Here is a 112,500-nt window from a genome sequence, read left to right on the forward strand (position 1 = left end):
AGAAATGAAGTGCTAAGCTTATTTGCCTTGAAGAACTGAAATAAGGTACCTGGGGTGGGGGGGGCGGATGCCAGCGAGGGGTTGGGGGGCGGATGCCAGCGAGGGGTTGGGGGGCGGATGCCAACAGGCACAGAACGTGGTGTCCACTCAAAGCGCAAGGCAGGGCTTCCTCGGAACTCAGAGCAGAGAGCGTGCCTGAATCCCAGTCGTGTTGGGAAGGGGAGGGGCGTGGAACTGAAAGCCTGAGGGGCGGGCGAAGGGAGGAACAGATAAGCAAACCTTTTTGCTTCTCTTGATGTGAGCATTTTAAATCGCGCCCAACAGTTATTTGATGTAGGGCACTGTCTCCAGGGTATTATTGAAATGTCCAGCTGTCTCCGGATGCGCTGGGGTTTAAACGTCTTCGTGTCACTGGGAAGTAGGGTTGTGAGTGCGCGCTCCGCGTGGTCCCCACGGGGGGATGCGGCGTTTGCGTTGCCCACTGCACCTCCCCCCCCCCCAGTGCTGCACGAAAACACCTCGTCCTCAGCGCACTGCGCGGGTCAGCTCCGCCTGGCGCTGTGACTACGCGGCAGGTCTTTGCCTTTTCCGAGCAGCAGGCACTTTCTTCTTCTCTCTCCACACCTGGGACCGTGCGTCCCGCTTACCTTGCTGAGTCGGACAGCCAGCCTGGGAGTTCTGCGAGGTGCCACAGGAGAGGCGGGAAGAGGATCCGTTAACTGTAGAGAACACAAGAAGGCAACTGGAAGCACTGGAAATGTGGCGGCCACGCGTCGGTCTAGGAACAAGTAGTCAGTCTACAGAATAGGCTGGCCTGCCTTGCCTTCTCGTGTCAGTCAGCTTTCCGTCGTGATAGCAATTGCTTGTAAAGAGGAAAGATCTGCGTTTGCTTCCGGCTCTAGAAGTTCCGTTCCAAACCAGAGGAGTGATTGGGGGGGGGGGGGGCGTAACCTGTGAGAGCCACACAAAGCCACATGGAGGCTGGGCGAGGGGCTCACACCTGTAATCCTAGCAGCTCAGCAGACTAAGATCTGAGGCTCGTGGTTCGAACCCAGCCACCCTCATGGGGTGTCCTTACCTCCCCCCTCCCCGCTGATCTGTTTTCCCATTCGGGAAGCCAGGAGGCAGAGCTGGCGGCCTGGGCTCTGCAGCGCAGGGCTTGCTCAGAGCCAGGCCCAGGGTGAGTTTTCAGTGGAAGGGTGCTGGCGGGAGGAAGGGATTTCCTCTTCTGATGAAAGCCTTGGAAGCATCCGTCCCTCTGCTCCCCGTCAGCCTGGGGGTGAGAAGCCTCTGACTCACGCTCTTTCCACCATGATGCTCTGCCTTCGCACCACCAACGGAGCCAAGGACTGTGAACTGAAATGTCCTCAGCCAGGAGCAAGATAAGCAAGTCCTCCCTTGTTGTGTTTGTCAGGTGGCGGTGAGAAAGCGAACACAGAAAATTGGGAGCAGGTATGCGGGTGCCGGCTGACCTCGGGGTGCTCCCCGAGCCTCTGGCCTTGCTCTGCAGGAGTTTGGAGGCGTCTGGAGAAGCAGGCTGAGAAAAGCGGGCAGGTGCGAGGACCGCAGTCAGGAGAACCTGCCCTCTTGAGTTCTCCATGGTAACGAGGCTTCCTCATGGTTGTTACGGGCTGGCGATAAACTGGGTGCCATCTTGCCAATGCCTTGAGACTTTGAGGGATGCTGAGTTTAAAGGCGACAACGAACCAATGGAGTAGGAGGAATTGTAAGACAGCATAGGATTCAGGCTGCGACGCGGTTATTGTCAGTGACTTTTTTTTTTTTTTGACTTTGAAAGACATTTCTTTTTTTTTTTTTTCAAATTTTTATTATCAAACTGATGTACAGAGAGGTTACAGTTTCATACGTTAGGCATTGGATACATTTCTTGTACTGTTACCTTGTCCCTCATGCTTGTCAGTGACTTTTAACCAAGCTCATAGGAAGAATGGGAAGGAAACGAGAAATGCGAAGCAATTCCTTCCATGAGCCCCTAAGAAGGTGATGGGCGAAACTGTACGTCTGGCCCTGTAGAGACCATGGACACCCTAGAAAGTTTAGAAATGCCACAGTACTACTCGGTGGAGCCAGCCCGATAAGGGCCATGGGCAAGGCAAACAGCGAGCTAAAGGGAGTGGTCACGGAGGATGTGTGTCTATTTTATTTTGCTGTCCCCTCTCCACTCCATCCAAATACAGCGCTCAGGTAAGCCGGGCTTTGGGCTCTTCTGCCCATCTGCCCAGCACGGGCGGGAGGAGCTGGGTGGATCGGAGGCCTCTCCACCACCACAGCTTTGCCAAGCCCGTGCTCTCACTAGATCACAAACAAAAGAACACTATACTCTGATATAAAAGTCACACTCATCTTCTTTCTGGACATGAGCACTGTGGAATCATTGTCCGCCGACTTAGTCAGCTGAGTTGGAGGAGATTTTCATGTTGGTTCTATTTTATTCTTTTTAAAGCATACATGACTGCTTACTGCGGATTCCTTTGTGATCAAAACCCACCAGCCCGGTGCCCTGGCTATGCAGGAGTCCCGGCTCCAGCATCTTCTGATAGCGACCTGGAGGGGAGAACACTAGATAATGGAAGATTTATTTAAAGAAGAATCCGAGATAAAACTCTACAATCCCTTCACCTCGCCAATGCGCGTTTTTGTTTTCCTGTGTGCTTTGATGCTCTTATTGTGGTGTCTTTCTGGAAACTCTTTTCTCCTTCAACCCCCCCCCACCTCCCCCCCCCCCCCCCCCCCGGGCAGCTCTGCAGGTGGGCCCTGGCCTCTCACAAAGCCCTCTTGTTAATCAGCTCATCACGTGCTTCTCTGACCCCCTCCCCACAGCTTTCTTCACATCTCTCCAGCCAGCCACCACTATGACTAAGAGAAAAAATCACATCGGAGCAGGCAGTCAAAAGAGCTGTTCTCTTAAAGACTCCTTAGGAAGGCCTGGTCCTTTCCTGTGAGTGAGTCCGCCCTGTGCACCCTCCCCCTTTCTGGAGATTCTGCTACCCTCCCCCCATTCATAGATCACCGCACAGCTCCTCGATTCTGCCATTCCGTGGCCCCTGGGCCTTCCTCCTCCATGTGTCCCCCAGACCCTCTCCGCCACCACAGCTGAATGTCTCTCTCTCTCACTCAGTCGGCTGGAATGTCGGCCCACAGCCCACCATCCTCTGGCTAAACAAAGGTCACCCTGTGCAAAGCTGTTGTCAAGCTTGAGGGAATCTGGGAGATAAATCTCTTCTCACAGCTTCTGGGCTCCATTCTGGACTGGTCTGGCTAGGCCCAGTTCTCACCACCTGGCTGGGTTGAGATGCAAATGAGAATGTTAATTCTACGCCTAATGACAAGGGGCGTGGTGACTCCAGGGTCTGTGGAAGGCTGGGGGTTGGCATGGGTAGTCAAGAATGACCCACACCTGGGCTGGGGATATGGCCTAGTGGCAAGAGTGCCTGCCTCATATACATGAGGCCCTGGGTTCGATTCCCCAGCACCACATATACAGAAAATGGCCAGAAGTGGCGCTGTGGCTCAAGTGGCAGAGTGCTAGCCTTGAGCAAAAAGAAGCCAGGGACAGTGCTCAGGCCCTGAGTCCAAGCCCCAGGACTGACCAAAAAAAAAAAAAGAATGACCCACACCAGTTACCCTACCATGGGCAGGAAACGGATGGGAGGCTGCGCACACCCATCTGCAGGTCCTAGGTATGAGGTGTTGTTTTTTTCTCTCTGTTGTCAACTTCTCCCTCCCCCTCCCCCCTCCCCCACCCCCACTCAAACTCAGACTCTGCCTTTTGGCTGAATACATGCTCTCAGAAACCTGAAAGGAAGGACGGGGCAAGGTGAAGTGTTTTGTTTGGTTGGTTGGTTTGGGTTTTACAGTGTGATGTGTCATGGAGGGAAACAAGAAACTTCCTGAGTTATTTGTTCTGCATTAAAATGTGTCTTCCTCATTGCTAGATATTGGCAAATTGCTCTAGTTCAAAGGCAGGGTCTTGTGCTTGCTCTACCACTTAAGCCATACAGCCAGCCATTTTTGCTTTAACTATTTTGGGGATAAGTCTTCCTATTTATGACCTGGCCAGCCGGGATCACATCATATTTCATTTCCCATATAGCTGAGATGACAGGCGCACGCTACCACATGAGTTAATGAGGATATCTTGGACTTTTCTGCTTGGGTTTGCCTGGAAACACGATCCTCCCAATTCAGCCTTCTGGGTCACTACGATTACAGGCAAGAACTACCATGCCTGTCTAGAACTGACTTAAAATTCCTTACAGGCACATTTACTGTGAAAACTATAAGAAGAAAAGAGACCAGGGAAGAGAAAAAGAAACCCTTTATGTTTTTTAACAGGCTTAAAAAAGTTATGACATATTGCAAATGTCATATTCTTTTTAGGTAAATAAGAACCATTTTGTCTGATATGGTGGAACAGCACTAAGGGGACAGAGTCAGAACTGTGAATTCAAAGCTAACCTGAGATACATAGGGTATTAGAGTTCAACCTTGGCTATATACTATAGGGAGACCTAGTCTCAAAAAATAAATAAAAGCAATGATGAAAAAATACCAAACTATTTACAAATAAGATTACATTCTGGACTTAGGATTTCAATCTGTCTTGGTTTTTTTTCGGGGGGGGGTGGAATTCAACCTATAACAATAACCTTTTGAAAATTAAAGTTTGTAGAAACTTAATAATGTCTATGCAATAGACAGGCATGGTGGTTCACCCCTGTAGTCTCTACTACCCCTGTAGTCTCTACTACTCAAGAGACAGAAATTAAGTGGATCATAGTTTGACGTCAGCCCAGGCAAAAACCTGTAAGAAGCCATCTCAGCCTGTAAGGGAGTATGGTAGCCATATGGGGCTATAACAAAGAAGGCAGCCCAAGGTGGGTCCAGCCAAGGCAAAAAGCTTGAGATCCTTCCTGAAAAATAACAAAAGCAAAAAGGGCAGCAGGACAGCTCAAGTGGCAGAACACCTGCTAGCAAGCTCAGAGCCCTAAGTTCAAAACCACCCACCATCACAAGAAAAGAGAAAGGAAGAAAGAAGAAAGAAAAAATCTAAAACAGTATGTACATCTAACAACAATCGTGTGTAAGAAAAGGTGCTTTCTTTCTTCAATGTGGAAGTGTTGGGCACAATGAAATGCCATAAAGACTTTGAAACTTGGGTTCTCAGCCCCATGTAGATTGAGATTCTGATGTCCTACATGTGTTATTAAGAGATGTTTCCCTCTAGTTTGGGCAAAAATAATTTTTTAAGTCCCAACTCAGTGCTTAGAATATAATACTTACGTTATTTATTATGTGTTATCTAAATATGGCTAACCTAGGGAGAATAGGACTAACCTCAGGGAAGAAAGAGAGGCTGGATTAAGATTTGCTTAGGCGGGCTGGGATGTAGCTCAGTGGCAAAGCGCTTGCCTAGCAAGTGCAATGTCCTGAGTTCAATCTCTAGTACCAAAAAAACAAAAGACAAACAGAAAAAAGATTTGTTTATGCATTTTTATTTGTATTTTGCTTGGTGTGTGTGTGTGTGTGTGTGTGTGTGTGTGTGTGTGTGTGTGTTGGGGATAGAACCAGGATCTTGCACAGACCAGTCAAACGCTCTCCCACGGAGCTACGTTCTCAATCCAGTATACCATTTGAGACAGTATCTTCCCACGCTGCCCAGGCTGGGCTTGAACTCCCGGGCTGAAGGGATCCTCTGGCCTCAGCCCCTCAAGCAGCTGGGAGGATAGCCAGGACTGCAGTCTCACTGTGCCTGCCCCTTGGGTAGGGTTTGTAAGGAATGTGTGGCACCATGATCACAGGACACAGATGAACCGGGAGGCTGCTCGAGTCTCCCCGTCGCAGAGACCGGAGCAGTAGCTTTGGTGTGGCCATGGAGGCGCTCGGGGAGGGGCTCGCTCCTGGAGGCCATGGGCTGTGTGCTTGGCAGGTCAGCCTCTTCATCTTTTGCTGAAACTGTGACCTGCGAGTGCTGAAAAGGAGCCGGAGAGGCTTTCCTCCCACAAGATCTCTTTCCTTTTTTCTCCCGGTCCCCTCCATGGTGGTTTTCAGATTCACCAAGTACCCCCGGCTGGGCCTTGGCTTCCAGCCTAAGCTTTAAGGAGCCCAAGCTGATGGCTTGTGAGTGCACGCACCTCTCCTTTGGAATCACCTGGTCCTGGGTACAGTGCTCCCTTCCTGGAGTCCTCCCTTGCTCACCTCCATTACCCATCCCGTTTGTCTTCCTACTGCCATCAACACAACAGCTAAGGGCTGAACCTTATCTGAAATGCCCCCTTACCTCACGCAATTGACCAGAGTTGTAATTCCCCAGGTAGCCTGTCTTCACCGGCTCACAGTCTGAGATCTCTTTTGGACTGCTCAGGATTTTGGAAGAAAAGCCCCACCCCCCACCCACCCCCCCCCATCCCCTTGTATTCCATTTCTTTCTGGACTCCTCTCTGTCTGTGCGCTCTGAGCCTTCCAGTGCTCTACAACATGTTTGCTTCTTCCTCGCAATATGCCTTCTCTCTCTCTTATGGAACCCGGGCTGTAAATGCCGCGTACGGCAGGGTAACTCCATCCTCTAGAGAGGAAGAAAGAGGGAACTTCTGGGAAGATAGAGAGAAAAGGGGTCAAATGTAACACCTGGGAGATAACTCGTGGGTCACCAGGGAACCTGGATCCTGCTACAATGCTTCATTCCATATGTCCTGGGCGTTCGCTCAACAAATGAAAAGAACCAGGGTGGTGCATGAACAAGCAATCGTTGCAAAGCCTGAAGGAAGAGGTATGGAAGGAGCCCCGGACTAACTGCCAGCCCATGATAATTGCTCTCAGAGAAGACTCCATTGGGCTCCTCTTTGGGGCTTCTTTCTGAATGGATAGTCTCCCTACTTTTTTTCATGGCTTTTCCCTCCCTCCCTCCCTCCCTCCCTCCCTCCCTCCCTCCCTCCCTCCTATCCTTCCTTCCTCCCTTCCTTCCTTCTTTCTTCCTTTCTTTTTTTTTTTTTGCCAATCCTGGGGCTTGGACTCCGGCCTGGGTGTTGTCCCTGGGCTCCTTTTACTCAAGGCTAGTGCTGTACCACTTGAGCCACAAAGCCTGGCTTTTTCTGAGTACTTTATTGGAGAGAAGACTCTCACAGACTTTCCTGCCCAGGCTGGCTTCAAACTGTGATCCTCAGACCTCAGCTCATGGCTTTTCATTTGCTTTCAAATAAACTTGTTCTGTCTGCTTCAAACACATGCCTGTCTTTTAATTCTTTAATGGGTGGAGAGAACAACGCCGTACCCTACACGATATCACTCTGGATGGCTACAGTACCCTTCCAATTCAAGACAACCACAAATTGAATTTTCTAACTTTCCTAACTGTCATTTGTACCCATGATACCACTGTTCTCTCAGTCTTCAAGGGGCAGAATTTTGCTGGGCATCTTGAGTTTCTTTGCACTCTTCAGTGCTACTCCCCCACCTCGGTATCTCTGTGCAGATTAAGTGGGAGATGCCATGTGAATCATCGAGCACTTTGACTTGCCCCCGACTGAGCATTCCATGATGCCAGCCAGTTAATACATCATGGCTCACAGGGAATCAGTGAAGTAGCCCATTTCCAAGTCTTCCTCTTTATCTCTCAAAACTGCCCGTACTCCATCTATCCTTACTACACTTCTGGCCACCTCCCTTGTCAAAGCCCACTTCTGGACCAGAGACATAAACTTCCAGCTAGTCTTCTTGTCTCCAGTCTCTGCCCACACCTCCTACTCTATCTGGGAGACAAGATCCACACAAGACGAACAAGGACCGGGCTGGGATGATGTCATCTCGTCCTCACCTGGAAGCCACGCCCTTCCTGCCCAGTGCTACCTTACTTTTCCAGGTGTGTCTGTCTCCCTTAGCCATGCTCCAGCCAGACTGCAGTGGAAAATCGCTGAAGAAGTGTGTCCCTCCCCCACGTCCATTCTTTCACCTGTGGACACCATTCTCCCAAATCCCAAAAGTCCCCATTGTCCAAAAATAACAACCTTTCTCACTCGGCAAAGACCCCCCCCCCCTTCCTCCATTAAAAGACTTCTTGGCTTTCTTTCGTTCTGCTTCCCTGGCTCCCTTTCCTCTCATGGAGCTAAGATTTTTGCCTCTTATTCACTTTTTGTGTTCCCTATAGAACTCATCTAGTGCTTGAAAGTAGAAGGCATGCAGTAAGTGCTCACTGGTTAAAACCCAGCATCTTTCTTACTGTAAGGTGAGAGACATCTTACCGCGTGGAGGTCTGTCATCCCACTGGGGAATACTAGCCCAGATGACTTTCTCTGGCCACATTTTCATGCTTTGGGCCATTCTTACATACTCAGTTTGTGTCTTTGAAGGATACGTTAATGGTCTGAACTTCATAATTCTGCCGTTCTAATTCCAAACAATCTTACTGGTGCCATTTGGAGTGACTGATTCATTTTCTTCTTACATTGAAGAATTGAAAGGCAGGGAAGTGTTCTTAAAGTAGGGAGAAAGTGAAAGGAAGGTCCTCAAAGAAAGGAGGGAGGCTCTCCATCCAGAAGGAGGCCTCACCGAGGAGCCCAATGGAGTCCTCTCAAGTGGTGGTTGTTTATAGTGCAAGGGCTCCTCTCTTGGGTGTGTGCTGATTATTTGGTGGCTTGTGCATGTGCCTCCTATTTATTTTCATTGGTTGAATGGGCATTCAGGGTACTATGGGAAAAAGAAGCATTTGAACAGAGCCCATAGGGTTAAGGGAAGAAGCCCTTGAATAGGAGCCTGAGACACTAGGGGAACGGGAAGTGCTATGATAGAACACATGTTATGTCTACCACTTTTCACCCCTATCTAACAGTTTTCCTTTCTCTCTTATTATCATATCCTCAAACACTTCCTGTCCCAAATGTTTGTCTTAATCTCTGAACGGTTGTCTTGTACAGCATGGTATCTATGGACTAAAACATAGAAGAGCGTAGCTGTCCTTCAGGGTCTGGGCTGCACCAAGGAGCCCGAGCCTGGCAATTAGAAGTGTCATGGAGGTGGACTGATAATTAGCCAGACACAGTATGCCGTGCGTACACAAATTGCGCCACGTTGCAGGAGCACTGTGGAATTCAAGCAGGACTGTTCATAACACGAACAGGCTTCCGTATACCTTAACCGAGGCTGTGCCTACTTAGCAGTCAGCAGCGCAACACTGTGTAAAAGGATGGACATTCAGTGTGTTCCTGAAAGATTCCTGGGTTCTTTGCATTAGGCAAGATAAAGCCATCTCCATGGCCATGTTGGCGGCATAAAAAGAAACACGTGGTATTTCAGCAAAGACAGCATAATGTGTTTATTTCGTGTGAACGCTGCACACGACCTGAGAACAGTGAATTAACCTTTTGATTGCTGCCCCATGCCATTAAACCACCAGCCTTGGCTTCTTTAATTATATTTTTTAGGCCAGTTATACACTGAAGATAAACCAGGTACATTGGTTATACACTGAAGATAAACCAAGGAGCTACACGAGAGGTAGAGATTGGGAAGACTGTGGTTTAAGGCTGGATCTTGGGGGGGGGGGGAAGTGCATGAGACTTCATCTCAACAGAAACCCCCGGATGTGGTGGTGTGTATTTGTTATCCTAGCTTTGGTAGGAAGTCTAACTAGGGACCTCAAGGTCCTGGCTGACCCTAGCATAAGAAAAAGACCCTATCTCAAGAATAACCAGAGCAAAGTATGCTGGAGATATGATTCATGCAGTAGAGTGCAAAGCCCTGAGTTTAAATCCCAGTACAGAAAAAAATTATAATCAAGTAAAGGGAAGAAAATAAAGCATGAAGGTGTCTCCCATGTATTCATTATGGCCTTTGTTTTACAGAGGAAAAACTGACGCATCTGGGATGGTGGGAAGCACGGATTTCTCAAAACCCTGGGAGAAGTCTGTGACTACACACCTTACCTGTCACTTCTGTATCTCTCCAGTGCAGATCACTTTGGACCTGCCTCTCCACGTTGTCCTCGCCTGAGGTGGGGTGTTGTTGGAGCCTCGCTCCAGTTGCTCTTCTCCATTTGTTCAAATGACCTCCCTTCACGTTAGGAAGAGAAACAGGACTAAAGCAGCAGTGTTGGGGGAGCGTCTGCGGGCGGACCATCGCCCGTCAAAGGAACCAGAAAGCTCTTGGTTGTAATCCCAGGGACACCACTTTTCAGCTGAGGAGCCCGGGCAAGTCTTCCGGCTTTCTGAGCAAGACTTTCCTGCTCTGGAAGACTGGCTCCTTGCTTGGCACAGGATAAATGATACGCACGTGTTAGTCCCACTCTTATCCCTCTGTCCCTATCTTCAGGCTGCGCTCGAGAGAGAGAGAGAGAGAGTATTCCCCACACCCCCTTCACCCAGTTTGCTTTTCTCACAGAGCACCAACCATGTGAGATGCGGGTCATCTTCCTCGGTCCCTTCCACTGTGGTCCGGGTCGGGGGTCTCAGCTCTCCAGGCGCATGCGGGGCAGGGCTGTGATTAGGGTTACAGTGTCTCCGGGGAAGGCCAGGGGCAGAGGAAAGCACTTGTGTGTGGGGGGGGGGGGGGTGCTTGTCTTTTCCTGGCACCGAGAGGCGATGTCAGCAGGCTGACTGGGGAAACACCCGGGTCAAGGTGCAAAGCTAACCCTAGGGAAGGAAGAGGGAGGGGAGGGAGGGAGGGGAGGGCGGGAAGGGAGGGAAGGGCCTGGACCGGGTCCCAAGATGTCAGACTCCGAGTTGAAAGATTTCTCGCCCGAGGAACCCCGTCTCCGACTCGTTCGATCCGGGCGGCCCGAGTCGGGAGGCGGGCACGGGGTGGGCGCCGGGGCGGGGTGGCCGGCGGGCGGCCCGGGGGTCCCGGCCTGGGGGCGGGGGGGCGGGGCCCCTCTGCTGACGGCGCAGCACTGAGGTTCCAGCGGCCGAGTCACCGGCCAGACCCGGGGCCGGGGCCGGGCCTGCGCGGGGCCGGCTGCGCCCCGGGCGAGGGCGACCTGCCGGCGGCCCCGGGCGCCCGCGGAGCCCGTCCCGGACCGGGATCGGGTCGCGGCGGCGGGGCCCCCCTCTGGCTCGAGCCCTCGTGGATGCGGGGCCGGCACCCTCGATCCGCCCACCCCCCCGCCCGCGGGGTGGCCCGGCCCGGCGCGGCCGAGGGGGGCGCGCGGCGGAGGCGGGGCGCGCGGCGCGGGCCGGGCCGGGGGTCGGCGGGCGCGGGGCGCGGAGCTCGGGGCGGAGCCTCGGCGCGGCCCGCGGGAGGCGGGGGCGGGGCGGGGCGGAGCGCCCGGCGAGCCCGAGCCCCGGGCCGCGGGGCTGGCGGCGGAGGGCGCGCGGGCGCGGGGCGCGCGGGGCGGCGGAGCCGGAGGCGAGGGGGGCGGAGCCGCGCGCAGCTGCCGCCCGGCCGCGGGGCCCGGCAGACGACGCCCGCCCGCCGCGGGGCTCGCACGGCGCCGACGCTCTCGGAACAATGCTGCGGGGCGCGGGGCCGCCCGGGCGGGGACGGCGGGGCCCCCGACGGCGAGGCCGGCGCGGCGCCGGGCCCAGGTGAGTGCGGCCCCCCCCCCCGCCCGCCCCGCGTCTTTTTGTCTGGCTCGGCGGGCGCGCGCGGGGCCCGGGCCGGCGTCCCCCGGGCTGACCGGCGGCCGGGCGCGGCGGGCGGAGCGTGCGGACCGCGTGCGCCGCGGCGGGGCCGGGCGGGGGGGGGGGGTCGGGGGCCCCGCGGAGCCCCCGGCGGTGTGTGCGGCTCGGCCCGGGGAAACTTTCCCTGGAGTTCCGCCGGGAGGGGCGGCGGGGGAGCCGCATTGTCCCCGGAGCTGAGCGGCGGAGGCCGCGGGGGGTCCGGGCGGGCATGGCCGGGGGGGGGGGCACCCGGTGCCCAGGGGCGGGGCGGCCCCGTGCGGAGCGCGTGAGCCCCGGGACGCGCCTCCCGGAGCACGGGCTTCCCACGTGCGTGGCCCCCACCCCGGCCACGCTGCGCACACCCCCGCGGGCCCCCGCGCACCCCCATGCGCCCTCCGCGCCCCCCGCGGCCCCCGCGCACCCCCATGCGCCCTCCGCGCCCCCATGCGCACCCCGCCCCCCCCCCCCCCCCCCGCGCACTTAGAAACCTCAGCCCTCGCTGAGCCGCGGGCGGGCCGGTGGCGACGCGGGGGGAAGCGCGCGGCTGCGGGTGTGGCGGCTCCCCCCGGGGGCGCGGGGCACGAGGGAGCTCGGCGGGGCGCCCCGACCGTGAGGGAGCCCGTGGGCAGGCTGCGGGTCGGCGGCAGCCCCGAGCCCCCTGGCCCTCGTCCGGTACCGGGCGCACAGGCGCCCTCCTCCTCCCGGAGCAGATCACCCGGCCACCGCCGTGCAGAAGGGAAGTGGGAAGCCCTGTGAACGCGGCCGCTCGCCTGTGTGTGTGCGTGTGTGTGGATGTGGATGTGTGTGTGCATGTGTGTATGCGTGTGTGCATGTGTGTTGAGGTTGCGGAGTCCTTCTTCCCCTTGGTCAGCTGGAACACACTGAAATCCAGACGCTTTCCAGACACAGTTCCCTTCCTGGGCATTGCATGAATTTCACTGTTTTTTTTTAGGATGAGAGTTTTCTGGAATTGTGTCACTTGGGAGCAAAGCATGCCATCCGCTCTCCGTATAAATATGAGGAGTAACCATGGAACACTAATACTTAGGTTATTATCTTTCTAAGTCTCACTGACTTCTCTGCCCAGGTTGGCTCGGGACCTTGCTCCCCAGCTCTCAGCTTGCCCAGTAGCTGGGGTCAGCTGTGTGTGTGTGTGTGTGTGTGTGCCAACGTGTAGTTTTGTGGATCTGGCTACCCTGATCCTTTAGATTCTTTCCCCAACAGGGGCAGCCTGGCTCTTGTGAGCTGTAGCCACAGAGCCTTGTGCAGAAGTTTGCAGAGGCAAAGCTGTTTTATCATCACTTGGATCAGAAAGAATGCTGAGATCTTTTTTTTCCCCCCTTAATCTCACACTGCAGCCTCCCACTAAAATGGGGGAATTTGCATAATTCTGATGCCTGCCTTCCCGCCCCGCCCTGCCTGGGAAGGAATGTGGGCAGGGAAGGTGCCTTTCCCAGGCTGCAGAGAGCTGGCGCGGCCAGGCGGCTCTGCTCCGGCTCTGCTCCTGCTCCGCGAGTGGCTGTATGCTTCACCGTCTTTCACCCAAAACAAATCGGAGATCCCAGGCCCAGGGGAGCATTGGAAAGACTCCTGACTGGCTCCACCGGCACGGTGGCATAGTCAGTTTGCTAGGACTGAGAAACCAATGTCCAGAGGACACAGGGAGTCAGCGGTGCTGGGAAGCCCAGGACTACGTTTGTTTCCCTGATTGAATGATGTCTGATGAAAGTCTTTGTGTGGGGGTAGTTGTGTGGTGGAATCTGCAGAGACGTTCAAAGTCGGTGTGTGTGTGGGGGGGGGGGGGAAGGACAGACTGAGAGAGTGATCACAAATGAAGCCAGGGGTCTCAAGGAACCTTCCAGTATGACCGTAATCCAGCCCCTCAGGGTGGCAAAGCCAAAAGAGAGGCACCTCTGAAAGTGGGGTGTCTGTCTCCCTACGACAGCACTGTGTTCTGAGATGCTTGCTGAGGAGAAATAAGATGTCATCACCCAAAATACATTCTTTGTAAATAGGTGTGTTCCCCCCCCTCCCCCGAAAGTGGTTAGATACAAGAGGCCTCAGCCCAGCCTGACCTAGAGCTAGGAGGAAGTTAAGAAATCTGTACAGAGCTACCGCCGCAGTCTTCAAGCCCGGCCTGTACCTGGCCTGTGGGTGGCCTGACTAGCTTCCGAATGGATGGCAGGGGTTAGCCGGCCTTCACACACCAGCTTCTCCAGAGTCACATTCTCCCCTCCCTTGGGGAAGAATATATCTGCCCCCCCCTTTAAAAAAAAAAGAATTAGCAGCAAACTTGCAGCTCTCTGTGGCCTGACACTGTAGGAGAAAAGAAAAGCCTGCTTCGTCGCAGGCCAGCAGTGACCGCTCTCTGTTGAATTTGGCTGGGGAAGAAGCTGCAACTTGCGTGTGTTTGGAGGAGAACCTCACCAACAGCTCTTCAAGAAAGAGCTTTCTAAGGCCCTGCAGCCTAAAGATGTCACGGGCACACGCACGCATTCCCGTTCCCTTTGGAGGGAAAAGAAATGCTGTCGGCTTCAGCACTCCTCGGCTGAAGCCATGAGTGAGTGTGGGGGAGAAGCCAGGGAGGGCGCCCCGCAGACGCTCTGGAATGATCTTGGGAATGCCTGGCGCAGTCAACCCTGCTCGTCTTGTTGGAAGGGCACCGACTTCGTGTGAACTCTCGTAGTGCAAAGTGGGGCACAAACCCCTAGAGCAGCCAGAGCCCGCCCCGCTCGCCCCATGAGAACCTGCCTGTCTCGGGGGTCTCAAGAAGGGTTCTGTTCCTGTTTCTGGAAAGATGGTCCTCATTCCCCATAGGAGAAGGCAGAAGTGGAGTGTGTCTCCGCCTGCGCCGGGGTTTCTGAGGTGACCCGGCAACGTTGGCCCCTCTTTCCCACACCAACCACCTCAGTACCCGTGGACGGGTCTCAGTTGGGGTCTCGGTTGCGTGTTCCCATCGCCAGCCTCCTGGCGGGGTTATCCGGGGGAACAGCCTCACGCCCGCGGCCCCCTGAGCTCCTCCGCAAGCGTGAATCCACCAGGGGCAAACGGTGCTTGCAGCTTTATCCCCAGAAGCGGTGGACCCCGGGAAGTGGATTCCCTGTCTGTCTTCAGGTCCATGCGGTGTAAAATGGCTATCTGCTCTCCTCCTCTCACTCTCTCCCGCCGTGCCGGTGCGTGCGGGGCTCTCCTGTCCTCCCCCTCAGCTGACAGCACCCAGCTTTGTCAGCTCCGGGTTGAATGACGTCTAGTAAGCCAGGGGAGGGGCAGGATTCCCCGGGTGCCAGAGCTCCTGACAGGCTCGCCCTGGGGGTCCGGCCCAGACCCCAACAGTCTACCTCTCCCGCAGTGTGTATCACAGCGTCCATTTCAGGCACCTTGAGGGCCCGGGGGTGCTTTTCCTCTTGTGTAGTTCTTGGTCCCTAATTGCGTGTTGTCCCTGATTCACGGAATTGAAACTTATTTATGCAACTCCTTAATCTAAAAAAGAAAACTAACCAAAAAATGGAGAGCGATCATCCGATGGCTGTTGCTTTTACTTGCCACACCGCTCTGTGGTTCTCGTGGCTCTGAGGGGCTCGTCCTCCCCCTCTTCCTCGATGTCTCACGGTCACCTTCATCCTGCCTCGTAGTTGCTGTTGGTCGTGGTGGTGGTTTTTCCTCGTAACTTCCCCGCACCTTCAGTATTTTACAGAAGTCTTTCGTGCTTCAGCTGGGTTTCGAGTTCACGGATTCTAAGGAGGCCGGTCTGCTCGCAAGGAGGCCAGAGCCTTGTGACCAGCGAGGAGGGCGGCCCCGCCGTGAGTGAGATGCTCATCCTGCCTTTCTTCCTTCTCGCCCTCCCCCCAGGCTGCTGACCACATTCTAATTGCCGGCGCCCCCATCTTCTGGAGGGGGGAAGACCCTCACCGGGCCGGCGTCCCGCCTTTCCGGGAGGTCGCTCCGGTTGCCACCTCCACCGCCTCCGGGACGGCACCGGGGACCCGGGCACACAATGAACCCACTCGCCACGGGCTCACCATGCGCCAGACCCCGCGACTGAACCCCGAGGGCCCCAAGATGTCTGCGTGCAGTGACTTTGTGGAGCACATCTGGAAGCCCAGGTCCTGCAAGAACTGCTTCTGTCTGCGGAGCGACCACCCGCCGGCCGTCGGCCAGGCCCCGGCCAGGGCGGGCAGCCTGCCCCCGCCCCCACGCCTGCCCCCCAGGCCCGAGACCGGCCGCCTGGACGATGACGGCTCGCCCTACTCCAAGCCCACCATCGCCGTGAAGCCCACCGTCATGAGCTCCGAGGCCTCCGACACGCGGACGGAGGCGCGGACCGAGGCCGGCCCGCAGGTGAGGCTGACTCACCCTTCTGGAATCTTCCCAGGGGCTGCTCCTAGCTGGCAGGAGGCGGCTGGACCGCCGCCAGCCGGGGCTGTTGGAGCAGGAATCCTGCAGGGTGACTCGTCCTGGGATGGTTCTTGCCGTTAGGCTCTTTCTGCCCTCTGTTGTCCCCCGGTCCCTTTAAGCTCATAGCTATTCATCCAGTTTCCTCCAGTGATTTGGAGACTTGTATAAAGGCAGACGAGAAAAAGCTCTTGGCGCTGGTGGCTCGCGCCTGTAATCCTACGTATTCAGGAAACTGAGATGGGAGGATTGTGGTGCGAACCCGGCCCGGGAAGAAATGCCTTATCTCCAATTAACCGGCAAAGAAAACAAGTGGAGGTGAGGCCCTGAGTTTCAGTCCCTGTACTAGATGGATCTATCTGTCCATCTGTAAGCATGTTCTCAGACATTATCAACCAATGGCTATTAATATATATCACATAATAATTATATATTCATACAATAAAGCACTCTTAAGGGTGACTTCGGAAATTACGAGCTTAATAATATGTATAATCACAATGCCATGATCCCACTTAAAATATTACCACGAATGGCTTATGATCATCTAGTACCCAGCCAGTATTCATTCTACCAGTTTAGAAGCTTGGGTTTTGCTAGCTTTGATCTCAGATAATTAGAGCAGTTACACCCCTGGAAGGTCGGCCCGTCGGTTTATCTCACTGGTAACTCCTACAAAGGTGTAATTATTGAGGGTCTGTAGACCTAGGCGGCTGGGCCCATCTCAGAGACGGTATGCTCAAGATTGCTTCAGATTGACCTTTTTGCATGTTCTAGATTGTATTAGCCGAAGTAGTCAAGATATGTGGTGAGCCTATGTGCAAACAAAGGTCAGCTTTGAGTCAGGACATTCTTAACGAAGACTGGCATTTCCTGTGGCCGCAGTGAAGTCCGTGTCCCTCTTAAGGCTGCTGTGTTTCCTTTCTGCGGGTCACACCCATTCACCCAGCCACTCTGGACACTTCAACCTTTACCTAGATAAGCCAGGGGCGAAGTTCAGAGTCCTGGGAAGGGATCCAGATTCAGGCCCTGCTTGGAGACTGCTTCTGAAAGTAAGGAAGCGAGGAGCTTTGAAAGGGAAAGAAGGAGGGGACAGTGATTTCTTTGATGGGAATGCCTGGTCCACATCTTGTAGCCCAACTAGTCCAACCACTTGAGCGGGTCGGGGCCGAGAGCACCCTTGTTAACTGGAAGAGACAACAGCTGTTTGGCATGGCTTACCAAGAAAACCCCAGACCCGTCCTAAACCTGCTGAGACGCTTTGATCAGGTGTTTTAGAAATCCTTCTGATCTTATTTCCTCGGAATGTGCTGGGTCAGGGCTTTCTCCCGCTCCCCCGCCCCCCCAAAAGAAAAGATGTTAGCCAGCACAAAACAAAAACAAAGCCCCGACATCCTACACGGGATCTCCCGGGCCGGGCCCACGCCCCCCGCGCTGCCCCCGGTCCTGAGTTCTAATGCGGCTCTTTCACCCCTGGGCCCGTGCAGGTCATCTGGAGACGAGCGCCCGGCCAGCTGCCCCTCCCGAAGCAGGATGACGCGGCCCTGGAGTACCCGGGCGGCTTCGGAGGCGGGCCCCGGCCCCCGGGCCCCCCGGCCCGCGCCGCCGCCGGCCCGCCCAGCCCGGAGCCCGGCGAGAAGAGCCCGGCCTTCCCCGCGGCCCGCCGCCCCGCGGAGGAGCCGGCCTCGGCGCAGGAGAGCCTCCGCCGCAAGCTGGCGGCCTTGGCGGGGACGGCCCCCGGCTGCCCCCCGGGCCCGCCCTCGGAGGACGGCGCCGACCCGCGGTGCCCGGCGCCCGGCGACGGCGAGGGCGGGGAGTACTGCTCCATCCGGGACTGCTGTCCGGGCAGCCCGGCCGCCGAGGCCCCGGAGCCCGCGGAGGGCGCCCCGGCGTGCGCCCGGCCCCGCGCGGAGGGGGCGCGCCGCGGGTCCGACGGCGGCAGCCCCCGTGGCCCGCACCCCGAGAGCGAGTACTGCGCCCTCAGGAAGGACCCGGCCCCGGGGCGGCGGCCGGCGGACTCCAGCGAGCGCCCGGGGCCGGCCGGGGACCCCCGAGCCCCGGCCCCGCCCGAGCCCATCTACGCCGAGAGCACCAAGCGGAAGAAGGCGGCGCCGGGGCCCTCGAGGCCTCGGGGCCGGGCCGGGGCCGCCTGGGCCCCGAAAGGGCCGTCGGGCCCGCGCAGGGACGGGGCGGGGCCGGGCCCGGCGCCCCCGGGGGCCGCCACCCTCACCGTGGTGGCCGCCCACCCCGAGGAGGACCGCCGGACCATCGCCCTGAGCAGCCCCGACTCCGCCGTGGGCGTGCAGTGGCCGCGGGGACCCGCGAGCCCCGAGGAGGCCGAGGACCCGCCGGAGCCCGGCGCCCCGGGGCGGCCGGCCATCCCCCCCAAGCTGTCCCGGGGCAGCCCCGGGGGGTCCCCCGCCTCCCCGCGCGCCTCCCCCCCGGCCCCCCTCGCCCAGGGCGGCCCGGCCGAGCCCGCCGCCGCCTCCCCGCCGGCCGCCGACCCCAGGCGCCCCCCGTTCCAGGCGGCCGCCGCCTGGAGCCGCATCGAGGAGGAGGAGGAGGCCGAGCAGGGGCTGTGGGCCCAGAGCTGGGGGCGAAGGACCGGGAACGGCCCGGCCCACCTCGCCGACGCCGCCACCTGGCACCGCCTGCACCCCGGCGGCGACGGCAGGGCCGGGGCCGGCATGAGCAAGTCGGCCTCGTTCGCCTTCGAGTTTCCCAAGGATCGGAGCGGGATGGAGACGTTCTCCCCTCCCCCGCCCCCTCCCAAGTCCAGGTGAGCACCTGCGTGTCCGTGCGGGAAGGTACCCCCCCACACCCACCCAAAGGAAACTCTTCCTGGGTCGGAGCAGAGCCTCTCGACCAGAGGCCCGCTGCTCAGTCCCCCTTCCGGGGACCCGAGTCTGCCCAGAGGCCCGCTGGTCAGTCCTCCTTCCAGGGACCCGTGTCTGCCCAGAGGCCCGCTGGTCAGTCCTCCTTCCAGAGACCCGTGTCTGCCCAGAGGCCCGCTGCTCAGTCCCCCTTCCGGGGACCCGAGTCTGCCCAGAGGCCCGCTGCTCAGTCCCCCTTCCGGGACCCGAGTCTGCCCAGAGGCCCGCTGGTCAGTCCTCCTTCCAGGGACCCGAGTCTGCCCAGAGGCCCGCTGGTCAGTCCTCCTTCCAGGGACCCGTGTCCTGCCCAGAGGCCCGCTGGTCAGTCCTCCTTCCAGAGACCCGTGTCTGCCCAGAGGCCCGGGGGCGCTTAGGTGGATTCCTCCGTGCGCATTTCAGGCTCTGCAAACCAACCCACCAGCAGAGCCCTGCTCGGGTGGGCTGCGCGAAACCCGTCGGTCACAGGAGCGCCCGGGGCCGGGATTGAGACCCAGCGGTAGCGCAGATGCTTCGGAGGTAGGGGCCCAGCCCCAGGCTTCCCCCCAACACCCCAGCTCCCAAGGCCCTGCAGAGCTCTTGCTCCCTGTAGGTTCCCACGATTTTAGAACCGGGTGCACTTGGTGCCCCCCTCTCTCAGCGCCGTCTTTCGGGAAGCCCTGACCCTTCGTTTTGGTTAAGCGTGCAGAAGAGGGCCGGGAGAGCCTAGGCCACCAGACTTGGAGAGGCCGAGTCCGCGGAGCCGAGCGAGCGTGCGCTCAGGCCCTGGGTGTGACCGTGAATAGGCTTCCGTGCCAAAATTAGAAAAGAGGAATCTTTGCGCGTGTGGGTTTATAAAGAAAAAAACAACAACTAGTTTCGTGCTAGTAGGCTGGAACTCACGGCTTGCTCCATGGTCTCTCGGACCTCCTACCAGTTTAAAGTACCTTTGAAAAGCTCCAAAAAGCAAATGCCTTTTTGAAGCTCGCGAGCTGTGCATGGAATTTAAATTCTGGAAGAGGGAAAAAAAAAAAAAGTTTCCCTCAGTGAAAGCAAAACTGATTTTTATCGGGGGAAGGAGAAACCTGCTGTTTAAAAAGAGAGAAAAAAAAATGGCAGCCTTTGTGAACAGAGAGGCTTTCTCTATCTGTGTCATTGCAAGCGTTCTTCTGCCTGAGCAGATGTCTTCTAGATTGATGTCAAAGACAGGGGGATTGACCACAGGGAGAAGCAACTGCTGCTGTTGGCTTTGAACATCAAGGCCTCCGGGGCTGTGATTTGATCTCACGGTTTGGGCTTGTTCTCATGACCACTGCTTGCTTTGTTCCCGGATTGCCTTGGCTGCCCACCTTGCAGAATAGACCTCTTCCACAGCCTCCGATGGCTGGAGACTCTCTGGTTCTTTGGCTACAATTGTAACTCATTGAATGAAAGAGCAATTCAGCAGCTAAGATGAGATCCCATTTATCTAGTACTTCCTATGGGCCACGTGTGTATTTAAGGATGTTAGGCTTAATAACTCATTTAATCCCTAGAACAACCTCATGAGAGGAGAACTATCAACCCAGCCCACGACCACAAAACAGAGATCGAGAGCTGAAATAATCTGCCCAAGGATGCTACAGATCTCTTGACAGCCCAGCCCCAAGTCTGTGCTCTTGAACAGGCAAGGGGCCATAGAAACCAAGCGGAGTGTGAGACTAACACATTGATATTGTATGTGTACCCCAGTGTTGGGGAGCTGTAGTGTCAGAAATCCTAGTTCGTGTCTGATATCTCTCACTCACTGGCTGAGTAACCTTGGGCAAGCCGTTCGCTGTGGTTGAGGCTCTCGCTTGCTTCCTCTTCTCTAAAAATGGGATGAGAAGACTGTCCCAACACTTCCTTATTGAAATGAGATGAGCAGCTAGTTATTATGGGGGCAGAAACTACCCTGAGCTGTTAGGCTTGTCAGTGACATCCATACCCCCTAGGAATCAGCCTTGCCCAGACCTGGAAATAACCACCTGAGCCTTAGAGCAAAACTTTCTCACCCAAGGAGCCTAGGGCTCTGAGAAATCGTGGTAACCATGGTAACATGACTCAGGAAGGATTTTAATTAGGAACTAGGGTGCCATCTGAGTTTTTTAGTCCCGTGTATTACGTTAAAATTCTTGGATTACATATAGCTCAAATCAGGTAGGAACCTCAAAAGTTCTAGTTTCCAACTCTGTAAGGACAAAAAAAAGATAGCCTTTTCAGAACTTTTGATAGAAAAATTCAATAAGTAAAACTAACTTAAGGGTGCACGAGGGGAAAATCTTGCCATTTTAAATAAGCCAAAATTGTCCCTTTAGAGCAGCATTTTCCAAGTGTCGCTGACATTATCTTTGGAACTGTTGTGTCTCCCTTGTGGGGCGCTAAGAAGACAAGCTTGAACAGTACGTTCTGGGGAACCCCAGTATATTCCAATCTTATCAGATCTCGAGGTGCAGGCAAATCAGAGCATTGCTGCAAATGAAGCCCGGAGTTGATGTGGTACCAGAATGAGCCACACTGGCAACCATGGCAGGCCATTTTCCAAGATGGAAAATGTGTTACCTCAATGCAGCCACAGCGGATAAGCCGCTTGCTTCCCGTGGACTCAGCTATTCAGTGGTTCCCGTTGCTAATGATAAATTTCTTCATGCGTGTGACGTGTGCACAGAAGCCTAGAGAAGGAGTTTGCGTCCCGCGAGACGGTGTTCCTTCCCACTTGGGGAGAGACAGAGCCATCACGTGACCCTCTCGGGCCATCATTTCTACGAGGGGTTTCTGGGTGTTTTGTGAAAGTAGTTGTGACCTGAAGGGGATAATGTTCAGAATGACTTTGGCTTTCCTGTCTTGTTGCAATGATTCATGGGAGTAGCCATCTGAGATTATTATGTCTTCTGAAATCTCTCTTGCTCTCTGGAGAAACCTCTCCACGTAACATTGTGTAGTACCAAGAGGCCCCATGTCTCTATCATGTGCTCAAGTGTTGTTGTGCATCCTCTTCCTGGGCAGGTAAGGAAGAGTCTGGGCCTTTCCTTGCCCTCTGCTGCCTGGCAACCACCTGCCGATAGCCGCAAACTCACAAAGACTTGTCACGATAGAACACCAAGTCTCTGGGTCATTGCCCTGCCCTAATAGGTAAGGACTGACAAGTACTGACAGGGACTGACAAGTTGGCTAGGAGCAAAACCACTGCTGGCAAGAAGCATGGACTGTTCATTAAAACATCACCTTCAAGACTTAAGGTAGTTTAATGAGAAGCCATAGCGCCTGGGGAAATGATTAAGATGCAAAAAAACAACAACAACAACAAAACAAAACCCCAAAACTCAGTTCTTTCTGTCTTTTATTTCCTCCTCAGATGCAAATCTGTGTGGAAATGACTTAGGACTTATGAGTGACAATTCAGTGGAAGGAGAGTCATCCGGGTAGGGCAGACAAACATTTTACAAAGAAATTCCAAATAGGCAAGAGACGGAGTGGAACTGAAGAAGGCAGGTGCGTGAGAAATAAAGACAGATTGGCGTAGCTTCCGTCCCCACAGAGTCTGCTTCCAGGGGAGACTCTTCAAAGAAAAAGATGTCCCCAAGAAAGTGGGACATGTTTTTCTTTTCCAAGTTGTCTCTTGAGCAACTTTAATTTTAACCCACTGCTTGGTAAAGTTCCCTCTTCTTCCTAGGCAAGCTGGACAGAGGAGATTAAGTTCATTCTAGGGGCTCCATCCTTAAGACCCCGTCTGCATTGATTCTCACTAGACTGGGAGAAACGGCATCTTAAATAGAGCTCTTTTTTGCCCATAGAAGTCATCACTGATAACTAGATGAACAAAAAAATAGGTAATGTATTCTGTTCTATCACATGGTCCACTCAGCTGGAGCTCAGCGATGAGCAGAGAGCGCGCTGCTCTTTGTTTCTACCTCTGTGGACAATCTGATGCAAGCATAAGTTCTGGACACCCTTTTTTTGTGTAGCAAATCGCAGAGGTAGTATCAGTCTACCAGAAAATACCGTAGTCTTGTCATGGGCTCGTCTGTGTGGCATTTTGAAAGTCTTGGTTTGCATTGGGAAGTTTTATTTAGAGACTCTGATGTAGCTAATTTGCATAAGGAGTCTGGAGGCGGAGCTGGTGAGGGAGAATGAATACTGGGCAGAATCCAGTGGGAGAAACTGTTCCCCTGCCCCAAACACAGAGTTTGGCAAAAGGAACAAAGCGCATGCATCAACAATACAAGTTTATAGTGTGCGCATGCCAACGGCAAATTAATGGTTGGCCTCTTCCTATGAGTGTGTGGACAGAACCTGCAAACACAAGACCTCTTATAAACAGAGTGCTGAAGCTGATTCCTGCCCTCCTGTTCTAATATTTTAAATAAGTGCTGGCTTGCAAGCAACACATAGGCAACTTTTAGGTCTGTCTAAGTCTTAGCATACAGTTTGACTAAGACTAGGAAAATTCTTTAGTTCATTGGGTAATTATAAATTGCCAATTTTTTGGGGGGGCGGGGGGCTCTGTGCAAGGTGGTAAAACATGGCCAGGAACAGGGATTCTGTTCCTCAAGGACTTTGAGGATTGAGTTGGCATGAGTTGAATCAGCAGGTGCACAAAACAAACACCAAAGGCTGTCTCCCACATTGATGAGACTGGTTTTCACAGAGTCTGTATTCTTACCACATTCTGGGTTCTGTTCTTTAACACAAAGGTACAGTCAGCTCTGTGTGTAGAAGAAACTAAGTTATAGCCCTCTCCTTTGTCAGAATTAGCACAGTTTTGTAAGTAACTCGTGTGTGTGTGTGTGTGTGTGTGTGTGTGTGTCTATCTATTTACTCCTTGAAGATAAAGGCACACTTAGCTTCTGTAATTCCAGATCACCTAGTTTAGTGCTTGGCACTTAGCAGATGCCCAAGAAACAAGGTAAGTGGATAGTTGGGATTGTTATAGGAAGAAACTAGGTCCTGTTTATTTCATCTTTCCAAAAAGCACCTATACCTTTATGCCTGGAGTACAGGTAAATAAGAAATGCTTTAAAAAAAAAAAGAGTAGCTAGTAGCTTGGAATATGAAATATTCTTCTGCAGTCGGACCTCTTGGTAGCCTTTGTACTCTTTTTATGCTTCTCTATTTTGTCGGAACAGTGTGTCATGCATTGCTTCCAAAGGAGTCCATGTTTACATCTCTTCAAGAAAGTATAGTCACTTATGCCACTTGTGATGTAGAAATAGACTTGTGGCTCCAGGCTGGACTGAGGTGGTTCTGCATCCCTACTATATACATCCCTGTATCACAGGTCTGCAGGTGACAGAGATAGGAGAATCACCATTGAGGCTGTCCCCCAAAAGTGTAAGAACCTCTTAAAAAGAATAAAGAGAAACAAAAGTGTCTCAAGTGCTTCTTAGCACCCATGAGGCCCTGAGCTCAACCCCCGAGAATCACAAAATCAATTGGTCAATCAATCAGGCAGGGAGGGAAGAAGAAAGAGTAAACTCCTAAGAGTTTAGGAACCGAGTCTCCTGCATTCTGCCTACACGTCTCCATAGCAACCCTGAGCACAGAGCCAGATTTTGGGTAGGTATTCAGTGCAGAATGATGCCCATTGTAATTCGGTGGAAGCCGAGGTTAATAATGGTTAATGCTTCAAGGTAGGCACTGAGCCCTCAGTGTATCCTTTCCTGCATTAATGACTCTCCAGTGATTGTGCATTTCCCTTCCGCCACTGGGCTCTATTATGCTGCCTTTTTTAAAAAGCTGAACAGGTGTGAGGAGCGGGAGGGACCTCTTTCCACAAGAATGTTTCTTTCTGGTAGCAATTATCTAATTCCGCCCCCCCCTGCCCCCCGCCCCTGAGTTGCAAGGAATTCTAGAGTGTCGTTTTGCTTCTCTGAGAAGAGATTTTTTTTTCATGCTTCCTGGGAGTGGGGGTGGAATACGCCAACTTAGGCCAGATGAGCCCGTCTCCTTTGTCCGTCAAGCCATCCGTGACTTTGTTCAAGAGTGTCTTCTGCTCTGTGGGTGTGGCAGTCACCAACTGGTGAGGAATTCTTCCTATTAGCAGTGCAAGGGGTGTTTGGTGGTTTGGAGATTGATGTCTTACTCCTATCAGGTTGATAAGTCGACTACAGAGGATGCTTGGTGCCTTTCCAGTGAATACGTTTCTGAGTTTAAACGTCTTCTCTTTGTTGAGCTGCTCGCGGTCGTGGGTGTGTGTGCACACGCATGTACTTTTGAACTAAGAGCCTCTTGCTCTGGCTTTCTTTTCTTTTTTTTTTGGCCAATCCTAGGCCGTGAACTCAGGGCCTGAGCACTGTCCCTGGCTTCTTTTTGCTCAAGGCTAGCACTCTGCCACTTGAGCCACAGCGCCCCTTCTGGCCGTTTTCTATATATGTGGTGCTGGGGAATCGAACCCAGGGCCTCATGTATACGAGCCAAGTGCTCTTGCCACTAGGCCATATCCCCAGCCCCTCTCGCTTTCTTTTCTGCTCAAGGCTAGGTCCCTACCACTCAGCCACACTTCCACTTCTGGCTTTTTGCTGACTAACTGGAAGCTAAGAATCTTATAGACTTGTCTTCCCTGGATGGTTTCGAACCAGGATCTTTAGGTCTCAGACTTCTGATTGACTAGGATCATAGGCGTGGGCCAAGCAGTCCCTGGCCAGGATCTCTTTGTATTGACTTTGGGCAGATCCCTAAGTGTGCTGGGTGTTTCGAGTTCCTATGCTGTTCCCACACAGCTTTGTAAAATGCCCTGCTTTTGTTAGCTTGCTTATTCTTTTGCTTCTCTGGCAGGCTGGCTTACATAAACAATTGTTCTTTGTTGGGTGGCAAGTGCAACTTCCAGGTTGAAGAATGTTTTTTAAAAAATCCTTCCCTTTTTGCTCAGATAGTGTGATAAGCTATTAATTACAATGTCTGTTACCATCAAATGATGACCTTGACTTCCTTAGATTTGGTATTTAGCAATTCCAAGCCCCTTTATATCTGTGCTGTAAAACTCCCCTAAGTTCTGAAACGCAGGCCAGCAATTGGTGATATCATTGTATGTTTCTGCGGTACGGAAAACCATTCAGAATGGCCCTTGCTCTTTGAAAACCCCACATAGTCACAATTAATAGGTCCCAAAATACACTGGATAAATAGAAGAATTGTTGAGACGAATGAATATATTAGTAATATGAGCTTAAAGCTCAGGAAGAAAGCGAAGGAGTGTCAGAAATTTTTATTTGTTCCAGCACTGGCATTTGGCTGGTGCTGTCTCTTCGCTTTTTTTGTTCAAGGCTGGTGCTCAACCATTTGAGCCATACCTCCACTTCCAGTTTTTTGCTGGTTAATTGCACACAAGAGTCTCAAGGACTTTATTGCCAGGGTTGGTTTTGAACCTCCGATCTCAGCCTCCTGAATAGCTAGTTTCATGGGCATGAGCCATCTGATTCCAGCTGAAAATCACAGGGAGGTTGGGTTGCATCTTCTATTCCGATTCTGGCCGGTTGGAGTACAGCTCTGGAGCTCCTCATGGAAACGCACTGTGCAGGAAGTTTGCTGCAATTGATTAATACTGTCTTCAGGTTGTACAGAGTTGGAGTAAAAAGACATGAGCTAGTTAATTGCTAAATCTGCCTTCAAGCCTTACATTTAATGCTTATGTAAATAGTCTTCCAAGTAGCTAGGCTTATAGTAGCTAGGATTATCTAACTTACCAGCACCCAGCTTGTTTCCAAATATTAGGTATCTATGGTTGGTTGGAGCTGTAGCTAGGACACCTGTGAGTAGGAAGAACTGAGGGGAAATTCATTATGTCGTACAACCAAGCTCCACAATTCTTTTCATTTTGCAAAAGTGAAATTCTATACTTGTTAAAGAAAACTAGTTTTCCCTTTCCCATGACCTCTTAGAGACACCATTCTATTTCTTGTCTCTTTGAGTCTGATTACTCTAGATACTTCATGTAATTGGAATTATATGTCTTTTTGTGACTATTCATTCCACTTAGTACATATCTTCAAGTCTCATTGATGTTGTAGCATGTGTTAAAATACCTTCCTTCTTAGAGCTGAATAATATTCTGCTACGTGCTTTGAACCACCTTTTGCCTCTCCATTCATCTGCTAGTGGACACTTGGTTTGATTCCAAATTTTGGCTATTGTGAAAAATACTGCTCTAATTTTACATTTTTTTAGAAATAGCTTTTCCATAACCGTCGCACCATGTTGTATTCCCACCAATCGCCTATAAAAGTTCCAGTTCCTTCATATCCTCTCCACGTTTGTTATTTTCTAGGTTTTTGTGTGTTTGTTTTTGAGCCTCTTTTCATACGCAGAATTTGCAGATGTATTTTTCCTTCCTCTGGGAGTGCCTCTTCCCTCAGTTGACTGTGCCTGTTAATGGGTAGGATATGAATCTTGGGCTCAGGTGCTGGGTTAGCAGAGTGGATTTGACACACAGTTGCCACTCAAGAAAGTTCTGAACACAGAATTGACAAAACTAATTGTCTGAAACCAGAAAAAATTCCCATCAGGCATAGGTGCTCTTGGTGGAGTCTTAGAGGACAGATCAGAACCCTGGCGACGCCCACGTGTCTAGACGATTGCTATTGGTTTGATTTAGTCGACCACCGGAGGTGTGATCTGGGGGTAAGGGGGTAGTGTGAAGATGAAAAGAGCCCCAGAAGGCTAGTTATGCTCAAGGGAGATTCTTTCATTGCAAGAGAAGTTAGGCTAATACGATAAAAAAAAAAAATCCCATTTTGTAATGAAAGGAGGGTAATAGACTGAGGAATCCGATTGGCTGGCTCCTGGGTCTGGGGCTGTTGCATAGCTGATCCAGCTCTCAAACACAGTTGATTCCAATCAAGTTCGGACGGTCCTAGACAAGTCAATTCATGCTGATTGTTTTAGAAAAAACCCTGCCTATCCCTACAACGTTCTCTTGGTCGTCTTTCTTTCCTGAGGTTCCTTAAAGTGCCATAATCAGAGAGGAAGCGCCCAGGTGAGCGAGCTCGCTAGCTTGTCTGCTCTGTGTCTGTCCCGGTAGCAGAGTCAACGGCCTGGTTTCCCTGGTAGCGAGGGGATGGGCTTGTTCCGAGGACACTGTGCACACGTGTGGAATCCTCACAGGGAGAGCCTGTGGGCTGCGAGTGTGTGTGGACGCGTTTGCGGAGGCCGCTGAAGGCTCCTCTCTGCTTCCCTGTCTATCCATCCATAGTGCCGCGTGTAACTTTCTATGTACACCTAGTGCTATTTTTTTTTTTAGCGTTTTGTCACTACTTGAATCTTTGTAACACCCCTAAGAGATAAACATTTTTGTTATCTTCACATGATGAATGCAAAGCCGAAACACAGAGACATCGATGCCCTTTCTCAGACACGCAGCAAGTGGGCCAGGGCAGTTGGGCCACATTGGTGGAGTCCTAGCGCCTGACTCTACCCGTGGCTCGTGCGGTCCTGCCGCGCTCCGCAGGCGCCTAGGCAGGGCTGCTGGGGAGGAGAACCCAGGGGGCGCCGGTCGCTCTGTCTTGAGCTTGCGTCTGTCATTCTCCATGCATCTCCTCTTCCCTCTGCCACTGTGGTGTGGACGAGCTCCCTCCCTCCCCAGCCGTGTCGTGGGTCTGCGCTCGCGGGCACCCCAGCTCCATCTCCAGTCTCCACCCGAGCTTCCCTACCTTGGGAACCGCTAGTCGCTTGCCTTCCTCACTCCTGTTCCCGTTGGAAAGTTCGTAACCATTCAGACTGGGGCCATACGTAAAAGACTGCGTTGATAAGACCCGAGTGGTCGGTCTTCAGCAGAGTTTTTTAATCTTTCAGTGGTGAAGTATATCTTGATATAGCCAGGGAAGATAGCTGCGCGTTTCCATGGATCAGCGTAAGCATCTTGATCCGTGGCCAAAGCTGACTAGTAATCGACACACTGTACGAGTGCATTTCCGTGGTACTGGGTACTAGTCAGCTGTCGATCTCTGTGACAAAATACCCGAGAAAGCAGCTTCGCTTGGGGAAAGGGTTATGTGGGTCATGGTCTTGTGTTTCCAGCGGACTCCATTGCTTTGGGTTTGAGGTGACATAGAAATCGTGATACCGGAGCCTGTGGCTGCTCGCCTCATCGCGGCCGGGGAGCAAGAGAAAGTGCCCCGAATGAGACTGGACTCCACCTGCAGGTGCCATTGGCCATTGCCATGGTGCTCCTTGCGCTTCTGACCAGCCAGCTACAAATCGAGCTTCCCGCAACCCATTCCTCTGGTTTGATGAGTTTAGAGCAGCTTAAAGGACTGGAGGAAACCCTTGCTTCTATTTTAGGGTGTACTATAAAAGGCATCACAAGGGATAGCGATGACTACCAGAGCGTGAGGGGCACCCTTCAAGACATGTCGTTAGCGATATGGACCTCCTGTCCATTCTTCTCTTCCACTCTCCAGGAGTTGCTACATGTTCAGCTCTCTAGAAGCTTCTAGTCTCTGCCCTTTGGGGTTGATAGAGGCTGCGTGAATAGGGATGTGATATAATTACATAGGGACCACACTGTGATCAACCTGGCCTTGAGCCCCTTCCTCCCCTCCCACTCCACCCTTTGAAGGTTGGGAAGGCTGGTTGGACGTTCCAGTCCTCCAGTCCTGCCCAGGTTTTTCCAGATCCCACCCCCACGCTTCCTCATCAGCCAACTCATCACCCTATGAAAAAAGACCACTTGAGAGTTTCCAAGAATTTCAAGAGTCTCAATGCCAAGGAAACCGGAGTAAAAGCCAAATATATATACTTCCTGACGTCACGGTTTCCCTATCTTTTAAAATAACTGGCTGTATTCCCGTTTTAAAATGGTCTCCACTGGATGTAAACGCCCGTAGTGCCCCAGCAGAACAGTTAGGCCACATCCTGCAAATGCAAATGCGAGGGCCTTCCCGCCCCCCCGCCCCCCCCCGCCCCCCCTCCTCAAACTCTACGGCCATCTAACCACAACAGCGCCCAGCCGAGGGGAAACGCAACGAGTGGGCCTCTCTGCCTCTCAGGTGGCCTTTGCTCACTTGCAGAAATAACTCTCCTAGCATCCTTATCAATAAGCACCCAAGACAGAAACACTAAAGAGCTTTCCAGCTCAGCGAGTTGTCTTTCTAGACCCATCTGGAAAAAAACAATTTCAACTATAAGATTTGTCCAAATTCAGGGTTTACAGGATTGTTGTATTTTGTGGGCAGGCGAAAAGTTTCCTATTTAAAGTGTATTCCCAATGCTTGTCAGTTGCTCAGTGTCCCTGTACTTTGCTGCTTTGGTTTTGTGTGTGTGTGTGTGTGTGTTTTTTCTAGACAAGTGTCTTTCTTAAAGCGTCTATCCTTACAGATGCCACTGAAGTATTGAAACAGGAAGATAAACTTAGTCAAGGAGTGCTTAGTAATTACTCCCTGTTCCAGCACATCCTGCCTGTGAAACAACTCCTCAACTTGTTTGTAATTTTGGGGTGATCTCAAACCTATTTCACATGGAGCAGTTAGAATAATTTATCCAGGATTATAACCAAATGTTCAGTCAGACGATTCGGACTCAGGGCACTGTTTGATGCAAAGGTGAGGTCCGATCAAAGAAGACTGAACTGGCTTGTGAGGAATGTTTAGGTAAGTGAAATTGATGCTGGATCTTAAGTATAGGTTTGAAGAGAACAGTTCATCTGTTTCCAGTTGGAGAGAAGAGAAGCCATCAGTGTCTATTTAGGAGACAACCGGGAGATAAACTTGATTGGAATAAAGGATATGTAGGGGAAGTGGTAATGAATTTAACCAAAATAGAGCTCTTTGCCTTACACACACACACACACACACACACACACACACACACACACAGCAATCTAGGTTTCTTTTCTAATATATAGTCAGGAGGGGAAATTTTGGAAAATGAGATTGTTCAGGAGCATCTGCAGTGCGTATTTCTGTTTCGTGGAATTTGTCAGGTGATCCAATATGGTGGCCGAGGGAGAAGCTCTTTCTTCAAGGGAGCTTGTGTAGGGCTGGGCAGTATCAGCCATCGTGGATGCTCTTCTCTACGTTCTGAGCTTTTTCTCTCAAGGGTGGTGCTCTACCACGTGGGCTTTGCTTCTTCTTCTGGCTTTTTGGAAGTTAATTGGAAATGAAAGTTTCAATAGACTTTCCTGCCGGGGCTGGCCTTGAACTGCAATCCCCCTTTCTCAGCCTCCTGAGTAGCTAGGATTACGGATATGAGCTCCCAGTTCCCAGCTACAGATCTGTGTGGGGATGAGGCTTTCTGTCTAGAGGAGCTTCCTAAAGATTTCCCTACCAGTTTGCGTGTTGGGTGAAGCACAACAGCTTGCCAGCTCTACTTCACATGCCACCCTTCCGGCACTTAGCCCAGCCTAGCAGCACCCAGCGGGCAGTCCTCTGTGCTGGACAGCCCCTTAAGGACATTCAGGAGACATCAGCAGCCATGTGTCTGCTAATATAGCTAGGAGAGGAAGTGAAAAACGAGGCATTCCTGTTCACCAACCCAGTCGGAATCCCTCGATGCATTTAGAATGGGGCTGAGGAGGAGAAACCCGACGGAGGGGAACTTGATGTCGCATGTGTGGATCTCTCCTAACGAGGGAGCCGAGGAAGACAATTGGAGGTTGGAAGCCGCAGGTCAGAGAGGCAGAGCCGGCCCTGTTTTCCTGTGCTTCTACAGGAAGTGCATTTTACAGAAAAGTCAGAGAGGAACTGGGGAGACGGAGCACCCAGAGCTGGAGAGCCGCTGCGGGCGGCCTCTGCCGCTGGTCCCCACCCTCGGGGGCTGCTCCCTGGGACCCCAGAGTCACCGGCCGGCCAGCCCGCCACGGACCCGGTGGAGGACCACACTTCGGACTGGGCTGTAGCATGGTAAGCGTCTGCATCCTTTGATGGAGGCATGGAAAGCAACTCTTTACTTCCTCTGAGTGATTTCAAAGATGCGCAGTCGATTTGAACTCTGTCCTTTGCACGTGGGAACGCAACTCTTGACTCGTTTCCTCGCTTAGCTCTTCGTGGTGACTGCGCTCTTTCCCCAGCCTAGGTGAGTGAACCCGCCGCCCGGCCGTCCGCCCGGGAGGCCCGCTGTGCCTCAGGGCCGAGCTGCCCACGGGGCTCGCGTGGGCCTGGCGGGCCCAGGGCGTTCTGGGCGCCGCTCTGGTTGTGGACGCTCGGGGATATTTTTAGACGCGCTCGTTCCTATGAATGAGGAAGTCTGGCAGATGGCTCTTCCGGCTGGACTTTTTTTTTCCAGCTTTCTACCACTGTCGGATGGGGACTGCTCTTGCAAAGCTCTGGCTTCCAAGGACAATGGGGGGAAACGCCATTCACGCCGCAGTGGCCGCAGCTGCAGGGGCGGTGGGGAAGGACGTTGTGCCACCGAGTCGTTTGTCACCCGGCTCTCCGGTGACCCTGGCCACCGTCGGCAGTGGGAGGCAGGAAAGGAAGCTGGAGCAAGGACGAGTCATTTGTCACCCGGGGACTAAAGACATCTGTGGAGGCCGCACTTGCTTGCGCTGATAAGCAAGCCGCTCTCCCAGCAGAGAGAAGGCCGTACAGTGTGTTCCTTCTATGCGCAGAAGCCAGTTCCCTAAGTTAAACGGCATCAGACCGCAGGATGGAGGCTCTGCACCAGTTTTGTGAAAGATAAGTCAGAGGGTCACTCGCGTGGGCAATGAGACATTTTTGAAACTGAATACAAGCGGGTGCTGTTGGCTCACCCCTGTAATCCTGGCCACGCAGGCGGCCGAGATCCGAGGACGGGCATTCAAAGGCAGTCTGGTCAGGAGTCTGCGAGACTGTCATTTCAAGTTATCCAGCAGAAAGCCGCCAGTAGCGGCGTGGCTCAAGTGTTGGTGTGCCAGCATTGAGGGAAAGGCCACACGAGAGTGCAAAGGCCCTGAGTACCTGCCCGCACTCGCACACGCAGAGCCCAGACTTGTTCTATCCTGTCGAGTGCGATCTTCGTATGATCTGGCTTCCCATCTGACAGAACACTCCGCCAGGGCTCAGAAGAAGTCGCGCTTGACATGGGAAGCCTTTTCCAGGGATTTCTGAGACGTCTGTTGCACACACAGGCTGGTGGATCAGTCAAAGCCATCTTGATTGTAGGTGTCGGCTTTGATGGCAAGCCGGCCTTTCATTTTAAACTGGATGTGGTTTTGCTCCTGGACTAAAGTGGCAATCCTCAAAAGGTGCAGGTGGAAACTTTCTGATACAGTCCCTGTGAAACGTGAGGTTTTGCTTCTCGGTTTTTGTCTTGTTTGACTTCGTAGGGTCAGGGGGTCCAACCCAGGACTCCACGCGTGCCAGGCACGCGTTCCACCTGCAGCCTCGGCTTCCGCTCCTCCCGGTACGGTAGTGTGTCAAGGGAAAGAGCACACCCGTGTGTGTCGGTGCGTCCCCTCCACAACTGCGTTTGTGCATTCCCATGCCCGCCTGGGGAGAGCCTGGACTTGGTGAGGGCTTCCAGGAAGGAAACAGCCGTTTTCTCTGTCTTCCATTGGACGCTCCCTGCCTTCCCCAAACCCCCACACCTACTGTTCATAGAACTGAGCCTGGATCACAGAAAGACACTGGTTTTCTTCCCCGTGTCCACTTGGTAAAACCATGGAGGCTCTGGCCTCTCCCTTGTAAGACCAAGATGGAGAAGGATTATTCGCCTCATCACTAGGGAGCTCACAAGGCTACCACAGGGGAAACTGGCTGTCCGGAGTCTGCCTGTTCCCTCGTGGGGGGCTTTGGGGAAGTCCTTCCGGGTCTTTCTGCGTCACTCTGGCTCAAAGGCTTGGGGAGTGGCCATCCTGGAGAAGGGGCAGGGGTGTCATTCAGGCTTTAATGATTTTTTTTCCTACCAAAAATGTGTATTTATCAAATATTTCAACTCTACCAAGTATGTACACAAAGATGTTTAAAGAGTAACTTAAATGACCTCTGCATGTCTTCACTAAGAGTTTTCAAACATTAACATTTTCCCTCTTTTAAGTTTTTTCTCTTTATTCTATGTGTGTGTGCGTGTGTGTGTGTGTGTGTGTGTCTGTCTGTCTGTCTGTCTCTGTGATTATGCTTTTGTGGTACTAGGGATTGAAGGGGCTTGAACATGTTAAACAACACTACCACTTCTAACCATTAGTGCGTTTACTTATCTGTGTATTTATGGTGCCAATTAGTTGTGTAAGGAGGTTATTTTGAAGTGCTACTCTATGTATCAAATGCATCTTGAAGCCACCCTCTTCCCTCACCCCTCTACTTCCAGTGTCAACGAGCCTTTACGCCCCAGTATAGTAGACATCCCTACTCAGTTCTCATCTCAACTTTCCATTGCTCCGCAGAGTAACTGCTGCCTTAGACAGCATCATTACATTTTATTTGACCTACCAAAGTTCATGTATTATATGCTTTAGTAACGTGTTTATGGTATCACACGGTGCTTGAGCCTTTTGTTTTACCCTTGACACTTTTTTTTAAAATATATGCACTTACTCTAGTTCATATGTTGTTGACTGCTACACTCTTTCCCACTGTAATCCTATGCCGAAAGTTATCTGTTCCATTACTGATGGGCAGTCGGGCTGTTGGCAGTTTTATCTGGCTGCTGGTCCCACAGTCAGTGTGAATGCCCGTGACCATATCTGAGAGTTTCTCTAGATCTGCTCCATCTAGTACAGTAGACGCTAGCTTCAAGTCTAGTTAGCCCAAATTATAATCTATGTGCTCTAAATGTAAAGCATACCAGATTTAAGGCGTGGGAGCAAAGAAAAGGCTGCAAAATAGCTCATTATAATTTTTTTTGATTACACATTAAAATCCCTTTTTGATGTATTATGTTAAAATACATTGCTAAAATTAAGATCACCTGTGCCTTCCTACATTTCTGAGTAGAATTACTAGAAAACTTGAAGTTGCACGTATGACTTGCTTTCTATTTTTATTCAACACTACTGTCCCAGAGAAGGAGTCGGTCAACTTTTCCCTACAGGCCAGCTGTCTTTTTAAAATAAAGTTTTATTGACAAACATGCATCTGTGGCTGCTTTTCTGCAGAAATGAGTAGTTGCAACAGTTAGTACATTCTCTGAGGCTCACATCTTTACCATTTGCCTATCTAAGCAAAAGATCTCTATTGGAGAATAATGATCCCTAACTATTTCCTTAAAACCCTGACCCACAGTAGAAAATGTACTTAATATCTTGATCAAATATACTCCTGCACATAGACAACTTTTTTGTGAATCATATATATTTCTCTCTTTATCTATTATATATATTCTCCTTATTTTGTATTCTCTTTATATTTATATTCTTTCTCTCTCTCTATCTATATATTTAGTTTTATTTTGTTGAAATAAACTGCTCATCAGTAACTGTTGTGACCCCCTAAGATTAATTAAGTCATTCATTCACTGTTAGTTATTAGAATGACACTTCTCGAGGATAACCAAAAATATACTAACTGGGTTATACGAATGTGCACATTTATCTTCCAGGATTCATTACATTATCATCGTGTGTGTGTGTGTGTGTGTGTGTGTGTGTGTGCGTGTGTGTGTGTGTGTGTGTTTTCTCACAAATGATGTAGGAAAGTTTGTTTTCCCATATCCTTAGCAGTACCTAAGTTCTTGTTTTCTCATATCCTGATACTGCTGGTCTGATCTGGTGTTAGGTATAGTCAGGTTACTTAGTAATGCCTATCCTCTTTCTCTGTGTGCCTTTTCTGCATTTATCTTTGTGCCTTTTCTGCACATGTCTTGTTCATTTTCATTGCCCCTTTGTAGTTGTCTCCACTTTGGTTCTGTCTTTTGATTTATTATGGTGGTACTGAGGTTTGAACTCAGGGCCTCAAACTCAACTCAGTTTATTTACATTGCTTGCTTGCTTAATTGGCTAGCACACAACTATTTGATCTACCTTCAACCTTGCTTTTTGCTGCTTATTTTGGAAATGGAGTCTTGTGGACTTTTCTGCCCTGGCTGTCCTTAAGCCACCGTCTTCCAGATTTCAGTCTCCTAAGTAGGTACGATTATAGACGTGAGCCACCAGCACTGGGCTCCATTCCTCTTTAGAATCGGTGTCATTCATGTTTCTTGTGGTCACAGGCATTCTTTTTATCTTCTTTACCAATCCTCACTCAATTCTGTGGTTGTGAACAGGCCACATACATATTTCTAAGTGTTATAGCATATTTTCCGAAGAGCATTTCATGATAGCAAACAAACATTCTCTAGATTTTTCTGTGAAAACCAAGGGATTCCGTGACTATGAAAACAAACCAGGGCCTGACAAAGGACAATCAATGGAGTCTTGTCTGTAACGTCATATGCATTCAGTGAGGAAGCTCTGAGGCAGATCAATACTGTGTTGTATGTTTCTTATTGCAGATATTGAGAGGTATCCTGGAGTAGAACAAGAAAGTCCTCAGGAAATATCAGTTTAGATAAATGTGGGTGATCGCTAATAGGGGAAGAGCTGGAATAATTGCTGTCTGTCGTACATCGGGCCAGCTGTGAAGATTCATGTGGTTCTTGGAAAGGGAGAAAGAGAAGGCGGTAAACTAAACGCTCTGCCTAATAATGGAATGCTTTCTCCAGGCCAGGGCGAGTTCTTTTTGCTTAAAGTTGGTATTCCCATTTCTTCAAAGGATGATAATGCACCCAAATATTGCACAGATAATCAGAGCAGATTCCATGATTCAAGAATAAAGGTGAAGTTACCTCTATTAGGCATTTCACTGGAACTCGGGTTAAAATTTAGCTAAATATTTCCTTAATTCCAAGAAACAACCTAGACTTTCCAAAGCCATTGCAAGAGAGTACCAGGCAAGTAAAGACAGACAGACAGACAGACAGACAGACAGACAGACAGACACACACACACACACACACACACACACTCTTTTAGTCCTAGATTGCAATTCATTTGGGATCTTTCAGACATAACTCCATCTTTATAGATCTCTGAGTACTGGCTTCTATGATGTTTCAATCCTTATGTTTGAAAGTCTTTTACGGGATGTGATAGATGGTGTGAATGTCTCAGCAATGGGATGCGACCGTGCAAGCAGCCCTTCCTACGTCTTGGCTTTGGTGCTTGTTTGATTTCTGTCAACTCTCTTGCCCTCACCCAGTAAGGAACTGTCACTCATGGGCGTCAGGTTTCTGGAGAACCCCCATTCTCCCTCTCTCTCCCGGATCTTTATTTTCTAACTTGCTGGCACTGACGAGGGCTCAACAACCTAGTAGATCACGACCCATCGGCCCGGTGTCCGAGCGGCCAGCAGCTGAGTGTGTGTTTCTGCCTTCTTCCAGGCACCTTTTAAAAATGAACAAGAGCAGCTCTGACTTGGAGAAGGCGAGCCACGGCTCTGCAGAAAGCCTCAGCCCTTCCTTCAGGGGCGGCCACGTCAGCTTCACCTCCGGCTCCACGGACAGCCTGGCCTCGGACTCCAGGACCTGCAGCGATGGAGGTAACACACCCACCCGGGGCAGACGGGAGCTGCAGGCCAGCCCTGGCTGCGGGGCCAGGATTTGGGAGGGCTGAACCCGGCCTGTTTCTTGCTCCTGACTTCTGGGTGAAGTTGACCCTACTAAGGACCCGTTAACCTTTGTTCCCTCGTGACTATGTGACAGAAGCCCATCCATGTTATACTTTGTAATTAGAAAGTGCCTTGGTGTGGTTGCAAGATGGGAAGTGGTTACATTTGAAAGCAGGTTGGAAGAGTTAGCAGCCATCTGTATGTATGTGTATATACGTACACACACACACACACACACACACACACATATACACAGAGAGAGAGGTCTACTTTCTGTCGTCAGGACTGGTTCTTAGTTGGGCTGGAGTTTGCACTCAGGCCTCATGCCTGCTAGGCTGCCACTCCGCTGCCTGATCCCCACGCCCTGTCCCTCTGAGCTTTAATAAAGGTCACACAGCGGCGTCCAGGCTGGCTGGGACCGTGGTCCTCCTCTGTATGCTACTCGCGTAGCTGGGGCGGCAGAGGCCGCTTCCGTGCCCATCTGTTGGTTGACCTTGGTCTTGCCACCTTTCCCTGATCTGCGCGTCCTGCGTAGCTGAGATGACACGCACGAGGCAGGAGCCACCATACGTGGCATCAGAATTCATCAGGTCACTGCCAGGCTCCCATTTTAACCACACTGTAGTGCACGCTATGTCCGCTCCTTATAACGCGGAGCTCTGACTTTGTGCGCTGTGCCCTGGGCGGGTAGTGTTTCGGAGCTCGCACCTCCCCGCCCCCCTTCCGTGTGGGTCGCGTGGGTCCTCTTTGGGCTCCCCTAGGCCTGCCTTAGCATGTTGCTTTAGAGCCGGGCTCAAGGCCTCGTCTTCTCATCCCTGTGAAAGCACTTTGCGTCAGAAAGCAACTTTGGAGGAGAGGGCTCTATTGTAAGTTCATTGCCGATGATATTTTTCTGTCTAGAAGCTAGATCCTGGCTAAAGCTCAAACACGTAAGTCAGACTATGGTATGTTGGATGGGAAAAATCTTTGCTAGCTCTTGCTTAAAAACAGGAAGTACCTTAGCCTTGATTTGGGAAGGATGTAGCCACAGGATTTTCATGTTTTGCAGACTTTTCCAGACTCCTCTCGTCTTCCATTTCCCATCCAGTTGTGCAAACCTCAAAGAAGTAGATTATTCCATTGAAAGCTGGCATCACACGCATGAGCTCGCGTGCTGGTTGGCTCGCCCCGTCTCCTAAGAGGCTGATAGATAGCAGGTTCCTCTGCCAGCCACGGCCCGCGTGCCCTGAGCAGAACTGGACTTAATCGCTTCACCACTGTCTTATCAGTCAACGATGTCTATTCTCACTCTGCTAAGAACTCGCTAGGAGAGATAAGAGTCGAGTAAAGGACAGATGAGTGGCTAGGATAAGATAGGAAATTGGTCTGTTCAGGGAATGAAGGCTGTTATTAAGGTTTCCAGAGAGAAAAACTCGAATGCCAAGTGCGGGCCAGGGAGGGGCTCGAGAGGGTGCCCTTGCGCTCCTCTCTGCGGCGTGCCTGCGGTCGAGGAGGCGAGGGTGACTGGCAGAGGGCTTTCCAAGCGGAGGAACAGTGGAGAGGAGCCAGGGCACGGGAGAACGCGTACGGGGACAGGAGGCCACCCCAGGTACCGTGACCGGAAATGGGACACGCACGGGCACGCACGGGCTTGGACCGCAAAGGCTCGGAGCACGCTGCTGGAGGTCTGTGAAACGGTTACTGTAGACCCGTGCTCGCTTAGGACATTTTCTCACATTAGTTTCTGAATAACGTGGGTTAAAATGAGTGTATTTTCCTGGCCATTTCTTCATAACAAGTTGATTATTCAGTGGAAAAGCACCTCAAGATTTGTATCCCTAGATCAACAAAGGGTCTGTACTCTGTCACTGGGCCGACTCCCAGGAGCTAATCTTTCCTATTTTCTGTTCTTTCATGTGGCTCTGTACCAGTAGAAGGTTTTGAACCGCGGAAGAGGTCTGAGGGCGTGGCTTAAGTGGTAGAGTACTTAATCTCTTAAGCACTGGGCCCTGGACTCTGTCCTCACTACCACGAAAAAATGAAATGAGAAAGGATGGGGAGAGGTAGAAGAGAAAGGGGAGAGGGGAGGGGAGGAGGGGGGCGGGGAGGAGTGGGGACAGGGTGCAATTCTAGATGCTGAACGTCAGCAGTGTTGGAAACTGCCCACCTCTTTCTCCTTGGGGCAACTAGCCAGTGCGTCAGACAGCAGTCAGTGAGTCGGAGGAGGATCAAGCCTAGAAGGGGCGGAAAGGGGCGGGAATGACTGTCAGCAGGAGAGACAGGAAGTTCATGGAGCTCAGCCCTCGCTCGCTCAGAGTGAGTAACAGCCTGGCCTTCCTTCATCAAGCACTGGCACTCCTCAAACTACCACCTGGCAGGAGAAATCACCCCGGAAGTCCTGAGAGAGACATCTGAAGCCGCCGGCTACCTACACTCAATGTGTTCTCTGCTTAGGAAGCAGGCACGTTAGCACACTGGATCCTAAATTCACAGGTCCAGTCCACGGTAGTACACCGGCGATTGATTATACTGTGGTTTCTAACACAGGGTGCAGCCCCGGGCCCCCAGCTACACAACTGAATCATGTGTGCTGTTCTGGGAAATCTATCACTGAAGGAGGAAGTGCGTATCCCGTAGGAAAACATACTCAGTTTTCAGATCTTTCAGTGCCCTGAGCTATGGTATTAGCAAAGTAAACTTTTATCTTCAACTCTTCTCTTTAGGCTGAATTTTTCTCTCTCTCTGTGTGTGTGTGTGTGTGTGTGTGTGTATGTGTTTCATGCGCGTGTGCGTGCCAGTCCTGGGGCTTGAATTCAGGGCCTGGGTGTTGTCACCAATCTTTTTTGCTAGACTAGCACTCTCCCACCTGAGCCAGACCTCCACTTCCAACTTTTCCGGTGGTTCGTTGGAGATCAGAGTCTCATGGACTCTCCTGCCTGGGCTGGCTTTGAACCGCCGCGCTCGGATCTCAGCCCTCGGAGTAGCTAGGATGACAGGCGGGAGGCACCTGCACCTGGCTTTAAGCTGAGTTTTAAACTATTTGCTGTCATTTCAGTCCAATTCTTACATGGTAGAAATTCAAACAATACGGGAAAGCGTGCAGTGAAAGTGAATCTTCTGACGTCCCTTGAGCTCTGCCACTTCACTTTTTTCTAATTCATCCCAGAAATTTTTTTTGCCATAACCCATATGTCACAAAATTCAGTTCTACATATATCTGTGCTTTCTTGAAGTCTTTGCAGTCAGGACCTCCAAGCCTGCCTTATGTTAAAGTGTTGCGTGAATTTTTTTCGTTGTATGAATTAAACGCTTCTCTTACCAATGCATATGTAGACTGTGTTTGTTACAAAACTGTAACAAGAACTGGCGACAGAGCCAGAATTTGGTGAGGAGGATCTCTAGGATAAATGTTTTTCTTTATGTTAGTCGACATTCGCTGCATAAGAAGGGTTTTACTGTGACATTTCCACATTATGTGTGTGGTGTGTTTGGATCAACCTCACCCACCCAATGACTCTTACCCATCCCATTTCCCCTTCTGAAGGCCATTTCAACAGGCCCCACTGTTCCTTTATATGATAAATTCCCAGGAGAAATAGAATTAATGGATCAACATTTGTATGCATTTCAATTAGATTTTACCAGATCATCCTCTGAAAAATGCCAATTTACCTTTCTATCAAACAGCATATGAAAACAAACTTTTAGTTTAACTACCATGGGAAGAAAATCCTTAATGATTATGTTATAACGAGAGATTCAAAGATTATAGTTCCAGAACAATAGTATGACTACTGGGCATAGGGTAGGGGGTTCTAGAGCCTGTTTCCCCAAACTAAAACTAGCTTCCCTTCTTTTGAATGCAAATCACATTCTTTTCTTGGTTATTCTTTCCTGGGAGGATTAAGTGATCTCCCTCAAAAATGCCGCATCGTCCATCCAGTTGTAAAACACGAGTAACACTCCTGGATCACTACCCTGTCCTTTCAGAAGCAAACATTCCTGTCAACGAAATCCTAGGTCATTTCTGTGTTAGTGCAGAATCTGTTCTGATGTGAGACGGAGCGAGAGGCCGCGCAATTCAATTCTCCTTGGGAGGAGAGGTTCTGTGCGCCGCTTCTGCGTCCTGGGCCTCCCCCCCCCCCCCCCTTCTGCTGGGGACCGGCTTACGCTGGCCCGGCTGCCGCTTCTGGGGCGGGGCACTGGCAGGGGGCCTCGGCTGAGGGATGGGCCTCTTTCACCTTTGGTATTTCGGGGCTGAAGTAGGCCGCCGGACTTGGGCAAGGTTTTCTCTGTCTGCGTTGTTCCCAATGCCTTGCGTTTAGTAAGAGTTCAGAAGATACTGACTGGTGAATGGACAGATCCATAAAGCTACTTGCCTGTGGACAGTGTTTTGTCCTTGTCTAATAACAGATCCAGCTCGGTGCTGGTGACTCACGCATCTGATCTTAGCTACTCAGGAGGCTAAGATCTAAGAATGACGGTTCAAAGCCAGCCAGGACAGGAGACTCTTGTCTCCAGTTAGCCACCCCCAAACTGGAAGTGGAGCTGTGGCTTAAAGGGGTAGAGTGCTAGCCTTGAGCAAAAAAGCTCAGTGACAGTGCCCAGGCATTGAGTTCAATCCCCAGGACCGGAACTAAAACAACAACAACCAAAAATGCGGGGCACTGGTGATCTCACACCTGTAATCCTAGCTACTCAAGAAGCTGAGATCTGAGGATCATGGTTCAAAGCCAACCTGGGCAAAAAAGTCCCTGTGAGACTCATCTCCAATTCACTATTCGTAAACCGGAAGTCGTGCAGTGACTCAGTGTTAGAGCACTAGCCTTGAGCAAAAGAACACAGGGACAGTGCCCAGGCCCTGAGTTCAAGCCCCATGACACATACAAAATCCCTAGGAGAGTTCAGATTTTTTATCTTTAAAGACAGGTAACTGTTGCTTTATCCTACTCAAAGTTTGAGAAGAGTAAACACAAAGACTGAGAGCTTGAAGGTACCTCCATGCTTGCCCTGGCTCAGCTGTGGTCAGACAGCAGCATTGTGCCTGGAAGAGCCGAACAGGGCTCAATCCAAAGGCTCAAAACAGGACCAACCACTTCCTCTTTCATTTGGCTGTAGAAACAACCAAAGTACCTATTAAAACCAGCAAGAGGAGAGCACTCTGCCATAAGGTAAACCTCATCGCCCCACCACGTCTGAGCTTTTACCCTACATGTCTACGTAGAAGTTAACCTGTCTTCCTTAACCATTGAATTCTCAATTTCTCCTTTGTGTTTTTGAATGTAAGGAGAGCGAACTGGTGTGCCATTCCCTGGGGGCTGGGGCGAGGCTTTAGGATTCCATCCGTGTGCACATGGGAGGGATTCTGGGTATTCTTTCTGGGTAGATTTCTTCCCTTATGTGCATAACAACTTAGGCCCTGGCATTTGGAGTCCTCTAATCCAGTTCATAAACAAAATTATAAAACGTAATGCAACTAAAACGTAGATGTGGTGTCCATTCTCATTCTATTTTTATACTTACTTGGAAGCTAGAATCTGGAGACATTGCATAAAACAAAGATAGACTTGAAACCAGACCAACATGTAGTCAAATCACTTTCATGGTCCTTTGTTCCTGAGTCCTGTTGGGTGCTGAGCAAAGTTGTTTAGGATTTTTTTTTAAGGCCTATTTTCCTGAACTAGTGGTTTGCCTGTGATTTTGAAACTATTTTGGGACACGTGGGCATGTTTGCCCTTCTTTCTGGCCTTTCTAAATGCAGAATTACAGCTGCTGTGTTACCTCAGGCCATGTTTAGGGAAGACAACAGTTTGCCAGGAAAGTGGCAGAGTGGGTACCCTCTAATCCCAGAGGAGACACTCAGCCTGTCAGCTCCTTCTAGAAACGGTTGGCATCCATTTCAAAGTAACGCTAAGAATATGAACCCCTAAGCAATTAGGGGGCTCTGAGATGTCTGGGGCCAAGTGACCTTTGACCTTCTTACCACTTTAGTCCGTATCTAGAGAGCTTTAAGAACCCAGAAGTCTCCCGACGCCTGGTACCCCAGACTGACTTACCCAAGTAGTGATGACTTTTAGATCTCATCAAAGTCACCCAGCGACTCACCTCCCACCAGAGCGGTGCATAGACTCCGCTGCGGGGGGGGGGGGGGGGGACAATCAATCGCGTCTCCCCCGAGGCTGGGACACAGCCGCTGTAGCTCTGTAGCCTACTTTGTGATCTAAGGAGTGAGAACTGTAGTGGATTGTTTCTTACAGAAATTCCTCACCATCCTTCCAGATTAGAAGTGGCCAACTCGAGATGGAGGGAGTGGGTGTAGAATTAAGATAGACGTCTTGCCGAGACATACTATGTTGGGGAGGACCTGGCGCAGAGCACGTGTTCAGAGACGTTGAAGACGGAGGGAACAGGTGGAATTATTGGTGCGGGACGAGGCCAGGCATGCAATCCATCCTTTCGTAAATGAGGAACTTCAGCTCCACAAGGCGGTTGGCTGCTTAAAGATTCTTCTGCCATTCGCCTTCCGGGCTGAGTAGAAGCAGAAAGGAACACATTAGTCACATCTGAAGATATTAAAGAGGAAGAGGAAGAGGCCAAAGCAATAGCAGCCGAGGGACAAGCCAAGTATTGCTTTGCCACCCCCCCCCCCAAAAAAAATCTCTTTAAACATGCACACACCAATCAGAGGAGCCCATCGTACCAGCCAAGACCCTGGTGAGTTAGAACACAGCCTAACACCCCCCCCCCACCAGCAAGCTGTACTGGGAATGCGGTAGGAGGTCTGACCCCAGGCAGGCAGGCCTTCCATTTCCAGAGGCACTAGTTAAAAAGCTAGACCCAAAGAAACATGGGTTGCATGACTTACCTCATTTGTAATACTTAGAATGTGCCTATAATTCAAGTAAACCCAATGGGTAGTAAAAGACAAAAAAATTGCACATGGACATGATAGTTAAATGATCTCTCTGGACTCTCAGGACTCTGTTTAGAGTCCTGTTGAATTTATTCACGCAGTGAGACCGAAGGAGACTGTTCTTAGGAGACAATCACAAGGGCTCAGTAGCTTTGTGCAGATGATCATAGGAAGTGATGCTTACCGAAATGAGCTCTGAGAAATGGAAACAAAGGTTTTTAGTTGTACTGTCTGCGGGCCTTCTCCCCTTTTGTCGCTATTTTTTATTTCTGTACCTTTTGTCTTATATGTAAGTGTATCTGGTTTAGGGGGAGGCACAGAAACAGTGGGACAAAGTGTGAACCAATTCAGCAGTGATCCTCACTAGACACCATGTTGGAAGTTAACTCTACAACTCGGGGAGAGGAGGGTCGGGAGGGTAGGACGTGGGAGAAAATGAGGGAGGAGGCGACACTGTTCAGGAAGAAATGCACTCATCACCTGACTTACGTAACTGTAACCCTTCTGCAGATCGCCTTTACAATAAAAACAGAAGAATATCCAAATGGTAGGACTTAATAAGAAAACAAAAGCAAACAACAAGAAAGCAATGACCAATCTGGAGGTGAGAACTGAGTATCGGGCTTAGGGAGCAACTCAAGCAAAGGGTAGGTCCTATTTCAAAAACTTCCAGCTTCCCACCGCCCCGGGCAAATGCAGGAGACCATGTCTGAAAAACAAATAACAAAAACAAAGGCTTAAAGGTATGGCTCAAGTGGCAAATCCCACCAAACAGTGACTGTCCTGATTCAAATCTCAGTCCTGCCAACAAAGTTTTAAAAGCACGGCCCCGCCAGTCAGATCCGACCTCATTCCATTCCTGCTTCTCGTCTCTGCTCTGATGATGAAGCATGGAGACTTCCTGTGGCCGCTTTCCGCTGTCCAGAGGCCGGGGACTTGGGGAACGTTTGTGTCTTCTCCACCTGCTTGCCACCTTGTCACCTGACATCTTGATCAGCAGTCCTGGGGCTTGGGGGCCAGGGTCTTTTGGGCTTGGAGCACCTCATAGGTAGATGTCACTGGCTTTTTTGGGGGGGGGAGGAGGGAGGGGGCAGTTGTGGGGTTTGAACTCAGGGCCTGAGCCTCTTTGTGTGCAAGCATAGTGCTCTACCACTGGAGCCACAACTCCACTTCCCATTTTTAAGTGGTTAATTGGAATAAGAATTGGGCTGGGGATATGGCCTAGTGGCATGAGAGCTTGCCTTGTATACATGAAGCCCTGGCTTCGATTCCCCAGCACCACATCTATAGAAAACGGCCAGAAGTGGCGCTGTGGCTCAAGTGGCACAGCTAACCTTGAGCAAAAAGCCAGGGACGGTGCTCAGGCCCTGAGTTCAAGCCCCAGGACTGGCAAAAAAAAAAAAAAATCGAATAAGAATCTCAAGGGAACTTTTCTGCCCTGGCTGGCTTTGAACTGTAATCCTCAGATTTCAGCTCCCTGAGTAGCTGGGATTTCAGGTGTGAGCCCCCGGCACCGGGCTTACCTCTGGCTCCTCAAGATGAAAAGCTAGGCAGCAGATCCTCCTTCGTCAGCTCCTTCTGCTGAAGGAGAGGAAATGAATTGTCTGCCCCTGTGTCTCCCCGTCTGCGTTGCTGACTGAGCTCTGGGGAGCAGAGGCTTTTGGGGGGAGTGTGGGATGGAGGCTTTGGACCCCAGGATGCGGACCCTGCAGAAGGCTACAGCCCCCAAGGTCTCCTGGCCTCCATCCAGCTGTTTGTGTCAACACCCTCTCCCCCCTGAAGGGAGAGCTTTGGCGGCTGTAACGCTCAGTGGTCCCGATTCGTTGTTAACCCCAGCCCTCCAGGAAGGGGGATGAATCGCCCACTTAGCCTTGCGGGTGGGCACCCAGCGGAGCATTTGTGAAGCCGGGTTGGGGGCGGGTGGGGGGGGCACTGGGGAGGTCGAGCAGTTGCTCTCCATGCTGGAGTGGGCAAGTTGGGGGGGGCCCTCCTGCGGGACGATGGGCCCACGGGAGGGTGTTGGTGTGGGGCTCACTGCAGGGAGCTTCTCGGCACGGAAGCCCGCTGGGGCCCCGCTCCTGCGGTCCTGGCTGCTGCGCGCGCCAGTGTCATCTGCAGGGACCCCCTGGGGTCCGTCCCCCACCTCGCACAGGCCCTGGCGGGCCCAGAAGACTCCGTGAGCTGACCGGTGTCGACCTGCAGGGCTTCGTGTGGCTCTTTTGCCTTCCCCAGCGCCCGTCCTGCCCCGCAAGGGCTGGGGACAGCAAGCCGGGCTCGGCGAGAGCGCGTGCGAAAACTCGTTCAAGATCTGCACTGTGGGGGGGGGCGGGGGATGTTTACTCCCCATAAACCTGACTTTAAAAATAGACCCGGATGTACCCGTTTAAGTTTGCTATTGTAGTTACAGCATTGTCGCAAAATGTTCACACCTAAGTGTCCATGGGGGAGGTGGGGGAGGTGGGGGTGGCTAACTGAATTATGACATTTGCGCAGGATTGGATAGGACGATGATAGAGTTGTGGGAAGCAGCAGCTCGATCTGCACACTTGGAATCTCTGGGAGGTAAAAGCAAAGCAGTGTTGCACACCGTGTCAAGTGAACGCGGGGGGGGGGGGGTTGTGCACACGCGCGTGCACGTCTATGCGGGCTGCTGGGATGATGCGCGAGCCACGTCCGGCGGTGCCCTCTGACGGTGAGAGGGATTTGAACGTCCGCGGGCGCGTCCCGGCCCTTGGAGCCGTGTCTGTCGTGTAGGTGCGAGCTCGGGCCCGGGCCGTGCTCGGGGCCTCTGGGCTGGCCGCCGTCATGTTCACACGCCGAGTGGCCGCAGGACCCGGGCCGGGCTCGGGGCCTCCGGGCTGGCCGCCGTCATGTTCACACGCCGAGTGGCCGCAGGACCCGGGCCGGGCTCGGGGCCTCCGGGCTGACCGCGCCGCTTCTCTCTTGCAGGAGCAGCGTCCGAGCCCACCCCTTCTCCCACCACCGGCGGGAGGCAGCTCTTCGCCCCGGTCCCCTTCCCTTCGGGCTCCAGCGAGGAGGTGTGCCCCTCCGGCTCCCCCCAGCCCCCTCCGCTCCCCCAGAAGAAGATAGTGAGCCGGGCGGCCTCTTCCCCCGACGGCTTCTTCTTCGCCCAGGGCTCCCCCAAGCCTCGCCCAGCCAGCCCCAAGCTGACCCTCAGCCACTCGGAGACCAACGTCTGTGTCCACGACGAGCCCCCCTTCAGCTGCTCCCCGAGCTCTGGGCTCTGCCGCCCGCATGCCTTCTCCTCCTCTGAGCCCCTAGAGAGAGCTTTCCCGAGCAACGGCGCCTGGGCCCCAGCCTCGGGGCTGGCCGGCGGCAGAGGCGACGGCGTGAACCCCAACCCGCAGGGCCCCCCGGCGGCCACCCCTTCCTCCTCCTCCTCCTCCTCCGGCGGCTCCCAGCTGCACAGCCTCCTGAACAGCATCAGCAGCAAAGAGGGCACCTACGCCAAGCTGGGGGGGCTCTACACCCAGTCCCTGGCCCGCCTCGTCGCCAAATGTGAGGATCTCTTCATGGGCGGCCAGAAGAAGGAACTGCACTTTGACGAGAACAACTGGTCCCTCTTCAAGCTGACCTGTAACAAGCCCTGCTGCGACGCGGGAGATGCTATTTATTACTGCGCCACCTGCTCCGAGGACCCCGGCAGCACCTACGCTGTGAAGGTACGTGCCCCTCCCCCTCCCCTCACTCCGCAGCCTGCCTGCCGGCTTCCAGCCAGAGCGGGGCGCTGCACTTACCCCAGACCTGCCCTTCCAGCAGGGAGACTTGCCGTTCCAGCAGGGCTGGCGGGGGCCTTTGCTTCCCGTCCATGCTTCCTGCCTGACTGCTACTCTCTCCGCCTGCCCCGGGACAGGGTGAGGTGAGATTTGTGCCGAGTGTCAGGTGATCTAGTCGCAATAGGAAAACACGTACCCTTCAGTGACACGTCACCGATTCGTTTATTCCACGGGCTTTCACCGAGGGTCTCCGTCAGGTATTTTGTGACAATCGGAAGGCGTAAGGGTGAACATCAGATCCTTACGGAGCTTCTGGTCTCATCAGGGAGATGGGTAGCCACAGTGTTGTTCTTCAAGGGCTGGAAGGAATGTCAGGCCTAGGCGTGGGCCTTGAACAACGAGAGCGATGCTGATATTGACGGGCATTCACTATCCAATTGGATTCTTGGCTGGGTAAGGGAGGCGGGACCTGCCGTCCCCACAGTAACTCTACAGAGTAGGTGGGTTTTACAGGTGGACATTTGAGGCCCCAGGTGGTTAGTGGCTAGTTAGTAGCTGGGATGGATGGGTCTATTACGAGAACAAGGGAATCAGGCACCCGGCCCACGGCACGTGGCCCTTAGACTAAATATCTGGCGTCGGGTTTAATAGCCATAAACGGTTGTGCGGGGCCAGGCTGACGTCGGGGCCTCATTTATTAACACAGAAGTAGCAATATTCTTCATTGCACACCGCAAAGCTGCTCAGCCTCTCCAGGGACCGTGGCAAGCAAGCCTTGCTCCTGACTTCATCAAGAGCCTAAGCCGTGAGGAAACCAGAGGATAAGGCTTCATCTCCGCAAAAGCGAGGCCTAGGGGCTTTCCTAGCTGATGTTTCGAGAGCCTTGCTAGCGCCAGGACCTGCACTGTACCAGGAGAAAGAGGCAGTTTGGAGCCAGGGCATCAAATACTCCGGCGTGTGGTAACCTTGGAGTGAGAGGACCCGGGAAGACACTATCGATTTGCAGGTGTGCCCGGCCTGGTACCCGGGAGGGGGAGGGGCCCGCGCGTGATTTTGTACGCGCGATGGTTCCACCTCATTAGCGCTCCTGTCTAGACCGAGCCAGCCGGCCGGGAGCCCGCCCGCAGGAGAGGGACCGGGGCTCCTTCCCGGAGGAGGTCTGTGTGCCTGGAGCCCGTGGCTTCTGTGCGTGTGACGCAGGGAGCTGGCACTGAAATCAGAGGCGGCCGTGCTGCCAAGGCCCAGGGCACCATGGCGGCCGGCACCCGCCCTTCCTCACCCTGGAGCTGCCCCTCGTGAGCTCGGAGCCCTGGCTTGTAGGTTGCTGGCTTCAAGAAGCAAAAGGGGGTGGGAGCCATCAACTTGTGTGCATTTCTGGAGCCAGTTTTATGTTCCAGCCATCTAAAACTCCAGGTTGTCATTAGGGACCTATGTTAAGTCCCCCCCTCCCCTTTAAAATGTACCAGACGTGACTTAGGCTGGATTTTCACCCTTGAATAAGACTCTGGCTCTAGAGTGTAAAATGAAACTTATCTCCACAAAAAAGCTTGACATTTGAGCTGAGCCCAAGTCCCGTGCAAAGTCCTCCAGCCCAAAACGAGACTCATTGTGTGTGTGTGTGTGTGTGTGTGTGTGTGTGTGTGTGTGTGTGCGCGCGCGCGCTCTGTTGGGGACCCGCAAGAGACAGCCCCATCCTCCCTCCTCCTGGCTTCCCCCCCCCCCCCCGCCCTCCGCACGCCCTGCCCAGGGCGCCCCGGCCGGCCTTCCCCAGTGCAAGCTGCGTAGCACCGCGGCCCTCCCCAGAGGCCCTGCCCGCCCGGCCTCCGCCTCACCCGCTCCTTCATGGACACCCCAGGGCCCACCGTCAGGAGCACCAGCAGAGCCCCGGGCCTCCAGGAAAGGGGGTCTTGGAAACGCTGCACTCTAGGGGTGTCCGTTCCTCCTAACCATCCCTAGCCCGCTCAGCACACCCCCACCGCTACAGCCGAACCGGCCAGCGCAGTCTCCATAGCAACCGTGTCCACACAGCCCTGGCGGTGGGCTTGCTGAGACACAGCCCCCCTGCCTTGTTTTATCCATCCTCACCAGCCCCCTCGGGAGCTACCACTGCCCGGTTACACCGAGGAGGAAGCAGATTTTAAGATAAATACCAAGATCTTATGAATGGATTCCAAGTTTGCACTGGATCTCCCCACAAAAATATACCTATAACCCCCAAAACAATTCTCTCATCACCCCTCAGGCCTGTAGGGACAAGTGCAGGACAGGAAAGAAACAGTGGAGCCGAGGGGCGCGGTGTCGTGTTCAAGGCCACATACTGGAACCGAACCATAGTCCTTTTTCTTAAATGATTTTTTTCTTTTGGTGCCAGTAATGGAACTCAAACTCGGGGCCGGGCACTGTCCTTTAGTTTTTTCCACTCCAGGCTAGCACCCGACCCCTTGAGCCACAGCTGCACTTCTAGCTTTTGACTGGACATAAGAGTCTCGTGGACTTTCCTGCCAGGGCTGGTTTTGATCTGATCCTCAGGTCTCAGCCTCTTGAGTAGCTCGAATGACAGGTGTGAGCCACCAGGACCTGGCTTAAGGGGCTTTGTTATAATGTACTTAGTGCTCTGTTTTCTCCTATCTGTGTGCTTTTGGTTGGGTTTTATTATTTGAAATGAACCCCAAGTAGAGTACTAAAGCACTTATGTTTATGGGGCACAGTCTGTGCAGGCCTTCCAAAAAAAATTAAAAAGCCATAGATAATAGTATCTGGCTGTTTTTTCAATGTCAACAGTATATATTAAATGAAACAGACGCATACATAAAAGGTCACGTAATCATTTTATGAAAGTATTGTGACCAGAGATTGACAGAAACCTGGCTGTAGAGAGAGGTTACTAAATTAATGTTCCCTACTTACTCCCCAGCCCCCCCAATTCGATTTTCAGAAAATTTCCCTAGAGATTTCCCACCAAAAGGCCAGGTAGCTGCAATATACATGGATTTCTGAAAAGGCTTGTGTAACAGGGCTTCTAGCCACGGCTTTTAGGATTGTGGCACTTTGTACACAGGACTGGAACCCTCAACTGCAGCCCAGCGGGGCTTATGCTAGTGACTGGCAGTTCACTGGAAAGTGTGAGCTGCTCTTCTTCTCCAGGTAATACCCAGACAATTGCCACAATAGCGCCTGGATGCTAATTTTGTATTTGCAGCTACTTTACTAGACTGGAATTACTGTAAATGAGAATCTCCTGTAACTTCCCAAAGGTTACAGAGTTGATATTTAAACCCAAGTCCATATCTTGCATAATGTCTGTCTGAGAGAGACACAGAGAGCCCATTTACCATCTTCGGTCCCGACCTGTCTAATTGTAGGGCACTGGAGGCCCTGGCGAGCGAGCGCCCTCAGGGCTGGCTCTAGCCGCTCCCGCTGCATCTCAGCTGGGTGGTGGTTAGGGTGGCCCAGGTGGCTGGCACTGTCATTAGCACAGGCAGGAGAGATGGCGAGGGCCAGCTGTGTGCTTGGCCAGGCGTCCTTTCCCCGGAGGAGCCTGAGATCATCTGTCTTGTTTACTGCTTCCTTCAGTTCCGTGGGTGCCCGGGGCATCCTTAGAGAGCCAGCAGCTGTCCTGATGCACCTTTGAAGTGGGTAGCCTTGCAGATCATACCGACCAGTAGGGATTGTGTATCTGCCTAGATCCAGAAAGCGAGACAGCCTAAGAGCTAAGGGAACCAACGTGGTCCCCACTAGTTCTGAACACCACAGAACTAAAACTCATGCATTGTCACGGGGCCCCTGCCTCAGGGGAGAGGTCTGGGAAGTGAAGCCCGTTCTTGCAGAAATGGGGGGTGAATGTATACAACCCACTCTGGGGACAGAGGGCCGACTTGCTACCCTGCCACAGGAACGCACTGCTCACTGTGCACAGGGGCCCACCCTCCGCCACCACGGGTCATTTTACGCTCAGCTTTTTAGAAATTGCCAAATGGTGACGGAGTGCTCTGCTGTGCAGTTTTGCACGCCCACGGGCAGCGCATGCGGGTTCTCGTTGCTGCACCATCTGATCTCCTAGGTGCTTTACCAGCATGGCTTCCTGCCTGTTCTACTGGGCAGGCGCTTGTCCACCATGGTACTGGTTTTTTGTTTTTTAATTTCCCTCATCAGTGCTTCCTTCCATTCATGGGTTAGGTTACATAGGATCTGGGGTGATGTGCTGGGCATCTTGTCGCTTGCTACGGCGGCTTGAGTATTTCTGGGTGGGTGCATCCTCTCCTCGGCTGTTGATCAGTTTGTAGAAGTTGTTCGGGGGATTATTTTTTTTGGGGGGGGGGATTTTACATAATATACGTCCTTTGTCAGGCCTCTGTCTGGGTTGCTCACCTTCAGGATGTCTGGGCGTGGGTGGGGGTTCGGGTGGTGAGCGCAGGCTCGGGTGTCTTCCCTGTGTAGGCCGTGCGTGCCTCGGGGGTGGCGGCGGGGGGCGGGGGTTGGCCGTCCAGCTCGGTCCCCCTCCCTCCGGGGTGCTGACCTCCTCCTCCTTCTCCCCCCCCCCCCCCCCGCAGATCTGCAAGAGCCCCGAGCCCCAGGCGGCGGCCGCCTGCTGCGGGCCCGCGGTGCCCGCGCACTTCAACATCCAGCAGGACTGCGGGCGCTTCGTGGCGTCGGTGCCGGCCAGCATGCTGGGGGAGCCGGCGGGGGGCCCCGCGGCGGAGCGGGACCGCGTGGTGGTCATCACCCGCGAGGTGCCCGACCAGACGGCCGCCGACTTCGTGCGCGCGTCGGCCGGCAGCCACGGCGCGGAGCCCGAGGCGTACGAGCGGCGCGTGTGCTTCCTGCTGCTGCAGCTGTGCGCGGGGCTGGAGCACCTGCAGGAGCACGGCGTGGTGCACCGCGACCTGTGCCTGGAGAACCTGCTGCTGGCGCGCGCGGGGCCCGCGGCGGCCGCCCCCGCGCCGGGCGCCCCGCCGCCGCTGCCGCGCCTGCTCATCAGCAACTTCCTGCGGGCCAAGCGGCGGCCCGACCCGCGGCAGCGGCGCAGCCAGGCGCGCCTGGCGCCCGAGGTGGTGTCGGCCGCGCAGTACCGGCGCGTGGACGAGTTCCAGGCCGGCATCCTCATCTACGAGCTGCTGCACCAGCCCAACCCCTTCGAGGCGCGCGCCGGGCTGCGCGAGCGCGCCTACCGCGCCGAGGACCTGCCGCCGCTGCCCGCGCGCTCGCTCTACTCGCCGGGCCTGGCGCGCCTGGCGCAGCGGCTGCTCGAGGCCGACCCGCGCCGCCGCATCCGCGTGGCCGAGGCCCGCCGCGCGCTGCAGTGCCTGCTCTGGGGCCCGCGGCGCGAGCTGCTGGCGCGGGGCGGGGAGGACGAGGGCGGCGGGGACGGGGAGGCCGCGCTGCGCGGCGCGCTGCACAACTGGATCCACATGAAGCGCGCGCTCATGATGATGAAGTTCGCCGAGAAGGCCGTGGACCGGCGGCGCGGCGTGGAGCTCGAGGACTGGCTCTGCTGCCAGTACCTGGCGGCCGCCGAGCCCGGCGCGCTCCTGCACTCGCTCCGCCTGCTGCAGCTGCTCTGAGCCCCGCCCCGCGCGCGCGGCGCGGGCGTGCGCGTGTGCGTGCGTGCGTGCGCGCCTCCGCGCGCGCGTGCCCGGGCCGGACCAGACCTCTCCATCCAGCCCCCGCCCCGGCCGGGACCCCTCCGACCCCGTGCGTGCGTGCGTGCGTGCTCCACGCGCGCGCCCGGGCCGGACCAGACCTCTCCATCCAGCCACGCCACCCCCCCCCCCCGCCCCGACCGGGACCCCTCCTACCCCGTGCGTGCGTGCGTGCCTCCGTGCGTGCGTGCGTGCTCCACGCGCGCGCCCGGGCCGGACCAGATCTCTCCATCCAGCCACGCCCCCGCCTCCCCCCCCGGCCCAGCCCGGACCCCTCCATCCACGCCCAGCCCGGCCTCGGAGGCCTCCCGCCGCCGCCGCCGCCGCCCTGGAAATGGTACACGCGACTGACCTGCTCGGGTGTAATGTGTACGCATATAGAATATAATATAAAGATGAGACTGAGGGCGTCCGCGCGCGCCCCGCCCCGCCCGCCATGCCCCGCGTGGAGGACTCTGCGGGCAGAGCCGGGCCCGGGGATCGCCGTGTCCTTAGGGATCCCCCCACCCCCGTCAAGTGGGCATTTACAACAGCGTCAATAAACAGCACCACGCACGTGGTTGGACGACAGGCGAAGCGCTTTGGTTACCGAGTGGCCCGCCCGCGCGCGCGTCCTCGGTGAGTGAGGACCACCGTGCACAGCACCAACCCGGGGGTGCTCACTCATCCTCCCAGCTTCTCCCCCCCCCCCCCCCCGCAGCCGCCTCCTGGGAAGAACCCAGACCTGCCTGGGGCGACCTCAATCGCACTGATCAAACCCATCTCCAAAGTGTTCCAACCCCCCATGGTTCAGAGGAAAAGACAACCCAACAGAGGAGCACTTAGCCAGGCCTGGGCAGCACCCAGAGGACCCAGGGCGATGTCCGGAGCGAAGGTCAGAGCTGTAGGCCATGGCCACCCACGGGAGGTGCGCTCCTTGCTGGAGGAGTGGGAGGGGTTCCCCTGTCTGCCAGGTTCTCGCCCATCGTCCACCCCCAGACTCCAACCAATGGGACCCCAGACAGCCAGGGAGGAGGCCGCGTGGTCTATGGAGGCGATGCCCCTGGGCGGGGAGGTGCTGGCGGCCGAATGCCGGGGGTTTGGGGTGAACCATTCACCGTCCTCACTGGGCCACATAAAGCCAGGCCACGCCGGAGCGGAGCTCCATCGGAGGCTCCGGGGGAGTCCAGATCCCAGCCATTTGCCAAGCGCTCATGTCTAAGGCCCCTGCTGTCCACCGAGGCTGATATTGGTCCCCTTGCCTTTAAAAATGAACCTGCTTCTGGGGCATCCATCAGCTCTTCCCTCCTCCAAACGATTTCCACACACACGATTCGTTGGAAGATACGTGGTCCAAGACCCTTGTATTCTACCTAAAGGGTAAACTTCCAGCTACTGAACTAATTAATTTCTAGAACCTAGTTAATGAGAGTGAACAATTTATTTTTTTAATGCAAAGATCTTAACAGGTGTCCTAGAAACCTGGGAATGAGTTTGCAACCAGCAGGAATGAGGAACTCTCCCAGGTTCCCTCCTGCATTTTAATTAATCCCTCTCCTGACAAATCTACCCTCTGGCCTCTTGCCTTCACCCACACACGTGCACATTTCCACGCATCTGGAGGTGATCAGAGCACACCTGGGGGTGGGTCGGGGCGGGGATTGCCTGAATAGTAACAGGAGAACTGGCTATCAACTGGCTTCCCAGTTGTGGGTACCGGAAGCCTGAACACAGACATCATAATTTTGGGGGAGGAGCCATCTGCTTCAGGGGGCATTGTTTTCTCAGTTGTTTGTTCCTGGGAATTTTCCAGACGAACCCTTCACCCACAATTTGCTGTCCTTTTGCTTTCTTGTCCTTTCTCCCTTCAAATAAATAATCGAGAGGGAGGAAACAAACTCCGCCAGGGGAATGAGCTGCCACTTGAAGGCATATTTTTAACCCCTGAATAATTGCACCTTCTTAAAACGCCACCCACCTGAGGGAGAAAAATAATTGAGGCTGTGCAAACAGTTTTAGAAACCAAAACGAAGCAGAAAGGACATAAAAGAACAATCTACAGCAATAAATTCTGCTGGGGGAAAAAATGGGAGCAATTAAACTTACTTCTATGCCTGCCCACCAGCCTCAAAAAAAAAAAAAACAAGCCCAAGGGTTGCAGAATTCTTTTTGTATAATCTAAGGGACTCATTCACCCAAGAAGAACAGATCTTTGCCCAGCATCTGGTCCTAAAGAAAACGTATCAAATGGTCTTTGAAAAGCATTTTCTGAAAATAACACTCTGTGTCTGAGCAGGAAGGGGGTGGTTGGCAGGTTCTGAACTCAGAGCCTGGTGCTTCTTCTGATCAGGGCTGGTGCTCTACTGCTTGAGCCAGGTCTCCACTTCTGGCTTTTTGCTGGTTAACCGGAGAGAAGAATCTCTCACAGATTTGTCAGTACGGACTGGCTTCGAATCATATTCTCAAATCTCAGTCAGCTAAGTAGTCAGGATTGCAGACATGAGCCACCAGAGCCCTGGAAAGCCCCTTTCTTACATTCACCATTGGCAAATGTTAGTGGGTAGGGCCCACGCGTAATGGCATCGTGGCAGTTCTTTGGAGAGATTGCCTTTCCTTCGTTCCATTCATCCTTCATCATAAAACGGTAAGTCACATGGCTACCAATATTAGGTTTGGCAAACTGTTTCAGCCATACCAAACACAGAGGTTCAATTGAGATGTACCGCTTTAATTCACAGAAAACTCCGACATTCGGTAGATTAAATCCAGAACCAATGGTTTTGCTCCGCAGGGCTGACGGGCAGTAGTAGCCAGGGGCCATTTTCTGAGGACAGTGACACAGCATCTGGCCTCAGGAGCTCTGCTTAGGGCAGTGGAGGGACTGGGCTCAGCGGCCCAGGCTGTGGTTAGCAGGCCCAAGGCCTTTGGGTCAATCCACAGAATCACCAAAAGAAAGCGAGCAAAAGGTTCTTCTCCTCCTTCCCCCCCCCCATTTTCTTGGCTTTAAACCCCACTGCTGGCATTTAAATCTCTAGTTTCTTTTCTTTCCAACTCTGAGTCCAATTTTCTCCATGTTCTTATGTAATTTTATGTAATTATTAACAAGTCTTTGCCATTCTTATGCCAAGATGAGGAATCATTTTTCTTCTCCTAAGTTCTTTCCTGTAGGAGGTATGAAGCCTCGCATCTAAAATGTTCATATGCTTGCCAAAAGCAAGATAGGCGCTTCAGGAATTGTTTGTTCATTATAACACATGACTCTGTTCTAAAAGACTGAGCTCTAGGGAGCCGTAGTTACCACTTTCTTTATAACATGTACTAGATTCCAAGCATGTGGGGCTGGAGGAAACCCTTTTGTGATGTACACAAAATGTTGTGACACTTTTGAAGAAGAGAGACACATGTTCCTTCAATGATTTCTCTGAAATTTGCTCTAAAGACGTGGTCGGTAACTGAGCTAGTTCTTTTTCACTGTCTGGAATATCTAAGACTCTTTGAGATCTGAAGATAAGTTTTCTAAATCTCACTAAAAATAGATTTGAAGTGTAAGTCCACGTTTCATAAGAATGACATGAATAGAATTGATTCACTGGAAACCAGAAATCTATCCCAGCTGGTGTCATGGCTATAGATGATAGTTGGATAGATAAATAGAGGTAATAGTATGTGTCGAGTGTCACAAGATAATGGGATATCTCGGCAAATTATTCTTTCTCCTTTCCAAAGCTAGTGGGGGTGAATAGGTAGCCTGTGTGGAAGTGATTTCCCTGGAATGGGATCGTAAAAAAGGATTAGGAGACTGTATGATGAGGTTTCAAGGACACGGAAAATGATTCCAAATTAACATAAAATTACTGCCCGTTGAGGGGTTGAGCCAGAACTCTAGTAATCACTTTGAATCCTTACTGTATCCTGAATTCTCAGTCTTCTCTGATATCAACCTTTCCTTCTAGCATATACTCTATGCTTTCAGACTTCGTGGAGAAGGAGAAGCAAAGTGAAATGGACTTAGGATTTTTCTGCTTGCCGGTAGGCTAACCTGATGGATCCCAGCGGAGCTTTGAACATAACAAACTCCCACCACTATGCCTACATCCTGCAGCCAATGCTTTCCAGCTGCTCTTCCAGAGGTGGCTACAGTCATTCATAAGAAACACTTCCAATATGAAACTGTAACCTCTCTGTACATCACTGTGACAATAAGAAAACAACACTGTCCCCCACGCCAGATGTGTCTAAACTGGCAAGACTTCTATGGACTTCAGCTGTTTTGACTCCTGCCTTCCTGGCTTAGCAGAAGTCACCAGGTATAGACACAAGTGGAGTAAATTGAAGAAGGAGTCTAAGGAGGGAAGAGAGGCAGGAAGTAAAAGTCACTGTTCAGAGGAAGCCACTACTTCACCTAGATCCAACGCTTACGATGTTTCATAGCCCTGAAAGATCTTTTGTTCCTTATAGGGATAACACAGTGTGTTTCTATTGCCAAGGATCTCTAGGAATGAGAAAACTTTCTTTCTAGGTTGCGTGGAGTTCAGTTTCAAAGCTGACATAAAAACTTCAGTATCTATAAAGCTCTGTCCTTTCAAGTTTTGTTCTGTTCCGTCCTTTATAGGAATATAAGCTATGCATATCCTGTATGTTTTAAATCATCTTTAGGTAGCTTACAATACGATCTGCATTCTTAATGCTGTTCCTAGTTGATGCACTGTTAGAAGATCGAAGCCCTAGCCTCTTCCTAGTTGAGGTGGGGTGCTATGGATTGGAACCCCGAGACTTGCGTCTGTTCATCACACACTACCATTGAGCTACTCCTTAGCCCCGAGCTATGCCTCCTTTTACATTCTTCATTGACCGCGATGATGTAGACGAGCTTCAATTTTCCTAAAAAAAGAATACCAGGATTGTTGGTTTTTATCTATTGTTTGAAAAGTACTATTTTTGAGTATGCAAAATAGTAGGGACTCTGAAAAGACAAAGTTATTCAAAAAGTCAAAGACTACTTCCCCATGTCTGATACTCCGTTCCTGTGCACTCTCCTTCCGCTGCTCCTGTTCATCCAGTAGAGTACACAAACACATCTCCCTCCGCTGCTCCTGTTCATCCGGTAGAGTACACCAACACCACAACAAGCAGAAACCACTGGAGTCAATCTTTTGCACATATAAAGTCTTAGAGGTTCTACATCATCAGATTCAAACAACCTGGATTTATGGATATTCCAGGAAATGCAAGCACCCATACTGAGCGTGTAGAGCCTTTGATTCCATGTCCTTATTCCCTCACCAGAGCCATGCAACAATGAGTAACAGCATTTACACAGTGTTGGGTATTCTAAGTAGCCTCGCGATGATTGAAAGCACATGGAGGGTGCATAGGTTATAGGCAAATGCTCTGCCACTTTCTCTAAGGACAGGCAAAAATGATGCCCAACAGATATCGAGGAATGTGCATTGCTTCTGTCTTTCTCGTTCAGCGTTAGCACAGTAGCTAGGCAAGAGCATGGTGCTTTTCTCACCTACCGGTACTTCAACAGGAATGGTCTTAAAAGAGAGGAAGGGGCTTTCCCTTTGCTTTAAGTCAGATAAATGACACGGTTCTGTAGCGTCTCCCAGGTGTTGAGCTAGCCCTTGTCCTGCTCAGACAGTGCCAGCTCATCCGATCTTTACTGGTATTGCCCTTGGTTTAGGTCTCAGGAAAACTCATTGCATTTCCACTGAGGAATAGATTTCCTTCCCTCCTTCCAATGTGGAAATTTTGAGGTTTGCCGCAAACCACAGTCGGCCTCGGTCGCCAGCCCCTAAGTTCAGTGATCGAGCTTCCCCGCAGGCAAAGGCCTGGAAAGAGGCCGCTAGAACTGGCACGTGAACGTCAAGTCTTTCTGCACAAACTTGGCCTTGATCTTTTGTGATAAGCACCCTGGTGACTGTGAGGGAAATACTCCAGGACGATCTTCCAGAATAGTGTTTAAGGACGAGTGAGGTTGTGTGATCCTCTGTGCTAGTTTTTTTTTTTTTTTTTTTTTGGTGGTTTCTCTATGGTCAAGTCTTCCCATAACTTTAGAGAGTTACAGTGTAAGCAATAATAACTTCACGCACTCAAGTCACTTGTGGAGCTGGAGTTAACTCTTAGAGAAGTCTGGTGCTGTTGCTCTTGGCGCGATCTGACTGACGGGAGTCCCGCGCTGCCTGGAGCACCTGCCGGCCAGTGGATGGAGTGCAGGCTGGCTGGAGGCGGGGTGGGGGGGGCTCCTTGGGGAGGGAATGGAGGCAGGGGCAGAGTCCTTCGAGGCCCGAGGCCCGGGCAGAGCCCTCCTCAGCCCGCCCGAGTTGGCAGCTCACAGCTGTGAAGCAAGCATTTGACAGCGGCTCTTGTTCTGCGTGCCAGGGGGTGAGGGGGGTGGGGCAGCTGCCTGGCGGTGGCTTCTCACCCCGCCGTCCCCTTTGTTCCAGCCCTGGAAAGGCAGTGGCTCACTGGAGACGGAAGAAGGAAAGCCAAAGGCATTGTTGAGTGCGGGTGGCAGCCCTTGCGTTCTTTCAGGGGGTCACCATTTCTACCCACCCAGCTGCCAAGCGCTCCTCTAAAAGAGCGTTGCACCAGGGCCTGGGCCCGGGGTTGCTGCTCTGCTGGGGGGGGGGGGGATTATCACATTCCAAGGGACAGGCCCTGGGGTCTGGAATTGCTTCTTTGTGGCAATTCTCAACTTACCGTAAGGAGAAAGAAAGGATGGCGGATGGAGACACTTAATATTCCCGAGTGAGAAGCCAAGGCCGGAGACGCAGCCTCAGCCAGGCTCCGCGTGCTGACTGTGTCTGGAGACGGATCCCACTCCGCTTAGCAGACAGAAGCAGGCATCTGGGTCATTTGTGGGTGCGTCTAGCATGCCCTTGCGGTCTGTGCACCCTGAAAGGGATCCATTAATACCGGAGCTCTATCATTCATAGACGCCTGAGTTGCGTGAACAGGTTTTAGTTTGGTACCTGATGAAAATATTGTAAAAATATGAATCACATAGTAAAAGTCTCTTTGTTCGCCTGGCTTCTCTTTTTCAGAAGTCTTAGCATTTAGAATATCATTTTACTTCCTCACAACCTATCCGGATAGAGGCAGCAATCTAAACAGACAAGCTCCCATTTAAGATAAAAGGAAGATCTAGAAAGGTAACCTGATGGAGAAGGGCAAACTTAAAACTAGAAGAATATAGGCTGCAAGCCTTTTGTTCTCTGAGATGCACCGTGATGCCATGCGTGAACAAATGGTTACTGAATAACCCCGACGTCTTGGCAATCCGCTGAGGGCCAGTTCGAATCATTCCCTAGCTCGTGGGAACCAAGGTCCCTTCCTCTTCTGCGCTTGCTCACGTTTTTCTGAATCATTCTTGACCTGGGAGACGTCCTTTTTTCTGTTGTAGAAGCACATCCTTTCTCATGAAGTAGATTCTCTGCGTGAGAGCAGCAATCACATCCTAAACTACTTGGTTATGTTGTCTATGTTGGGAAAGCGGAGGAGAACGGACTAGGAGATGGCCTGGATCCTCGACAGGCGAAGACTATTGAGGAAGAGCGAAGGCGCAGACCTTCCTGCGGGATTGGAGGTTGTGCGAGGTGGCTTTGGGACCAGGCTCACATGGGGTCTGAGCCACGAGGCAGGTTATTGGAAGCACCACTCGGGCTAGGAAGTTGGGGCTTTTCCGTCTGGCCCACAAAGGGTTGTGTTCAGCTGGGCCTGGGTGAGCTGTCGGCCTGCATAGCCAAGCAGTTCCCACGTGGAGGCTCCTGCCTGGTGTCTGTACGGGCAATGGGGAATCAATCCTTCATATCCATCTTTGGCTACATAGGAAGAATGGGCCATGAGGGGAGCAAGGAGGAGAACAAGGCAGACTCCCTGAAGGAGTATGAAAGGTTGAGGGACGTTGTGGTCTTTCCCGGCTACTTCCTGTGGACATGGAGGCGTCGAGGGGTCACTGGGGCTGGGGTCTTCAGGGTGCAGGTCCGGGCTGGGCAGGGAAGGGCAGTGTCCGGTGGCCTGCAGTACCTTGACGTGCCCCCAGGCGGCGTCCTGAGCGAGGGCTGTTAGCCTGTTACAGAGAAAACTTGAAAAAGGTGAGATCAGGCACAAGGCTGACCGGGTGGCAGGCCTAGTTGGTGAGAATGGCAGGAAAACAAACACCGGGCACATTTGGAGCATAATCCTAGTTTTCTCATTGCCGGGAAGGAGGCATTTCCATAGCACTGGGGATGTAGATGGACAGCAAACAGAAATAGCAGGTGACAAAGGCAAGAATGTACCTTTCTGTCCAGTTAGAAGGTAGACCGGCTTCATAGCTGGCAACGTGTTTTCCTATAGGCCTCAAAAGTCGTCCAACAAACCTCCGTTAGAACTCGACAATATGCCTCCCAGAGACTAAGGGACATGCTAGAGAGTTCTCGTGACTCGTGAGTGGCAAGACTCGGCCCAGAACCAAGGCTTTCTGTATTCAGACCCCATGTGTTCAGCATTGTTCCTAAGGGATGAGGCTGGACCCCCCCGGGGGGCCTCTGCCCTTCCCACACAATGCTGGCGTTTATGGTTCCCATCCTAAGCAGCTTCACTGGGAGGGTCACTGCACAGTGCTCGATTGTTAACATCGAAAAGTGCTAGTGTGGCTCAAGTGGTAGAGAGTGCCAGCCTTGATCGACAAAGATAACACAGCACTAAGACCCCAAGTACCAAGCCTCAGTACCAGAACGGAAAAGGTAGAACATTTTATATCTTCTGAGTCATTTTAGGAAGATGCTCTCTCCCCTCTTCAATGCTAGCGATGAGCTAAATAGAGGAAAGCAATGTAACTAATTGTTGTGCCAACTCGCGAAACGACCACCAAGAAGGCCACTGAGACTCAGACATTCCGAAATGCAAAAGCAAGGGAAGGCTTTATTTAAGCGAGCTGCAACTCGGGCCTCGTCCTACCCACCGACACAGCGGAGGTTAGGAGGGAGCCCCGAGCTGCGATTACACAGGGCTTATAAAGGCAAAGAACAAAGTTACAACAATCAGGTGTTCAAGCAAGCAAGATTAGGACACAGGTACAAATCTGATTGGCTCAGGGTTCCAGGCATTCTAGGGGTGGTCAGAGTTAAGCATTCCCAGCGGTTAGAGTTCTAGACCGACTGGGCCCTAATGGGCTTGTCCTGGGTCTGCTCACAGGGCCTGCTTATCTCAGGTTCACATGGTAAAGTAGGGTTCACGTGGTAAAGTGGGGTTCACGTGGTAAAGTGGGACCTGACTTCAAAGTCTGGCACTTCATTTCCCCCTATTTCTTTTTGGTACCTTGGGAGCCAATCATGGCTCCATTCTGTCCATTTCAATGGCTTGCATGTCTAGGGGATGAAATAGAGATAAGGCATGGGCCAGTAGGGCCCAAAGTAGTATCCGAAAATAACTCTGGCCCCTCGGTTTTAAAGGGGGGCTGATGGGTGAAGATCATCCATCTTCTGTAACTTCTTCAGGCTGACTCAGGGGCGTTGACCTTACCTAGCCAGGAACCTATAACCTTAGTCTACTTTACCAAGGGACTGCAGGACTACTGCAAACTGAAAATTAACTTTCAGCTATTTAGACTTACCATTAGCTGTATAGTGTTTAGTATCCAAATGTAAGCAACAAAATAGTACATAAACTTCTCAGCTGTGCTCTAAGGGTCGGGTGGCTATACCCGTATTCCTGAGCAAGCCCAAAACTACCTAAAATAAGGGGGTCACCTCCCTTTGGAGTGAGCTGCCAAAATAACATCAACACTAGCCAGGGTAGTAAGGAAAGAAGGCAAAAAGAAAATTATAACAATGTTCAGTTTAACTTTCTTTTCTTGAGGCGAAGGCGAAGCAGCTGAGTCGGGTGCTTGGAGACCTCCCATGTTCCATCACGGTAGTCGTCGTCCAGGGCAAAGGGGTCAGCTGGCCTGGCATGGAAGCAATGAACCCACGTGGCGATGCCGTCTAGGGTCCCTTCCACCGTGGTTCTAAGGATTTGGGGTTATGCCTTCGGACGAACACCCAGTCCCCTGGTCTGAATAAATAGGGGCTAGGGACAGAAGCAGAATCATATAATGCCTTAAGTAGGGGTCACATATTCTTGTGCACGAGCTGCAATCGAGTTTACACAAAAATTCAGCATCATCCAAATCAGCAAGCAATTCAATCTGAAGGCTTAAAGCCAAGCTGATAGGGAGAATTTCTTCCTCTAAGCAAAGCAAAAGGAAGGAATGACACCCAGTCTGCGCCAGTCTCTAAGGCCAATTTAGTTAAGGTCTCTTTTAGAGTCCGATTCATTCTCTCTACCTGTCCTGAACTCTGGGGTCTATAAGCACAAGGCAATTTCCAATCCGTCCCCAGTGCAGCGGCTATTCCCTGACTGGCTGGGGAACTGATCTCTGATGACTTAACAGATCTCAGTAAGAACACAATCTCAGGTCTCTTTCCTGAACAGATGTATCAGCTTAAAATTCTCACTGCCAGTCAGGGCTTTGAGTAGATGCTGGGGGTTGGGATTTTAAACTGTCCTCTCATTTGACAAACTTACCCTTACTACCCACTATCACAGATGACTGGCAAGTTCCTGCCCAGTAGACAGACATGGGCATTGGACAGGCATGCTTACAAACTATTCTTCTAGGACTTCCCAGCTTTGATTAACTTTTGAAAGGCCAAACAGGAGTGACTCTAGGATCTGACACCATCTCTGCCATCCAAGCAGTGGCTTACTGACTCTGGATGCTCCATCACTTTTGTCCCAGGAGGAGTGACTTTCCACTGGACTTGGACTCAGGGCCTGAGCACTGTCCCCCAGCTCTCCAGCTCAAGATTAGCACCCTACCACTTTGCGCTCCACACAACTCCGTTCCCAGCACTCTGCTGGCTGATTAGACACAGGGACCTTTCTCTGCCCGGGCTGGCTTCGAACCACAGATTTCAGATCAGTGAGTCTTACAAGAGTCCACTTTACTCCAATTAAAAGCAACAAGGTGGTCCACACCGAAGTAGTTTTTAAGCATGCTCTCTTACCTGGAACTTATTAAGGGCCAATATTAGATCTTGACAAACTTGTAGGAATCACCTGTGCTTCTCTGAGGGCCTGCTGGAAACTGCTACAAAAAAACCTATAAAGAAGCTGGAATGACGGGGCTGGGGATATAGCCTAGTGGCAAGAGTGCCTGCCTCGGATACACGAGGCCCTAGGTTCGATTCCCCAGCACCACGTATACAGAAAATGGCCAGAAGCAGCGCTGTGGCTCAAGTGGTGGAGTGCTAGCCTTGAGCGGGAAGAAGCCAGGGACAGTGCTCAGGCCCTGAGTCCAAGGCCCAGGACTAGCAAAAAAAAAAAAAAAAGAAGCTGGAATGAGGGCTGGGGATATGGCCTAGTGGCAAGAGCACTTGCCTCGTACACATGAGGCCCTGGGTTCGATTCCTCAGCACCGCATATACAGAAAATGGCCAGAAGTGGCACTGTGGCTCAAGCGGCAGAGTGCTAGCCTTGAGCAAAAAGAAGCCAGGGACAGTGCTCAGGCCCTGAGTCCAAGCCCCAGGACTGGCCAAAAAAAAAAAAAAAGAAGAAGCTGGAATGGCAATTAAACATTTTGGTGGCCATAATTCTCCTTTTTTCACTTTGCAATAATTATTTAGGACAATTTTACTTCCAAATTTCTTATCTAGGGCTGGGGATATAGCCTAGTGGCAAGAGTGCCTGCCTCGGATACACGAGGCCCTAGGTTCGATTCCCCAGCACCACATATACAGAAAAAAAAAACGGCCAGAAGCGGCGCTGTGGCTCAAGTGGCAGAGTGCTAGCCTTGAGCGGGAAGAAGCCAGGGACAGTGCTCAGGCCCTGAGTCCAAGGCCCAGGACTGGCCAAAAAAAAAAAAAAAAAAAAAAATTCTTATCTAGAAATGTATTCTTGATTTCCAAAGCCTTTTTAACACTTAACACAACATTTTAGCTTTTATCTGCATTGGAAAAACTGAAGCTTACAGGCATTCTGAAACTAGGTGCCGCCCTTTGCCTATGGGCTGCTTGTTTCAAAAGAGCCTCTTTTTTTTTTTTTTCTTCAGTCCCAGTTACTGCATGGCATGAAGACCTTTGAACTCAAATGACAATTTTTCCTTAATGCAAGAATTACAATTAGAAATACTTATCCATTCAGCTTTCCAATATATTAGTGAGAAACATTGGCCCATTTTGCCATTTCTTCCTCCATACATAGAGTTAATGAGAGTTTACTTCTATCCCCATTAGTTTACTATATATATCCTTTTAAATCCAAATTTCTGACACTTAGCTCTGATTAAGCATTTTTTTAAACTATAGTTCCTCTTTAAAACAATGCAATCATCCTTTAAAGCATTTGGTAATGCCCAAACCTGATGACCATTTGAATTTAAACTTAGTTTTGCATCATACTGCAGTCTTGAACATGTTCACACTCTGGTTTTGAGCTATCTCCTTAACCTCCCTCTAGTGAGCTAGGATCAAGTCTAGAGGGCTAGATGGAGGTTCCCATGATGGAACGTTACCCATAGCTCTGATCAGATGTTCAGTCCAAAGGCTACAGAAAACAAAACAACTATAACAGTACAGAAGGAGGAAAACACAGGCAAGAACAAGAACAAGAAAAAGAAAAACTGGAGATCTCCCAAGTTGGCCTGCACAACCTCCTGCAAGGGTGCAGAAGGAGTGGACTCAAGTTGAAAGCGGGGCTGCAGAGGTCCCCCTTCAAAGGTAGGGAGCCTGGGGCATCCCCCAGTCTCCCCAGGATTGCCGAGTAAGCGCGTCTGCTTCGACAACCCCTTCAAGAAATAAGCAAAAGCAAAACAGACAAACAGACACATTACAAGACAAATGAACAGCACTGTTTTCTTACCTTCGGAGTCTGGGGTCTCGGGGGTCTCTGGGGCCATCTCGGACGAAACCCCAAATGTTGTGCCAAGTCGCGAAACCACCACCAAGAAGACCACCGAGACTCAGACATTCTGAAATGCAAAAGCAAGGCAAGGCTTTATTCAAGCGAGCTGCAACTCGGGCCTCGTCCTACCCACCGACACAGCGGAGGTTAGGAGGGAGCCTCGAGCTGTGATTACACAGGGCTTATAAAGGCAAAAAACAAAGTTACAACCATCAGGTGTTCAAGCAAGCAAGATTAGGACACAGGTACAAATCTGATTGGCTCAGGGTTCGAGGCACCCCAGGGGTGGTCAGAGTTAAGCATTCCCAGCGGTTAGAGTTCTAGACCGACTGGGCCCTCATGGGCTTGTCCTGGGTCTGCTCACAGGGCCTGCTTATCCCAGGTTCACGTGGTAAAGTGGGGTTCACGTGGTAAAGTTGGGCCTGACTTCAAAGTCTGGCACTTCATAATCACTATTGGAACCATGTTGGGGTTTCTCTAAGTGCGCTGCTAGCGTGAGGATGCCCCTTCCGTACCCCGGAGTGAGAACCTTCTCTCTCAGAGGTTCCGCTCCTTCTAAGCCAGGGCCCCGCCTTGCTGCTGGCCCGCAGCTCGAAAGCCGTCGTGTTGTCTTGTCAGATCACACGGGGGACATGTTCAGAGCGCCCGCCCAGCCCAGCCCCGACTGCGCCCCAGCTCAGGCTCTGCGCCTCCCACTTGGGGTGTCAAGCAAGGCTCGGGGTCATCCGGACTCAGACCAGCATGCCCTGCGGCCCGTCAGCTCCCCAAGCTGCCGCGTCCCCCCCACCTGTCAACATGCCCAGCCCCCGACGGGCAGACAGTGCGCGCGGGCAGTGGACTTACCAGACCTCTGGAAAGGAAACCCTGCCCTCTTCACACCTGGGCGGGGAGACAGGAAGCGTTTCCCCGCGCCTCAGCTGCTTCTCCGTCTTTCTGCACGGTGAGATTTTCCTTCGGAAGTCTGAGTGTTAGCAAGCCGTCAGCCTAGGGAGCAGCCCCAACACTTTAATACAGCTGTCACAACACCGCAGTCTCCTGCACGGGGCTTAGGGTGTAGGACTTGGAGCCCAAAGGCCTGCTGGACAGATGTCAGTCATCTCCATGTCGTCCGTGACTTCAAAGGAGCCAGTCTCTCAAGTCCAGGAGAATGTTCCATTCATAAAGGTATGTTCTCTGAGCTTTTCCCAGTGTGGACCCAGTTTAAATGATCCACTTCTGTGTCTTGGCAGTGGCGCATAGTGCTTTGTTTCCTACTTCCTACTGCTCTGTGTTGGCAGCAAGAATCCAGTTTGCCAAAATAATTTCTGTCTTTCCAGGACGAAGGACACAAGAACTTCACGAACCCCAGGATTCCGGAGGGCTTCGGTCGGCCTCCTCCAGGCCTCGGGCTGATTTCTCTGCCGTTACTCATTCGTAGGTCTGTCCCAGTGAGCTACACCCCAGGCAGATCATTTCATCGGGCCTAATAACGGCATGTCAGAGCTCTGCCAGGAAGAAGTGGGTTTCTGAAGGAAGTTTGCTTTGAAAGCGCCAGGGCAATCGCTTCTGCCCAGAGTCCTGAGAATCGCATTGCAGGAAGGAGCAATGTGACCGCACAGCATCTTGGCAGACCAGCTTCCTCCTTGTCCCCCAGCCTCCCAACAAATAGCTCTCTGGGGGAGAGACGTCTGTCACTCAGCAGGCCTCCCAGAGGAGGAAGTGTTTGTGTTGGCAGACAAGGGCAATTTTCTCTGCATCCGGAGCAGGGGTAGTGGAGATGGGACGGCCTGAACCAGACTTTGTCCGGCTGCAGTGGGGTAGATTTGAGGGTGCCATGTCTTCCCTGCACACATCTTTCTGAAAGGCGGGAGGAAATGAAGACAGGAAGACGGGCCTTCCCCGAGCCTTCCACGAGAGCCAGCGATCTCCAGCCCTGTACGGAGACACCCAGGAACGAGGTGCGGATCTTCAAAACCTCCGCAGAGGCTGCGCGCTAAGTTAGTTAACCATGCCCGTTCTTGGGGAAATCTGAGGTCTTGAGGGAAGCTAAAATTAGGTGAAAAGCTCTTAGCCCAATTGGGTGCCTGTGGCATACACCTGCTCTACAGCTAGCTACTCTGGAGGCCGAGATCTGAGGTGTGTGGCTGTAAGCCAGCCAAGGGAGGAAAGTCTATGAAACTGAAATGTGGCTACTAGGTCTAAGGGGTGCCATCTTAGCATTGTGGTGGATGGGGGCGGGGGGCTTTCTGAAAACTCTAGCAGTGAAGTTCTACTTCCCCACCCCCATCCCCAGGTAATAGGCACCTGAATTGCTAGAGCATATGGGCCAGGGACATGGACAGTAGATCCCTGGGCCCGCCCATCTACGCCATCCACTGGGAGACTTAGCTCTCCCTGTGACACCACCCCTAACCCTGACCCTGCTTAGGCCCCTCGGACACCAGTCTGATTTCAGTCTCCAGCTTTCTAATAAACACTCTCCAGCCAACCTCTCAAAACGTGGCTTCTCTGTTCCTTGCAATCAAATTCCCACATAACAATTCTTATCTCCAGTTAACCACCAAAAAATCCCTAAGTGGAGATGTGGCTCAAGTAGTAGAGTGCTAGACCTGAGCACAACAGTTCAAGGACAGAGCCCAGGCCCTGAGTGCAAGCCCAGTATATACACATACACACACACACACACCACACACACACACACACACACACACACAGTTGGGTACCAGTGGCAATCCTAGCTACTTAGGAGACTGAGATATGCAGATCAAGTTTCAAGTCCAGCTAGGGCAGAAAAGTCCGTGAGACTCTTATTTCCAATTAGTCAGCAAAACGCAGGAAATAGAGATGTTGCTCAAGTAATAGTGTGAGCTTTGAGCAAAAAATACCACCTAAGCAGGAGGCTGAGGCCCTGAGTTCAAGCCCCTTTCCTTCTCCCGGAAAAGAAGTTCTCGAGTTCAGAGACCTGCTCAGGAAATTTGGCTACATTCAAAAACTCGCCAAATGACAGAAGTTAAAAACCCTTAGTCAAAAAACCTATGTTTGGGGCTGGGGATATAGCCTAGTGGCAAGAGTGCCTGCCTCGGATACACGAGGCCCTAGGTTCGATTCCCCAGCACCACATATACAGAAAACGGCCAGAAGCGGCGCTGTGGCTCAAGTGGCAGAGTGCTAGCCTTGAGCGGGAAGAAGCCAGGGACGGTGCTCGGGCCCTAAGTCCAAGGCCCAGGACTGGCCAAAAAAAAAAAAAAACCTATGTTTGTCCGTTGTCAGCCACTGGGCTGCAATGGGCCCCCTAGGTGGTATGTTTAGTCACCGCGTTTTGATTGGTAGAAATGCTAGTGCAGGTCACAATCTCCCGAGTGCCTTTGACGCCCAGGTGAGACTCCCACCGTGGCAGGTTCCACCTGCCCAGCATCGTTAGTGACAGAGATGCGCGTGGTTTGACTCTCATGATGGAAACATCTGTGAGCATCCACGCATGAGCATTCCTGTGGCTGTATGTTTTCATCTCTAGGACTGGAAACTCCGAGTCATGCCTTGGTTTTAGAAGGATTTTCATGCTGCATTTCATGGAAGTGAATCTTGCTTTTCCCATTCTAAAACTGAGGAAACTAGCCCGGACTCACACCTATAATCCTAGCAACTCAGAAGGCTGAGATTTGAGGGTCACAGTTCGAAGCCAGTCCAGGGAAGGAAGTTCATGAGACTCTCTTATCACCAATTAGCTCCCCAAAAGCCAGAAGTGGAACTGTGGCTTAAAGCACTAGTGTTGAGCAGAAAAGCTCAAGGACAGCGCGTAGGTCCTGAGTTCAAGCTGCATCCACCCCACCCCCCAAAAAAGGGAACCCACCTCCATGAAGTGGACCTGCGTGCGGAGTGAAGAGCAGTCTGGTCCTATATTTTGACTTTTATAAAGTTCATTAGATCTGTGTTTTATTGAGAGAGGTTAAAATAATATAATTGGGTTTTCCAGAAAGACTTAAAAGATTCAGTATAAGGGGAGGAAAAGATTTTGGATTGAAATATTCCCGCTACAAGTCCTAGCTAGTAACTGGGAGCCTTTAGTTTTCAGATTGGACTCAGGTGAGAAAACCAGTATTTTTTGTGTGATTAATGAGTTAATCACACAAAAACCAAGTCCAAGGCAAGCTCTCCTTCTCCTCAGCCTTCCCTTTATTAGGGTGCTAACGGAACTGCGTGGCCCCCTCTTCTTTCTCCCAGGCCAGGGATAAGTTTATGTCCGGATGAATAGCTCGTGTGATTTACTCTGCAAGACTGGAACACCTTTCCACTTGATTGCTCAAGGTGCCGCCCATGCAATCCAGCATGTTCTTTCTATCATAAACCTTTCTGACCATCTTACCCTTCACTGAAATATCAATTAGGAACGCTTCTTAGTATAACTACAGAGAAACGGCAACAAGGATGGGCTGAGAAGGTTGTGCACATAAACATAAACTTAGCTATAAACGATAACGGAGATAGAATCTAAGGTGCAAGGACAGGATAAAAGAGGCAAAAGATGAATTTGCCTTACATAGTGGGGAAGGAGAAGACCCAAGAAAGTTCACAGAGAAGCATTGAGAGTGACTTTTGATGGATAATTAGAAGTCTGCAATGTAGACAATGAATGAAAAGAACATTTTACTTAACAGCTGTTTTGAGAATATATATATTTATTTATATATAAAACAAAGTACATATAGTTAAGTGTAAACTCATGTGATACGTAAAACATTGGCATCCAGAAGCCCCTGCCCATGCGCGTAATCCCGGCTCCTTGGGAAGCTGAGGTTGGAAGGATTGTGGTTTGAGACCAACCTGGGAGGAAAAGTTTGTGAGATTCCTTCTCCGCCCACAGCAGGACGAGGTGACGCGTGCCCCTCGTCTTATCCACGGGGGGGCTGTGATTGGGCCGTTCGTAGTTCCAGGCTCCTCAGGGTAGAAAAGCCTGCGAGACTCCATGGAAACAGAAGGAAGTACGGCGGAGTGTACCTGCCGCGTAGTTGCAAAGGGAAGCCTAAAACAGCTGGGTGTTGGTCCCGGCACACAGCTGGGCAGAAGGCTGGACCTATCTTAAAACTAACTGGTGCAAAACAGAGCTAGGGGTGTGGCTCAGTTGTAGAAGGCCTGCCTCGCAAGCCTAAGGCCCTGAGTTCCGATCCCAGAACTGCTAAAAAACCACCAAACTTGCTACTTTTTAATGTGACACCATGTGAGGTTTGCTACATGTACACATTGTACAAGTGCACCTCAAGTTAAAGATAGACAGCTAGCTCTTCATTCATTATTTTCTTGTGGCACAACCTTTGAAATCCTTTCTTCTAATGTTTTGAAATAAAAATAGTATGTACTTACTAGCTATACAAACATTGATAATACTAGCCGTCTTTTGTTGGGTATCTGAGTTGCTTCTAGTTGGAAGTTATTATATAAGTAAAATTGCTAGGAACACTTGAACATACAAGTTTCAGACAGATGTTTACCTTCATCTGTGCAAATACATAGAAGTAGAATGACTGGCTCTCGAGAAGGTGTTAGTTTAACTTCCAGTGATTATAGCGTGATGCATGCTCGCTTACAGCGGCGAGCCCAAGTTCCTCCATGTGTGTTGATATGGCCATTACTTTAATTTCGCACATTTGAGTCTGCGGTAGGGGTATGAATTTCGGTGATTCCCTTGGGAGAGAACCATGGTTGCAACTTGAGAATGTAAAGAATTATGTATGCTTATTGTAAAGGTGTTGTACAGAGGGGCTATGGTGGCATAAGTCAGGTAACAAGTACATTCCTTTCTGAACAATGTCACCCCTTCCCTCCCTCCCTTTCAGTCCCCTTCCAAGTTGTGCAGCTCATTTTCATCCTAGTATCTAATGAGTATCACTGGTGCATTTGTTCATCCTTTGTCCCACTATTTCTGTGCTCCTCTTTTTTTTTTTTTTTTTTTTGGCCAGTCCTGGGCCTTGAACTCAGGGCCTGAGCACTGTCCCTGGCTTCTTTTTGCTCAAGGCTAGCACTCTGCCACTTGAGCCACAGCGCCACTTCTGGCCATTTTCTGTATATGTGGTGCTGGGGAATCGAACCCAGGGCCTCATATATATGGGGCAGGCACTCTTGCCACTAGGCCATATCCCCAGCCCCTGTGCTCCTCTTTATCCTCCCAAAGACAGATAAACAAACAAGACAGAAGGAAAAGAAAACAAACACAAAGAAAAAATAACCTCTTGTTTCCATTTCCTGGATTTCTCTCTTTCTTTTTTCTTTTTCCTTTTTTTTTTTTTTTTTTTTTTTTTGCCAGTCTTGGGGCTTGAACTCAGGGTAGTGTGTATGGTGAAGTATTTACGGTAGTAAGAAAAAAATAATTGGGCTGGGGATATGGCCTAGTGGCGAGAGCGCTCGCCTCGTGTACATGAGGCCCTGGGTTCGATTCCCCAGCACCACATATACAGAAAACGGCCAGAAGTGGCGCTGTGGCTCAGGTGGCAGAGTGCTAGCCTTGAGCAAAAAGAAGCCGGGGACAGTGCTCAGGCCCTGAGTTCAAGCCCCAGGACTGGCCAAATAAGTAAATAAATCATCAAGGTCTTATTTATGTCACCCAGGCTGGCCTTAAACGCAGGATGCCCCTGCTCTCCTGCCTCAGTTGTCCCAAATGCCAGGACGATAGGCATGGGCCCAGCCGTGGGAGGTTTCTCCATCTCTGCCTCCGTTATGGCCCCCCAAGTCTTACATGAAGACTTCTTCCAGGGACTACAGTCCACAGGTGGGGGAAGCTGGAAAAGTAGAGCGCCCAGAAACGCGACTGTGGCGAAGGTGTGTGGATAAACATCCAAGCGTCCGGGTCTCATTTCCAGACCATGAGCTGTCTTTTTGTTTGGGGAATTTTTTTTTGGTGGGGGGGAGGAGGCAAGTATAAGGCTTGCTCAGAGCTCTGTAAAGCCTTATTAAATCTGCAGCTTGTACTTCCCGCTCTCTCAAGTGCCACTTCTTTGTAATCGCCTATGAATAGACTTATTTTAAATCACTGCTCATCTATAATTTTTTTTTGGAAAAATTTGGGCCTGGGGTTACATGAGAAGGTGATTGCTAATGTCATTTCCTGTTTTATAGTTCTCCTAAGACTATTCCCCTAAACCAAAGACTACTGCTTCCGCGCCCGTCTTTCCAGTGGGGGACTCTCTGCTCTCTCCCAGATGCGAAAGGGCTTTACCGTCACTGCTTTCCCATCCGCTCACCTTAATGCTTAGCTTAGGACTCAGGAATTTATTTTTCCACTCAAATGTTAACCCAATCTGATTGTTCATGCAGACACCTGGCAGCGTGTTAAGATCTGACTTCCCAGACAACTGGCTCACCCCAGCCATAAAAGAAGCAGACACCGTGATTTACGGAACATTAGCCACACCCAGCTCCAAGGTCCGAGCTCCAGGGAACGTCTTCCCAGCCTAAAGGATTCCACAGCAGGCTCTAGCAGAGCCTGGTCCCAGGCTGCTTCTCCGGCTTGGCTTCCCTAGGGCCGTCTCTGCCGGCTTGGCTTGTGCTTGTAGTTAATCGCAGGGCCAGCTTTCGGCCCCCATGGGGGCTATGCAGATGGGCTTCTCAGATTAGAGGCAGCCATTCTTTTAACTTACGATGAAAAGTTACTTAAATACGTGGGTGATTAAGAGCCTCTACCTACACTATTAACAATGGCGATCATTACAAGAGAGTGTCTATTCTGTTCTAACCACTGTTCTTCTGGTTTCTCTATTGACATTCACTGCAGCTAGCTAAAGCTTTCCTTCAGGAGGTGATGTTTTAAGATGGTCCTGGGGCTTCCTTTAGGAGTTTTCCTAACTTTTAACATTAATTTGCCCTCTCCTCTAGACACTGGTTCTTTCTTTCTTAGGCACCTCACATTAGTCTTTCATCATTCTCTTTGGATGTCTCTCTAACTTATTTAAAAAGCTACCTACAGAGTTCCCCCAGCCGGGAAGGTTGCCCAGAAATGGTCCTCACTCCTCTGTTGGGCCCCTGGCCCTGCCCATCGCGCCCTGGGCCTGCTGGGATGGTACCTCGGGGAGGCTGTCTATTTCCTTTCTGAATCTCTAAGTCTTCCCAAGCAGAACTTCAAACCTGAAATCCTAACCCAGAGGGGGCGTTTCTCCCGTCATACCTGCTTTCTCCTAGACTTTTTCTAGGATAACTGAACTTCTGTGAAATTGTGTGTGTGTGTGTGTGTGTGTGTGTGTGTGTGTGTGTGTGTGTATCACTGCTTTGGTGATTATGTGTTTTCTGTATTGTTTGGGTCAGTGTTGGGGCAGTACAGTTCACTCTGTTTAGTGTAAGTAAGAACTTGAAGGATGTCAAAGTCATGCACTGACTCACCTGATTCCACAGTGAGTTGGAGGCCAAGTGCGGTCCGAATTCATAGACTTCGTTACATCCTTTGTGCCCCTCTAGCCCTTCCTGCCCCTCTGAGGGCTGTGCTGGACCAGCTCTCACTGACAGGAGTGAGAGAGAGCCCCCCCCATCCCTTCCCACCGCCGCCTTCCGCTCTCCTGAGCCTCACCCTAGACACCTGTGATGTGGGTCCCCAGAGCCCTCGCCCTGGTGCCTGGCTGCGGGGGAGGGGGGGAGGAGGGCGGGGAGGGTGTGCTGCTCCCACTGCTCTATGGAAACCTGCCCTCCTTGGGTAAATACTGAAGTCTCTTGCCAGGTTCCAGGAGAAACCGCTTTCTTCCAGACACCGAGCAGGGCAGGGAGGTGGCGGGCTGCCCGGTCAGGGAGTGCTCCCGGGTAACAGCCTCCCCCCCCCCCCCGTGGAGGTGGAGGTGAAGCGGGGAGCCCTAGGTAGATGTGAGTAAAGCCACGGGGGGGGGGGGGGGTAAGAAGGACGAGGAAGTGTGCTGGAAGGCGGAGCTTGAGAACACCCTCTGCCACCGCCTCGCTTTCTGTTGCTCCTGGCAGCGTTTTCTCTTTGCAGGCTCCTAGTGAAGGAGTGGGAGGAAGCCGTGGCCCCCCGAAACCACCTCTGTGGGGCGACGAGCCACCCCGGAGGAACTCATGTCCACTGGTGGACTGGGACAAAAGGTGGAGGTCGGGCTCCCCGACTCCCAGAGCTCGCCCTTCCCAAGTTCTGTTGGATCATGTTTCTCAGTAGAATACATCAGAACTCACAAAGAAAACATACCCCACGCTCTCATGACTCTCACTGTGCGCCTAAGCACTTTCAACAGAGGAACGCGAGCACTTTAGAGAAGAATAGAGCAGCTTTAAGAGTAGGTCCTGGTCTATAGTAACACATATACCCCCCGCCCCATCTCCAATGCAATTCCCTTCTCCCCGTCTAGTTCTATATCCCCAGACTCAGCCAACTTTGAATTTTAAACAGGAAAACGTTGCATCTGCGGCCAGGCACCAGTGACTTATACCTATAATGCTACCTATTTAGAAGGCTAAGCTCTGAGGATCACAGTGCTTAGCCAGCCAGAGCAGGAAAGTCTATGAGACACTTATTTCCAATGTATTACCTCTGAGCTCAAGAGCTAGGACACTAGCCTTGAGCAAAAGAAGCTCAGGGACAGCTCAGAGGACTTGAGTTCAAGCCCCAGGACCTATGCACACACACACACACACACACACACACATACACACACACATACACACACACACACACACACCTGCATCTGTATGGAACACATACAGACATTTTCTTGTTGGCACTCCCAAAGCACTATAGCATAGCAACTGTTATCATAGAGTTTATATTATTTTGAATATTGTAAGTAATAGAGAGATGTTAATATGTGCTGGTGGGCATATATAGGGGACTTGAACACTGGATTCTGGTAAGGAAGGGGAAATGGCACTTCTGTGGTGAAGCCTTTGATGATTTCAAGGAGCAGAAGTGAGTGCAGAAGTTCCACAGGCCCTCCTTAGAAGGGGTGACCACTTTGGACCTTGCCAGGCAAGCCTGGCAGGACCCAGACTGCGAGCTGGGTTGCATGAGCAAGGGGGTCCCATGTTCTGAAAGATTTTGTTATCACTGCCACAACGAGGCTGAGCGGGAGGGACAAAGCCCAGTGACAGGAAAGCTGTCTTCGACAGGTGGCTACCACCTGGCTTACCTTGGATGCTCACAGCGCACGCTTTAATGGAAGGAGTGAATGAAGCACAGGAAACCTGGCCACCTGCAGATATTCCTAAACACAATGTACACCTATCTTATCTGAATCTGAAATACTTCTGGTTCCAAGCATTTTCGGTAAGGAATACTCACTACGTTTGCAAGACATGTTAGACTCGGGGCTAGACTAGTTTCATGACTTCCATCATGAAAGGCTTGAATAGAATCTGAATTAGAGGAAGAACATGGGAAATATTGGAAACTCTTTTCCACTGCACTCTCAGGATAACTCCTTGCTACATGCCTCTCACCTGAATCACGATTGCCTGCCAGCTTGGTCTCGATTTCACTTTATCTGGGTGAAGGAAGCCTGCATGAGCGTAACAATGAAAAGACCAGAGAAACCAGCCAGGCCAGGAATACTAGCAAAAGTGCTAGTCAAGCCAGCTTGGGAGTCCAACCCGTAATTCCAGCACTAGTGGGTCAAGACAGAAGGATCGGCCTGGGCCAGCCTGGGCTGTATAGGAAGATCCCATCACAGAAAAGGAAGGAAAGGGATGGATAGAAGCAGAGATGAGGAATAGGGAGACAAAACTAAAATGAGGCAGGAAAAACAAGGAAGTTGGGTCACCTGTGGAACCTACTGGTTGACCTGACAAAATTCAAGAGATGACAGTGAATTTCCCGAAAGCTAGGACAATAACGCTCATCGCGAACACTTAAATAGCAATCACTACGGACGTGCTTTTGCTAGCAGTGAAATGTGAGCTCACGCAAGGCTTTCGGCAGCCCTGTGCGAGGGATGTGATTAGAACCTCCCTTTACAGACGCAGCCACTGGGGCTCAGCCAGGAGCCGGGACTGTGTGCAGCAAAGCAGAAGTAACCTTCCGCAGGGATGGTCACACACGTTTAGAAGAAGTAAGCGTAGGGAAAGAATTTCAGAACGTCCTTCCACCGTCTCTTCTGTAGAACTCAATTTCTTTTTTCTCCAGGCTTGTGTTTGCGCTATCTGGAGTATCTCGCCACCTTACACCTGCCCCGCGGCCGTGTCTGCCTCTCTGGGCTCATGCAGAGCCTGGGAAGATGTTTTCTCTATTTCCATAAAAAAATAAAGTTCCCCCCGGGCGGAGGAACACACACACACACACACACACACACACACACACACACACACACCTGGACCTAGCACTAAAGGACAAGGAGCAGGTAGACTGCATCAGTGAGACTGAGGACTCCGTGATCCAGAAAAGAGGTGGACCTGTTGGGAGTCAAGATCTCCCCTTGGTCCAACTCCTTGGACATATGATTGTTATTTATTTATTTATTTATTTATTTTGGCCAGTCCTGGGCCTTGGACTCAGGGCCTGAGCACTGTCCCTGGCTTCTTCCCGCTCAAGGCTAGCACTCTGCCACCTGAGCCACAGCGCCCCTTCTGGCCGTTTTCCGTATATGTGGTGCTGGGGAATCGAACCGAGAGCTTCATGTGTAGGAGGCAAGCACTCTTGCCACTAGGCCGCATTCCCAGCCCTGATTGTTATTTTTTAATGTAGTTGTATTGTTATTATGAAGGTGTTGTGCAGAGGGGTCACCATTTCATAACTCAGGCCATGAATCCACTTCTTTTGGGGACAGTGTCACCCCTTCCTTTGCTTTTCCCCGTTCTCCCTCCCATCGCCGCCCACAGGTTTGATCGTTATTTTGAGTAGAGCCTAAGTAATCACATAAGAAATGAAAATGGCCGCTTCTCAAGACATCCTGGTGCAAGCGGTAACATTTCCGAACAATTTTATGGCACTAAACAGTAGCCGAGAATTCCTTCTCACGGCATAACTGAATGTGGTACAAGTCAACGGTGTCTCGGTGTCTGCTCTGTGGGTACCAGGAACTTGGGGTGACACTGGGCAGTGAGAGGTCACCACAGCCCGGGGGCGACGTGGAGAGTAATAGACACGATACTACAAACACCTTCATTTAAATAGAAACCCAGTTACCGCATAGAGCAGTATTTGCATTGCGTTCACGTTGACTTAATTCTTTAAGTAAAATTTGTGTCTCTGCCAGAACAGAAAAACGTAGTCAGGAAAAAATTACTTTCCATGAAAGTACAAACATATTTTAGGTGACCACCCATCGGGACCAAAGTAGTTAGCAGTGAAACTTTCAAGGGTTTTACAGTTGACATTAGTTTTTATTTTCCTGAAGTCTTACTAATTATGGATGAATATTTCTATGGTTTGGACAACATTGGAGGGTTTCTGTGCCCAACATCTAAGCTCCAGAGTACACACACAAAAGGTTCGTGGCATTTAGGTTAAGATTCGCTATTTGAGTCGGGTTTTGTTTTTTTCTGAGGCTTGACCTTATCTGCTCATGTGAATGACCTTTTGGCTCACAGGGCAATACTCAGAATAGTAAATAATACGATAAAAATATTTAATCTTATTAGTCTATCTGCATCCCTACATTATTTTACTTTACAGGAGTTGAATATAGACAGTCTTCTCAACCAACACTCAAAGTAATTGGTGTGGTATTACCTAATGCAAGAAATACTGTTCAAGTTGAACAAAATAAGAGTTTTAGACTGTCTGGCTTGTTCTTAATTCTTCCCTAAGGGCCTATTTGGTTTAGCATCAAATACAAGATTAGGAGACTCTAAATCTTAGCTAACTGCCATTCAAGAGATTTAGACATGATCTTTTTACATAGAAGAGAGTTAGCATGCATCCGACATCCCTTGTAAAAAGAACACATGTTTATACATAAACAGATCTCTTCTGCTTAATGTTCTTTAATTTAAAACAAAATGAAAAAAAAATCATATCCTCAAAAGATCTATTTCAGTTGTATAAGACTCTGAACAATGTAAGTTTTATCAGTTTAGCTGGGCATAAGTGACTCATAAAGTTGAATAGCTAGAGGTTTGCGCTTCAAAGCTAGCCAGGGCAGAAAAGTTCAGGAGATCTCCATATACCTGGCAAAATAAAAGCAAGGTTGGAGGTGCGGCTCACGTCACAGAATACCAACCAAGTGAGCAGATCAAATGAGTGCAAGGCTCTGAATTCAAACCCCAGTACCAAAAATAAAAAGCAAGCTCTGTCAATTCATTGACAACAGCAAAGAAGCAAAGACAGAGTGACAATATAATCACAAAATATGTGTGCATAGCTACATAGGTGTTTGTGTATAAATGTGTAGATTTCCTTAAATCCTAAATTCGCATAGCACAAATAAAATGGCTAAATGATTTGTCAAACCTACTATCAGATTCAGAAGGAATTTAAATTTTGGTGTTCTAACACCAATTTTAATGTCCCTTGTGTAACACAAAGATATTTGCACAGCAGCAATAGGCAGTATTTCTCTGTCTCACAAACTGGTTAATGATTAGACATTGTAATGTAAGCAGTAAATCACAGTATGTAATTTTCTTGTGTATGTAGACTAAATAAAATCATTTAATAGTTCTAAGGAAATATCAAGGGTAGAGAAACAAGGAAGAAAAATAAAAGATATATTATTACAAAGATAAAGTCTGTGTCTCTGGTGTGCCTGTCTGTTTCTCTCTCTCTCTCTCTCTCTCTCTCTCTCTCTCTCTCTCTCTCTCTCTCTCTCTCTCTCTCTCTCTCTCTCTCTCTCTCTCTCTCCCTTCCTCTCTCCCTGTCTCTCTGTAGCTTTATTCCAAATAAGTTTCAAAATTCCAAACTGTAACACTGTGAAGTTTAAACTGGAAAAGTGGGCCTGGAACACAGCTAGAGACTGGAGGAATGTGTTGTAAATGAGCTGTTCCGGAAGGCGAAGGAGGCTCCAGGCCCGCACGCCACTCTGCTAGCCCCAGCTCGGTGCACATGCACGCCCTGTACCAGCAGAGAAAAGTTGCTTCCCTAGTTTTTCTTTTCTTTTTTTTTTTTTAATATGAGAGGAACTATTCTTTTAAAAATATTTGAATTGTTTTGCAAAATAAATCCAAATATTTGTAGAAATAAACACATTAATTGACAGTGGTCTGGACTGCGTTTTCTAAGAGTATTTCCATTCCTGTAATCCTGGTAATCCTGTAATACAGGAGGGATATGTAAACCACATATGGATAGCTTATACACAGTTATATTTTTCTAGGTAAGGTTATAACTAAGCATTCAAACTAGGCTTTCTTGCTTTCTCTGATTCTCCAAAGCCCTGTTGTCTAAGAGTGGATTTGACATGGTCGCCATTATTACAACCTCATTTCCTCCCAGATGTGCCAGCTCTTCCCTGAAACCTGCCTCTCGGTCTGGTAAGAAGTGCTAGTGGTATGGCAGCAGCAGCCGGGGAAAGGTCAGGTGCTCCTGGTGAAACAGCCTTGCTCATAACTCTCTACATCCTGTCAGTTATCCAGAACTCAGGCACCGTGGCGACTGGAAAGGAGGAAGTGCTAACACACCGGCCACTCCCGTCTCCTCGAAGGAGAAGGCGGAGCTGCCCCGTGACCGCGTACCAGAGCCGGGCCAGACCCTTGGGCAGCTTCCCCTTCCGCGGCTGGGTCCCTTCTCCCCGAGTAAGCCCAACACTGCTTCCAGAAGGCTTGTAAGGAGTGAGTCTAACATGATTTGCCATTCAGATGAAAGCAGATAAAGAACTCCAGAAAAAGGTTTTGCCCTAACCCCAAATAACACTTAAGAGCATGAGAAAGAAAATAATCATACAAACCAAGAGGATAGTTCTGCTTGGAGAAATAGATCTTCTGTTCATTGTCATAGATTGAATCATAGTGAGATGTGTGATCAGTCAATAGCAAGATCTAGGGAGTAGAGCTGTGGCCCAAGCTAAGAGACGGCACCTGTGCCCTGAGGGCCAGCCCTAGCACTGCATAGAAACAACTGAGTGAATAGGTACGTAGACGGCACCGAGTATTTGTATTTCTCAGTACTTGCAATTATCCAGGAGTGTTGAAAGTAGCCTGGACACCGCTGGACCGTCTTAAAGCCGAGCTCTGCTAAGCTTCCCCCGCAAGATAAGAAATAGAGACTGCTGCAGGCACCTGGAAACTGTGTTTTCTGCAAAGAATAATTACGTGCTTCCAATGGGTGCTTCATACCTACAGCCAGCCAGCCCCAAACTCTTCTTGCCCCTTCCCTCTCCCCAGTCTCCACCACTGAAGTGCTGCACCTCTCCTCTCCTCCCATAGTTCCTTCAAGGGAAATCTCTCCGTCATTGCCTCTCCACCATGGCCATCCCCATCCACGATTGGTCCTCTTCCCATCCGCTAGCCGTCTTACCATTTAAAATGCACGAGGGGGAATAGGGAGACTGGGAATATGCAGGCACTAATTCCTTGTGTACAGTTTTCCCTCTTTTAGAATTCCATCATAATACAAATGAAGAGCCCTGTTGAGGAGCTTGGTGGCCCCAGTTTGAGAGACTTCGAGGACGAGCGTCGAGGGGGGAGGTGGAGAAGCAGGGGACGGACGATCGTGAAGCACAGGTCCATGAGGTCTGGGCTGCTCACGCGGTGTGAACGTGGAGCCGTGCCCATCTCGGTTTGCCTGAGACGCGAAGACAAACGCCAGGCGTTCATTCCATGGAACATTTAAAGCTCATTAGAATCCCCCTGCGCCAAAGGCCTGCAGAGATCAGGCTGCTCGGTTCCCATGGTAGTTGGGGATCGCTGGGCTAATACGTTGTTCCATCCGTGCCTGGCTCGTACATCAAGTATGGCTAAGGGGAGACGGGGGAACCATTAAAAAACTATGTGGAAATGGCCACAGCAGGCTTGGGTTTGACTCAGGTCTGAGAAACCTGAGATCTCCAACTGGCGGGCGACGGTCTCCATGGCACGGTGGAATGTCATGGTGGCATGGTGGAATGTCATGGTGGCATGGTGGAATGTCAGAGGAGAGATCTGAAGTCTCTAGCTGTGGAAGGACGGACGGCTCGTTGGTGGCCCTGTGCACCTGTTCGGATGGTCTCGTGATGAAGAGAATCACGGGGAGCACCCGGGACCGCTCGGCGTGGCCCTGGTGACGCGGGGAGCACCCGGGACCGCTCGGCGTGGCCCTGGTGACAGCAGGCGTCGTCTGCTCTGCGCTCCCGAAGGGTGAGGCGGCGTGGGGACTCACGGCTGCCGCGGAGCCGGCTCAGCGTCCTGAGGGAAGCGCCTGACACCGCATGGACCCGGTCCTAGCAAGCCGCGCCAACGGGCCGCCTACCTGTTTCCATCAGGGCTGCCTGCCGGCTGCGGGGTCGCGGCCCCCCTCCCCACGGACGCGCCGTGCCGCTGGAAGGCAGCGCGGAGTCACTGCCCGCATCCCACGGGGCCTGCCAGGCCGAAGACGGCCACTGCAGAAAAGCCTGCGGACCTGCGGAGTGGGCGCTCAGAGAGCCTCCGGGTGCCTCATGGCGACAGGGACAGCCGGACGCCAGCTCGAGCAAGGCAGCTGCCAGCCGAGCAAACACCCACTGCCCCCGCCCAGGGCCTCGTGCCAAACTCTGAGGGTCACCATGGGGAGGCTGGAGAAATAAGATGCCCCCCCTCCTTCCCCGACGCCAAACTCTGAGGGTCACCATGGGGAGGCTGGAGAAATAAGATGCCCCCCTACTCCTTCCCCGATGCCAAACTCTGAGGGTCACCATGGGGAGGCTGGAGAAATAAGATGCCCCCCCCTCCTTCCCCGATGCCAAACTCTGAGGGTCACCATGGGGAGGCTGGAGAAATAAGATGCCCCCCTACTCCTTCCCCGATGCCAAACTCTGAGGGTCACCATGGGGAGGCTGGAGAAATAAGATGCCCCCCCCTCCTTCCCCGATGCCAAACTCTGAGGGTCACCATGGGGAGGCTGGAGAAATAAGATGCCCCCTACTCCTTCCCCGGTTCACAAGCTCAGCGCCCAGCAGGGAGGACGGAAAGATGCTGTGCTTACTCTAAGTTCGATTTGAAGTCATGCTTATTGGATAGGCCTGGGCTCTATCAAAGACAACATCAAAATGCTTAGGGTTAAAGGGAAATATAGTTTTCATTCAAGGGACAGCAAAGAACTTCCACCCATGACAAAAATACACATGAACAGTGGGAGAGGAAAAGTACACCTAACTTGAAGCGAGGGTCCCGCAAGTCTTTCCTGTTCAATGTGTGAGCCGATTTCACGCGCGTCTTCCGAATGCACTGCCTATACGGACGGTGGACAGGGCAGGGCTCACAGCAGAACTCTGTCTTCTTGCGTGCTAAGCGGTGGCCCAGCCCCGCATCCTTCGGCCTGCGTCTGTCTGCTCGGGCTCCGGAGCTCAGGGTCTCTCGGTCAAGACGATCGAGCCTCACGACGGTGCTCACGATGAGCCCGGGACTGGAGTTGCTCATCAACAAACGGTGGCAAATTTTAAAAAGTCACGCCCAGTAGGTTCGCACACGCTCGCCTGGAAACCAGCTCTCCGAGCAGCTGGCGGCCCAGCAAAAGCAGAGCGGCCCCCGCGCAAGGATCGCGTGTGCTGCTTGCGGTAGAGGGAGGGTTAAGGCGAAAATGCCCTTGATGGTGGGTGTTTGTGTCTTCCTGCTTGCCATCTGCTTCTCCCAGGAACTCCTGAGGGAGGGGCTGCAGCTCGCCGTTCCTTCTGCTGTGTTCCTGGGTGACCCAGACACAAGGCCCAACTCCCGTGCGGTGAAGCAGACCAGGGACTAAAGGCACGGCCGGCCCCACCATGGATGATGGGCGAGTGAGTCTTTGGGGAGCCTCAGCTGGGTATTTCCCTTGCCCACCACCCCCCACCCCCCGCCTCCTGTCCCGGACCAGGCTTTTGGTGAAACTCCAGGCGGCTGGGCTCTGGTTAAACGCTTTCCCCCGAGGGTAGGCCTTCTTAAAAAAGACAAAATTCCTCCGCGAGCACCTGTCCGAAATGCTTCCGCAGACGCGTCTTTGCTAGAAGCAGAACGGAGTTTTCTCTGATCTACACAGGGAGAACCTGGTACGGCTTCTGGAAGTAAAGTTCTTCCTAGTGTGGGGTCGAGTCACTGAGGACCCCCTCTAAGGCCGAGACCCCAGGAATTTTTCATCGCAAAATGGTCTCCTGAGCCTCCAGCCGTTTGTAATTACTGCCTAAAATGCTCTTACTGATTTGGTCCCAGCTTCTATTCCCAGTGGCTGTGGTTCTTCACATCTGTCCTTTCTTTCCGGGAGTAGGAGCAACAGTTCAGCCCTCTGTCCTAAAAATTCTTCGATGACATTGAGGAGAGTTGTTGATTTCTACTTTGTTCAAGATTTTTTTTTCTTTTTCTTTGATGGGAAAAATTACATTTTTCCAACTCTTTACATTTCCGGCTACATATGTAAAGATGTGTGTAACTATGAACCCAGAATATGTTAAGTATGTTAGTATCTACCCAGAAGTCCCGCATTTATACTAGTAAACTATATAAAGTTGTTGATACTGCACCAGTATTTTCTCCACAAAAATGACAAATTTCATGTTCAGGTAAATGAAAAAGACAAGATCAAAACCACAACAAAACCCACCAAAAGAGTACCAAACATTGTCAAATTTAAATTAGGTGCCCCATGCTCACTCTTGTAATCCTAGCTACTCAGGAGACTGAGACCTGAGAATCATTGTTTGAAGAAGCCCAGGCAGGAAAGTCTGTGAGACGCTTAGATACAATTAACTACCTAAAAGCTGGAGGTGGAGCCATTACTGCAGAGGTACTACATCAGCCTTGAGCAAAAAAGCTAAGGGGCAGCCCCTGGCCCTGAATTCAAGCTCCCGTCCCTATGCCAACACTTACAATGACCAAACTTGAGATTCAAAATTGCTCCAGGAAGCTCCACAATTATCTTAAAGATTTACTACAGGGCTGGGGATATGGCCTAGTGGCAAGAGCGCTTGCCTCGTATACTTGAAGCCCTGGGTTTGATTCCCCAGCACCACATATACATAAATGGCCAGAAGTGGCGCTGTGACTCAAGTAGCAGAGTGCTAGCCTTGAGCAAAAAGAAGCCAGGGACAGTGGTCAGGCCCTGAGTCCAAGCCCCAGGACTGGCCAAAAAAAAAAAGATTTACTAAAACACGAAATTCAGTTTCAGAAAATCAGTTTTGTCCATTTCTAAGGCAATTTCTTGTCTTTGTGATCCCTCACCATAGTCTCTTAGATCATTACCATAAGTCCTATGAGTAATGCCTTGCTTTAAGGACACGTGTTTTGATATAGTAATTGCTTTCAGCACTTTGCATATGATTCCATGTACAGCTACACAAGTCAGGTAATGAGTACATTCCTCTGTGAACAGTGTCACCTCTGCCCTATTTTCCAGTTTTTCCCTCCTGACTCTCCTTCCCCACAAGTCGTGTAGTTCATTTTCAACATGGTGTCTAGTCTCATTGCTGCATTTGTTCACCCTTTGTCCCCCCATTTCTGTGCTCTCCTCTACCTTCTCCAAATCAGATAAACTTATATACAAGACAAAAGCTACAGAAACCAAAGACAGTGACGGGGAGAGGGGAAGAAAGGAAAATAATCACCAACCTCCTGTTTCCCTTTCTTGGAGCTCATTTTGATAAGCATCATTTTAGACGATCCCATGCCCACGGCGATTGAGCCTTTGGGATACTCTCCTAAGAATACCCTTCTCCAGTTTCACGGAGTGTGTGTTGAGGATCAAGTTGGGCAGCCGTGGTTCCTGCCTGTGTCCCAGCTACTCAGGAGATTGAGATGGGAGGAGCATGGGATGGCGCAGGAAAGACCGTGAGGCTCTGTAACCACCAGAACCCTGGGAGCGGGGCCGGGGCTCACAGTGGTAAAGCACTAGCACTGAGCAGAAAACCTTGGGGAAAAGCTTGGGCAGGCCCTGAGTTCAAGACTCATGACTTAAAAAAAAAAAGCGAATAGAATCAGTGTGGCCTGCAGGTGGCTCTGCCTCAAGAATCCCGCCGTTTTCTGTGGCCTTGGGATCAGGATTGTGTGTGGAATCTGGGAATGGACAACATTGCCCTGTGCTAGATACCGGGGGCGGGGGGGGGCATGCATTTGGAACCCTAAATTCATGTGAAGAAATTCATTTTGACTTAAGCAGTTCTGACTCGAGACGCCTATCCTGAAGGGCCCACCAGAAAATTCTATAACAATTGTTACAAAACTCCTATCTCCTATTTGAAATAAAAAACAAACAGTAACAACAAACCCCCAAAACCCAGCAGAAGGCCACCCATGGGGTGGGGGGGGGGGCTGTTCCTTAGCCGGTGGTCAGAAGTGAGCTGATTCTCATTCTCACACCAAGTAACTTCACTGCTTTGTTAGAAAGTCCGGGTGGTTCTGGGCACTGGTGGCTCAGGGCTGTACTCCCAGCTACTCAGGAGGCTGAGATCTGAGGGTCAAGGTTTCAAAGTAGCCCCAGAAGACAAAGCTGAGAAACTCTTATCTTCCATTAACTGGCAAAAAGCCAGTCGTAGAGGTGTCGTTTAGGTCTTGGCTTTGATTGGAAAAAGCCAAGCAAAAACACGAGGCCCAGGGTTCAAGTTCAGGACCAACAGGAATAAAATGAAGAAAAAAGATGCAGGGACTAATTACAACAGGGAATGCCTCCCCCCGCCCCCCAAGTGCTGTCTTCAGTGCTGAGAGAGTTGTGAGAGAGGCAGAAAGGAAACCCAAGTGTCTTCTCACTCTGAGACACAGCATATTGTAAAGGGGGGGGGGTATTCTGTATGGTTTCTTTTCCTACAAAAAGTGCCCAAGGCGAGGGGTCAGCATTCAGCAGCGAAGCAAAACCAGGGAGAGACAGAAAGCAGGAACACATTTTAATATTTCAGTGAGTTCTCTTGGCACACCTTCAATAACCCGGCTAGGAAAGCAGGGGCTGTCTACGCGGATTACTTAATTTGATCTGAGACAGTTCTTGAGCATTCGTTGATGTCCTGGGTCTGAATATTCATGGTGGAAGGTGTGTCGAGATGACAGCGCCCCCGTGAATCTGCAGAAGGATGCTGAAGAAATCTCGGGGAAAGATGAGTGCATTCCTGGCGTACAAAATCCTTCGCAGCCCAGTTCCGCACGACCTGTGACTCTAGAGAGCGTGGAAGATCGAGCATTGCTTTGACATGGACAGAAGTAGATAGCACGACTGGCTCGCTGCAGAGCGTCCCTGCGTGTCTCCCGCTTGCTTCCTCTTGTTCTCATGTGCTTGTCCAAAAAGCTTCAAGAGGAGACAGCAGTTCCACGTGCGACATCCGACTTGAGTCAGAAAATCCCAGCTGGGGTGGGGCGGCCCGGGGAACACGGCCGTGGACGGGAGACGGGGTGCTGAAGGAGAGCGCTCACGCGGCCCCCGCCCTGCGGGAGGAAGCCAGCGCCCCGCCTGCGGTCTGCGTCTCGGAGCCCAGCTCTGCCTCCGCCCTCGGGGCCCACCCACAGTTCCCGCCGTGCTTTGTTCAAGTCCCCAGTGCCCTGGGCGAGCGCAGCCTGTCGGGGGCCACTTCAGAAGACCACTGGGACAAGGAGGAGACTGAACAGAAAGGAAGGGGCTCCAGAGTCGGGACCGGGGCCGTGAGCCTCACGCCATCACTTCTGAAGCATTATGGACTTCAGCTGTCCTGGAAGCCCGGGGAGTGAAAGTGCGCTGCCCTCGCCAACGACGGCGCGTGCCCGCCCGCAGGCATCCTCCAGGCCGCCTGTGCTGGGCATGACCTTAGTGACCAAAGTCATCGAGGACCCAGCGCTCCACGAGGCCTAGAGATCTCCGCGAGCGACACGCGCTCTTCTTGCCACGCCGCCATTCCTGCCTTTCGCCGACACTTCACGCTCACGGCAGTGACTTCGCTGTTCTGTAGTTCAGAACGCTGACGCGTGTGGTTCTCGTGTTTCTTCTGAGGAGCAGCTCCTGGGAGGGACACACATCTAGTCAGACAAAGTATCTTAGACGGCTTCCAGAGTATCGGGATAGGACAGAATAGGGAGCTACAAAGGGGAGACGCCTCGGCTAAATCGAATCATTCGACGGGCAAAGTGGGGCTCTACAAAGTCTTAAGAAAAAATTCCTTGAGTGAGCCCATCAGGGCACGCACACACACGCACGCACACACGCACACACATGCACACACGCGCGCACGCACACACGCACACACACGCACGCACACACACACACACGGGAGAATCATTTTCACTCATCTAAAATTATATATATGTATATGGATGAATAAGTAGACACTATGTGACTCTGCTGGTGAATAATAAGGAATTCTACAGGGTACAAAATGACAAATTCTGAGTCCAAGGGGCAGGCCCTGGCCCTGGAGGTTTCTCTGGATAGATGTTGGTAGAGCCTGGGGCTTATCAAGACACACCTGGGAATCAGGTGACGGAGCCTGGCTCCCGGTGCTGGAGAGGAGGTCACACGTGGAAAGCTCTTCATAGCCCTGGCCCTCGCCTGGCCACAGGCTTGGTTTGAACCAAACAAGAGCTTACCACGGAGAGGAAGGCACGGCGCAAATCTGCTTGCATTGGTTTTAGTTATAGTGGGAATGGGCAAAAATAGGGGAAAAATCACCCTGTGACAATTTTGAACCCCAAATCCATTCTAACCAGTGTCCTGGGCCAGGTTTTGCACCATCTGTGTGATGTAAAAAAATCTGCTTTAAAATCTGATGTAAAAAATCAGTGTTCTGAGCCGACAGGATTGTTTACGTTGTCCCAGAGAGAATGCTCACGCTTTAAACTCCACTTCCCTCGCCAGGAGGAAGGAGAACAAGGCTGTTAGGAACGAGACTGAGACAAAGCAAGAAACTACAGATCCGTGTAGGCAGAGACAACAGACAACGGAAACAGTCAGCATGCGTGGTGTATTTAAATCAGGCCAACAAAAGAAGGACAACGTAATTAGAAATCATGAATGTTGACCAGATCAACCTGAAAAAGAACCAAATAAATATCTAAAGGTGAAAAACTGAACACTGGAAACTCCATGACTGGGTAATAACTATACAGACAACAGCACACATACATAGATAGGTGGGAAATGAACAACTTAGAGAGATGATGAATACAATGCAATTAGTCATAGCCTTAATTGTTAGCATTGCCCCCGCCTTAGGCCCTCAGCTCCTCCCATTAGCCCCCAGATCTGCCCACACTCCCTGCCCCAGAACCATCCTGGGCCGCTCCCACTCACCATTCAGACCTACCTGCTTCCCCTTCAGCCCCAGAGAAGCTGCCACCAGTGTAAGGTGCAGACGCCATGTTGCTCCCTCTCCCGTGGGAGACACGGCCCCACTCATAAATCTCCTTACGAACCTTCCTGTGTGACTATCTCCGCGGGGTCCCCCGGGACGGCTGGGACCTATCCTTTCACTAATGTGCTTTGGGGGAGCCCGGCACATTCGGGCAGGGTGGAGGGGACCTGCTAGCCCGTGGGGTGGGCTCGTCTTGATTGATAAAATGTCCTTTCTTCCTCGTTCACTCAGCGTAGGAGCGCAGTTTTCTCATCTTCCGGCTCCTCTCCCGTCTCTCGGCAGGGAGAGGAGCCTGAGGGGAGTCTAGGGCTTTGGAGCCCAGCCCTGGGAGCCCAGGTTCTTCGGAGGGAGAGAAGTTCGAGTTCACAGTGGAGAGGCAGAGACGCTCGCCCCAATCCTCAGGCTCTGAAAATCCCTGTTTCACTCATAGTTTTTTTTTAAGTGGGCTGGTGTTAGATGACTCTAAAGACTTCTTAGGCTCCTGAACATCTATTTCCTTTTTTTTAGTGTTTTGGGCTGAGACTGGGACTCAGAGTTGGTGCCTGCCACTTTTGCTCATCGCCTAGCCTTTACCACCCGAGCCACGCCTCCAGCCCCTCCAAGAAACTGTGTAGGTCCGAGATGAAAGGAATATTCATGCCAGGCCCGGGGGCCCCTATAATCCCAGCTACTCAATAGGCTGAGATCTGAGGATCACGCTTTGAACCCCGCCTGAGCTGAAGCGCCCAAGAGATTCCATCTGCAACTAACCAGAAAAGAGCCGGGACTGAAGGCACGGCTCAAGTGGTAGAGCACCAGTTCCGAGTGAAAAAGCTGAGTGCTCGAGGTCCTGAGCTCAGGCCTTAGTGCACACGCACACACACGCACACACACGGTCACAGCTTTGGTAAGAATGCTTCATTAGGGGCACACTTCAGGGCAAGTGTTTTTAAGGAAACAGTAGTTTTTGAATTGTAAGGCCATGAAGAAAAATTAGGAGGCAGGGGACACAGAGCTCAAAAGTAGGTAAGAACTCCATCGGAACTTTTCAGTCCCTGATTCTGACCACCTATAGCAAATAAAATCCTCTCATCGTCCCAAGTGTCCTCCTCAAACTTTAATAAACTCCCCAGTCACGTGGAGAGATGAAAACAGAGGTGTGTGGTCAGGCCTGTCGAGCCTGGATTTCTTATGGCCAGGTGCTCCTTTCAGAAGGAGGCCAGGAGCGTTTGTAGTGGCGAGTAGACCCCTGCTGGCCATAAAGGAAATGTACCATCCGCTAACACTTGTTTCCCCCTGAGATCCTCAAAGGACGCATCTCTACAAGAGCCAGCCCGGCTAATGCTTTATCACCGGCAAAGCCAACATAGTTCATGAATGTGGACCCTCACTGGCACAATACCGGCAAAGCCAACCTAGTTCACTAGTCTCAACTCTTCCTATGGAATTTGGTGTCACTCCAGACAGTGACAATCAACAGAGGGCCATGTTTAGTCTACTTCAGTGCCAAAGCAAATGGATCTCCACAAACAACATAGTCACCACCCTCGCGAAGCCTTTACATACAAACAGTGTATGACTGGCAAGTGATTCAGCTCTGGTGTTTTGTTTCGTTTGTTTCAGGCTTTTAATTTGATTTTCCTACTACTGTCGCAGGGTTCTATAAATTGTACTTCTTATAGTGTCCTCTGACTTCGGTCCTCTCATGGATCAGACTGTTTTACTTGTTAATTAGGAAAAATGAGAACAGTTTTACAGTCATTTTAGATTCCCCAGTTTTTTGGCTCCACTCAGTCTGTGCGTCTGAAATGGAAATGGACGGTGCTATTTGGCTATTCTCAGTGGTTTAAATTAAACAGAGTCCACAAACATTGGAAATATATCCGTTATGGAATCTTTTCTGCTTCTTTTCTAGGTACAAATAAATTTCTTGATTTGAATGTCAGTAGTCACAGTTCCTAGCTTCACCATGCTATTCAGATAACTGAAAGCATTCCCATTTTTTTTTTGAGATAACAACAAAATGGTTATCACCCAAGGATGGGAAGTAAATAATCTTGCCCCAAGACCATGCACATTCTCAAACTCGAAGCCTGTCCAATTGAAGCACATGTGCAAATTAATATCAATATCAACACAATATTTGCTAAAAAACCAACCACTAGCTCTGTGCACAAGTCCTTATCACTAAATCACAGTACTGGATGGAAATGGTGCGTTGTGACTCATAGAAATACTCTTTTCTATGTATCTTGTAAATTATTTTTTAAGTAGCTGTAGGAAGGGGTTTCAATTCTTTAAGTCAGTTTATGAGTTCCATTCCTTCCCTCACTCTCTCCATCTTCTCAAGGGAACTTTCTAGAGTACACAAATGCTCCATCTGAGGGACACTGACAGGACCACAGAGCTTTCTTTGCTGGCTCTCTGTAGCAGCATCGTTTCTATTTATGTCACAAGCGTTGCAAAGATCCTATAGAATTTAATATGCTTATTCAACCCTTTCCATTTCTCAGCCTTAGGAAAACATCTAGTTCCTGCACCTGTCTGCACTTGACTGCTAAGTCTAGGTCATCATTAGTTACGAGTCTTCCTGTTTGGGGATTAGAAGTAGAGAAGATTTCTCCTTAAAGGTCAGGTGAGAAATACAAAAAAAATAGTTAATTACAGATATTTTTCTTTTTATATATATATTTTTTTATTAATTGGACATAAATTTTTTTACAAAGTGTTGTGCAAAGAGGGTGCAGTTACATAGTAGGGCAGTGTGTACATTTCTTATGATATCTTACGACCTGTTTTTCTATCCCTTGTCTAGGTCAGGTTGACATATATGCAATATACAATGTATCAAGAACATATACAGTATTCACAGACTTGGTCTCTACTGTCTCTCCGTCTCCCTTTGTTAACAGTCATATATCAGGGAGATCATGCCCCTTTGTTTTCTGTGTTCTAGGCTTGTCTCACTCAACATTATTTGTTCGAGTTCTGACCATTTCCCTGCGAATAACAGTATTTCACCATTCCTAATCACTATGTAGTATTCCATTGTGTATAAGTACCATATTTTTTGGATCCATTCGTCTGTGGAGGGGCATCTGGGTTGTTTCCATATTTTGGCTATTGTGAATTGTGCCGCGATAAACATGGAAGTACAAATGCCTTTTTGTTTTTTTTTTTGTTTTTTTGTTTTGTTTTTTTTTGGCCAGTCCTGGGCCTTGGACTCAGGGCCTGAGCACTGTCCCTGGCTTCTTCCCGCTCAAGGCTAGCACTCCGCCACTTGAGCCACAGCGCCGCTTCTGGCTGTTTTCTGTATATGTGGTGCTGGGGAATCGAACCTAGGGCCTCGTGTATCCGAGGCAGGCACTCTTGCCACTAGGCTATATCCCCAGCCCGCCTTTTTGATATCTTGGGTTTTGCTGTTTAGGATAGATGCCTAGGAGTGGTATGGCTGGGTCATAGGGTAGGTCTATGTTGAGCTTTTTGAGAAACCTCCATACTGTTCTCCAAAGTGGTTGTACTAATTTGCACTCCCACCAACAATGGAGAAGGGTTCCTCTTTCCCCACAGCCCCTCCAGCATTTGTTGTTTCCTGAGGTCAGAGTATAGGCCATGCTAACTGGGGTGAGGTGGTATCTCAGGGTTGTTTTTATTTGCATTTCCTTTACTAGCAGGGATGTTGAGCATTTCCTCATATGTTTCTTTGCCATTTTTATATCTTCTCTTGTGAAGTCTTTCTTTAGCTCTTTTGCCCATTTCCTAATAGGTTTATTGGGCTTGGAGGGGCTTATTTTTTGAGTTCTCTGTAGATGACCGATATCAGGCCTTTGTCTGTTGCTGTGCTGGTAAATATCCTTTCCCATATCGTTGGCTGTCTTTCTATTTTGGTGGCTATGTCCTTAGCTGTGCAGAAACTTTTTAATTTGTAGTAGTCCCATTTGTCGAGTCTTTCCCCTATTTGTTGTGCCCCTGGGACTCTATTCAGGAAGTTCCTTCCTGTGCCTATAAGTTCTAGTGTCTTTCCTACTCTGTCCTTCAGTAGTTTCAAGGATTCAGGTCTGATGTTGAGGTCCTTGATCCATTGTGAGTTGATCTTGGTGCATGGTGATAGGCTTGGGTCTACTTTGAGTTTTCTGCATATGGCTGCCCAGTTCTCCCAGCACCAGTAGTTGAAGAGGCTATGTTTATTCCATTGTATGTCTTTAGCTCCTTTGTCGAATATCAGTTGGCTGTAAGAGTGCGGTTTTATTTCTGGGTCTTCAGTTCTAATCCATTGGTCTTCCAATCTGTTTTTATACCAATACCATGCTGTTTTTGTTATGATGGCCTTGTAGTAGAGCTTGAAGTCAGGTATTGTGATACTTCCTGCACTGCTTTTTTTGCCTAGAATTGCTTTGCCTATTCTAGGTTTTTTGCTGTTCCATATGAATTTATGGACTGGTTTCTCTATTTCAGTGAAGAATGTGGCTGGGATTTTGATAGGTATTGCATTGAATTTGTATAACAATTTGGGCAATATGGCCATTTTCACTATATTGATTCTGCCTACCCATGAGCATGGGAGGTCTTTCCATCTCCTTGTGTCTTCTTTGATTTCCCTTATTAGATTTTTGTAGTTTTCATTGAATAGGTCCATCACGTCCTTGGTTAAGTTGATCCCTAGGTACTTTATTCTTTTTTTGGCTACTGTAAATGGAATTGTTTCCATAATTTCCTTTTCTGTTTGTCTATTGCTGGTGTACAGAAAAGCTGCTGACTTTTGTGGGTTGATTTTGTATCCTGCTACTTTGCCAAATTGGTTTATTAGGTGTAGGAGTTTGGGGACTGAGTTTTTTGGGTCCATCAGATATAAGATCATGTCGTCTGCGAATAGGGATAACTTGATTTCTTCCTTGCCGATGTGGATCCCTTTGATGTCCTCCTCTTGCCTTATTGCTATGGCTAGGGATTCCAGCACTATGTTGAACAGAAGTGGGGAGAGTGGGCATCCTTGTCTTGTTCCTGAGTTTAGGGGGAATGATTTAAGTTTCTCTCCATTTAATATGATATTAGCAGTTGGTCTGTTGTATATGGCTTTTATTGTTTTGAGGAATGTTCCATCTATTCCTGTTCTCTCCAAAGCTTTTAATAGGTATGGATGTTGTATTTTGTCAAAGGCTTTTTGGGCATCGACTGAGATAACAATGTGATTCTTGATTTTAGTTCTGTTTATGTGGTGAATTACGTTGATTGATTTACGGATGTTGAACCATCCTTGTGACTGAGGGATGAAGCCTACTTGGTCATGATGTATGATATTCTTGATCAGTTTCTGGATCCTATTAGCTAATATTTTATTGAGGAGCTTTGTGTCTGTGTTCATTAGTGATATTGGTCTGTAGTTCTCTTTTTTTGTTGGATCTTTGCCTGGTTTGGGAATGAGTATGATATTAGTTTCGTAGAATGAGTTTGGGATTTCTCCCTCCGTTTCTATTTCGCGGAAGAGTTTGAGGAGTATTGGAATTAGCTCCTCACTAAAGGTTTTGTAGAATTCGTTGGTGAATCCATCTGGGCCTGGGCTTTTCTTAGTAGGGAGGTTCTTGATTACCTCCTGTATCTCACCGTAAGTTATTGGTTTATTTAGTTGATTTATTTCTTCTTCGTTCAGTTTGGGCAGTTTGTACTTCTCTAAGAATTGATCCATTTCTGTAAAATTATTGTTTTTTGCTGAGTAGAGGTTTTGGAAATAGCTCCTTATGATTGTTTGAATATTGTGTGTACTTGTTGTAATTTTTCCTGTGGAGTCCCTGATTTTACAAATATGAGTCTCTTCTCTTCTTTTTTTTGTAAGTCTTGCAAGGGGTCTGTCAATTTTATTTATTTTCTCAAAGAACCAGCTTTTAGTCTTATTTATTTGTTGAATGGTCTTTCTATTTTCAATCAGATTTATCTCTTCTTTAATCTTTGTGATCTCTCCCCTCCTAGTCGTTTTAGATTTTGTCATTTCTTGTTTCTCCAGTTGTTTTAGTTTCATCGTGAGGGTATTCACCTGCTCTGCTTCCATTCTTTTAATGTGGGTGCTGAGTGCAATGATCTTGCCCCTCAGTACTGCCTTAGCTGTGTCCCATAGGTTTCTTTGTGATGTGTTTTCTTTGTCATTGTGGCTTATGAATTCATTGATTTCATCTTTAATTTGATCTGTGGCCCAAGTGTTGGATAGCAGCGTGGGGTTTAGCCTCCAAGAGTGTGTATAGGCTCTGTGGTATCCTTTGTTGTTGAGGGTTACCTTTAATCCACTGTGATCAGATATAATACATGGGATGACGTCAATACTTTTGTATTTGCTGAGGTTCTTTGTGTGGGCTATGGCGTGGTCTATTTTGGAATATGATCCATGGGCTGCTGAAAAGAAGGTGTATTGGGTCTCTGTGGGGTGAAAGGTTCTATATAGGTCTGTTAGATCCATTTGGGAAATGGTGTTATTTAGGTCCTCAGCTCCCTTACTAATCCTCTGGGTGTTGGATCTGTCTCTTGGAGAGAGAGGAGTATTAAAGTCACCCACTATGATTGTGTTTGCATCTATCTTGCTCTGTAATTCTTTGAGAATTTGCTTGACATATGTCGGGCCTCTTTTGTTTGGTGAGTATACATTTATCACCGTGATTTCTTGATTCTGGATTTTTCCTTGTATTAATATGTAGTGTCCTTCTTTGTCTTTTTGAGTGGACTTTAAAGAGAAGTCCAGCTTGTCTGAGATCAGAATGGCTACACCTGCCGTTTTGGTGGATGCATTTGCTTGGTAGATCTTGCTCCATCCTTTCACTCGAAGCCTGTTTTTGTCCCTTGCTGTAAGGTGGGTCTCTTGTAGACAGCAGATGTCAACTTTTTGTTTGCGAATCCATTCTGCCAGTCTGCTCCTCTTTATCGGGGAGTTTAAACCATTTATATTTAAAGAGATCAAGGATAAGGGTGTTTTTTCTCCTTCCATTTTCTTGGTGGGCTGTTTTTTCTTCTTCTTTTTTTTTTTTTTTCTTGTCTTTAGTGAGCTTGTGTTTCTGCTGGACTTTGGCTATTGAAGTTTCTTTCTGATTCTGTCTGTGTGTCTTTTACGATCTCTGTTGGGTGGGTTTCCCCTCTTAATATTCGCTGTAGGGCTGGTTTTTTATTCACATACTCCTTTAGCTCCTCTTTGGTGTGGAAAGATCTGGTTCTCCCTTCGAATGTGAACTCCAATTTCGCTGGATATTTGATCCGAGGTTGTAAATTGTTATTCTGGAGTACTTGGATGGTGTTCTTCCACTCACTTCGAGCTTGGTAAGTTTGTGTGGATAAGTCGGATGTTATTCGAGTCCTCTTCCCATTGAAAAAAGTTTCCTTCTTCGCTTTGGCTGAATTCAGAATTTGCTCTTTAATCTTGAGGTCTGTAGTCTTGAATATTATGTGCCTTGGGGTGGTTTTCCTGGGGTCTGGCCTGCCAGGTGTCCTATAGGCTTCGGTTACCTGGATGGGGTCCCCTGTGAGATTGGGGAAGTTTTCTGCAATAACTTTATTGAGAACATGATTAAGCCCTCTGCTCTGGTATTCGGCTCCTTCTTCTATTCCAATTATGCGCAGATTATATCTCTTGTCTTTGTCCATTAGTTCCTGGATTAGTCTTCCCTGAAGCTTCACCTTTTCTTGGAGTGTGGTCATTTTCTGGTTGTTGTCAGCTGCTTCATCGTCCAGGCAAGAGATTCTGGATTCTATATGGTCTACTCTTTGTGTTATGGTTTCAATTGCGGAGCTTATGGATGTCAGAGAGCTATTTATGGTTGTCATATCAGCTCTGATCGTGGAGATTTCTTCCTTTAAAGAGTTGTATTTTAAATCTATTTTTTCATGCATTTCAATTCTCAGGATGTGGAGATTTTCTTTAAAGGCAGCTTGCATTGTATCCATTTTTGCTTCCATTTCTTTAATGCAGGCTTGCATTGTATGCAGTTTTGCTTCCATTTCTTTCTTGGCTTCCTGGGTGTCCTTCCAGATTTCCACTCTAAATTCCTGGAATTGTTTTCTGATTTCATTTCTGATGCTTTCAATCATTCCTGTTAACATGGCCTCATTTGCTTTTTTAGTCTCCATCTCCTCTTCAGTCGTGCTGCTTTTTGGAGCTGGCGAGTTGGCTTGCCCTTTGATGAACTGAGTTATGTTTCTTTGTGATTTGCGCATCTGGAGATCTGGATGGCTTCTCAGGTTTGGTTTGTAGCTCCTCCCTCCCTCCTGTGTAGACGTGTCTAAGGCAGCAGGTGCTGCTGCTGTGGCCCCGCCCACGAGTGCAGGGTACGCCTACCAGAGCGGGCGCTGTCGCCGGGGGCCCCGCCCTCCTGTGCGCTGTGCGTCCACTGCAACAGGCACTTCGGCGGGATATGCCTCCCAGAGCAAGTCCTGGGTTGTTGGGTTGTGCTTGCGCCCTCCCACGAGTCCGTTGGGGGGGGGCGGTATGTGTGGGGTCCAGTGGGATCGACTGTCCGGGTGTGGCTTGGCACCTTCAGACCTCGCCTCCGCTGTGAGGGGGGGACGTGATCAGGCTCAGGTGACCCTGCTGGGCTGGTATTGCCCACCAGTGTTGGGGTCCATCTTTCTCGCCTTGATGGAAGGGGCTTGATGCACCTCCCCCAGCTGGGGAATGCGGCCCTTCCATCCTCTCTACATTGGAATCCGGAGAAACCGGTTGGGCAAATAGACCCCCGACTTAGCTGGCAGCCAGCCTGGCGCCTACCAGCCCCGCCCTGGTTTGGCGCGCTCAGAGTGACGTAGCCCCTTGGAGGTCAAGTGACCAGCCCCTTGGAGGTCAAGTGACAGCCTTTTGGCCTATGGGAATCCTGGCCGACCCCCTCCTTCGGGATCATCTCCCCTTGACCTTCTCTCAATAAAGTTAGTTCGCTCTCAGAAGCCGACTCCGTGGTCTATGTACGTTAGCTCCCAGGGTAGGACAGCGGTCACATTGCCACGCGGGTCGCGCGCACGCCAGGCCGGAGCCGCCCCTACGTCTCACCCTGACAGACCTGCAGGCCGAGGGTTAGGGGAGAGGACGATACGAGGGTAATAAGAGAGAAAATAAGCATTTGAGCCGGAGCAGAGAAAGCAGACCCGACACACCAGCGCCTGTGGTTTTAGTTGTAAGAGTCTTCAAGGTCCAGGCGCCTCGGGTGGGGCTTGCCCTGCCGGCCGTCTCCCGGCCCCTGTTGGGAAGGGGGCGGGGCCGGTTCTGCCAGTTCAGGAACCTGTGGGGTGTTGGTGCTGCTGGGTCCTTCCCCTGCTAAACTGACTTCCCAGTGCCTGATAGGAGCTTCCCCGCCTGATTTGGGGGTTCTTTGTTCCCACGGGAGTGGGGTGGGGGAGGGAGGGAGATCTAGCTTCTTTTCGGGCTTGGCTCTCCCGTTGGGGGAAGGGATTATGGGGGACTCACTTTTGCTGCTTTGTGTGTGTGTCCCGCGCAGCCGTTGGCCCTCCAGAGGTTGGCTAAGTGTCGTGGTGGCTTCCCTGGTTCCCGATTTCTGCCGCGCTGGGTTCCCTTGTCCGAACCCAGTGTGGACCCGAACTTCTCGTCGCTGCCGGTGTGTGTCTTGGTCCGCACCCTGCCTTGTGGCCGTGGGGTCTCCCGCTATCTGGATTCTGCGCTCCTGGCAGCCTCTCTGCCGATCACCGGGTTCCCCTTTCCCAGCCTGACCCTGTTTGGGCCAGGGTCAGCTGGTGGGGGGAGGGTGCCCCGGTGAATCTCCGGCTCCATGTAGGTTTTCGGTTCTTCTTTTTTGCTCCTTTTTGTTTTCCTGCGTTTCTCCACTGCGTCTGGCTGCTGGTTTTGCTGGGTTCTTGATGGGGTGTTGGGTGTTGGAGTTCCCAGCTCGCTATGCCGTTGGAGCGAGTCGGGGTGCCTCCCTATTCTATCGGCGCCATCTTTCCTTCTCACAGATATTTTTCTATTCTGTGAGTTCACACAAAACTTTTTATGTGTCTGTGGCTCAGATCCAATGGTTAGTATACTTAATAAGACCTTACCCGGCAATGTTTTTGATAGTCATTAGTTTACTCACCTCAATAATTTCATTGCATTTAAAAATACCCGAAAGATAGGTGCAGGAAGCCGGCAGCGACGCCATTACAAGATGGCGCCTGCTTCCTGGCAGCCTTAGCAGTAAACAACTCCATAAACGGTAAAGCCTAGTGGACTTTCGCGCCCAAACCCCGCGCATGCGCAAGTGAGTTCTAGTCCCAGCCAATCCCGTGGCGGCTGCTAGTAGCAACCGGTCACAGACCAATCAGGGAACGACCCATGCTCACCCAACGGTATATAAGCAGGCGTTTTTGGCCTTTTGGGGCCCCTCGCTTCAGCTCTCCCTCAACCAAGCAGCTCCTCAATAAAATGTGATTGGGAAGGATCCTCGTGTGGTGGTCGCCTTTCCTCGCTGGACGGGGTTGCCGCCCGCCGCAGATAGGCTAAGTGGCTGAAAGCTAATCACCCCTAGTGGCAAGATTTGCTTGTGTGAAGCTCATAAAATTTCCCTACAAAATATAAAGAAGGAACAGAACCCCAATAGACACCTCAATAACTGATGGAAAACATCAGATATTTTTTTTACCTTGACGTCTCATCCAGCCCTTTGATGTCTAGTTTCACCCCCTGTAAGTCTCGCACCCTTTAGGACTCTTCTATTGAGTAAAGCAGACCACACAAAGCAGCAATCCAGGCGAATGATCTAGAACCAGAAGCCAGTATTTCTGCCTACCAGCTCTTGGCCAAACCTGAAGGACCTAGTCAAGAACCAGCGTTGCTTCCAGCAAACAGATCTATCCCTAGCAAAGCCTGCGAGCCAGGGGAGAAACCAAACACCCGCGCTCTCCCTTCCCCGCGGGCCCACGGGGGCTGTCTAAAACACCTGCACAGTCAGGAGGTCAGAGTTCAGAAGTCAAGACGCAGAGAGACAGAAGGCGAGGCCCGCGGGGAAGCAGAGTTAGGGGTGTGCATCTCCCGGAAAGCAGCGGCCCAGGGCGGCGTGGGGCCGCTGCCCCGAGGGGGGCTTCACGGAGTGCCTTGTGGGGCCGGAGCTCTGTGGGACGCCCATCCTTCGGTGGTGTGGGGGTGCCCGGGGTTCCCGGGTGAGGCAGAAGGTGGTTCGGTGGCATGGTGGTCTTCCTGGGCTTTGGGGCTTGGGAGGAGGAGCAGGAGTTTCCCCACGGTGGGGAGAAGGGAGATTGTGGAGGGGTGTCGGGTGAGCTTGCTGGGGCGGTGGGAGCCAGCGCCGTCGGGGCGGGGGGGGAATGGGGCGCGCATGGCTGGGAGCTGCCCCGAGGGTGAGCACCGGTCCACACCGGGACCCCGGCAGGAGCCCTGGACGGCGCGGGGGGGGGGGAGGGCAGGAGAGAGGAGGGCTGAGCAGCATCGCCCGGGAGTCAGAGGGCGGCACTGGGCGACCGCGCTGACTGCATTCAGAGCCCAGCCGCCCGGTCGCCCGCCGTCCTCCCCCGTCCTCCCTTCCGTCCTCCCCGCCGTCCTCCCTCCCCGCCGTCCTCCCCGCCGTCCTCCCGCCGTCCTCCCCGCCGTCCTCCCCGCCGTCCTCCCCGCCGTCCTCCCCGTCGTCCTCCCCGCCGTCCTCCCTCCCCGCCGTCCTCCCCCCGTCCTCCCTCCCCGCCGTCCTCCCCGCCGTCCTCCCCTCCGTCCTCCCTCCCCGCCGTCCTCCCTCCCCGCCGTCCTCCCCCCCGTCCTCCCCTCCGTCCTCCCCGCCATCCTCCCTCCCCGCCGTCCTCCCCGCCGTCCTCCCCTCCGTGCGCCTGGGGAGCGGTCTCCAGCCATCCCCGACTGTCCACCGCTGTCACAGCGACGTCACCCGAGCTCTGCGGGGAAGGGGGGACCCGGCCGGGCGGGGAGGGGGGGGGGACGGAGTGTGAATGGAGCCCCGTGGCCCCCTCTGCTTCAAGCGCCTGAGTGGAGACCCCCCACCCCCCCCCTCCGAAGCCACCGCAGGAAGAGGGCGCCGGGCTAGAAAAAGGCGGCCGGCTCCGAGGTGCTCGCCGTCCCCCGCGCAGAGTCCTCCGGCTCCGAGGTGCTCGCCGTCCCCGCGCAGAGTCCTCCGGCTCCGAGGTGCTCGCCGTCCCCGAGCACAGTCCTCCGGCTCCGAGGTGCTCGCCGTCCCCGAGCACAGTCCTCCGGCTCCGAGGTGCTCGCCGTCCCCGCGCAGAGTCCTCCGGCTCCGAGGTGCTCGCCGTCCCCGAGCACAGTCCTCCGGCTCCGAGGTGCTCGCCGTCCCCGCGCAGAGTCCTCCGGCTCCGAGGTGCTCGCCGTCCCCGCGCAGAGTCCTCTCCGCAGGTGCTCGCCGTCCCCGCGCAGAGTCCTCTCCGCAGGTGCTCGCCGTCCCCGCGCAGAGTCCTCCCCGCAGGTGCTCGCCGTCCCGGCGCAGAGTCCTCCGGCTCCGAGGTGCTCGCCGTCCCCGCGCAGAGTCCTCCCCGCAGGTGCTCGCCGTCCCGGCGCAGAGTCCTCCGGCTCCGAGGTGCTCGCCGTCCCCGCGCAGAGTCCTCCAGCTCCGAGGTGCTCGCCGTCCCCGCGCAGAGTCCTCCAGCTCCGAGGTGCTCGCCGTCCCCGCGCAGAGTCCTCCAGCTCCGAGGTGCTCGCCGTCCCCGCGCAGAGTCCTCCGGCTCCGAGGTGCTCGCCGTCCCCGCGCAGAGTCCTCCAGCTCCGAGGTGCTCGCCGTCCCCGCGCAGAGTCCTCCAGCTCCGAGGTGCTCGCCGTCCCCGCGCAGAGTCCTCCGGCTCCGAGGTGCTCGCCGTCCCCGCGCAGAGTCCTCCGGCTCCGAGGTGCTCGCCGTCCCCGCGCAGAGTCCTCCAGCTCCGAGGTGCTCGCCGTCCCCGCGCAGAGTCCTCTCCGCAGGTGCTCGCCGTCCCCGCGCAGAGTCCTCTCCGCAGGTGCTCGCCGTCCCCGCGCAGAGTCCTCCCCGCAGGTGCTCGCCCGCCTTCCTCTGTGGCGGCCAAGCCAGGCCAGGGCCTCCGCTCCGCACACACTGGGCCGCCGTGACCGGCACGCAGGGCCGGGCGTCTACGCAGCCCCCGCCCTGCCTCTCTCGGTTGTGCCGATCTCGGGGCTGGAACTCGGGGCCCAGGCCCCGCCTCGGCTCCCTGACTCGAGGCGAGTGTTCTAAGCGCCGCCCCCAGCTTTGGGGGGCGGGGGGCGCCTCCTGGGAAAGGAGCCCCCCCCACACAAGCCGGGGCACGAGCCCCAGAGCCCCCGGGGGTGCGGGGAGCCCCGGGCGGCGGCGAGGAGGCCGGCCGTGCGCGCGGTGACCGTGCGAGCCGCCGCCCTCGGTCAGGAGGCTCGCGCGGGACTCGGGGGGCCCGGGGGGTGGCGTCTCGGGGGGCCCGGGGTGGCGTCTCGGGGTGCCCGGGGTGGCGTCTCGGGGTGCCCGGGGTGGCGTCTCGGGGGGCCCGGGGTGGCGTCTCGGGGGGCCCGGGGTGGCGTCTCGGGGTGCCCGGGGTGGCGTCTCGGGGTGCCCGGGGTGGCGTCTCGGGGTGCTCGGGGGTGGCGTCTCGGGGTGCTCGGGGTGGTGTCTCGGGGTGCCCGGGGTGGCGTCTCGGGGGGCCCGGGGTGGCGTCTCGGGGTGCCCGGGGTGGCGTCTCGGGGTGCTCGGGGTGGCGTCTCAGGGTGCCCGGGGGTGGCGTCTCGGGGTGCTCGGGGTGGCGTCTCAGGGTGCCCGGGGTGGTGTCTCGGGGTGCTCGGGGTGGCGTCTCAGGGTGGCGTCTCGGGGGGCCCGGGGTGGCGTCTCGGGGTGGCGTCTCGGGGGGCCCGGGGTGGCGTCTCGGGGTGCCCGGGGTGGCGTCTCGGGGTGCCCGGGGTGGCGTCTCGGGGTGGCGTCTCGGGGGGCCCGGGGTGGCGTCTCGGGGTGCCCGGGGTGGTGTCTCGGGGTGCCCGGGGTGGCGTCTCGGGGTGGCGTCTCGGGGTGGTGTCTCGGGGGGCCCGGGGTGGTGTCTCGGGGTGCTCGGGGTGGCGTCTCGGGGTGCCCGGGGTGGTGTCTCGGGGTGCCCTGGGTGGCGTCTCGGGGTGGCGTCTCGGGGTGCCCGGGGTGGCGTCTCGGGGTGGCGTCTCGGGGTGGCGTCTCGGGGTGCCCGGGGTGGCGTCTCGGGGTGCCCGGGGTGGCGTCTCGGGGGGCTCGGGGTGGTGTCTTGGGGTGCCCGGGGTGGCGTCTCGGGGGGCCCGGGGTGGCGTCTCAGGGTGCCCGGGGTGGCGTCTCGGGGGGCCCGGGGTGGCGTCTCGGGGGGCCCGGGGTGGCGTCTCGGGGGGCCCGGGGTGGCGTCTCGGGGTGCCCGGGGTGGCGTCTCGGGGTGCTCGGGGTGGCGTCTCGGGGGGCTCGGGGGTGGCGTCTCGGGGTGCCCGGGGTGGCGTCTCGGGGGGCTCGGGGTGGCGTCTCGGGGTGCCCGGGGTGGCGTCTCGGGGGGCTCGGGGTGGCGTCTCGGGGTGCCCGGGGTGGCGTCTCGGGGTGCCCGGGGTGGCGTCTCGGGGTGCTCGGGGTGGCGTCTCGGGGTGCCCGGGGTGGCGTCTCGGGGGGCTCGGGGTGGCGTCTCGGGGTGCCCGGGGTGGCGTCTCGGGGGGCTCGGGGTGGCGTCTCGGGGGGCTCGGGGTGGCGTCTCGGGGTGCCCGGGGTGGCGTCTCGGGGTGCCCGGGGTGGCGTCTCGGGGTGCTCGGGGTGGCGTCTCGGGGGGCCCGGGGTGGTGTCTCGGGGGGCCCGGGGTGGCGTCTCGGGGGGCTCGGGGTGGCGTCTCGGGGGGCTCGGGGTGGCGTCTCGGGGGGGGGTGGCGTCTCGGGGTGCCCGGGGTGGCGTCTCGGGGTGCTCGGGGTGGCGTCTCGGGGGGCCCGGGGTGGCGTCTCGGGGGGCCTCAGGAAGCCAAACGGGAGCGAGAGCGAGGCGTGCGACCCGCTCCACGTTCCGTGAACTCCGTGGCTCATCCCTTCTGAGTCCTCCCCGGGGTCGCTGCGCACCGAGACTTTCCTCCCCCGTCCCGGCTCGGCCCAGCCCGGCCCGGCCCGGCACGCCGCGCTCTCCAGAGCCCGACCTTCTTCTCGGCGCCCTAAGCGATCAGGTAACCGGGGAGCGTGGTGCCCAGAGTGCCCGGCTCTAGGTCCAAACACCCGTTCACTAAGAGAAACAAATGCATGACACACGAATGTAGATGAGGATGGACCCTATGAACACGCACAAGTACTCATAGAGAGAGAGAGGAACGTTTGCAATTCGGCCAAGACCGGGAAGAAAGAAATCTCCATTCTGTCTCGGCTTTGCCCACAACAGTGTTAGAACCTGTAGAAAGGATAGAACAAGGGTTAAGGTATCGGCCTATGCTGCTTTAGCTGGGGAATCAAGTTACCTGAGTGAGGAGATGGTCTTTCTCCCAGAAAATAAAGCAATGTTCTTGGGGCGAGCTATTTTCATTCCCGGTGCGGCATTGCCCACCAAGATCTTAATTCCTATGAACCCCACACACCTCCCTTAAACCCCACACACCTCCCTTAAACCCCACACACCTCCCTTAAACCCCACACACCTCCCTTAAACCCCACACACCTCCCTTAACTCCTTCCTTGTTTCTTTCTGTTTTTTCTTGTCTCTCTGTCCATTCCTTCTCCTCTTCCTCCTCACCCGTCTTCTCCTCCTCTTCCTCCCACCCCTTCTTTTCTTCCTCCTCTTCTCGTTCTTTCTCCCCTTCTTCTTTGTATGAGGAATGTGACCCAGGGCCTCACGAATGCGAGCCAAAGCCGGGTGTCTCTTGAGACAGGCCCCCAGCCCGCCATGCTTGCTTTCCCATTAACCCATCTCTTGTCCCCGCTTCTGGTAATATGGACCTGCCAGTCACAACAGATAGGACATTTACGAGGAGGGGTGGGCCTGTCCACTCCTCCCTCCTCCCTCCTCCTGCCCCCCCCCAGTGAAGAGCTGCATGGAGATGGGGTGGGGGGGTGGATGGGGGGGTCTGGGGTCAGGTGCGGGGCAGCCTGGCTCCCTAGCCGTCTGCCTCCACCTCAGAGTACAGAAAGGAAATGGAAGGACATAAATCTTATCTCTTCCAACATTTTGATTGACTTTCCTTATGTACCTCTGTACCAGTAACACGCATGCGCGCACACACACACACACACACACACACACACAGGAAAAGAAGCTTGAGGGATATTATGGACTCGTTAGAAACTTAACTTTCTTTCTTAACTTAGTATTTTTAGTGCCTCCCAAAATATGTACTGCGCATAGGCATGCAGTAAAATACCATTGTTTGGTATTGGAGTGGTTTTGTTGGTGATTTTGGCCTTCAAAACCTAAGGTAATATTTTGAACATAGAAAATGTTTAATAAATACTTTTTGAATAAAGGAAGGACTGCATCACTATATTTTTATCAACCAGAAAGTTAAGAGAAAGAAATGAGCTTTCTTTCACAAAGAGTGCATTTTTCTGCAAAGGGGATTGTCTTCCGCAGACGAGGCGGAGCAAGAGAAGAAGAAAACAGTGAAGAATCCTCAGGTGACGAAAGCCAAGGCAAGGGGTGGCAATGACACGTGCGGAATGGCTGCGGCGGGAGAGGGGTGCACAAGAGAGAAATGATGGCGGCTGGGGGCATGACTCGGGGGACAGAATACTTTGGCTCGCACTCCTGAGGCTCTGGGTTTAGTACAAGGAAGAAGAGGAAGAAGTCATGGTGGCAATGGCTGGCTCTTCCTTCCTTCCCCGCTGACGGCCCCCTCTGGCGCCATTCCTGTGCCAGATGCCGTGAGGAGGTGAAAAGCGTGGCTGTGAATGGGAGAAGCTCCGCGATGGCCGGCGCACGCCTCCAAGGCAGGCACGGGGACATCGCTCTCCTCCGAAAGCCACCGAGCACACCAATTCCACTGCCTGCAGGAGAAGGAGAACGATTTTTGGTCTGCGTGTTCTAGTAACTCACCAGCTTTTTCTCCAATGATTCTCCCCCCCCACCCCCATTTCCTGTTTCAGCCTTTCTGGTTTCCTAGCTGAGTCCTTCCTTCTCCCCTCCCCCCCAGTTTTGTGCACCTGAAATGAGTCCCCCCCACCCCCCCCCACCTATGTATCTCTAGAAGTCTGAAGTCAGCCTCGCTTCTTCAGAAGGCCTTCCTTCCTATTGGCCTGTCCAGGTAGCCAGCGTGGCCGCTAGCCTGGTCATACCAAGGACTCACACAAATGGTAAGTAAGCAAACAGGCAAATTACACGTTTAATGTTTGTCTCTTGTCTAGAATTCAAGCTGGAAGAAAGCAAGCATTTTTTTTTAATCTATGTTGAGTCTCAGGGCCTAAAATAACACTTTAGATATTTTAATTGAGAGAATGAATGTCAATCACAGGTGTCTTCTGATAGTCTCCTGTTTCTATGTGGCCCCTAATTAAGTTTCTGTCATGCGCTTCTCATACTCTCTCCATCCCATAAAGTCCAGCGATATAAGGCTATTATATCCTGAGTCCTCATTTCTTTCTCTGCTTCGTGGCTGCCCAGTAAGATCTTACTACCTTGATGCTCAGGACCACCGAGACTTCTGCCCACGATTTCCCCTTTCAGAACAGTGGCCTCCCAGACGTGTCATGTGGGTACCGGCACTTGCGGTGTAAATCATCTTGTTTGCCACAGCAGTGATTTCCTCACTCACTTTCTGACTATCTGGCCCCAGCCGCATGCCGCTTCCTTTCCTCCCACGGGTGTTTGCTCAGCCAAGTTCACACACAAGGAAAAGCACCGTGGTGAGGATGAAATGCAGCACGGAGACTGCACTTCTGCAAGTTTCCTTTCACTTCTGCTGGCATCTTACTATTACACTGCCACCAAGGACTGGGAGAACAAGAGTACAATATTCAGGAAGTTGGCAGAGAATGTCCATCAGCTTTTAATTGGGGAGGGGGTGGATTTCGTGGATTGGAAAAACAAACAATAGAAGTATGATCACTTTAAATGAGAGAAAAAGCAGGAACTGCAAAGAGAGAAGAAATATAAGATGGGAGGGCTGGGGATATAGCCTAGTGGCAAGAGTGCCTGCCTCGGATACACGAGGCCCTAGGTTCGATTCCCCAGCACCACATATACAGAAAACGGCCAGAAGCGGCGCTGTGGCTCAAGTGGCAGAGTGCTAGCCTTGAGCAGGAAGAAGCCAGGGACAGTGCTCAGGGACAGTGCTCAGGGACAGTGCTCAGGCCCTGAGTCCAAGGCCCAGGACTGGCCAAAAAAATAAAAATAAAATAAAAATAAAATAAAAAATAAAATAAAAAAAAGAAATATAAGATGGGGGCAAAGGACATCGGCACGACTGTTAAACAAGGAAAAGGAAACAGGCTCCCAATGGGAACTGTCTTCAAATCAACATCACAGGGCCACATTTTCAAACTTAATTTGCTCCCAGAAAGCTAGATACTTCTTTTCAGAAGAAGCTGATTGGTACAATGAAGAAACAGCTAGCATCATCAAAATAAAGAATTCTGTCTACTCTACTTCTAAGGAACGATTGAAGAACTGGAAGAAGGCGGCGGGTGGGGGGGAGTGGTGGGGGAGGAGCTGTCATGGAAAGCCCTTAAGGACAGCCAAGGATACTTATTTTCTCTGCAGATAGTAAGCATGTATTGAGGCCCTGGCATAATAATTAGGCCCTGGAATAATAATTAGGAGAAATATTTTTAAAATGAAAGTAAAGCCAGGTATTATTTGCTATATAGTAAATGAGCTGGAATCCTCCTTCTTTAAAAAAAAAAATGGATAGCTTGTCTGGAATAGCTCAACATGTTGTCTAAAGTTCACGACTCATTCCACTCCTAAATATTACTTTACAAAACTCAGTTACTTCAGAAGTGACTGTAAGCATGGCTAAATGCAGACCATTGCTGCTTATGAGATGATGATTCATAACCCATGGTTTCTCCTAAATCCTTTATTGCTAGCCATAGAGGTTCCCATGCTTACAAAACTCTTGATTTTCAAGCTGTCCGCAAAGCAAATCTATTTTCCAGAGCAGAAACATCTCAACTCACCAACCAACTTGAACCATCAATAGAGGTAGTAATTTATGTCTTACCGTTTTCATTGATTCTATTTTCCCTAAGGCTTTAAGGCATCTCTCTAATGTGCATTTGCTGTGGATACTTAGTATTAGGGACCTTTATGAATGCCATCTACTGCCTTGTCTTCAATAAGCTCAAGAACAACCAAGCTCTTTTAAATGCTCGTTTGAAGAAGCAATTACAATGGGAATGAAAAATTGAAGTATTAGAGATCATTTAAGGAAAAGCACGGAACAGAATCCATCACTCATTGGCTTATCAGAACAATCCAGATCCACAAAGCAATGTACACAAAGCTATTCTGGTCAGCCAGTAGTAGTGTGGAAATCAAGCGTTCAAATAAAAACATTCTTATGCTCATCTAAATAGAGCTCCGGTGAAGCAGCCTGCCTTATCTTTAAATATATATATATATATATATATATATATATATATATATATATTCCCTTAGCAACTGTCAATAAAAATGCCAATTCTGACCGTAAGACTACCTTGGCTTAGTAACTGTTGCTGCCAGCCGATTCGAGCTGACAGCTCCCACCCAGAACGTTCACAGACTTCTGGAACCCAAGGAGCACACCTCCCCATCTCGAAGCTTCTGCTGTTTAACATGCCGGCCTCTACCCCAGCCCTCCCTCGCAGTCCCACTCCTCCTCCTTGAAGAAAACGATTCCATTCCCGGAGGTTCTCCCCTGCATTCTCTCCTGACGTTGACACTATTTAATAAAAGATGATCATGAATGACCACCGAGGGGGAAAGCATGACTCGGAAGAAGCCTGGAGGGGCCCACGAAGCTCCAGCCTGAGGAGAAGAGCAGGGCCCTCCCCCTGCAGAGCCCTTCACGTCTGTCCCGTGTGAACGTCACGCATGACACCCGGAAAGAGGACCAGGGTGACCCGCGTGTGCCACCGCGGCTGGGCCGCCATCGGTGCAAGTCGGTCGCGCTGCCCACCGCAGGGAAACACGGCTGGCTGACTCTCATCGCGCTGGAAGCTGATCTGGTTTGGAGATGGGGCGGAGTAGAACGTGTTGTGGCGAGGAGGAGGAGGAGGAGGAGGAGGAGGAGGAGGAGGAGGAGGAGGAGGAGGAGGAGGAGGAGGAGGAGGAGGAGGAGGAGGAGGAGGCTCTATCTGACTTTAAAACACTGAAAGATCCTTCTTCTCTGGGTAAAAGGCATCGGGAGCCTCAGTTCACCTCGGCTGGTGGAGTCCTCAGGGTGGGATTCTTGCTGACCCTCGGGGGAGGGTGGTTGTCTATTTGCATAGCTTGTGGACTGATCTGGCCACCAAGCTTTCCCCACCACCGTTTGCATGTGCTGCTCACGGGTGAGAGGTGGAGTCCATTTCCCCCCCTCTGGCCTCCGGATTCCCTTCATTCTCGCTTGTTTCTAGTGGAATCACTGAAGAGAGGCCCTGCCCCCTGGAGTATGGTTCCTACCATCCCGGACCCCGCAGTGGAGTCTCGGATGGAGGGCGACAGATGGAAAGGCTCCGGCCTGTGCTCCACCCTGCCCCTCACTCCCGACGCGGACTCTCGAGCCTGGCTTACCAAGCTATTCCGCGCCGAGCTCTGGCAGCTCACTTTGTGATTCTCGCTACTCAGGAGGCTGAAAGCTGAGGTAGCCCAGGAAGGAAAGTCTGTGAGACTATTGTCTCCAATTACACACACACACACACACACACACACACACACACACACACACAGAGCTGGAAGTGAAGCTGCAACTCAAGTGGTAGAGTGCTCACTTTGAGCAAAAAAGCTCAGGCATAGCATCCAGGCCCGAGTTCAAGTCTCAGGACTAGCACCAAACACAAGCAAACACACAACAACAACATTCCTGGGAATTTTCCATTATGCACAGCTAAACCTAAGACACACTAGCTAACAAGGCTGTAGGACTAGACAGTGAAAACCCTGAACGCCTAGGCAATGAGATCAATCCTGGGAGAACAACGGGAAAACAACCCTACTAGCTTACCACCTTTGAAAATGTGTACTATTCCTTATGACTTTGTAGGAAGAAATCCTGCCTTTGACTTCAGTAGTGAACAGGAAACCCTAAAATACTGGAAACCCCTCCTGGATCTGGTTTGTAATGTCTCTAAAGGAGTGTAAGGGGGGTGTGTGTCTTGAGGAGAAAGAATCTGAGGGCTGACACACATGTTTGTGTGGCTTATCTCATTACATTGGTTTTGCTTTGGACTCTACTGGTATTTGAACTCAAGGTCCCGAACTTGCTAAACAAGGGCTCTACTTCTGCCCCCACCCCAAAAAAAAAAAAAACCCACACCCTGTTACTGTGTTTCGTTATCTTTCTGACTGTTCAGCCCTTGTTTGCTCAGGCTGCCTTAAACTGGGTCTTCCTACCTAAAACTCTCATGTAGCTAGGATTACCGGCGTGTGTGTGGAGATGGGAATATCACAAACTTTTTGTGCAGTCTGGTCTTGAACCCTGATCCTCCCAAACTGCAATCACAGGCATGAGTCAGTGCACCCAGCCTTCATACAATCTTTGGTCAAAACTCTCACAGAGGGGCTGGGAATGTGGCCTAGTGGCAAGAGAGCGCGCCTCGTATACATGAACCCCTGGGTTCGATTCCCCAGCACCACATATACAGAAAACGGCCAGAGGCGGCGCTGTGGTTCAAGTGGCAGAGTGCTAGCCTTGAGCAAAAAGAAGCCAGGGACAGTGCTCAGGCCCTGAGTCCAAGGCCCAGGACTGGCCAAAACAAAACAAACAAAATAAAAGCCAGAAAAAAACAACCCAAACCAGCTCTCACAGATTCTCAAATCAGAATATTTCCACGAAAGTTAAAAATCACCTTGACACAAAGCTCAACTTCTCATTAGTATTGAGACTGGAGGCAGATTCTAAGGCTGCTTACTATAAGCAACTATTCTAGTGACAGAGCTGTGCGATGCGTAGCTGTGTATAACGTCCGTGTGACTGTCCCCGGCGAGGCCCCTCCCACTTCCACGGGCAGTTTCCCTGCGTGTGCGCAGTCGGCTTTCCGAGACAAATTGTACAACTGGGTCCACAGTGACTTTCCTCTCTTTTTTTTTTTTTTTTTTTTTTTTGCCAGTCCTGGGCCTTGGACTCAGGGCCTGAGCACTGTCCCTGGCTTCTTTTTGCTCAAGGCTAGCACTCTGCCACTTGAGCCACAGCGCCGCTTCTGGCCATTTTCTGTATATGTGGTGCTGGGGAATCGAACCTAGGGCCTCGTGTATCCGAGGCAGGCACTCTTGCCAGTAGGCTATATCCCCAGCCCACTTTCCTCTCTTTTGACGACGCGTCAGTGGAGACTTGGTGTGTTGTCTTCGTGCGGGCGCGCATCCTTTCTGCGTGAATTAATTATGCAGAATTAATTATGATGCATCTTAACGCGCTCCTTCATCATGAGCCAGCCTCAGAGAACGGGCAATCTTCTAGGGGGGACTGCCACGTACGACAGCGCGGTTCTGCGTGGAGAATCCTTTGCGGGTAATTGCTGACGGGGCTCTGGCTGACCGGCCGCGCGGGGGGTTATGGAGATTTATTGACTGGGAGCTAATTAAATTGTTGCCTGCTGCTTTTGAAATTCTGCCATGGAGTCCTGACTGTCATTAGCACGGCCCTGGGTTGGAGGCAGAACTGTGCCTCCCGTGTTTGGGGGGATGGGGGGGGGCGAGTGC

At 51.7% G+C, this 112,500-nt stretch overlaps 1 protein-coding gene across 1 annotated transcript; it reads left to right on the forward strand.

Moving 5' to 3' along the window:
- The first annotated feature begins 15,546 nt into the window (after positions 1–15,546).
- Prag1 (PEAK1 related, kinase-activating pseudokinase 1) lies at positions 15,547–53,555 on the forward strand. The gene is made up of 5 exons (XM_048330539.1): positions 15,547–15,947; positions 17,489–18,780; positions 37,133–37,290; positions 47,201–47,934; positions 52,539–53,555. Exons 1-5 carry the CDS (start codon positions 15,630–15,632, stop codon positions 53,547–53,549), a joined length of 3,513 nt encoding a protein of 1,170 aa, XP_048186496.1. The 5' UTR covers positions 15,547–15,629; the 3' UTR covers positions 53,550–53,555.
- Positions 53,556–112,500: the final 58,945 nt, after the last annotated feature.

Source organism: Perognathus longimembris, chromosome 21 (assembly GCF_023159225.1).
Source record: "Perognathus longimembris pacificus isolate PPM17 chromosome 21, ASM2315922v1, whole genome shotgun sequence".
Classification (NCBI taxonomy): Eukaryota; Metazoa; Chordata; class Mammalia; order Rodentia; family Heteromyidae; genus Perognathus; species Perognathus longimembris.

What these genes read in the sequence shown, in the direction of transcription:
- Prag1 (XM_048330539.1), top strand. Translation starts at nt 15,630, where the DNA reads ATGCGCCAGACCCCGCGACTGAACCCCGAGGGCCCCAAGATGTCTGCG. An exon ending in GGACCGAGGCCGGCCCGCAG is followed by an intron (nt 15,948 to 17,488) that starts GTGAGGCTGACT and finishes GGGCCCGTGCAG; the next exon opens with GTCATCTGGAGACGAGCGCC. An exon ending in CCGCCCCCTCCCAAGTCCAG is followed by an intron (nt 18,781 to 37,132) that starts GTGAGCACCTGC and finishes GCCTTCTTCCAG; the next exon opens with GCACCTTTTAAAAATGAACA.